The 144,179-nt window shown below is 42.2% G+C and overlaps 2 protein-coding genes and 1 long non-coding RNA gene across 13 annotated transcripts in view; 1 reads left to right on the top strand and 2 right to left on the bottom strand.

Annotated features, from left to right (window-relative positions):
- LOC137130719 (uncharacterized) overlaps nt 1-6,650 on the bottom strand; it is a 14,553-nt gene extending 7,903 nt beyond the window's left edge. Inside the window, exons 1-3 of the long non-coding RNA XR_010914883.1 lie at nt 6,463-6,650; nt 4,719-4,768; nt 1,526-1,788 (exon numbers count right to left, since the gene is read on the bottom strand). This is a non-coding gene — a long non-coding RNA (uncharacterized lncRNA). The remainder of the gene's footprint in view (nt 1-1,525; nt 1,789-4,718; nt 4,769-6,462) is intronic.
- Nucleotides 6,651-29,953: 23,303 nt separating this feature from the next.
- Nucleotides 29,954-124,765, top strand: mef2d (myocyte enhancer factor 2d). Of its 11 annotated transcripts, XM_067511857.1 has the most exons (14): nt 29,963-30,276; nt 65,222-65,593; nt 74,000-74,203; nt 86,126-86,260; nt 86,412-86,549; nt 94,851-95,082; nt 99,880-99,936; nt 106,634-106,809; nt 108,146-108,175; nt 110,615-110,732; nt 111,164-111,338; nt 113,066-113,128; nt 116,539-116,589; nt 120,276-124,765. In XM_067511857.1, exons 2-14 carry the CDS (start codon nt 65,540-65,542, stop codon nt 120,724-120,726), a joined length of 1,884 nt encoding a protein of 627 aa, XP_067367958.1. In that variant the 5' UTR covers nt 29,963-30,276; nt 65,222-65,539; the 3' UTR covers nt 120,727-124,765. The 11 variants fall into 11 exon arrangements, with proteins under 11 accessions (XP_067367962.1, XP_067367964.1, XP_067367969.1 ...); XM_067511861.1 differs by lacking the exon at nt 86,126-86,260 and having other exon boundaries at nt 29,954-30,276; XM_067511859.1 differs by lacking the exon at nt 113,066-113,128 and having other exon boundaries at nt 29,964-30,276.
- Nucleotides 124,766-132,446: 7,681 nt separating this feature from the next.
- On the bottom strand, nt 132,447-139,690 carry nes (nestin). The gene is made up of 4 exons (XM_067511285.1): nt 138,519-139,690; nt 137,692-137,816; nt 136,724-136,797; nt 132,447-136,111 (listed from the first exon to the last, which is right to left on the bottom strand). The coding sequence occupies exons 1-4, from the start codon at nt 139,347-139,349 to the stop codon at nt 132,996-132,998; spliced, it is 4,146 nt and encodes a 1,381-aa protein (XP_067367386.1). The 5' UTR covers nt 139,350-139,690; the 3' UTR covers nt 132,447-132,995.
- Between the last annotated feature and the right edge of the window lie 4,489 nt (nt 139,691-144,179).

Genomic DNA, 144,179 nt, shown 5'->3' with positions numbered 1-144,179 from the left:
CTGTGCGAAACTGCATTGTGCACCAGGTAAATGTTACATCTGTAAATGTAAAATTCACGTCCAATCATTAATCTGCAATTTACTATAACAGATCGAAGCCGTGCTGTGCTCAACTCTACACTGTAATAAAAACACATCAGCCGAGGTACAATAGAGAGGGAAGCAGGTAGGTGACATCTCCAGCTGTCACTTCCTGTCAAGGCCCTCGTTCCTCTCGCTTACGAGCCGAGCCCAGAGCTCAAATGTCACACTCAGCACCTGCAATGCAGCAGGCAGGCAGGCAAGCAGGAACAAATGCCGGGCTTGAAGAGATTGACACGGGGAAGTGATGCCACCATGCAAGCTTTTAGGAATTTCACTTCAGCCCTGCAACACTCAAAAATTTGTACTACGTCAAGCTCAATATGTCCAAACTCGAGGCTGTTGAGGCAGCAAACCACCATGTGGAATATTTATTACAATTGGAGTTCGCTGCTAGCCTTGTAGCTCCAAAGCCTTAAGACCTCGGGAACAGTTCTTGGCCTCACTCAGCAGGAGAAACCCTCAGGCTTTGATGGGCAGAAAAGAAATCACACCTTCAATCAGCCATCAGAGGACTTGAGGTTGAAGATCTGATTGACCAATTACTCCTCACCATGAGCCCGGGCAAAGAACCTAAAGGCTGAGATTGTTCTCAGTCTCTCACTCGTGGATCTCGTCACTGGGGGCACTTTCTGCTTGATTGCCCCTGGACCACTCCCCCATCGGAGCCTTGCACGCACACAGCACCGTTCAGCAAGATCCCATCAGGGCCTTTTCACTTGGTAGCACCTCATGCAATGGTGGCTTTGCCACGGCCCATTCATAACCAAGCCAACTGTCACGCCAAATCAAACAACGGCCAGGACCCCAAATCAAACATCTCTTTGTGCAAAATGGAGAAAGAAGTAGGTGGGAAGGAGGGGAAAAAAAATCAACAACGGCTAACTTAACAAAACTGGCCTCTAACAAACTCTTGTCTCTTCGCTTAGGTGCCGGCGGGGCACTGGGAGCCGGGATTAACTCGGAGGGAGCATTCTTAATGCACACAATCCCATCCAAGTCAGAACATATGTATAATTCATAGCACCGTATGCAGCTCCACATTCTTTTCATATTGCACGTTCTCTTGATGCCAAAGCAGCAAAACAGAAATTCATAGCTCACGCCAACTACTTGTCAAAGTCCACTGGCTTTGGTGAATCTGCGAGGGTCTTTTTCAGCACACCAATCACTCCTAAGGCATGTGATACTTATAGGCTAAGCCCGTGCATGCAGCCACACACACAAGATCATGAGGCTTATTAGATTAAAAGTGATCCTGTTGCACCAACCATACCACTATGGATCACTGCAACTGGCCCCAGGGAACCGGAGGGAATATGTGCAGCAATGTGTCATGTATTTCTAAACACCGACCAACAGTATTTCTAAATGTAGATGAATCAAAATTAGAAGTGAGGACCTGGCCTTAGAGTAAAGTTGGTTTTATCTAAAGGCACCCTACCTGCTGCAGGTTTCTGCTGCCATCCCTCTTCAAATCTCCTCGCTCTTCTGTTGTGTCCCTGCAGCAGAGTCGGGAGTGTAGAGTTTTGGGGTCTTGATGCCTTTTCAGGAGTGTAATGGGATTCTTGTTACTTTCGGTTATCTAGCTTTATGAAGAATGTACATCACTCATACAGCTAGATAACCAAAGATAACAACCAACCCCTAAGGCTACCCATCCATCCTCTCAAACCACAGGCGGAGCAACATGGGCCAAGCTCTGACCTATCAGCAGAGAAGAAAGTGGTTAATAAAAACTTGATTGCACATCTCCACCTCTTGCAATTCATGCCCAAACATTCCACACCAACTCTAAACTAATTCTCTTCTTCTGGCTTGGGCCTTGTTTCCTCGCCTGACTTACAGCGGCCCTTAAATGTGCTGACCCTTTATTTTGTGATGTTGTGACGAAGCCCCTTGACCCTGTAAGGGATGCCTCTATGTCAAAACTGTCCCAAATCACACAAACCACCGAGAAGCACCAATTTAAGAAAATGTACACAAGTGGTCCAACCGGTCCAAACCGGCTATGATGCTGACCTTCGCTCCTTCGGCCCGGCGCCAATCCCTACGGTGCACCCGCCTCGCCCACTGACTGTCTCCATAGGAGGGTGATGGCTTCAAACGCCGCCCCCCGCCACGACCCAAATGCATTTTTAAATTAAAAGACGATCCCAGCTGTTTGACTAAAAAGAAAGTGGTTTGTCTTCATTTACATTATCTGATACCGATGCAGTCGGCCGACGCTCAAGGTTCGTGTCAAAGTGTAGACAGAGGGCTTTAAGATGTCTACACACACACACACACACACACACACACGTCCTCACATTTACAGCAACAGTAACACAAATACACTAATTTATCCTGTAATAAAGTCCATTTAGTTCATCTTGGAAAATCCCGTCAACAGATAGAACTGTCCAGAAAAATAGAGCCAAATAAATGTGTCTTCGCGTGTGCAGGTACAGACAATGCTGCAGCAAACACACACACACACACACACACACACACACTGTGGTGGCACATGGCATGAGGCCCCATCTAATTAAAGCTGCTCTGTGTGCCCAGATCCCTGTTGTGGTAGGCTCCTCCCCCACCAATGGCACCGACCAAGTGAAGCTCTGACCGCCTTAAAGCAGAGCGAGATGGAGAGATACTGAGGGAGCATGAGAGCGACAGAGGAGGGCCAGAACATTCTGTGCCTCGCCCACCAACATGCACACACCCAAGCCTGAACACCCGACTTGACTGGCAAAATGCAGGTGCTAGCAGAGACGGCTACATCCCCGTTAGCAAACAACGAATCCTCCCCCTCTGGAATGGTTCTCCATCCAGGTTGCAAAAAAAAAAAAAAAAAAACACAGCTGGTCTTTATCGTCTTCTTTTACACATTGTTAAAAATAAGTGTCACTGCAGCACCGATCTTTGTCAAGGTGCTTCCTTTCAATCCACAAGGACAAAGCGAGGCCCTTTAAGAGCAGAAATGTGCCTCAGCTTCCAGAACGCTGCTGCACTGGGGCTCCCTCAACCTCATGCACACACACACACACACACTAACACACAGTAACATTTTTAGAAATGCATAATTACAGACAATAGCAGACTAAACACAATGACCCAGGCTTACGTATAATTGCACAAACACACATCTACATATGCATCCAATCACACAGACACAGTCATACAAAAAATCATATCGGTTTACTTCACTGATCCCTCAGATTACAAATAATATTGACTTGTAAATGATCAAATAAATTTTACACTTATTTAAATATTATAAATTATTATAAATTCTCATTATGTAACAGTCACTCGTCTTACATATAATACAGTAGTATACAGTATTTTAAGGTACAATAATAAACTACAGCATTTTCTAAATTCCTGTAAATTTTTTTTATGTCATTTTCCAATTTAAAAAATACATTTATTATTTTTTTTGCGCATCAGTAATTCATTATAATACAGTTTTGCACTGGAATGATGCAATATTACCATTTTTAATATCTGCAGCACGTGCTGTGACTTTTATTACTCGTTTATAGATCAGATTCATTTTCACAATTTCCAAGCTGGATAGAGAGACATAAAGATCATTATGTGCAGGTTGCATTTATTTCCCCATTATCATTAATAGTGCCTTCATTAACTGTGGCTTATTCGTGACGGTGCTGTTGTTATATAATTCTAACAATTTCAATATTTGTCTTTTGGGTTTTCTGTGTGTTTCAATAATAGTTTTCCCCATTGGAGAAGCTTTTCGCTCAATAAATTATTAACGAGTTAAGAAACTGACGCTGTTTATTGAAGTGGCTCAATTCAAAAAGGTAAAAAAAAAAACAACTCCAACCTCTTGTCTTTGACACACATGAGCTCATGCAAAATCAACAATCATATTTAAAGCATCACCAAACCAGCTCCACTTTGTGTCTCTCCACCATTTGAACCTCATCAGCCTGCACCATTGGCCAACACGCGCATGACGTCAACAAATCCGGCGCCTGTAATTGGAAATAATTTATGTCGAGGTGCAGAGCTGATTAGCAAACAAATTGATTCTTATTATTAAGTCTCATTGGTTATCATCCGATTAACAGCACGTGCTCAAATCCGGGCAGAGCATTTCATGTTTGCGCCGTTTTGTGGAACAGGTCGGATTGGATTCTGGATTCTGAGGCAACAAAGGCAATTATTAAGAAATTACCAGGATGTAGGTGGCACGCTGAGGTGGGCGCAGGCCTAATGGCACACACACACACACACACACACACACACACACACACACACACACACACACACATAACAGTGTGTGTGTATTGGGGGGTGGAAATTTATAGAAATCACTTCATTCATTTTGCACAGGTCCTGTAAGCTCTGAAACTATTCTCCATGATATCTTTTACAAAACAATGAAAATTACGTTTGGAGTGACGTCATGAAGAGAGTTGTCAAATAATAAATTCGTGTTTCCGTTTAAAAAGTGGTGTTTTTTTACAGTCAGATAATTCGTATTATTTTTTTTTTATAAAAAACTACAATTACAGTAGAAAGTATTACAGTAGCTCGTATTATTTCTTCAAATAGAAAATACAAACAGTCCCTCAAACTCCCCTGACTGTGGAGGTCTGTGTGTGTGATGTGTGTCACATTACCTACGGTGAGCCACGTGTTGTGAGGCCGCTCAATGTCTCTCCAGGGATCCCTGGGGGAGGAGGAGGGGGGGGGAGAAGGGAGACGGTTTTATTCTTCAAATGGACGACACAGCACGGAGGAGCCAAATTGCCTCATTTTACATGTGTGCAGCCTTCGTGCAAACACTGAAGACAAGCTGCAAACTGCATTTTCCTCCACAGAGTCCACGTTTAAGCTAAACACAGGGTGATGCTGAGCGCGGAAAGGTGCCGTGGACACCTGTGCGCTACCGCAGTCACTGTACTCGCGCCGTGGGCTGCAGTAGTTTCATGTACAACCTGCAGGATTTGTGTCTAAAAATGAAGGAATACTGCAATAATCACCGCTAAACTCTGATGCAATAGCCAACACAACTTTGTCTCTGCGCGTGCGCGTGTGATGCAGCTGGTTCAATATAAAAACTAAAACTGCAGAACCTATGTTGAGCTTAGAAGATGAAATTCCCCTTTGACATGAAGCTAAAATTCGGGCACACAACCCATCATTTCCCGCCATTCACCCACTCTCTGCCTCTCACGCGCTGACCCCTGTTTGCATCTAAAATAACACTCATATCCATCATATGAAACATTTCCTATTTTTTTCTCCTTCAACATCCACAGCCTCTAAATTCTCTCTCGGTGTGTCTGGGGGGGGGGGGGGGGCGCACACGTGTTGTCAGCACAGGCCTCATACTCGGCGCACACGTGTGGACTGGATATTTGGCCCTGTGATCCCTTTATCGGCCAACCGTGGGTGTGAACGCCACCACTTTGCTTTATTGCGCACGCACTGCAGGCCTGTCGGCTGATAATCCTCATATCTGAGCCACATGGCCGCACAGAGTCCTGCAAGGGCTTAATTTGCCCCTACGCCTACGCCGCCCCCCCCAACAAAAAAACAGCAAAGACTCAAAACAGGCTTTTCTGTTTTTTGTCCCCGGACCCTGAACGTGTCAGAAAAGGTGCGTTTTGGTGCCATATGTTGCCTGTCTGTGCCGCTCCTGCTGCCACAGTGAGCGGAGCAGGAGAAGTGAGGCTGCTAGGCGCCTGGAGGTGTGCGCGAGTAATGAAGTCAGGACTGGAAGCGGCTTCTGGCCTATGTGGCTTCCTGGGAATGGCACACACGCATGAAGCCTGTGCACAATGCGTCACCCGGAGCTGCGGAGAAGAGTTCTACTCCACAGAACAGCCGGATGACGTCTAATTACAAGTTGCTCTTTCACTGGCGTGTTTCATCATGTGCCCACTCGTGTACGCACAGAGAGCAGGTTTGTTCCTCTGTGCTCATCTCTGACCTTTCACTGGACCAGGCCACTGGTCCTTGCGCCATTTAAGAAATTAATGAACTGGAATCGTTGAATTTCTACACCCTGTAACACTCGCTGAAAATTAAAGAGCAAACGTTCCTGTTTCCAGCTCCCGCTCGCTCTGAATGAAACACCACCCTCTACACTCCCCGCTGCATCAGGACTAAAAAAAAGACACAGAAATATGTAAATCTAGGACCTGCTGCACAAACACCCAATCGCACTGATTCGTCTCCTGTAGCCACGTCCAGACCTACACACGCATCTCGCTCCGTTCCGTGTGCAGGTTGGCGACGTATACGCGACGCGGATGCAAATGGGCTTCCACCGTCATTTGAGCCAACGCTCCCGCACCTGCCTTCTCATCACCCGCACCCACGCTTATGAAGAAAACACACATTATATGTGATACTCACGCCAGCTGCTGCGAGTCGCTGCGGGGTCCGCTCTCCAACGCCGAGAAGCGAGCGGCTCGGGAGATGGAGACCAACTGAGCTGGCGGAGGCTGGACCGCACGGTCTTCATGGCTGCGGATGGCCGTGACGTCTCACTGGCTCCATCCATTCAGCTTCCCTCGGACGGGTTTTCCCCCTGTTTTATTATCATCCCCATTATTTCCCGCGGAGGTGGATCTTGCTGCCCCCCTCCCTCCATCATCCACCCTCCTCCTCCTCCTGCCTGCGCCGTCCCTGGCACTCGCCATTCCTCGCGTCAGATGCAATATGAACTTAAAACATGCCTGCTCTAAAAACATATAGCACCACCAAGGCCCTCCCCTTTATGACACGATGCAGGTCTGTTTTTGTCTCCACCCTCTGAAAAATGGTCGTGAATAAGCATGGGTGTCCAAGTTCTCATGGATCAGACTCTGGAAACTAATCACCTGGCTGTTGATGCTGGATTTCTTTATTTCATTTAATTTCCTCGACAAAGGCCAGACAGAATTTTTAAAAATGCTTGCTTAAATCCCTATATACCATAAATTCTGGTGACTATATTAATAATTAGTGATCTAATTGCGCACCAACGAGCATCATGAGCACCTCGACGCACGCAGCACCCTCTCTGCTGCTTCTAACGTGGGTCCGTTCGGGACTTTCACACATCAAGTGTGTGGGATTATAAAAAGTTTCGTGTAATCTCGTCTGGTTACTAGTATTCATTTGACACAAAGCCCCCGGCGGAGACTGCGGCCTCCGCTCATGCGCCTCGATCAAGTGCACACATCCACTCTCCTCATTGTCTGCGTCTTTGATACAGAGGAGTCCAGGAATGTGGCCGAGGGGTGGGGGGGGGGTGAAGACCGTGCAAATCAGCTTTTACTGTCACCGCCGAGCCCAGAGCCCGCAGACAAGAGCCAAGAAAGGGGGTCTGGGTCACTTGATTATCATAATAATCAGATCGCGGGGATAAAAATCTCCTTTGAATAAATTACTGGTTCAATAGGAGGCGCGACTGCCAAAGAGACAACTTTGTCAGCCCCCGGTTTATTGTCGGGGGGTTCTCTGTGCCTACCAATGTCCCGGGCTCCCCTTTCCTTTCTCTCCAAATTTTGGACGCTTTCCTGGAGATCAAGCTCTAAATACGGCTACTGTTTCTCTCCGCCCCTCCTCTCGCCCGCGCCGATGCCTGGTTACCGGGTCCGGGCGGGCAGGCAGGCAGGCAGGCCTCGAGCTCTTCTTGGGAAAGCGGGGTGGTTGGTGGTGGCTAATGGGCTAAGAAGCGGGCACAATAGGCTGGGTTCACCATCCAGCCGCCCCCTCCCTTCCTCAACCCCTTCACTTCTCCTCCTCCTCCTCCTCCCCCCCATCATCCCTCTCTCTTATCCCGTCGAGCTGCATGGGAACCCGGACACCGAGGTGGACCACGGTCCGCTCAGCATTGTGGTGGCACATCCCAAGTTCATTAGCACCCATCAGGCCATTTCGACGGGGCTTGGCGGTTAAACCCCCCCCCCCCCCCCCCCCCCCCCCATTCCCTCCTCACTCCCTCCACCTCCTCCTCCATCCTCTCCACTTTTCCACAGGCCTGAGTTTTGGATCCTGCTCGCAGTTCAAGTTTATGCGCAGCAGCTGGACTAACGTGCAGGATGAAGGCTTAAAACTGCAAACTGAAATATGTCTGTATCACCGAGTCAGTAAATGTCACTTTGAATAGAACAATGATCGAAAGTAGAATATAAAAAAAAAAGTTAAAATTATAATCCCAATTCCTAATTAAAACAGCAATTACCAGCTGTAAACAGAAGATGAATATGTCTGAATGGGCTTCATGCAACCATTCCTGATGCATTCACGTGTGAGCAGAATTTTCAGTTTGTCAAGGTGCAGCTTCAAAAATCTGTAATAATGTTAGATTTAGTACTTTTCTTTGTCTTATATGACATTAAACTGGACCTTTTTGGCCACCGGACAGCAAGTGGGACAAATTAAGACATCACCACATTTCACAACATCCTGGGAAAAACCAGACCTGTGAGTAAATAAACTGTAGGAGAACAATTGCCCCGCATAAATCATTTAGTTGCATTATGGTCATTCGCAGGTATTTTTACTGATTGACGGGTGTCAGACCTGCCAGTCAGCTGGTTTAAAGCTCTTACAGGACTAACGTGTGGCATCATTGCAACCACACAAGAGCACTAAATTCTGAAACCTGGATGCACCTTCCAATCCAAGCCGCCCGGCAAAGATCAGTTTGTGCCTGCAGGTACAGATCAGTTGCTTGGACTACTGCTCCAACAACAACAATAAAAGCATATGCAGTGTTCTGACCAAACACAGAACAGGTGCATTTAAGTTCATAAAATGGAGACATAAAAATTCATCTTTGTGTGATTTTGTTTTTTCGTTTTTGCCGCGTTTACAAACATCGTAAACGACCCATTAACAGCTTTTAAAAGATTAAACGTCCTGCTATGAATGAAAAGATCTGTCAGTCGATCCGCTTCCTTTCCTCCGCTTTGGCACGTGTCCGTGGGATGTCGTTAATATTTTTGGTTTACGTTGGGACTGCAGATTGGGTTTTTACCCAGCAGCAGGACGCGTTTACGGCCCACACACGGTCTGCACCGAGCTGAAAAGTGAAACCCGGTGAACTAGTTCAGCTGCTGACCAGCATGTCAAACACCGTCATGAATGAGAACCAAAGAGACCCCCCCCCCCCTCCCCAAAAAAAGGACCCAAATGTGTCAGATGTTAGAACACAAACAGCATTTCTTTTTTCCCCCTGTTATTCATTGCACGTAAATCTTAATTCCTGATCCGTTATTGAGCCCACAGACCCTTTAAAATGTTGATATATTTAGCAAAGTCTGTGATGTTTTTTTTTAATCTGTTTTGGTAAATGAGAGGAGGGGGTTTATTTAGGATTTTTAGAATGGAATGTTCTGGTGGAGTCCACAATTTATCAAATGCATGATGTGAAATATTCCAATGAGCTCTGGATCTTAAAAGCAACACACACACACACACACACACACTGACTGGACTTCCTTCACCTCTTGCAGCCGAAATATTATTTTGCTGAGGATTTCAATCCCAAGCCCTCATCGTTTAACACCTGCTCACAGGTGATTGTGTTTGGTGACTGAGATGTTCGTACATCGAGTTCTACGTGGAACAAAGGGCTGTGGAGAAGGAACCCGACGAATAAACCTGGAGTCTCTCAGGAGCACTTCGCTGAGATTAGTCATCTAATCACCGTCCTGCACAAACAAAAGGAACGTTTCACGCTGCAGAGCCGCAGTTTTAAAACGTGTTATTTCACCTTTAGTTTGACACGTCACTAAGCGCCTTTTCCAAATCTTCCACAACGCAGGGATTAAACCGTGCTACCTGTTGCACTGCCGTGTAGGTAAAAACTGCTTCGGCCCCTGTTGCTACAACAGTTCTCTCCCACTATAACATCCCAGTGTCCCCAGCACAGCAGCCGTGTCCCAGTGTCAGAGACGTGCTCTGCAACTCAAAGCTCCAAATCTTTTGTCCCTCAAAATCTGCCCATATTGTTGCAGCTCCGTGGGGGCCAAACAGCTTCCTTGTGCCAAAACCAGACAGACAGTCTAACCCCCCCACCACCACCACACCCCACCCCTTAAAAACCCCTCACAACCACCACACCACCGTCCTCCTCAATAGTTCATTAAGCAGGGAGCAGTGATGTGGTGGTAAATAAAAAGCACGGGTGAGCTGGGACAAAAGAAATCAATTAATTTTGCTTTTGTCCTCAATTAAAAAAAAGAAAAAAGACTTATTGTTTCTATTTCCTTATATTTGAACCTCTCACACATAAATCCTGCACATTTGGCTCACGACTTTCTGTCAAGAATCAAAACCGGTTTTCTCCAATAGAATAAAATCTCTTTCACCCAAACGTAGGTGTTTACTTGTGACTGGAGCCTGATCGGAACCTACTGGTTTCACTGTTTCCTTCCTGAGCTGCCATTTTGCATTTTGCACGTTGCTTGCACACATTGCATCAGTGGAAGCTTCAAGCTCTGACAGGCATCATCCGAGCTGCAGGTGCACATCTCCCGGACTCACCTCCAAAGTTGGATCCTCCACCACAGCATCTCTTTAAAAGCCACACACACACACACACACACACACACACACACACACCCCGGGCGGCAGGGCTTCAGTGCGGCGCTGAGCAGCAAAAAAAAAAAAAAAAAAAAGGCTTTTGTCGGTGCCATAGATGAACGCGGCCTGTTTCTTTTTTAATGTGACATAAAGCTCCTGTAGGATTCCTGTCGGATGAGCGGCTGGAAATAGAAGAAGGGTCCGCTTTTGTTTTAAAAAATGAAGGGGGGAAATGCATCCTGTAAAGCATGCAGCAACAAAAAACATGGCGGATTGAAAAATCTCTCACGCCAGAGTCATTACGCCTGCAATTAGACACTCATTTGCATAAATGCTAATGAGTCAGAAATTCATGCCGGCGCTGGAGGAAAACGAGGGGATTTTTTTCTCCCCCCTCCTTTCTTTAGATGTGCACGTTGGAGAGAGGAGAGGAGGATTTTTCAGGCGGGTGTTCAAGGCCCGAGGAGGCTTTTATTCCCCCCCTTCCAAAAATAAATAAATAAATAAATAAATAAAAATGTTCAAGTTCTGCAGGTCGAAACCGTCCACGGTGAAACGTCAAGTCACGAGCTTTAAACGTGAGACATTCAGACTGTGAAATAAACAGATTTAATGCTGATGGTGTTTTACTTTGCCACAGCAGAACACACGGATCCACGCACAGAATGAGGAACATCAGCTCCGAGGCGTCAAAGTCGTTTGAACTGTGCAGGATTTTTCCATTTGCACAGATTATCCTCCACCATCTTGCACAAACTGAGGTTTCACATTCAACGTGAACATGCATCGCTGTAATTTGAGATGAGTTCTGATTGTGAACTGGCTCATTTTTATATAGCTACACTGCATATTTTTATGAAAAGCGTGTGCTGATGTTTTTGTGCATTTAATGGAATGTTACCTGACAGTGACCTGTACCATTGTATTCACCAACACAAGAAAATAATTTCAAAATTTTTATTGGACAACAAGCGTAAAAATAAGTTGTTAAACGGATTTTGCTCATGATTGTTGAGATGTGTTAAAAAAGTAGGTCCATTATAAAGAATCTAGTAGAAACGTCCTCTTGGAGGATGAATTAGATTATTCACATGTTTATTATTATTATTATTATTATTATTATTATTATTATTATTATTATTATTATTATTATTATTATTATTATTATTATATTTTTCTTCGTTTTAAGTTCGTTTGAGCTCATCAGATTCTATCAGATCTGTTGACAGGACAGTGAGATACAGAACTGAAACTTGGTGTTGGTGACGGTTTGTTTCGTGGTGCTGTCACCTCCCCGCCTCACAGCAGGACGTCACCTGTGCAGGTTTGGCGTTGTCCTCTGCTTCAGACTGTGTCTTCTGCATTTAGACAATTACCTTTGATGGTGCTTAAGGTGAAATTAATCCCTAATGTTTTACTGATGCGGACATGCGCTGTGGAGCTGTGGATCCACGGAGATGCCGCGCGCACGCAGGAGCAGTAATGGGTGGGTGGGTGGGTGGGGGGGCGCACACGTGTGTGTAGGAATGACTTGTGTGTGAGCGCTGTAGAGTGTTTGGGCTTTTCCAAATCGCTGCACTGTAAATGAGTCGCGGTGCAGGCTGGGCCTTTACGTCAAGCCACGTTTTACACGTGGATTTTATGATGTTTAAATAAAAAATATATATATTTTTATCGGGTTAGTGATGACTGACAGCAGATCAGCTGAGTGCGCGCACACCGCTGCTGCGGATACACGAACTCACATCGCATTTATAAGGAAAAGCCAACAGCTGCTGAGGAGGAGGAGGAGGAGGAGGGAGAATCCACAGAACTTCTTCTTCTTCAGCTGCATTTCTCATTTGTTTTTAATTTAGAAAATAGGTTTTTCCTTAAAATATCATTTTGCGTCAGCCTCGCTGTGTCATATGGTTTCACTTTGCTTTGAGGAAAAAAAATACTGTTTCTATTGTTAATGAAGAATAAAGCGGAATATTAAGATTTAAAAGCATTGAAATCTTATTTCAGCGAACAAAAGTGCGCATCAGCCGTCACGTTGTATCATTTTACACATTTCCTTAAGCATTAACAACAATGATTTAAGGGAATTTTAACTTCTATGAATATTTCGTAACCAAAGTTAATGGGTGACGAAAAACATTTACACTCTGCGTTAAGAACCTGTTGCCATTTCTTTTTTTTCCTGCTGATTTCTGAGCAGGTTCCTGTTTCTGTGCACAAAGTGATCAAAGGTGACAATAATCTGATGCTGATGTATCGGATTTATTCATTCTTCATCTTTGATCTGACAGGTTGTTACTAATCAGTGGTGATCGATTTATTTTTCTGTTTTTAAAAATTGAAAAAAATTACACAAATTTTTCCTTCTGGTCTATTTTTTATTTTATTTTAACACATGTTCACATGGCGACATAAACTGATTCTTGAGAGGAACAAATTCAATTAAATATATATATAAAAAAAGAATATTCCTGCTTTGGTTCCGTAAATTTAAATGTCACCGTTTTTAGGAAAAACCTGCAAAAAGTAACGAAAAGAGCGGATCCAAAAATAAAGTAATTTTATTTAATAAACGGAAAGTTTTTTTTCCCTTTAATACAAGTGAATCAGAAGGTTTTCAAATCATTTTGCTCAACAACATCTTCAGATGAACTGTGTCAAAATGTTTTGCAGCTCCACATGTCAAAGAAAAATGAAAAGCCATCACTTCAGATATTCGTTTCAGATTCCTCATTTCAGAGGCAAAACGGAAAAACCTTAAGGATTAAAAGAAGATTTATTCAGTATATATATCCGTTAAACACAGAACAAATGGTTTTATATCAATGTAATTTCACTATTTTCTAATTTTATCATTAAATAAAATTTAAATTACACAAAATGTTCGAGTATTCTGTACTTGAAGATTAAAAATAAAAGTGAAAAAAATAATCACAGCGGGTAAATCTGGTGTCATTTGAATGAGCAGCTAAAAGTATATGAACGTTAACAACCAGAGTCTGAGGCGGATTACTGGCTGGGGAGGGAGAAAACACACACACACACACACACACACACACACACACACACAAACGGCGCATTTGCATGTTGTATCCCACGGTGGAAATTACAATGGAGAGCAATTAATATGCGCATAAATTAAAAGTGAGAGGGGTTTCTGGATTCCAGGAACAGGCGGTCATCCAAAGAGGAGGAGAGAGGAGAGAAAAGAGGCTCTGTTCACACGGGACGGCAGCAGGAGGAGGAGGAGGAGGAGAAGAAAGGAGGGAAGAGAAGGCTGCAGAGGAAAAGAGAGGGAGGATGAAGAGTAGAGAGGAGAAGATAGAGGAGGTGGGAATAAGGATAAAAAAAGGGGGGAGATGGAAAGAGGAAAGAAAGGGGAGGAAGAGGAGGAAAGTAGGGAGGGAAGAACTGAAAAGACACGGAAGACAAAAACGTTCTAACACTGATCCATGAAAGCTGTTTTCCCCATCACCTGAATTTTAGTGTAACATCATGAACACGAGAGTAGCATCTCCTGCTTGGGACAAAGATCCCAAACACTGATGTGAGTCATCTCCATCATCAGTCTGCAGCAGAAAGTTGCTGCTGGCTCACAGCCTCGTATTTCAACATCAAGACAGAGCAAAGTTGATGCCGCTACTGTAAATGCAGCATTTCTGAGTGATGCTGCTCTCTTTGATACTCGTAGTTTCCTTTTTGTTTCTGTGATATTAAATCTGTCCTGTACATTTCTCCTACAAACATCCTGATCCTGCTGATCTGGATGATTCTAAAGAACACGAGTGCTATTAAAATGGATGTTTTGTGACGCTGACTGCATTTGCTTCCTGTGCTACACGCTGTGATGTATTCACATTATTCCAGCTTTTTAAATATAATTTTACGCCCAACAAGTCCCCAACTCTGTCTTCAGACTCCAGTACAGTAGGAGTCCATTGCTGTCCCCCAGTACAATCTACACTAATGTAGATTAGCCCTCTGGCTAATTATTGGACCTCAAACCTTTTGAGGTACAAAAAGTTACAAAACTGTGCCCAAGCAGTAAAAGGTTTATTCAGTCCGAGGAGATTTGTGGATATAACAAATTGCTATCACAAATATCAAGTCATAACAAATAACAAATTATCATTGACTACGTTCAATGAAAAGCAGCGACATACAGTATATGCACCCAGGTGCTGATTAATGAGTACAGCTATTACAACGAGGGTACAAGTAAGTATCCAGGGTGAAGGGTACGAACGTGGCCTCCTACAGCCATCAGATTGTCTTTTCTGACATTTAACTGAACACTGAACATATGTCCACTGTCCCAGAGACGCTCTGACCCAATCCTTCATATAGTCCATTCTGTTGATACAGTGTATGTGTCCGGTCATCAGTGTTTAATACTTAAAAACATTTTAACAGGTGCTTCGCTTTTCACTGGTGCGATTTCATTCTGGTAACCATTTCTCAACCAAACCAAATCTGACATAGAGCTTTAAAAATCCGACATCTGGGGTTTAGTGAAGGATCTCATTAACTGTTCAGTGTGTGGAGAGGAACCTCTTGATCCTTTTCAGTTTATCTAAGAACTGCTCCAAGTGAAGGCCGTCGTTTGAGAGGAAACCCTTAAACATACTTAAGAGTAACTCAACCAGCCCTCAAAAATGAAGAGCTCAGCCAGGAAAGAAGCTGCTGGGGGAGTCTCCGACATTTTAGTTGGCATCAGGAGGCAGCAGGTGTAAGGTGGAGGCCATCTTTTCTCCAACCCTATAACATGAACAGTACAATGACGAGGAATACGAATAAGCAGACTGAACCGTTCTGTCTGAGTTTGTCTGAAATGTAACACTACATCAAATCCGTGAACAATCACCCATCACACGGTGGCATGTTGGCAGCTTCCTCCCATGAGCTGCTCCTGCATAGAGAGGCTGCAGAAACGCAGCGCCCTCTGCAGGACAGACACCGTTTCACACCTCAGCCCATTTTTGGATTTGCGTCTCCCTCAAGTGTCTGTTTGCATTTACTACAACACGTTTTCTTACATGATGTCTGGAAAACATTAAAGTAAAACGTGGACTTTGTGGTGCTGTTGAATTGTGTTTTATTGCATATTATAGCCGTTTGTGTAATGTAATAATACATTTATTATTGGTTAGATTAGGGCATGAACTGCCCCTAAATGAAAGCAGAGGTTTCCAAAATGTCCGCACGAGGCAAAAATTGTGTGCACAGAATGGGATGTGAAGCAGTAGCAGTGAATGTCTGTGGGGAAATGACCACTGTGTCACTGTTCAAATGTTTTTTTAAAATATATATTTAAGTTTTATATTTCACAAAGTTCATACAATAAATCTGCCTCTGAACACATGGACTGGTTCTTTTTTTTTCTTCTTTTAACAGGTCCTGTATTTTCCTTAATGTCCTAAAAAGAAAATAAGCACATTAGGTGGAGTTTTAAAATACTATAATAAGAAGAAATAATACAAGAAGAAAATCGGGTTAATGGATTTTACCCACGATGGACAAGGGACTTGTCTGTGTTGTTAACTACCTGTTTTTTTTATCATAAACATTTAACTCGTATGTGCTAGGTGGCAATAGTGTGACTATAGACACAAATTATTCTCAAATCTTTAATTCACAGGTCCAGTTGGTGGAAATTAGGTTGAAATATGCTTAAGAGTGGAACTGCTGTGTCAGTGAAGAAGGTTTTCTCAATTTCCAAGTAAATACAAGCTCCTTAAAAAATAAATGGTAAATGGTCTGCACTTATATAGCGCTTTTCTACCTATTGGCACTCAAAGCGCTTTACACTGCTTCTTATTTACCCAATCACACTCACAATCACACACACACACACTCATACACCGATGGGGGAGCTGCTATGCAGCTGGCCAACACTCACCGGGAGCAACTAAGTTGGGGTTCAGTGTCTTGTTCAAGGACACTTCGACATGTGACCGGAGGAGCCGGGGATTGAACCAACAACTGTGAGATTGGTGGACAACCGCTCTACCTTCCTGCGCCACAGTCGCCCTATAATAGTGAATATAAATAGGTACTACGATGACTGGGATGATATGATTTTTTTACATCTGGCATTCTCATACCGAGTGTAAACTATCACTGTGCAGAATCTTAAACATTCTGGTTGAGAATTTTTAGAAATCCAAACAATCATCAAAGTTTAGAAATTCTGATTCCATCATTGTAGCTTCTGACTCGCATCCCCACCTCATACACAAAAGTCTTTATACACTTTATTTTCACTTCTACTTGCACAAATATATACAGTGCATCTACAAAGTCCTCACAGCACTTTTCACATGTTCACATGTGGGACATTCAGTGGATTGGACCTGATTTGGAAAAGCATACATCTGTCTATAAAAGGTCCCACAGTTAACAGTGCATGTCAGAGCACAAACCAAACCATGAATTCAAAGGAAATGTCTGTAGACCTCAGAGACAGGATCGTATGGAGGAACTGATTTTTGGAAGGGTACAGAAAAATGTCAGCAGCATTTAAGGTGCTAATGATCACAGTGGCCTCCATAAACGTTTTGGAACCACCAGGACTTTTCCTACAGCACGTGGATCGGCCAAACTGAGCGATCGAGAGCGAAGGGCCTTAGTCAGGGAGGTGACCAAGAACACGATGGTCACTCTGAAAGAGCTCCAGCATTTCTCTGTGGAGAGACGAGAACCTTCCAGAAGAACAACAATCTCTGCATCATGCCACCAATCAGGCCTGTATGGTAGAGGGGCCAGACGGAAACCCCTCCTCAGTAAAAGGCACGTGACTGCCCACCTGAAGGACTCTCAGACCATGAGAAACTAAATTCTCTGGTCTGCTGAAACAGATTGAAGTCTTTGGCCTGAATGCTAAGTGTCATGGTTTGAGGAACCCAGGCACCGGTCACCACCTGGACAATACTGTCCCTAAAGTAAAGCTTGGTGGTGGCAGCATCATGCTGTGGGGATGTGTTTCAGTGGCAGAAACTGGGACACTAGTCAGGATCGAGGTTAAGATGGATGCAGCAATTTACAGAGACGTCTTGATGAAAACCTGTTCCAGAGCTCTGGACCTCAGACTGTGGCGTCAGTTTATCTTTCAACAGGACAACGACCCTAAGAACACAGCAAGATAACAAAGGAGCGGCTACAGGACAACTCTGTGAATGTCCCCGAGTGGTGCAGCTAGAGACCAGAACTTAAACCCAATTGAACATCTCTGGAGAGATCTGACAATGGCTGTGCACCGATGCTCCCCATCCAACCTGATGGAGCTTGAGAGGTTCTGCAAAGAAGAATGGGAGGAACTGGCCAAACACTGACTGCGATTCAAGCTTGTAGCATCAGACTCAAACGGAGTTGAGGCTGTAATTGGTGCTAAAGGTGCTTCAACAAAGTATTAAGCAAAGGCTGTGGATACTTAATTTTTTATATATATATAAATTTTCAAAGATTTCAAAGACAAGCTTCTTTCACATTGTCTTTATGGAGTGTTGTTTGTAGAATTTTGAGGAACATAATCAATTTGATCCATTTTGAAATAAGGCTGTAACAAAGTTCAGCATCAGCATTTAGATTTTTTTCTTTCATTGAATGTTTAGTACTTTAGTTATTATGCATTTTCCCAGAGGAATGCAGGTCTATCTGTGGCTGCCTTTACTGATAACATTAATACTTCTCCACAGAGACAGAGAGAATATCTTCAACCATTTAACTAGTGGGGTTCATTCCATGACCAACAGTTTTAAACATTTCAGCATCGTTTCTGAGAAAGTGGTCATCAGTGAAGTTACAGGCATTACCATGGCAGCAACAGGGTGCAGAGCCGCTGGGATTTTCTCAATCCCCTCGCGTCTCATAAATATATCCTATTTCTACATTCGTCTACATAAAACCCTTCTTGATCATTCAGTGACCTTTGTTTATGAGAAATCTATGGTTTTCTCTCAGTCCCGATCGCAGCATCATGAGCTAATGAGTTCTGGGCTGTGGCCGTGCTACATTCTTCTTCAAATTACACCAGAAGCCCTAAAAATTTTATTATTTCATTTATTGTTTGGTTTCCAAATCTATAAATCGCTGAGAATATTTGATGGGAAACAACAGGATAATTTTTCATGAAATAGTGTAATTATTCTGGGATAAATCAGAACAATTGATGAAACGTTTAACATGCCTTATTTTCTATATGTCCAGCATAAAGCATAAATATATGCATTTTTTTTTTTTAGCAAAAAAAAGTATTCGCTCATCCCACTTGCATTACTGGTGCAACTTTCACTGCACTGCATTAAAACACACCACACACACGTGCAATCACAGCAGAAGAACAAGTGGAAGCAGAACAGATGCTCAAACTGATCTGATCTGATCTGAGGAAAGTGGTTTCATCAGCATCCACTATTTCGTGCCGAGTACTTTATCCTCACTCCTTCCTTAACCTCATTAGGAAGTTTTTATTTTTTGCATAACTAAAAGCTTTCTGAGCCTGCCTGCGAACCTGGGTGCTTGGACTAATTGATGATCTTTCCTCATGCTGCTCTGGTCTTAACCACTTCACCTGGGTCGTTTGGACCCTGAGGACCTTGAAGTTCTACAGGTGAAGAAACTCTTTGAGATGCATTAAGGACTGTGTGTTCTCCTGAGGTCCAACACCATCTCCCTGACAGTGAGATAAAGGCTGTGCAGGACTGGACTTCCAAAAAATCCCTGTGGTTCTCCTGTGCTGAGGGTAATGGTGGAGGATAAGAGGTCACACAGCTCCACCTCCTAGGAAGTAGAAGGTTCAGGATCCAGCTGAAAAAGGCGCTGTTTTTTTCCGAGGTCCCGGAGCTTGTTGATGAGATTAGAGGTTTGCAATAGTGTTATGTTTAGTTAGGGTTAATGAACAGCAATCTTACATGTGTGTCCACTTTCTCTGCGTGAATCATGAAGGTTAGAAGTGGAAGTGGGATGGTATTATCCATATTAGGGGGTCTATAAACCGTGCATGTGTGCTAAGGCAACATTGGGTCTTTAAAAGTTATTGTATAGGTCTGAATGCAGGGTTTCATTTTGCAGATGATCACAGGCTTTCGGTGTGTGTGAATTGTATATTTGTGAGAACTGCTGATTTCTTTTTATTATACAAAGTATATCTTTTTTTTAAATTAACCCCTTAACCCCCCCTCCCCCTGCCCCTATTTGTTTTTGCACATTTCCAGAATAAAAAGGTCAGAATTGTCCTACTAAATAATTGCTACTCAACAGCAAAGTGTCAGACATATTTGCAATGATCTGTACCAGAGAAAAAAAAGGTGATTGTTGCTATTGCGCATGTCAATACATATTCAAAGTAACTTATCATTAGTTCATTAAAACCATATGCTTAGTTCCTCTTCATAGTATAATATTAATGCAGTTCTTCATAACTAATATCAATCCTTTCTTGTTACTCCTTCTTATTAGCTTTGAAACATATAAAAAACATATTCCTATTTACATAGTAGGCTACTAAACATCCATCCCAAGTATCCTGGCGTAGCCTCCATACACTGCTAAAAACAAATGACCCCCAAAATTTTAATATTAAGTTCAGGCCGTTTTTTTCAATTCTAATGTGATTTTTCCAAGTGGCATTGTTGCATGTAGCTGCTCAATTGCGTTGATGCAATCTTCTGGCAAAATGTTCTCAATAACTATGAAGCAAACATCCGATACATTCACTGAATGGTACATGCTCTGCACCTCTATAGCGCTTTTCTACCTATTGGCACTCAAAGCGCTTTACACCACTTTTCTTTTAGACTCAGTCACACACGCTCACACACTGATGGGGGAGCTGCTATGCAGCTGGCCAACACTCACCAGGAGGTACTGATCCGGGGCTCCGTGTCTTGCTCAAGGAGACTGAACTCCAACTTCGTTGCTTAGTGTCTTGCTCAAGGACACTTTGACATGTGACCAGAGGAGCCGGCTATGAAAATGAAAAGCATATTTCTTGCTAGAAAAGTTATCAAAATGCATTCACTGCCGGAAAATACAGTGTTGTGACATGGGAAAGAATAGGGAACAAAAAAACATTGGTATTGTAAGACAAGAACCTTTTGTGTTGTGCACCTGCGAACCTACTGTACATTTGGATTTTGGTCATCGTCAGCATCTTTGGGTCTCGCTGCTAACTGCTGCACTTGGGGAAATACAGTCTACAGCTACACACAGCTGAACTTATCAGTGATTTCTCTTTGCCCCTTTCTTCAGTCGTGTAAATTAGTGCTTCTTTGCAGAGAGCGCTGGTTATGGCCGTGGCAGAAAACCTGAACATTTCAGTACCAACCTGAGCACCCAGGCTTCTCCTGTCGTTCCTCATTAATCCGCTCCATGACTCTGCTCTCCTGATTGCCTCACTTTAGCCCTAATTGAGGGGTACAGGCTGAAGAGGAGTGGGGGCGTTTGTTGGCTCTGTTGCCATGGACACTGAGCGTTGCTAGGCAGCCGGCAGGATGCTGTGGAAGGGGAGTGCAGTGTAGCAGCGGGTCAGTGCGAAGAAAGGGACATGAACCCACAGACACACTCTACTGTAAGGGGAGGGGGGCATGACAGAGGTAAATAAGACTGGGTTAAGACACACTGAATGAAACCTGCCTTAGTATAAATCACTCAGCTGCTGTCAGCATTTTGACATGTGAAGAAATATAATCAATCACCAATAAATGTTGTCCAATAAATGTCCTCTAGAGAGAAAATGTTTCAAGTGAAACTCTAATGGGGTCAGAAAGGTGAGAGAAATTCCCATATATGCTGTTAACTCAAACTCTGGTCTATCACTGATAAAGTCAATGTAATGAGCCCATCTTCACTCATGAGAATAACACAGCCAAAAACTGAGTGAATTTCCTGCCCAGAAAAAGCTGGAATCTTTTTCCTCCTCCATACTTTGGTTCTCTGCATCATTTCTGGCCTTTTAACTGTCCGGCTTCTGAAAATAAGTGATGAGGGTAGAATCCCTCATCACAAGCAGTTTCAGTAATGTTTTCTTCATCTAAAAAATTACTTTGAATAACTTACTAATACATGATCAGAAAAACAAAATCTGTAAAAAATCTCAGTAAGAAACTACATTTTATCATTTCTTGGGAGTGAATGTTTTAGTGTATCACAGTGCAGACATCATGCACCAAGTTGATAAACTTTACTGGTTCACTTGCAGCATTTCAGAAGTTTTCTGGAAAAAAAAAAAATATATTTTTCACCGTGTTACATTTTGCTTCAAAACAGATTTTGAAGCAGCATTTGTGTGTGTGGAATACTCCAACAAACACACCACAGACCAATTACTACCTAATAAATTGGCTGTAGCTAATATGTTAGCGGACACAGGGCAACAACATCCTTCTATTACAGTGGTGTTGTTCACTCTCTGCTGTTTTGGTGCTGTGCAGGTTGTGCACTGTGGGTTTATCAGAGCATGTTTGCTGAAAACAGCTGCTGCTGCAGGAAACACTGATACTGACCCAGACAAAACAAATGTGCTGCAAAAGTAAAACTATGCACTACTTGTTGCTACAAAGGCCTTAAACATTTACTAAGAGCCGAGCTTAACAGACAGACACGAGACTAATCAGGGATGTCTTTCAGGAATCCCGTCCCTCATTAACAACATTCAGTCTCAGAAAGAGAAATAAAGCAAATCGGTTTTGCCAAAAAGCCACTATCATGGAGAAAGTTACATCTTGTCTCATCGGATGATAAGCAACTCTGTGGAGCATCACATACTTTTTCTGCAGCGTGTTTATGTTCAGGTTCAAGTCTACTAAAGCCTGACCAACACACTTAGAAACTCAGACACTCTTTACACCCTAAACCTTCCCTGTATGGATTACTACTGAATAATTTAGGTTTTTTGTGTTTGCACCGTCACTACCACACGTTACCAACCAAGCCACCACCTGCTCACAGTGACAATCTCCAACAGGAAACATGCAGATGTGAAACTCCTGGACACGCCTAACATTGTGGTCAGCCACAAGAACTGAGCTGAATCACATAATGCCAAAAACGCCAGCAGGCAAATGGAATCAAATGGATAAGAAACAGAGGAGACTTGTCTAAAGGTTCCAAGACATTTAGAACCAAGTGATTCGAAAGGATCCAATAAAAATGGCAAAATTCTTGCCTGGCAATCTAAAAGAAGACAAATATACAATGGAAAACAGAGATTGGAAAGATAAAGAGTCTTTTTTTAATCTCAATTAAGTTTATACTTTTGATTTGGCAGGTTTTTAAACGTTGCAGCGTCTTTGGGACAAAGCATAACAAACTAATGATCGGATGAAAATGAGACATCAGGGTGTAAAGCTTCAAAGTGGACAGATTCCTCGTGCGTCACCTTCAGATCCCCCCTCTCTCTCTCTCTCTCTCTCTCTCTGTCTCTTTAGTTGACTTTTTCAAATTTCCCCAATGAATATAGTCAAGTCAGAGCCACCTCTGAGTCTACTGCTTGCAAATACACTTTGAATCCCAGGGATTTCAGCGTCATCAGTTTAGACTGAAAGATGGCACCAGCTTTCAGAATCTTATTGAAAAAATAAATTCACAAACTGCTGTCATTCTGGTTTAAACTTGTCTTACTGTTGTACACATTGTCAGTTTCTCTGGGCAGGAGAGTATAAGCACAAAGATGGAATTGAACTCTAAAAATGTAAACTCTGCAAAGTGGAAAGGAATAACGACAAACCTAAGCCATAATTGAAAAAAATATCCACAGGATAAAGTTGTTGCAGGATGAGTCTTCTCTCCATTATAAAGTCAATATAATACAAAGACTTAAAGTGTGATGTTCCGGTCAGGAGCTCATACTCAGTGGCTGTGACTTCACTGTGTCCAGATAAAAAACACTAATCTAGCAGCGGGACACTTGCAAAGCTGCTCCTAAGTTGTAAGGTCACGGCCCTTAAGTGAACCACAAGCGTGAGTTGCTGGGTCACAGCTTAACACTCAGATCTGGGTAAATAAATGTACTTTAAGGTTTGTGCATCCAGAGGCTAGAGGCAAACAGCAGATGTGTTCCCAGTAGTGATTTAGACCATTTGCAATACAATATTGCACGAGGATTTCATCTTATGGAATTAAGATGTGCATATGTTAAAGCCAGTGAATGTGGTTTACATTTGAACAAGCTGGACAGTCGCAGCTCATTTTAAAATGGCTCAAACATACTGCTTCATGCTATCTGATATCAAAGCCTTTCACAATGTCCTCCCATCCAGTCCACTGTCCAGTTGTTTTAAAAAACTTCTCAGGTTCTTTACAAACTCTTTTTAAAGGTTTACATCTGATGGAGGCAATGAGTTTGGCACTGGGTGTCAGACCAGCCCAAACTGGCTGAAAGTTGCTTACTTAGAGCATGAAGCAAAAAGTTTCCTGGATTGTGCACAATTTGCGTTTTTGCGCCTAAAACGTTCACACAATAATTTTACATGATCACAATATACAATATACACAATATACCACGTAAGGACCAAATTGTAGATTGTACATTTATATTTATTTTCATTTTAGGAAAATATGAATGTGCTTCACTTCCATGTGTTATTTATCCCTCGAACATTAATTATAGAATTTATAATTAGGAGTTTAACCACAACAAATGAGATGTTGCAGTGTAGTAGATTTTTATAGAAGAAATACAGTATCATCAAGTTTCTCACTTTGTAATAGATTAGATAAAATGTTAAATGTTATGCATAACAAATATTACCTCTGAAATGCATCTAATATAATTTCATAGCAGCACTTTTTTAAAAAAAGTATCAACCCACATCGACAAAAGCCTTTGTGGATCCTTGTTCGGGCTGAGCATGCAGCCTGTAATCTCTGAGGTTGAGCATTTGAAGCAATCGTTTAAAAACGAAGCAGCACGCTGTATTCCTCCTATTGGCAGGTCATTTAAAATGCATCTCCACTCGATCGCGTAACTGGTAATTTTTGCAGTGTTTTCCAGCCGTTGTGACCCCATGCCCTCCCAAACACGTCGGCAATCTTCCAGAGCACTGTGAGTTGAATATTCAGGCTGAAGGACAGAGAGGTTATTGAGTTCCTGTTAATTTCTGCTGAATATGACAAGCCGAGCATGTTGTTCATCCCAGAGCTGCAGCTTGCACAAACACAAGCTTAAGTGCTGGAAAATAGCATTGATATTCCTAGATATGCATTTTGAAAAACACTGACATTATGTTTCGTGGCAAAAAGATCCAGATCTGAATTACAAAAGAAAATCACAAAAATAGGCTTCATCATTGTCTTGATCACCACATGGACACAAGTATGGACAGACCTGAATATTACACTTAATTGTGACAGCTGGACATGTCTTTCAAACACCATTCATCTGCTAAAATAACCTCCATGCTTCCTGTGTTTTATTTTGTAATAAAACACTGCAGCCATCCTTTCCCAATCAGACCCAAAAGTTTGTTTTCTGGTTCATGGACCAGAATACTGTGCATACTGGGCTATATTGCTACATAACATTTAAGATGGAGATCTTTCCTGTTTGATCCTAACGTTATTATATTTATATTTTTAAATCGTGCTTTTTGTCCCTGCAGACTGTGTCCCTGCTGCTCCATTGTCCGATCACTAGACAGGCCCCTAGAGGTCAAGGGGCCACTGAGTTTAAGGTGAGTGCTAAAATTTCTTACCTGAAAGTTGCAGGGCTCTTTTGAAAAACACAAAATGACCAAGAGGTCAGTGACCTAAAAGTGAGCATCTAAGATGATGCACACAAAAACGAAATACCCCAAAAAATTTTAAATGAGCAAAAAGATTAAAAAAAACAAGTAAAAAAATCCAAAGAGTAAAAAATCAAAACAAAATCACAGTGGGACAAAACGAGTGAGCCATGAAATGACTGCAAAACTTTAGATTAAAAAAAAAAAATAAAGACACATAACAATGACTAAATAAAAAACAAAATGATCATTAAAAATGTGATGGCTTCATCTGTAGTCTCTGTGTCTCATCTCCTTTTCAGCGCATGCCCGTGTCGCCCTGTCACTTCAGTCCTGTCCTGTATTTAGCATTGCTGAAGATGCAGCCAGGTTTCCACAGCTTGGAAAATAAAGTCCCCAACTTACTTCTGGTTTTTTCAGCAGGTTAAAATGGCAAATATCCTGACCCCAGAGGATCCTGTCATCTCAGTAACAGAAGTCACATTTATATCTAAACATGTGTCAAACATTTATAATCAACAATTTTTGCATAACGGCTGAGTAGACTGTGACTATTGGATTGGAATCGTATTAGACACCAAATATTAAAGAAGTCGGATCATGTTGGGGACAAAAAAAAAAGGGGGATATTAAATGTGAAATATATCAAAAAGAACACCATCAAATAGGCCCCAGACCAATTTTCATTTCTTATACGTTGGAAAATCAATTAGGACATGAAAGCAGCATTCAATGAACTGCTTCTCAGAGACAAATTATTCAGTGTTACTTCATTAGGGGGCACCAAACATTTAGTAATTGGGTTGAATGCAAAGACCTTCTGTCTGACATTGACCAAAAAAAAAAAAAAACCTATTACAGTGGCATGTGTGATATTTTAATTCAAATGTATTCAAAGAATAACCAAGTATCACTGAGTGTGGCACTAGTTCTGCCATGAATTGGTGTTTTTTTATGCCAGTCTCTGACCTGTCTGTGCTTGCTTGTTGTCATTTTTCCTGGGACACTTCCCCGACCCCAGGGCGTGGCAGCTGACCGATGGTGCACCCGGCTGTACGAGCACGACGGCGTGAGAGGAAGACCGTGGGAGGCCGTCCAATTGACCGCTACAACCCCCCCACCTCCCCGGGTCATATAAGCTTCTTATGTAAAGTAGAAAACACAGTGTAATCCGTTTCTATGCTGCTTCCTCTTTCAGCATCTGTGTCTAAGCTGTTGTCACTACAACTACACTACTAGTTACTCTTGGTTCTAGTTCATCAACTAATCATTGACGATTTCCAACTCAGCTGTTTGGCCCTTTGCAGCAGGAAGCATAACGTGTGTCACGTTTTCACACTAATTAACTAATCGCGACTAACTAAGTGTCGCGCGTATTGTGAATAAGGACGAGTCCCTAATTTCAGGTTCATGTCTGAGTGTGCACAGTTTTAGAGTCCATTTGTTCTTCTTACACTGGAGAAGTTGTATGCTGCAGCTGTAAAATGTGTGAGTGTCCTCAGCTGTCCATTCCCTACTGTGTGCAGCTGTTTCCATATGGTGCATTACTTCAGAATGTGACAGGGCTACATGGACTGAGTGGCACATTTTCTCTGACCACACAGGTGTGTGTCCTTGTGCTTGTGTGTCCAGATCTAGTATTACACTTTAAAGTGTATGCAATAAAAAAAAAATAAATAAATAAAGAAGCAGTGGTGGAAGAAGTAGGTCGTGCAAGTGTTACAGTGTACATTGTAAAAATACTGACAAGTAGTTACAAGTAACAAGTAAAAGTAACGCATCCATGTCTAACTTGAAGTGGACGTACAGTAGAAAAATTTTAAAATGTACCTTTGTCGTAATGCAGAATGGTTCCGAATAATGATGTTTATATTACTGAATAATATTTATCAATGCCATATTTTGCTACAGCTGGTAAAGGTGGGGCAATTATTACACTCATGAAAAAATAGTTTCCATTTTGCTTTAACCCCCGAATAATAATAAAATCCTCATTTATTTATTTATTTATTTATTTTTTATCATATTAGTGGCTTGAATTTGCAAAGTAACTAAATATAAAAGGTAACAACTGAGCAAGAAGTAAAACATTTCCTTTGGAATTTAGTGCTTGATTACAGGACATGATTAAATGTACTTTGTTCTATTGCAGTACCGTTCACTACTACAGTATAATAAACTCATTTTACAGTACAATCTATACATTATATCACCAAGATGTTTGCAGATCATTTAAATCTCTACATATTGTGTGTCCTTCCGAAAATGTGTAGTGAAATTTAAACCTATTGTCAGGGGCTGTTGGATATGTTTTTAATGGATTTTTGACTTTAATCTACTTTATAAGAAAAAATGTCAATCAAGTGTTTTTGAGGTGATAGTGGCTGTGCTGTGTGTAAATTACTACAGTTTGCTGTGGTACATTTCAGCACACCACACCCCTAAAGCCACTAGTGTCATCTTTCAGTTCCCTCTCAGGTCAACCTCAGGGCAAAATCTGCAGAAGGCCTCACAACAGCTGACGCTGGCCCTGCACAGTCAGTAATCTTGTAATAAGTGGGTGCATTTTTCCTTACAGTATACTATAAGCAGCAAGATAGGTAATATAGCTTAGCCTAAAATAAGGTGAAATCATTAGCAAGTTTTAGGCCACAATAAAAAATAAAAAAAATCACTTGCAGTGGTATAAACAAGTGCAATTTGCTAATCCTTTACACATTGATCACCAGACAGTATGCGGCATGATCCAGCCTAGTATCTGCATCTCGTGAGCTCAGTGGCTGCTCAATTGTCCAACCGCCATCACCGTCCTATTAATCTCAGCAACGGGCCACCACATAGCAACTCCTTTGTGATAAAATACTTCACCTACCAACAACACATGACACGTGTTAACAAGCAAGTAGGCCACACCAGCAGCTAGCCAGCATGCTAGCAGCATGGCTAAGGACTAGCAGCTAAGGTTTTACGGATACCTAGTGTTAGCGAGTGTCCAGGCCAAGCATTGAGGCAGCCGGCAAACTGCCCGAACCACCGAGCATCTCAAACGATCCATCCACACCTCTTCTGTCACTTCGTGTTAGCAAACAACAAGGCCAACAACCAGCTAGCCAGCAGCACCAAACACGTTTCCTCCATGATTAACCAGCACCTTCTCGAGTTCACTTTATCAGTTAACACTTACCTTCGCCCACAGCCATCCACCGGAACAGGCTACACTATCTGTTATTTTTATTCTTCTTATTATTCTTATTCCCCCTCCTACTCTTCTTCTCCCTCTTCTTCTTCTTTCTCCTCCTTCTCCTACTCTTCTTCTTCCTCTTTTTCTCCTCCTCCTTCTAATGTTCTTCCTCTTTTTCTCCTCCTCCTCCTACTCTTCTTCCTCCTTTTCTCCTCCTCCTCCTACTCTCCTTCCTCTTTTTCTTTCTCCTCCTTCTCCTACTCTTCTTCTTCCTCTTCTTCTTTTCTTCTACTTTTTTGTGGAATTATGGCAGCATCTGCCATATTTCCTCTTTCATTGCTCTTTTATACCCTGCTTAGTTAATTGGTTTTTAAAAAATTAAAAGGTTTGCCACCAAATCCCCCAACTTCTGCATCTATATCAGAAGCCACTGATTTATTATGTTTAATTATGTACTGTATTTTAATTGTAAAATTTTGATTTGAAAAGCAGCTTTGGTAATCATGTAAATAAAACAATATGTTCCTAAAAATTGTAATTCACAGTGCACTTATTCTAGACTATTGAGTGTTTTTTACCCAGTAACTCTTCCACCAATATTTTTGCATTACCTTTATTACTTTCAAATAAAATAAACTTTTTATTTAAACTTTTATTTTGGTTTCAACATCCCAGGCCCACATGCTCCGCACGTACGTACCGTGACGTGATCGTACGTAAAGACGTAGAGACTGAAAACAGTGAAAAAGAGATTATAAAGAAAGGAAGACTGAAGGAAATAATAAAAGAACGAAAAATATTTAGACGTCTGCTACATACAGTTTGTCTCAATACTCGACCTCATGTGAAGGTACTTTTTCGTGTTTATCTGCCGCGCGCTTCCCCGTCAGTGTAACGTCACTTTTCCCTCACATCCCCTGTAAACATAGTGTTCCTCCGCCGAGAATGGAGAAAGTAGGGCGGCGGGCACTCGCACATCTCCGGTTTTAAATGGAAGCTGTTACCAAGCTGACAATCAAATGATGCATCGGTATTGAAGATTTCAAACAGGTAGCATATTTTAAAAAACCAACAATAGTTTAAATGTTTTTATTATAAGATTTTATAAAAAATAAATGCAACTAAATATAGTTGTACGTAATAAACGTGCTTTCTGGTAAATCTATAACTTCCATAAACGTCTACAGGGTGTAAATGATGACATTCAAACATTTATATTTATTTTGGTGAATGAATTTACAAAAACATACCAAGTACATTTGGACGTAAAAATGTTTGAAACGTTTGAAGTTGACTGAATGTTTTTAAACGAGCTCTGATTTGCACTTGGTTAATATTTTCACAAGCAATGAAAGTGGATTCGTCGCTCTGAAAACACGACGAGCGGAGGGATATAAAGTACTAACACATGATGTCGCCCTCAGCCCTTCCTACCTCACCGCTCACTTTCCATCAACTCCTCGCGAATGTGCTGATTGGGCGAAGGAGCGCTGAAAGTGCGCTCCCATTGGCCGAGCGCCCTGTCGCTCATAAAGCAGTGCCACTCAGGATAGATTAGGCACCATTTGCCATAACTAAGTAGTTACATTGTACATCAAGTAGGGAGATTTTTTTTTAATTGCTAGACCACCGCGCTCGGCGGAGAGTTACGCTTCGTCTTCGCAAAACGCTCCTGTGCTATTTGAATGCAACAAAGTGCTACGTTTGACTCCAGCGTCTCACCGAAACAGATGTGGATCCACTGCTCGGGTAAGTCACTCATCGTCAGCCCGTGTCCGCATTTCATTTCACGTTTGCCCCATTTGTTTGCTGTTCACTGTGTTCAGGCGGCGCTGGCAGCGGTGCGTCCAGTGGCTGCTGCTGCTCTTGTTGTTGTTGTTGTTGTTGTTGTTGTTGTTGTTGAGGTATCTGCATGTTTGTGTCGGAGTTGTTAACTGACAAAGCGTTGTGGTTGTGGTAACTCTGGGGGAGGCTCTGCACGGTGCTCGCTGTAAAGCCCCAGTCTCTCTTGTGTTTTGATGTTTTCGTGTAGTTCGCCAAGTTAACGTCACCGTCACGGCTCTCTTTGCGTCGTCTGTTTCAAAGTAGACCTTCTGTAAATAACGTCCCGCAGCCGGTGTGCGTGATAATACGACTCCATTAGGGGCTGTCAGGAACGATTTACGACAAGTGTCAGACAGGTTTTGACGCGATTTCTCTTCATTTCTGCAAATGGATTTCATCTCGGAGCAAAGCACGTATCGTTTATTGGCAACTTCTAGCGCGCCATCAATTGCGTTTACGCGTTAAATGACAGGTTTACAGTGCGGCGAGAAGTGTGCCGATAAAGACGGAGCAGAGCGGCGTCTTTGCCTCGGGAAAAGTGGACTGATTGGCCAAATTGTCTGTATGTCTTTTATTAAAAAAAAAAATACACACACACTTTGGATGGTTTTTCTCATATCCTTTAAGCTATTGTGTCTGTCGAATAATTTTATGTGTCTTTCATGAGCCCATTTCCGACAATTGTATTCTCATTGCTGTGCGTAATTGCTTTTCTCCCGGGAGAGAGTGCCATCAAACTTCTAATTTCCTCTTCAAACCCGGAAACCATTTTACTCGTGGAAGCAGCCCTGTAATGATGGCATCAATAAAGCCGAATAAAGCTCCTGTCAAGACTTTTTTTTTTTTTTTTTTTGGAATGAGAAATATCCTTCTGACAATTTTTCCACATCCAGTGTAGGTCTTGGCAGCATGTCAGAGAGACAGGTGACTGGGATTAGAGGGCAGGAAGACAATGAGAATATGTCTCTGGAGAGAAGACAGCAGGAACTGTTATCTATTACATCATTATCTAGTGCAGCAGGGGGATGTGCTGCGACAGGAGTATTCAGCTACACCTGCAGGTAAAGTCCAGCTTGCCAAAAAAGGTGTCGCGGGATCTCGAGGGAGATAAGGGTGCTGGGCAGTTTTTGTGAGCGTCCCAGCAATCGGTGAAGAGATTACTGCTTCTGCACGAGCCTTTGGCGAGCTCGGGGTAATCACATATGGTTTTGTCCTGATTACACAGAGTGTATAGAGATGCAGGAAGTGGCTGATGGGATGGACATTATGTGTTTATCTTAATGGCTGCATAGTTTAGGAAAGCTCAGCTTTGTTCCCTCCACTCATACACTGTGTCCTGGAGAAGCACGTCACATTGGAAAGGTGCAAATTCCCCACACTGCTAAAAAGCAGTAAAAACTATAAAGTGATATAAAAAAACAACAACTTCATATTAAGGCAAATCTGTCTTCACAGGCCGAATCCCAAAGTGAGTGGAAGTAAAACAGAACTGTCAGGGTCAGAACGTCCATCCAAAAAACTGGACTTGCCAACGTCAGATGTTTTTCTTCTCTCATCCCTCTGCTTTCCATTGGTTTAAAGCTCAAAATCTTCAATCTGTTCTCTGTTTGTGTAGCTTTTTAGCAAAGTATAAATTCAGCAAGTAGACAAAGTTACCTAGTCAGAGTTTGGTCCATATGTAGACCTCTGCTGCAGAACTTTCACCCCAAATTCCCTGTCATCTCCTCGCTTGTACTATCTATCAAAGACAGAAAATTTGTCCAAAATGTACAAGACAAGCACTTTGAGGTTTATACATCAACGGGAGTGTAGGCTGAAAAATAAAATTAAAATCTCTATTTGTCTATAGACGAAATGTCGTTAACTTGTCTCTGTGTGAGATGTGCTAATTCTCTTGTCCAGTGGTATTATTATTATTATTATTATTATTATTATTATTATTATAGACCTGTATATCGTCATCATCGCCTGGTTGTTGAAGAAATGTTGATAAAGAACATAGGTTAGAGACAGTTTGCTTTGTAAGTCCCCGGAAGACTCTCCTCAGGAGCACAATCCATAAATTGAACAAACCATTTTAACTGGACTTGTACTGTGAAGAAGGGGCTTAAGTTGCAGATGACTTATGGGCTCAGGTCCAGTAATGGGCTTTTGTGTCCCTGAGAACCGTGACGGCAGCCGAAGCCAACATGCCGCACTCATGAAAGTCATTTCGGAATGAATTATGCTGAAAAATTCATCCGAATTCACTGAGTTGAGGTTTGTGAGGAAACCGTGCAGGGTTTTGGTTTTTCTTGCTGAAGCTCAGCCATGTCCTCCATGGTGCTCTGGTGGCTACAGTCAAAAAATACCGAGGGGAAATAAACCAACCACCCTCCACCCTTTCCCTCCCTCCTAACTTCTGCTAATTTGAGGAAGTACAATCATTTTCTCCTGCTGCTGCTTCCTGCTGAACTGCAGACACAGGCAGTTGGCCGTCGTGCACTCCAGACATTAGAGAGCTTCAGTGTCTGTCAGAGCCACGATGAAGGGACTGAATGTGCCTAAGCGCTCAGCCATGTAGTTTCATGTGTATAACCGCATGTACAGATTCAGTTTAAGGCATTTTAGCATGTGTGCTTGGGTGCATCAAGTTTTGCAGTTGTGCAGTAGGCTGCAGGTAACTCGTTATTTTAATTAGCGATTAAGCCGCTGATTGTTTGTAACTAAGATGTTAGAAAATTGTCCATTAGATTCCAAGGAAAACTGTTCAGACACAGTTTTCTGTGGGCTTTAATTACGGATCAGAGTAATGTTTAGTGGTTGAATAATCACAGCATTATTCAACGTAAACGCTGCTATGAAATCAGTGAAAGATGAATTCGTCTCACACTGTGAAGAACAGCTAATTTTGTATTGATTGTAATATTGCCGGCATTGGGTTTTTTCGATAGGTGAATATTCTAATAATTTATTCAGTCATCTTCTCTTTAAACACACACATTTAACAAAGTATGCACTGCAGGACTTCATTCCCCAAACATAAAACTAGGCCGGTCTTAACTGCTAATCTGTGCTTACAGTCTAATATAAAGTCTCTCCACAATATAATTAAAGCAAGAGCTTGTTCCATTCAGGTTAACGGAATGTGGTGCAATCTACGTTTAGTAATTCAACAGCAAAATAAATGAAACAATTTGCAGAGCTCGCAGAGCACAATGTTGTTTGGTCTCTGCTTAAAATACTCCCATACTTTTAATTGTTGGGGGGTTTTGTTTTTCCACTCACTCATCCGTGGACTCCAGACTCTCACTAGCCATTTTTCTTCCTACTTGTGACGAATGGATGCACGTTACATAAATCAACGTATTTATGCAATCGATTAAACAACGCATCACCCCACCCATTCTCACTCACTCACTCACTCACTCACTCACACTCAAGCCAAGCCTGCAAAGCAAGGTCAGGTGAGCAAGGTTCTCACCTGACCCATGGGAGCAACTTGAGGTTTAGTGCCTTTGCCCAAGGATACTTCAGCTTGTAGCCAGGAGGTACCTGGAGTCAAACCAGTCCGACGACTGCTCTTGTGAGATCTCTGCACTAATGCTGGCTGAGAAACTGGAGTAGAGCTGATCTGTGCAGAGCAAAAAAAAAAAAGGGTCCAAAACAGGAGATTGAATCATTCTCTTGCAGATTTTACAAAGCTCTGTATCATTATTATACGCTCCAGACTTTCACAGGAGAACCCAGGACTCTGGCGTACACTGTAATTTTAGGCAGCCTGGGGTCTAATTTTCACTAATCAGTTTGTTTGTTGGCTTGGCTGAGTATTGATGGGCTTTAATCACTGCTGAAGCCGTGGCTGCATTAGCTTGTGAGAGCAGAGGGAGACATGACCACAATGGAGAAGTTGAATATTTGTTTCATATTCCAGCACCGAGGAAACTGCACAGAAAGTAGGGAAGAAAGCTGAATAGAGGCGAGCTGTGCTGCTGTAGCCTCCCTGTTGTGCGGGGCAAGCCTCCTGCCATCTCATTGATTTGGCTGTTTACCTTTTCAACTCAACCCCGGCCTTGGGATTGCAGAGCAGTGTCCGCATTGGGCATGTGTTTTCTGCGTGCCGCTGACCCGTGGACTCATCCCACCATGGCAGGAAAAACCTCTAGTAAGCAGTGCTTGCTGTCAGAGTGAAAGCTTCACACAAGCCATGCTCCTTTTCAAACAGACCAAGCATTTCAGGAGAAAGGAGCAATTACTACCTGCTCTGGTCGTGTTGCTTTCATGGCCTCTTTTGTGTGCTGATTCCAGGGCAGATTTTGTCCACGGCTGTTCCCACGCTGAGCGAGGAGAACAGGAAGAACTCAGCCGCGCAGCAGGCCTCTGCCTTCTGCTATTATGGCTATGATTCAATCATTGCAGGGCAGCGCTTTACCCCGGCACATTGAAAGAGGGAAAGAAATGTCCTCACTCCCTCTCCGTTAATGGAACTTAAAGCCAAAGGTGTTTTTGAACAAAGAGGAGACCATCAGCCACTTAATGTGGGAAGTAGCAGCAGCAAGTTTCACCTCACGATCCACTCTCCTCCCGCTGTGATTTCAAAATGGCTTCCCTTCTGTGCTTGCAGCCAGAAGCACCACGCAGGGTGGAGGAACCAGACTGGGCGAGATTTGACTCTCCTGATGCTGCTGATCACACCTACTGTTTTTTTTCCCTTTCTCTCTTTTTTTTTTTTTAATCTTTGGCCTTAACTGGAGTGGAAAAGTTCGGTGTGATACAGTTTTGGATTTGATTAATGTCCAGCTTCACATGCCCAAATTAGATGCAAAGCAAAGCAGGGTTTGCCCACAAGAGTCAAATGATTATGAATTTGCTTCAAATCAATGTTTGTTGTTGTTCTTGTTGTTTTTTAAATTTAAGGCTAAATAATTATGTCTGCTGATGAAGGTCATAAGATGTGGCTGAAACTCCTGAAAAGAGCAGGTCCATCATCCCAGAAAGTCTGGCAATATTTCAAAGAAAACAACAGAGTGAGTCTATTTCTCACGCCTGTGTTTTTAGTTAAGTGTGATCATACTTTCCTCTGTTATAATTTACCCAGTTTTATTTTCACAATAGCAGGGAACACTTGAATCTGAGCGTCCAATGAATCTGCTCTACTAGACGCCAATGTCCACCTCGCTGTCACCACTGAAGCCCCATGCTTTTGGGTTATTTGCTGTAGTTTGTGCATTCACACAAATGTTGCTGGCGTTGTATGAGCTTAGTCTTCGTAACGTAGAGCTGCGGTTGTGCTCGCTGCATTGGTCTGCGATGTCAAAACACAACCAAAACCAGACTGCGGTTTTCTGCTAAATCATGTTGTGCTGAGAAAAATTATTTTAAAAGATGGATTAGCTTTTAAAAGTGTTAATATACAGGAAAAGTGTCCTAAACACAGCTGAGGAATTGCTGCAAACTGTTTGCTGTGTCTGTAATTGCAAAAATACTGCTTGCTGTTTCATTGTATCTGTGCATGTTCCCAAGCATAAATGTCTATAGTGACGGACTCTTTGCTCCTGCTCATTTCAGCCCTGTGCGCCAAATTACAAAAATTGGGAAGTGTATGACACCAGCGCACACCTCTCACCGCCAACGACAAGAATAAATCATGTTTTACTCAACGGTAGTGTTGAGAGAGCACTATGTTCAAGCCTATATGGCTGTGTAATTACTATAAAGTTATTTAGGCAATGTTTTAAGAGAACTGTGGAAATACAGTACTGAGCCACGTGAATGGTATTTCTACCGAACCCCAGGTAAGATCAGTTTGACTTTTTTATTATTTTTTTTAATTTTTTTTTCAAAGCCTGCAAAGTTACAGTAGAATGACTAGTAGGGGAAAATAAAGGGGGGTGGGGTGGGGTGGTGGCGGCTGGGGAAGCCAAAAAATAACTCACATGTGATTTTGCTGTTTGGCATTAGTCTGTGATAGGTACCTGAATGTTTTACAAGAAAGGTGAAGGGGTCACCTGGGCTCTGGGAGTGACTGGTGTTGATAATTAAAATAATCATCCAAAAAGTCCAGTTTTTTTTTCTTTGGGAAGTTGCCAATAAGACGTCTTTACCTTGACCCTCAGAGTGAAGGATTAGGGTCCAGAGAAACCCACGTTGCATGGCAACAAACCACCTTACCTAAAGCACTAATCCCAGTTCTTCAGCAAGCCCTTAATTGAGCCACATTCAGCAGCTGATCTACGGGTTAAATATCAATTAAGGTAATGAGTAGATAAAGAAGAAGCAGGGGGGTGGGCCATCTTAGGTCTGGAGGGCAAAATGGTAATGCAGGTCCTTCCTGAATAGTAGCCGGTGTGCGTGTGTGTGTGCGAAGTGGTAGCTTAGTGAGCATTGAGTTAGTTTTTTTAATTATTATTATTATTTTTGAGCCATGTAGTTTTGATGGTGGCACAGAATGGCGGATGCTTCAAACGGCCCGATAGTGGTTTGCTGTTAGTTTAGCTGTGTTTGTGCTGCTCCCTGGGTGAGATCCTCAGCTGCTGCCGGACAGTCTGCACGATTACTGAGTGATGTCTCCCGAGTGAAATTTCCAGCCGAACCTTTATAGTTGTTGTGAGCGCTGTCATAGCTCAGTTTGGTTGTTGTGAGAGACATTTAGAAAGTAATGAGATAAATACAGCACATCTCTGTCTCTCAACTTTTGTCACCAAGTAATTTTGCAGAAAAAAATAAAAATAATAATGTGCTTGAGGAGATGATTAATTATTGTGTCACTAAATCTGCACTAAGTGACAATCACAATTATCAGAGCCCGGGGTCTTTGCCAACCAACACTTCAGAAACCAGAGATTCCTTTAACAAAGATATAAAACCTTTTAAAAGCTGGAACCAAAGAATTTATTACTAATGCTGAAAATTAAAATGATTAGTTAACTCTGTCACTATAATCACCTGTGCAAGATTCAAGAACTTTATTAAGCACTTCTAAACACCAAGCAATTTGCAATTTGTCTTTTGTCTCCAAAAGACTTAGACTATGTTTAAGTTTCATAAAACCTAAACGTTATTAAAATATAAAAATGAAGAGACTATTCCCGCCCACAGTGCTAGTTTGACATGTGACGTGTGAACAAGGACGGAGACAAAATTTTAAAAAGGCATCTTGTAGATTGCCACTTTTAATTTAAATTTTCATCATGTCTGTCTTCGCCGTAAGCTTTTGTTTAAATAATCATCAAGTACTACAAACCTTTTTCGTGCAAGCGGATCACATTTGTCTGTAAAGAGGGACGTTTTTGGCAATGTCCCCTGTCCCCCGAAAGCATCGCTAAGTCGGTTTATTTAACTAACAGTCACAAAGGGAATCGTCAGACAGCCCCTGGTATGGTTTTGTTGTGATGGCAGGATTCACCATTTGATAACGTTGAACTTTCTAATTATTTGAGGTGATCATTAAAAATACACCTTTGGGTTTTGATGCTGCAATGTTCTGCAATTTGTCTCTCTGCTTTTCTTCATTTGACTGTAGAGACTTCTGGGATACTGTGGTATAGATAAAATGTCAAAAACCTCTGCTCATATTCTTTTGAATACAATAGGATTATCAATTAGCATGAATAAAATTTTTCTCCAGAAGTTCATTTAATCGATAACTGATAATCGATAACTTATAAAGTGTAATGCTTAGCTTTAATTAAACGTTCCTGGTAGTTTTCTGTCCCAGGAAGTAAATTCCAGGAACTTTCTCTGGATTGTAACTAGTCATTTAGCAAATACTTTCATCCAAAGTTATTTACAAGGAAGTAAGCGCATCAAGGACAACATCCCTCTTGTGCAGAGACACTGAAACCACTTTTTAATCCTTGGGTATCAGCTCTCAACTTTTTTTGGAGGGAACGGGAGATGGGTCACAACCACCATCAGCCAGGTTGATGCTGATGTAACGTTACCTAGTTGACTAAGTTAGGAGCTAGAGTGGTCGTCCACCAATCTCACAGTTGTTGGTTCAATTCCCGGCTCATTTACTTCCTTAGCAGTCAGAGAAGGTTAAGATAGAGCTTTTTAATATAATATGAGTGTCAAAGTGTTAGGATTTGGTTAGTGTCTAAATTTGTTTAATTTAGATCCTGGAGCCTAAGTGTTTTTTTTTTGTTTTGTTTTGTTTGTTTTCTTTGATTCAAATGAGCTTTTGTTAAATAGGAATTAGTAAAAAGTAATTTCAATTATTTAAAGTAATAATACATCTCATAAAATACTCTGCTGTAATTTACAATCATGAAGGAGGATTTATTGCGGGACTGTGAGATTAATCGATTTAGTGCAGCTGCATGAACACAACAACTATATGTTTCTGTTTACTAATGTCACTCAAGTGCCAATACCATGCATTCAGTTGGGTTACTGGTGCTGTTGTGACTAAATAATTTTACACATCTGAAGGTTCTATATATCAGTCACATATGCACATAAAAATACTGCAGTGTAGACTGCAGACATTTTATTAAATTGTCTGACATGAGCGCAGATTGATAAATTAAAAATGTCAAACATCGGCCACTAGTGTTCACACACCAGCAGTTAATCCGGGCTTCTAGAGGTAGTGTTGTTATGAAGTCACCCAGATGTGTTGGTGTTTTCTGGGCCAGTGCTGCTCTCAGCATTGAGCACCGGTGGCACTCTGACCCTCCCAAGTTTAAAGGGAAAGTTGGATCCCAAGTTCCTGTTTGCTGAAGTTTGCTCTGACCGTTGATCGTTGTCACCCTGGCCTAAATTATAATCAGCCCTCTGTGGTTTACCACTTTCCATTCATCTCCCAGATACACAGCATCAGACTGCAGCAGAATTTCATCTGCTCTGTCCTCAGATGATGGATTCTGGGTAAGTAGGGCAACAGGGTGGCCTGGACTTTAAAGAGTGTCTTGTAATCTAAAAGGTCACAGGAATGTATCTGAACGTTCTGCCAAAATGCCCTCGAGCTCGATGTAGATGTCCTACCTGCTTACTCCCACTGCAAAATCATACTACTCTCATTCCACTGATGATGTAATTGTGGAAAAATATTAGTTTGTTTGTTTGAACAATATTAGTCATACAGCTTTCCAGGCCTGTTCACATCATTCGCTGCAATCATTCTATAAAGAAATGTTGCATAAAAGTTAAATGGAAATAATAATAATAATAAAAAAAAAGAGTGGTAAATCCCTACTCGGTTATTTATTTATTTATTTTGCTAAAAATACTCAGTTCAGGGCACTAAATTTATCGAGTCTGCCTCGGAAGAGTTGCTGGAAATAACCAGCTTTGGAGCCAAAATGGAAATCTGTGCTGACCTCATTTTTGGCTACGTGGTAGAAACAGATGAGGAAATGAAAACACTGAATGCATGTAACCTTTATTTTGATCAAGGATTATGGAATCTGTAGGAATCTGGCCCTCTCATTACATTTCATTTCGGGGTGTCTGCTGTTTAGTGATCTGTCTATACTCCCTGTTGCAGTTGCTCCATTTTGCTGCAGCACTTTATCCAGATTAAGTTGTATTTTCCTTCTTTTAATATCCTAAACCAATCTGAGAGGTCATCTGATGCAAAGCCATCCAAATGGACATTGTACAGAGTGTGTGCTGGGATCAGAGGCTAGTGGTCCGGAAACAGGACACAACCAGCGTTCACGTAGGTGAATTACAAATAGAACCCAACACAATTTGCAGGATCAAGCCTTAATAAGAGGAGCCTGAGTGGGGAGTCGCAGCTTTCGGAGGGTTGGAGTGTTCCACAAAAACCAGGCCGGGGTTGACCTTGACTGGGCTTTGGTGTCAAAATCCACTTACTTTCAATTTGAATCCATTTAGTTCAGCTTGTAGCAACTTTCAGCAATCCAGCCTTTACTTAAAAATTCCATTACTTGGTGCTTTTAAAAGGCGTTGAAAAGAAGAAAGGAGATGCACTAAATGAACAGCACTGAGAGTGAATGCAGAAAGAGAGTGAGTGTTTTTTTTTTTTTTTAATGTGCAAAAACCTATATTTATACTGTTCATCTGTGCCTACATATATGTACATTTGATAGGAACTGAAACCAGTACAGCATATACACCAGCCACTGTTAGATACACCTGCTAGGACTGATTTGGATCCACTTCTGCTTTCATCCATTCATATGTTTATTATCTTAGCCACTTATCCTGCATATCCCAGCTTTCATAACTCACACTCACACCTATGGACCATTTAGAGTCACCAATTAGCCTAACCTCTAACTGTGGGAAGGAAACTGGAGTACCCCGAGGAAGCCCACGCAAGCACTAGGACAACATGCAGACTTGTAGAAGGCAGGTAGATTTGAACCGAGGACCTGCACCAACGTGCCAGCACCAACCACTCCATCAAAGTACTGCCCCCTTTTGCCTTCACTACCCCCTTAATTCTTCGTGGCGTAGCTTCAAGTACAATGACCAGTTTGAGATGATTGTAAATTGTTATGTGTAATTTGGTTTTTGATACCCAAAACCATTTACACTGCTTCTCATTCACCTATTTGCAATTTAGACTTTAGACTTTCACACAACTGTCTTAATTAACTGAACCAACAACCGACTGCTCCACCTCCTAAGCCAGAATCACCAGAATTGGCTGATAAGATATTTGTGTTTAGAAGCAGTTGCCAGTGAGCGTACACACATGCAGAGAAACCTTGATTGTTTTCCTCCATATGATGGTCGGAGGTCAAGGTCCCAACGTAGCTACAGAATAGTTAGTGTCCCGTAGGGATTTAGTGTTTGCTCAGAAGAAGCAGGACAGATGAAGTTCTCGCCATTAAAGTCCTTCAGGTGTTTCATAAAAACACATATTGTGGCCTAATTCTCATAATATTGTCATGGGAGTGACCTTAATTGCTACATGTGCATGTGAAACACTTTAATTTAACAATTCCAGACTCATTTTTTTTTTTTTTTAGAATACAGCTGGAATCCAAGCAGTGTAAATCAACAATCGACTGCATTACATTCAGCTTGGATTATGGTTTCCCTGTCCAGTGATTCAATCCCTACTGTGCTCACGAAAAGTTTACTGGAGGTGTATCTGGTGTTGTTGCCAGGGAGCTCTAAGAGCAGTGCTTCACAAAAGATAAAGTAAGAAATGAGTTTAAAAAAAAAACAAAAGCGAGAAGTTGGGATGAGGATCAAGGAGTGCTGCACACCTACAACACTGGAGGAAGCTACAAGAGAAAAGAGATGTAGAAGAAAAGTGTTATCTCAGATGTATCATTCAGTATTCAGAAAACCCGGATCCTTCTGCCTCCAGAAGCAGAAATGTATCATAGTCAAAGGTCCATTTCTGACTCAAAACTTGAATAGTAACTTGTACTGTGAGTGCAAGTTGCCAGATAAATGTTTTTTACAGTGTGTTGAATTTTGCCAAGCAGGAAGAGCCAAAGGAGGGAAGGATACAATCGCTAAAATTTTTGATTTCTTTTCAAGCAAAGTTTAGAAAAGACTTAAACCCCGTACGTCTGCCAGTCAAGCTCCAAAAGACACACATGGGCACACAAGTCCGTCCACACCATTCAACATTATTCTTCTGCCTTTTAACCTCCTGCAGGTTGTGTCTGAATTGAGGTGCCTCCCTAAATACTGAACCACTGGCTTTTGGCTTTAAATTTCTTCTTTTTTCGTTTTGTAAATGTTGACAGATCCCGGCCAGCCTCAGTGCCAGAACTTGTCACAATCATTAGATGAATGACATGAGATTAATGTTACTCGCCGCTGTGCTTTCAGCGTTAGATAAGACTCCTGCAGGCTTTAGAATCGGAGTCCAGATTGGAATTGGAGGGGAAAAAAAACTGGGACTTCAGTTTGTTTTTTTTTTTATTTAACAGTTACCCTGTATAGGAAAAATCTGATCTCTGTGAGATGATTTGGTGGGGGGGGGCTTTCAGCTGCAGTGTGAACGTTGCCTGAGTGCCGTGCCACCATACTGATGGGGTTACGATGGCGTGAGAGCAGGAGATGCTGGCCAGCGCTCCGGCACAGCTGAAATAGCAAGCAGCAGAGCCAGGAGTTGAAACGCTACACCCAGGCTTTTTACACACTCCCCCCCCCCCCCCCCCCACAACTAAACCGCTCTCTCTCCCTCCCATCTTCTCACCTCTCTCCGTCACCCTGCCTCTCTGGGATCTGAGGTTCATCATCATCATCTAGCCTCCATCCGTCCCCTGCTCCCTCTGGTTCTGGTTCTCTTGGAATTTCCTCTCACACCTCTCTTCCACTTCCAGTGGAGCGCAGCGTAGAGGCTATGGGCTCATTTGAATATCTGAATGCAGACAAACCTCCTCCTTGCTGGGGCGTGGCGTTGCTTTATGGTTGCGCAGCTGTGGTGGTGTTATGGGACCATCTGCGCAGGGCTCATTAAGTTCGTTAACACAGAGACAGTATGTAGAGATCTAGGGAAGGGGGACCAGGAGGGAGCTTATTTCTTTTGGTTCTCCCTCTGTTGCAGAAGAGCAGTTGCCCAGAGTTGGGAAAGGCTCCAAGGAAAGAGAGTAGAGGGAGGTGGAGCTAAAGAAATGCATTTTCCATCCTTCCTAATTTGCAGACCGCTTTATGATTTTGTTATTGCGTTACCATGTTACCATGTCTCCAGGCACGTGCAAGAACATATATGCCATATAGTTTAATGTGTGTGAGTACAAAAGCTGTTTGTGCTTGTATTGTACGTGTGCCATTTTTTAAAAATTATGTTCTACTATAAATGTTATTATGCAAATGCCAAAATGATAACTGTAATGCTGCCATCATGGCCAGGTGGTTAAATTGAAACCATCGTATACCGTGCACTGATATTTAAGTATCAGTACTGCACCCAAACTGATACTGAAGTGAGGTGAAGGCCAGCTTGATCTAATAGTGCAGTTATGTCATTAATAGAGTAAAACGTGGCCATGGCCTTTTTTTGAAAGATCTTCATGTTTCAGCATGAATGTTTGCGTTTGAGCTTGGAAACACTTTGAAATAAACAAATCTTACTTATTGCTCACTTATTGGCTTTTTTGAGAGCTTTGTATCTCTTGGTTGAGTAAAACGTTCACTGAAGCTCTGAAAAAGAGCTAGTTATGAAGCTGAAGATGGCTAAAATGTGGATTTAAGTGAACTTCTGCTTATTCTGTCTTGTTAAATGTTAAACTTGTTAAATCTTAAATTCTTCAAGAGTTTCTGCACTGCCACTTTTTTGCTCCAGACCTCTTTGCCACAAATCCAGCTGTTTCTTTCTTGTGGCGCTATTTTAAAAAAAAAAAAAAGGTCTTGGAAGTCATTAGATTTTGTGCTCAGAAAGTGTGCAGATACCCTGATGGCTCTTTAAAGTGCAGCTGAAATCCATTTCTCTACTCTGATGTGCAAACTCGGCATCAGCGAAGAGTGTTTTCGCGGGCAAAAGCACAGCCGTGCTTTCAGTCGATAGAGAGTGTACTTGTTTTCTGGCGGGCCGTGTCAGTGCAGGCATTAGATAACATTTTATTTGATGGTGTTCAATGGCTGACTCGTCCTCACCTCTCGCCCAGGCCTCTCCTGCTCTCCAGCCCACACGCGCTCCCATGTAAAACCAAAACGCACACAGACATCCACCCACTGACTCATGCACACACACTATACACACTCACAAATGCACACACACACACACACACACACACACACTCTCTCTCTCTCTCTTTCTCTCTCTCTTTCTCATTCCCTCTCTCTGCATCCGTCCTCTAGAGGGTTCTGGCAGTTGTTTATGTTATTGAACTGGTTATCACATTACAGCTGGAACACCACCAGGCTCAGAGAGAAAGAGCCCTCCTGCTTTCTCAAGAAAGGCAAAGGGAGTGCAAGAGAAAACAAGAGCAGAGGGACGATGAGATAAGAATATGTTGAGATGTTTTTTTGCACTGCATTCATCAGCATCATCGGCCTTCTCTAGTCTTATTTATTGGTGCTTTGACAACACATCCTCCACACTTAAATAACAAAATAGGTTGCTCGTTAAGGCTGTTCCAAGATACGTGAGCCTTATCTGATTAGGAACCTTTAGTGGTGGGAACATTTGCAGACCGTTGTGTTATCTGCCATCATCTCACTAAAGGAAAGATTGTAGTCCTGCTTAAAAGAAACCAGCTGTCATTGTCTTTGTTGCTCCATCATCCACCAAATTCCTCCCTTTAAAATTTGTGGCATGAAGACAATGTTAGAGAAAAAATGTAAACATATGTCATGCAAAGAATGAACCAAAACTGTTGTTTTTCTGTTCGCCTGAAAACGAGTTTCAATTTGAATTCTGGGTTAATGTTTTTCTCCTTTGCATCATATGCCTTCATGAACATTATGCATTACATCAATCAGCCACAACACCGAAACCACTGAAGTGAATAACTCTTATTATCTTGTAACAATGGCGCCTGTCAAAGGGTGGGATATATTAGGCAGCATTTGAACAGTTAGTTCTTGAAGTTGATGTGCTGCAAGCAGGAAAAATGGGCAAGTGCAACCATCTCGGCAACTTTAAGGAATGCGAAGGCCAGTACTTAACAAAAGTGGTCCACAGAAATGCATGAAAAATGTCATGCCGGTTATGAGGGACAGCTGTCAGGACACACAGCCGGCTGTAAAGCTGCAGACGGGTTCTGCGTGATCATGCCGACCGCTGTCCACCACCAAAAATGTTTACAATGGGAACATGTAGTTTCAGAACTGGGTCATGGAACATTAGAAGAAGGTGGCCTGGTCTGATGAATCATGAGGACAGCTGGGTGCGTGTTTACCTGGAGAGGCGATATCAAGATGTACTATGGGGGCCCCACCTCACAAGATTTGCTGCTGACATCATGGTGCCAGATACTAAAGGACACCACCTGTTCTCGAGGGGTCAGCTGCTTTGGCAGTAGAGGGGAAAACTTGCTCTAGGGTGAGTTAAATAGAAAATAACCTCTTAACACCACCAGTCTTGAACCTGATTTTTTTCGGTTGGATCTGAAAAGAAACACCGTAGCTGAGCCTGCCTCTGCGTGTTCTGCCTAATAATAAGTAATGCTGCCAAATGTAAATGAATGTTGATAAATCTTTTCCTTTGTCGTTGTTGGCAGCTGGTTAGCGGTACCCTGTGAATGATGAGAGAAGAGAAGAAGGAAAAACACATTTGGTGGTTAAAAAGTCTGCACTAGAAGTTATGGAAACTTCTTTTTGCTCTGTTTTGCACACCCAGCAAGAATACATAATCCAAGGATGTGTTTTTATTTCTTTGGCTCCATGGTTTTCTCATCCAATCCACAGAAGTGCTGCACTTTCAAATCCCCTCTCTTCTTCTCAGCTTTGCTTCTTTTTCACAAACCCGTGCTCGTCGTCCTAAATATCCCGCCTGCGCTGCACCACAATTCACTTTGCAAGAAACTTTGCCTGACAAAAGCACTTTGACAATGTTCATGGTAGGTGGCATCTCTAAATTGTCTCCATCAAAGGAGGCATCTTGCTGTGTTACGGCAAATTTTGAATGGCAACATTTTTTTTATCCCAGCAATCGAAGCAACCTTTATGTTTGATATTAACAGTGGTTGTCTTGGAGGTGAAAACCTGCACGTTGCGGTTTAAAATAATTATGCATTAACATGTTAGCTTAGTTTCTCCTCAACGTAACGCTAGCACCAGCTCCACTGAAGCAAAGCAAAGGTGCTTAGTGCTTTTAGCCTGTAGCTCAGGTCCATGGAAGCATCTGTTGTTACAGTGGGACACGGCGTACATACTCCAGAGTCACACATGTTGGAGGGTCATAAAACCCGTTTTGATGCAGCGATTGGGGCGGGGTGGGGGGCGGGGGGGTAGAAAGAGAGAGGGATAGTGTTTGTGTGTGTAGATGGGTGATACAGTATGAAGGAAGGCTTTTCACAGAGGACAATTCCTCTGGAGTCACAACAGGTGTGTGTGTGTGTGTGTGTGTGTGTGTGTGTGTGTGTGTGTGTGTGTGTGTGTGTGTGTGTGTGTGTGTGTGTGTGTGTGGATTGCTGAAGGGAATTAGTAGCTGGGCACTGGAAGAAGGAGGAAAGAGGGAGGGTCATGGTTAGAGGGCTTATGAAGGGTCCCCTCTTCCCCACCTGTAGCCTGTCAGCTGTTGTTAAGCCTGTTAAAACGTCAGCTGTTTCTGAGGAAGAGTGTGTGTGTGTGTGTGTGTGTGTGTGTGTGTGTGTCAATGTCAGGAAGTTGGAAAGGGGGGCGACTGGCTCCGTGTGGCCCTTATTGCCCCATTGCACATCAAACACCTAGTGTCCTTTGGGGGTTTGTGCCTATGTTGAGTATCGTTGTCACCTGCATCAAAAATTGAAATTTTGAAATTTAGTACCAGCTTTCACTACTTAACAGTTTTAATTATTTGGTTTTAGTAGATTATATTTATGTTTTTTTGTTTTTTAAGTCCAGACTTAACAGCTGGACATTTGGTGGCAACTTTTGCAGATCCAATGAGGGGTCATTTGACTAACGACACCACTTTTGTCATCAGTGTTCAGTTGGAGACTTGGTGAACTCTTTGATGTTGTTGTGTTTTCAGCTGTTTGTTTAGTTGCTCAATATCTTCTCATTTCCACTTTTTATAGATGCGTTGTAGATAATGAAATTTTTCCCCATTATTGATTAATCTGACTATTTTAAGTAAAAGTGACCCATTAGAATTAACCAGCATCTCGTGGAAAATATATTAGTTGAACTACTGCCAGTTTGGAAAGGGGCAGTGTTTACGTGTGATCCTTCATGGTTGCAGCCTAACGTGGGTTTAGGACAGTTGCCACGTAGTTACCAAGATTTCAGGATTCCAGAAATCCATATTATTTCCATAACCTGTACAAAAAGTGCTATAAATAAATTTAAGTTTTGATTCATCTTATAAGGGCTCTGGATAATGTCAGGAGAAATCTGCCTCGGGCCCAGATTTGCCCAGAGTTGCGATTCACAATTGTAACACACAGCGGGAGATTGTCCGACTCACAGGAGAGTTATTTTAGTCCACGGTCAGTGTGTACAGTAAGCACAACATGATAGATAACTTTGACTGTGAGAAATAGTGTTTCATTTACAGCACATTGGAGCTGTTCATTTAAAATAAATTAAGAAAAGACACTTCCATCAAAACACCCATTCACTCGCTTGTAATCATCTCGGCAACTTGGAACAGCGTAGCGTGCTGCATGCACGGGCTCACATACATAATACAGACTTTGTATTGGGGGTCCGAAGAATAAAGTCCTGATAATGTTGGGAGTGCCTTGCTCGAACATTTGTGTTCTCCCATAAAACCCCCTCCAGACAAAGTCAGGAGAATGTCAGGACTCCAGTGCATGTGTGAAAGGGGCTTTGGTCAGCAGTTTAAGCACAGCGCTCGCATTAGTACAAATTAAATCCAGATAATTTTCAGCAACACTGCGACATCACTGGTTTAAGTGGTGAATTTGAGGTATTGAACTGTTAAACAGACTAAAAATGATCTTGCAAACATAGTGATGACATAACAATCATTTCTTGTTGGAGGTTTGTGTAGGTTGGCTAGGACCACACCAATCATTAGCAAATGATGCATCTATGCCACCACCGACAATTCTGTACTGGTCTGGGAAAGTTTCCTAATTTGCGATAGTTCATGGCATAAATGGCACAAGGCATCACTCTGCTTCAGCGTCCTCAGGCTCAGAGAAGGTGGCAGCGTTTCTTGTTTATACGCTGCCCGGGCCAAAAACCGTCACACACTCCAATATTTTGTTTAGCTTTCATTACGGCATGCATTTGCTGTAGCATCATTTCAATGAGCTTATGCAGTGTCATAACGTTTATTTCTGCCCATAGTTGCGTTATTTTTATTGTGTTACTTAGCTAAGGTCTCATATTTATCACAGGAGTGTCGGACAACAGTCTAAAATCCAGCAAAAAAATCCCAAAGATTCTCAGTGGCGTTACTCCGTGTGTGAAAATGATGGCTCATGCTATCTTGAAATATGGCCCCCAGAAAATCCATTTATAAAGAAAACCTGGTAATTCAGTAGATCCAGGTTGTCAGCTGCTCATTGCATCAGTTAGGGTTGAATAACTTGTTGCCAGCTGAGACATATTAATCACTGCAGTAATCATCCAATGGAAGGCTTTCACCTATTTGCTTAATTGAGTCCAGGTGGCGCTGGTCCAGGGTGTACGCCGCCTTTCACCCATTGACAGCTGGGCTAGACTCCAGCAACACCCTCAACATGATAAGTGGTTACTGATAATGGCATGAGTTGATGTTTCTTTGCTTGGTAGAATTATTTTATTTTCATGTTACACAATGTCCCGACTTTTCTGGAAATGGGTTTTGTAAGCAAAGAACAAAGTCAGAAATCTGTTGATTTTGTTATTACCACTTTTCACAGTTAGGAGGAAATAAAATCAAGCACTTTACCGCCATCGTTTCTGAAAATAAGACCATACAATTATAAATACCATTTATTACTGAGGTACTTATTTCCAGCAAACATGCAGGAGGTATTTAAATTCAGAGATGTAAGAATCAATTTTGGCTTTGGGATAATTTTTCCAGTAGTAAATTCCACTTCTTTCCACACCTTGTTAACTTGACTGATGCTTTTTACTGTGAAGTACAATCAACTTCAGTTCCCAGCATCACCAGCAACCAACAGTATGTATGACACTGAGGTCAGAGGAGCAGATCTTTTGAGAGAAGAGGGAATAAACTGGTCTTGTTGCTGTTAAATGACAAATTAAATAATGTATTTCTTCTTCACAGCCAACCCCTCAAATGAGCATTGATGAACCTTTTGATTCCAAAAGTCTGCTGATATTTTTCTCAGCGTAAGCTAAATGTCTGCCGTCTCTCCTCTCTCCAGTTGGTCATGCCGGCGTGGGAGTCACAGGTGTTGAGTGATTTATGGCTTTAATTTACTTGATAGATTAAAATATAATATAGCAACAAGCATAGAGCTTTAATTAGGATAACACAGCAAGGTCCTGTTTCCCTTAAGTCACTTGGCAGGCAGACAGAAAAAGCTTACTACTACATTTAGAATATTTATATAGTATCTTGGATGCAGGGAGGCATGAATTTAGTCTAAAGAGGGTTGTTTACCTTATTATGAAACAAAAACATCGGGAGTTTATTGATTTCACATAAAACAACCTTTTAATCAGGAGGTATGGGAATAGTAAAAGAGCTTAAGTAGGTATTTTGTGACACAAGATCTCTACACAAATGCTGAGCTAGACGTTCATAAGTCTTTGATCCTGTTCTGTGTCTATGTAGTCCAAGGTGGTGACACGGAGAAGGACAGGACTTGAAGGCGAAGGGACAGGCTTTGTTGAGGTTGTTGCCTTTTTTGTGGCGGCTGAATGAAGTGCACAGTTGAAGTTAACAGGTTGCCGTGTCTGTTAGGGCTCATCTTGCAGCTTTTGCCCTTTTAACCTTTAGCTGTGACAGCTCCGGAGGACGGGGACATACCAAATTGCCACAGACTGGGAGAACTTGACTGGGCTCAGCGAGACACAGATAATATAAGATTATTCTGGGGTATTTTCCTGCTCTTTTTTTAAAAGCATATACGTGTCACATTCTTGTCATTAGTTTAAATGTTTCATATACTTTATCATTTTATCAGCATAGTTTCATGGAATTTGACTTTATCAATGTTTGGTTTATTCTGACTTTATGTGAGGTTTCAGTTGGTACATCAATCATTTGAAGGGTAACGTGAATGTAGTTATTATTATTGTCTTAACACTAAACCTGCATCATTTGAGAGGAACTGAAATGACTAGTTCGATAATCAGATGTCATTATTCAGTTGTCTTCAACTGCAGACAATAGTTTTTCAGCTATTTTTAATGTTTAAACATGGCAGAGAGGGGCAATATACGAGAGGAAACAGCCGCGGTTTGCTGTTAGATGAGTTGCAAGCAGCACACAAGCTGCAGTTTGTGAGAACCAGCACACCTGAAATGTGTAATCTAGGTAAACAACACCTTTTTTGCTGCACTGTCCGGTTAGGTGGAAACCACTCATGCAGCGTTTGCATTATGAGTTAATGTTGACAAGGTGTTGCAGTGTCTCTGTGGGCTACTAAACTGTAGATCTTGGCTCAGATTTGCTTTGCTTTGCCTGGAAAAGGCTGGTTACCACTGTGGTATACAACCCATGGCTTGTAGAAGAACTGTATTATTTTACCTGTGACTTAAATAAATAAGCAAAATTAACTTTTACCAGCTTTGCAAAGTTGTTTATAAAGTGTACAGAGATGCAAAATGTAAGTTTGTGTAGTGGGGGCAGTCGACGCTGGTGCCCCTGCCCTGCTTGTTTTCCAGCTATTCCTGCCCCAACCTACTGCTAATTCCCTAGATTAGGTGTGTTCGCTCAGCCAGAAGCTGAGAGTATTGAGTTGGACCTTTGAGTGAGAGGAGCTGTGGTGTATAGGACAAAGTTTGTAAATTTATATGTTTTTGGTTTTTATGCATGTCCATACCTATTTATGTCCACGTTGAGTCAGGGTTGAACTGATTAGCGTCACTGTGACATCACACCCATCCCGTTCTTGTGACTGCTACATCCTTTAGGACCATCTTGAAGGGATTTCTTCTGATTTTGGCACAGACCAACTAATTAAAATCTGTGAGTCTGGACAGGACTTGATTGATACCAACCAGGCATGAGATCTGCTTATTTCAACACACTTTTTAATGCAGAATACCTCAAAATGATTAAAATGAGATAATACTGTTGTTTTTAAGGGTCATTAGTGGATGTCAGTGGGTGAGAATGGGCTGTGAGACACGGACACACACACACACACACACACACGCATATATAAACCTGCCAAATAGGAGACGGCAAATCTCAAACAAGAAGTAAACCATTAATCATTTCAGTGTCCCAGCTTTGCGTTATCACACATATGCTGTGAAATCATAGATTATTGAGAACATCGTAAAGGTTTAAATGACACTCTTGATGCTAGTTCAGACAATGTGGAGTAAATGAGTTTTTTTTTTCTTTCCCTTTTGTCCCATTGGAAATGTTCAAGTTGTGAGCTTTATTATGCTGTGAGATTTGCCAAGAGTGTGACAAAAATGTGGAGAATTCCTCATTAATGTAGGTCACACACAAGAGAAGAGCTCGCACTAGTGCCACACTGAAGAAAAGCTTTGTCATTCTTTTAAATTTTACCCCGTGCTCGGGAGGGAGGCAGATTTGCATAATCGGAGTATTCACTGTCGAACCCTTGAAAGCAAATCATGTTTATTCACAAACCTACTAGTCATTAGGTGCAAAGACAAAATGGCAAATAAGCTTGTTTTCAACAAAACCTCTCCAGTTTTCCTTTGTGATGGCATATCAGTCGAGTGGCTCACGTTTCACACTGAGAAGAAGCACAAAAACAAATCTTTTTGCCTTTTTCTACAACTGTTCTCAAGAATTTTCGGCTACGTAGAGAGAGGTTTATTATAGTGAGAGCTGACGCTTATACGCTTTCATGTTTCCTTTCAACATAAATACACTTGCCTTTGGGCAAAGTAGCTGCTTCCTCTCACCTCTCTGTTAAAGAAGAGAGAATAGATTTCCTTTCTCTCTGTGTTTGCGCCTCCCCCACCTCCCCTCAGTGCATGATCCCCTCCACATGTACCCAGCACCACACAGTCTTGGCCATCGCTTGCGTTTGTCTCAGGAAGAGCGGAGGTAGGCTCATAGATCCCCAATTTAGGCTCGGGGCCAACACTGTGTGTTCAACATGGAGGGTCCACAGGCAGCCACACACACGGACAACAAATGTGGACGGCAAGCAGGGGGGGGAACCTGGAAAAGGGGCAGCGAGATAAGCCCATTACTGAGCACTTGTTTGTTGTGGAAGTAATTGTGTCCACAGTGCCTTGACGTTGGGATTGTTGTGTTTAGTGGTGGTGTATATTTTTCTCATCCATGACCAGATTTCCTGCTTCTGATAGAGGAAGGCAATTCATTTTTTACCACCCTCCCCTCACAGATTTATCCATATAAGTTGCTGCTTCAAGATGAAATTGGCCCCTGGAATCTTTGCCCCTTGTTTAACCCACCGGGCTCTGGGCACAGACGTGCCTGCACCCATGCATACATTTGCTGTGTTGTGTGGAAACTCAATGACACAACTGTTTAGCAGACTCCTGGCCTCCCATTTCCCACACCCTCTGGGCCCCTTTGGAGATTTCAAGGTCAGGAAAGGGCACCGGCTGAGATTCATTTCTTGGGAAGCAGAGTCCCTGTCGCAAACGGTCACATACAGCAAATCTCTTCTTTTACAGAGCTCCTCGCCGCCATCTGAATGGATGTCACTGATTTAGTGAGTGGTTTGATTCCCACAGCGTTGGACGTAGCATCATATCAGCAGCAGTCATCCTTGTAGCTGACAGGATTGGGGGGTGGGGGGGTTGCGGCCTGCAAAGCGCGACAGCAGACATTTAAAAATCAAGTGTGGAGAGTTTGGGCTGAGTGGCACGAGACATTGCTGGTGTGTTGAACTCTCCGACAGCTGAGCATGCTTCTGTGTGTGTGTGTGTGTGTGTGTGTGTGTGTGTGTGTGTGTGTGTGTGTGTGTGTGTGTGTGTGTGTGTGTGTGTGTGTGTGTGTGGGGGGGATTTGAAGGGTGCACTGGAACAAAAGGTATGTAAGCAGCTGCCGTCCCTGCTTGTAAGCTCATGGTCCAAATGGACGATGTATATACACATGTGCACAAGGGACAGATCGGTGTGCAGTAAGGATACGACACACTCACACAGGCAACTTTGTTAATAAGATGTGAATTTGTTTCTTGAAAATGTCAACCTCATCGTCAAATGTCCTTGTTTTGCTATTCAGTCGTCCAAAGCTCTGTTTGATAATGATGAAATGCAACAAATATTCACTTTTTAAAAAGCTAAATTCCGATAATGATTGCTTCTTTTTTTTTTCTTAAAATGTAATTATCGCAATTGTTGGCAGTTAATTTTACCTTTTGATTTTCAAACACTACGTCAGTGTCAGCGTTACCCTCCTATTTTTGTAGTAATGCCGCTGGCTTTGACACCTACCTCAAAATTGTTTAATTCTGGTAAACATCACTGCAAAACCTAATGGATTATACAACTCGAGAGTTTGAAGAGTCTGTTTAATAGATTTTTATCAAACATAAATGAACACAAACCAATAAATCCAGATACAAGTAGCTCAGTTACCAACACAGACACTGATGAATTGGTGGCAGTTGCTGAAGGCATATTAGGGCAAAGGGTGACTTGGGAGGGGTTTGCTGGTGGGCAGGGGGGTGTGGATACATGTACTGTGTGAGTGTTAGGGGAGGGGGCATGACAAGAGGCAGCAGCAGAGGAGGAGGAGGAGGAGGAGGAGGAGGAGGGGGGTTAATGGTGGCGGCGTCCAGTGAGAAGGGTAATTTGGAGTGTTCGGAATGAGGTGTTCAAGCAGCAGTTGTCATTTCAGCAGCCATTGGTAGAGTGGCACATACGCTGCTCTGAGCTGGACGGTCTTTCTCTTCAGGACTGTATCTCCCCCCGCGATCTGTGACTTGGACTGTCTCAGACTTGGACCGCTTGTTCAGATTAACTGGCCTAAATCCAGACTATGGACATTTTTCATATCTGTTTATGTCACAGCACTCTCCTAACGCCTTTTGACATATTTAATCTCTGACGGTAAGAGTGACCGATTGAGACATTGCAGCTGTGTGTGTGTGTGTGTTTTCCCTGATGTAATTGGTTTGAACTGACATGAACGCAGCTTCGCTTAAAACCATAATTACTTCAAGAGTAAATGTCATACTTGATGGCTGTATTTAAGTGTTCACATTGCTTCTCCTCTGGCTAAAACTAACATTTTTCAACTTTCTCATGCTTGATTTAAGCTGAAGTGCTGATGACACAGATTCCAAAACACTCTGAGCTCTCTAATCAGTCCAGGAAACCGTCGATGGGGGTGCACTTCTGGCGCCTCTGAGGACTTTGCAAGGTAGATAGCAAGGAGTGCGAGATGACTTGCTGTGTGGCCTGTTCTCCATCGTCAGCCGCAAAGTTGACACCTTCCCCAGCTCTGAAATCTGCCAAGAGGATTGAGGGGGGCAGTTGTGAAGATTTATGGCTGATAGCTAGTGTTGTTATGAGGCTCATTACATCACACCTGTTCTTTTTCTTTCTTGAGCTGAAGGCTTACATTGCCATTAATGTGTCGAGTGATGATCCTTGGTCCTTGACGCTTGTTAAAAACTTCAACAGTATATCTACTGATTTAATAGTTGATGGGTTTTCTTAGCATTTTTTTTGTTTTTTGTTCTGCTCATGTCTTTGGTTTTTCAAAGCCAAGTCAGTCAGACAGAAGATGCACAACAGGAAGTTGTTTCTCCATACTTGGTAGCCTGTAGGCATTCCTGTAGTCCTCAGGAGATGGCAGCCTAATCTTCATTTTCCTACATTAAAATCTCCTCGTGTATCTTCTGTAACTTAGCTCAGGACTGGAAAGGATCAAACTTTAAGATATGTGAGATGGTACATGGATAATCTGTGTGCCACAGTGCAGTTGGTTACTTAGTAGAAGCTGGTGTTTAATTATGACAGTGAGTTCTCTCGAAGTGTCACCCACCAAGCAGCATTGTAACCTTGTTTCTGCGGGTTTATTGGATCGGCCTGCCTCCTGCTTCACTTGAAATCGCTCAGAAGAACAGTAGATGGACTCCCAAGTCTCCAAGCAGCTGCTCGACACTTGTTTTGAAGGGTATCTTGACAACAAAGCTGCCCTGGCTCAATCTCCCGTGGCCAGATTTGAAAGATGCTTCTCTGAGCCGAAGGGAGCTAATGCTTGTAAATGACCACACTTATAAACAGTCACGAGAGAGCCGGTTGATTCCTCTGCAAAAGACCTGCTTTCTTCGGGGAGGGTTAATCTGTCGAAAAGGATCACAGTTGTCTTCTGTGTGTGTGTGTGTGTGTGTGTGTGTGTGTGTGTGTGTGTGTACCAGACTCGCTGAGTGTTTATCATTTTTGAGTACCTTCTGCTTGCACATTCCCACATTTTTAACCAAATAGTTTGTGGTGATTGCTAAAAATAGTCAGGTATTACAAGCAGGCATTATTATTGTGCCAAAAACAACATCTTTCATTGTCCCACCCACCTAAAAAAAACATGTACTTGTGATAAATGGTAATATTCATTGATGAGAACGTGTTTGACTGGTGATGGCACAATTTTGTACACACGCAGACTGCAGCGTGCATGGCCCATGTCCTGGAGTGTCACATTGATGTCATCAGTGTTTTGTCTAGAGGGCAGTTGGTTTGTTGTTTTGCTGCAGCAGATCAAAGAGGGTGGGAGACAGGAAACCTGTAAACTATTGTACAAATGTCTTTGTGGATGTGAAGAGCTACAGTACACTACAAAACAAGTTCCTGTTTGCTGTGATGAAAAAGATTAAGGGTTCGATTTTGTAAAAGACAAAGGAAAGGGTCAAAGTGATCGGTAGTTACAGTTAGTCATTGTTAGAGTGAGTTGTGGATCACTTGGAGCTGAAACACTGACACTGAACAAATTCAAAATGAGCTCATGGAATGGTAACATTTCTCAGTTTCAACATCTGAAATAATGTTTATGTTCTATTGTGAATAAATTCATTGCATTCTGTTTTTATTTACGTTTTACACACCTTCCCAACTTTGTTTGAATCGGGGTTGTAATTAACCTGAGTAATAATCAACAGCTCAATTCGTTCGTTGCGCTCTAAACTGAGGAAGGACAAGCAGCTGTTTCTGGGATTAAACCTCTGGCCTTTTACAAGGCGCTCTCTTAAAATACAAGGTCCCCTTCAAGTACCAACAGCCTTCGGTGTACATAGAAAAATCACCCTGACCCCACTGGATAGTTCCTGTCTTTGTAGGCTTTTACCATAAAAACTCTGCACAATGAGTGCTTGAGGTTAATGGAATGGAATAAAGTGGCAATCCAAAGGAGATACTCAATCTTCAGTAGCCTTTCTCTTTGCTTCTTCTCTTAGCTCTGGTCATTTGTATTTTATGTGTCACTCTTCCACTATTAATTCTAGTACGGAAAAGATTAAACAGCCTATGGATAATTAATAAACAGCAACTTGAGTTACCATAAATACTAATAAATTCAAGCCTCTCAAATTTGAGCATTTCATAGTGCATGTATTTCAACTACTGTGTTTTATTAAAATCTCTCTATCTATCTATCTATCTATCTATCTATCTATCTATCTATCTTTAGTCAATATTAATTTTGACTTCTTTTTGAGCTCCTAAAATGGACCTTTCTCTTGTAAAATACTGTAATTGTTGGCAGGATAACATGACAAGCAGAGCCAGTTGGGAGACATATTGTGGATGTCAGGTGGACTTTTTTGAGTTTAATACTTGGTTTTTGAGTATTTAGAAGGAACACTTGTGTTACTCCAGCCACCTTTTGCCTGGCACCAAAGATGGGATTTACACATAAGACTGCTGGCATAGGGGCTTTTGTGGATTATATGAGACGACGTAGCTTGTCGTTGAGGTCGGAGGACTTGTTGGATGTTTTGGTGCCAACACACTAGTAAACAGAAAAAAATCCTCACCTGAATGTGAGGTCTCTCCCTTGCATTGTTGACTGGCTGCTTCAATTGTCTCACACCTTCTGGGATGGGTGTGCCCTTGGGCCTGTGCGCTTACGTTTGGCAATGATGTAACCTGACAGGTCAAACCACATAGTCCATGCTGGTGATGCAGTTACAGGGGCAAGTCCCGGAGTCAACAACCAACCACACTGAAAGTATTGTGAGACTTGCCAACACAGCCTCTCAGCTCCACATACTTTTTGAGCTGCTGGACAAAAGGCATCATTGTGAGTCTCTGTTTGCATTATGGGTTTTATCAGGGTGTTTTTGCTGTGTTCATGCCAGCGGCTATGAGAACAAACAGTAGATCAGTGACAGTTAGGGCACCCTGTGTTAAGTGTGTGGGTGTGTGTTGTTTTTTTTTTTGTTTTTTTTTTATTTTGTCTGTGTTTGAGGTTGTTTGTTTTATGTGTGTGTGTGTTTGAGAGTGTGTGTGCACACAGTATCGACGGCGGCCTGGCATTGTGCGCGTGATTCACAGGCCGAGAGGCAGAGATCTCTTTACTGCCCATTCCATCCCCTAGACCACTATCACAACCTCAGAAGTGCTGCCCTAGCGCTGCATCAGCCCTTCCCCACCTCTCCGAAGCCCCACCTATGATTGGTTAAGAGGAGGGGGGGGGTTCATATTCCACTGCCAGGGTTGGCAGCATAGATGCACAGGCACAATCACAGTCAAAAGCCAGGCTTCAGATATAAGGCCAGCAGCTCCCTCCTCCATCTCCTTCCCATCCTGCCCTATTTGTCACACTCTCTGCCATCTCTCCACCTGCTGATGCTTCTACCACAAAATCAAGCATAGGGTTTTGTTGATATAGCAAAGATGCATGCTGGGTGACTGAAGCCTGAGTATGCCAGGAGCCGTGTCCAATTGTTGCCTGGAAACATGAGGCAACAAGCTGTAAATATCACACAGCTGGTGCTGGCAGAACACCCTCAAGGTTGGGCGGCAAACCGAGCCTCACCGGGTCAGATGAGGGAATTCAGTGGCCCAGTTAGAAGCCCCTCCGTTCTCAAACCTGATTCATGGTTACAGTTGTGTCTAGATCTTGGCGAGCATTGTATGAACCTTGGCATTAATGCCTTTATGGTGACAGTAGTCCTACATGCGGATAACGACAGCTTAAAGAAATACTTTAGCACTTTAAGCATTTTTCTATCGCAGTGCACTGTCTCAACTCGGCTCGACTCTGTTCTAGTTGCTTTACGTACCAGGTACGTGCCACTTCCACCTCAGATAAAATGACCTCCCAATGTAGATGGTCGTCATAATGCTGTCGCTCGAAACAGCCGCATCGTAGTCATTAATGCCACAAACCCAGGAACAATTAAGGATATTGGGGGAAAGCTGTTCTTGATTCTCAGTATGTGGCTACTAAATTAATTTGACAAAGCATGGGTATAAAATGAAGAAGCAGAGGCCAACTGCACAATGTTTGATTGTAAAGAAAGTTATTAGCATCATCTTACGTTTGTTGCAACCATCGCTTAGATTATAGAAGTAATATTAACGTTGCAACCTAATACCAGGTTACATGCATTTGCCTGACTAATGTAGGTCCTTGCTGAAGTCGTACAGAACAATAGACCCAGGAAGTGCTGTTCTCTGGTTGAACATAAAAAAAATTCAGTTTGCAACAGTACAGCAACTGCCAATTTGGTTTCATGCATTATATCTGCCCTTATCATTTGTCATCTCATGTTTCTTCCATCACGTCAGACCAGTTAGTGAACACTGAGTGATGAATGAATATTGGTGAAATATTGATCCACCCAGACCTCAGACAGAGGGACAGATCAGTCATCTTGATAGCCCACTGCAGAGGTCACGACTCCGAGCAGCTACATGCAGCCAGGCTCTTCTCGTAACCTGAAGCCCTGTAGTCCTCTGCAGATCTCAAGGTGATTCCTGAGATTTTCTGGCAGTACAGCCCGTTAACTGATACGGACGTTTTAAACATTTCATCAACAGTTAACACGATTAGTATGATATCATGACATACAACTTTTGATATTTGCTGAAGATTTTTATCCAGCATGCCTTACAGAATCATGCTTATTTTTAGCACAACATATTTTCAATAGCGGTTTAGGAGTCCTCTCCTTTCAGATGCAGTATTAGCAAACATTATTTCTACAATAATTCTTAATTGATTAAGAAACTTTATATTGTGTGCGGCTCACAAGAACCATCTGCTATCAGTTGAGTAGGTTTGTTAATTTGAATAAAGCTGGAAAGATTGCAGCTATTCATCAGTCCAGACAAACTGTCTGTAGACAAAACTAGTCTAGTTCTGTGGTTCCCCACGTGAGATGACTCCAAATAACCAAAGCTGAAAGGTGCAAAAGAAGCCCAGAATAACCTCTAAAGTCTAGAGGAAACATCTGATTAAAATCTTTTTTTATGAGCATATCATACAAAAATCATTGTGCATGGTTTCCTGAAGTTTGCCATACAGCACTTAGACATGTCGTAAAAGTTTAATGGACTGGCAAAACTAGAGTTTACTAGTTTTTGATGGGATTCCATACCAACATGACGGCATCATCAACAGTGACAGTGAAGGGAGCGTGAAATAGCAGAACATCGACTGTAAATGATGAAGCAAATCTACCAGAAAATGGCTTAAGACACAGCAATAATAATTTGAAGTCGCTCGGTCAAGTTGTGGAGTGACTTCAAGAGGACTGTTCATACCAGATATCCCAAGATGTTTGAGCTAAAGTGGTTCTTTGAGTCAGAGGAGGCTCAACTTGTTATAAAGTTAACGGGTTTATTTACCTTTTTAATCAGCATTGTGTCTGGTTATGGGTGTGTTTAACAGAGGTGCTAAAGGTTATAAAGGCTGGTTTGTTATTCAGTTAGGCAGAGTATGCTCGACTGTACTTAAATGTAGATAAAATAGCATTTTATTTATTTGGTATTTTATTTTATGACTATGACTATTTTATACTTTTTTCCTGACAATATGAGCAATTATTGATGGTAGCTTAGGAAAAAAAAGTCAGTATTTTCCCACCTTTCAATCATTTAAGTGTTAGCCAGGAGCCAAATGTCTCCCAAATGCTAAATGCCGTACCAAGATTAGTAAACACTCAGCGGTGATTCATAGAGCGACTTTGAAGAGGAAGCATTTTTCCCTGAAATACTGACGACTGTCTGTGTCAGTCTGGAAACTGTTTAAGCAACTCTGGATGCATTTTCTTAAGAAATATAATGCTTAGTTATTTTCCTTAGCTGGCCAATAGTGTCATTTAGAAGAATGTTGTTTGCCTCAGCTGGACTTACAGCTACTTGAGACTCTTCTCAAACCATAGCTTTATTAATTTTTGCCCTTTGTTTGTACAGAGTTTGTCTCTGCCTTAATGATTTGATTTTAACATGCCTGCAAGGTATTGCAATTCACATGCACATGCATATGCATAAATGATGTTTCCATCACATCACTCAACCCAAATAGAAGCAGATTAGTCTAGGTTAGTGTAGTTTAAAGTTTGGGCTTTCCATCGTGGAGCTGGTCACAGTCAGGCGAGGCAGATGTTGGTGCTGAGTGGGAACAGTGATGAATTTCTCAGCAGTGTTTTGGCACGGCTCCAGCAGCCATGAACCATTTTCACCGCCACCCGACCCCCCCCCCCCTAACTACTAGCTTCCTACTGCTGACTGTTATCTCTGTGCTCCAGGCTGCTCTGCTGCCACTTAACACACTACAGCAGTAAAGGTTGAATGTGCAGGAAGACACACACATGCACGCGTGCGCACAATAGAACAAACAAATCGCACACACCCTGACCAATATATTGATTCTTAAGTGTTGTATTAGCAGGGATGGTCAACCCTGCTTGTTTTCCTACTATCTCTGCAGTACCCACTACTGATAGCCTGGATCAGGTGTGTTCGTTCATTCAGGGTCCAGGGTTGGTTTCCCCTATATCAGAGCCTTATCATGTGGTGACAATAATGAGGCTTCTCTAAATTGATTAATAAGGATTTTCAAGGGATGGGGGCCATTTTTCTGCTGACTCCAATAGAGGCCTGAGTCAACACAGTTTACATTTTTTTTTTTTTTTTTCTAGTATCAAAATTTTCAATGAAAAGATGTTAGTAGATCCATGGATGTGAACAGAAACTGGCAACTGCTACCTCAGCACATTTGTAAAGGTCCCAGATTGGTTAATGGTACTGTACACAAATAAACATCCCCAAAAACCTTGAAATTTTTTTTTTCAGTTTTAGTCTACTCTAGATTTTGTTCTGCTCTAATTATCTCGTGTATCTGCTCCGCATAATGTACTGTATCAGTCAGGCCCCTAATGCGGGGACACACACACACGCACACACACACACACACACACACACACGAAGCCACATCATCTGATTACATCACTTCTTTCCTTGTAAATGCCAACAGAATGCAGTGCGGACACAAATTGTGTCTAACCCAAACACATCAATCCCCCGCTGCATTTGTGGCACGTAAGTGGTTTGAAGTGTGTGTGTGTGTGTGTGTGTGTGTGTGTGTGATGGCTTGTCGCCGACCTGTGCTCCTTCCCTGCAGCTTCTGACACATACAGCCTGTAGCAGCAAAATCGGTGGGAATGTATTAGTACTATCAAGGGCAGCGGTAACCTAGAGGACAGCAGGGCAGGTTGTGGGGAAGAAGGTCAGCGGTTCACAAACCAACTGGGCACTTGGTGACATGGGAAGGGAGGATGTTATTGTCCAACAGTTGAATACTGTGGTTGTGGTTGCCACTAAAAAAGAGCATACCAGCTCACTTTCACCTCATGAATTCAAATCATAATATTGCCCTCACAGCTCATGGCTTTCCACCCACATCATTTAAATAGAAGATTGAAGCTTTAAAATGCTCCACAGCCACAGCAACAGATGTCAGGGATAATGGTGCGATGCAACATTTTCTAACTGTTCTTTTATGGACTAATCGCTGTTGCAGGCTGTCCTGAGGGTATGACCTGATGTGGCCTCTTCTAAAGCTTAGTGGACATATTTGAACAATAATAATGTATTATGTTTCTCTTCCACACCATTTAAATTTAGCTCATTTTCGATACTTTATTTTGTTGCACAGGTTCTGTTTTTTCTTTTAGTCCTAACATTTTCTTTGCAAAATGGAATATATGATTGTTTGTGTTTATGTGGATTAACATAAAGAATCATTGCATTACTAAGATCTTCTTCATTCTGACTTCCCTAATTTAAAACAGTTCTCTGCTTCCAGCTAAAAATCTCCTCCAGATGACATCATCCGAACATAATTAGGAGTACAGATGATGTCATCTGGAGGAGCTCTGGAAAAGCAGGTTGACAACCTCCCATAGTACGAGCAAGGAGATGACATGATCACAAGTGAAGGTTCCACCAAGTGATGTCAAGTAGATAAAAAAAAAAGCAAGTTCAGTATCATTATCACCCTTTAATGTATTAGCATCTGTATTTAAAAATGTAGTGGATGTAGCAACTGGAGTTTTATCAATTCAATTCAATTTAACTTTATTTATATAGCACCAATTCACAACAAAGTCATCTCAAGGCACTTTACATAACAAAGTCAAGACTATAAAGATGTATAGAGAAAACCCAACAATTTCCCCATAAGCAACAGTGGAGAGGAAAAACTCCCTTTAACGGAAGAAACCTCCAGCAGAACCAGGCTCAGGGTGGACGACCATCTGCCTTGACCGGTTGGGGTGAATGGAAAGTGGCGAGAGAAAAGAATAATGGCAACAAAAGCAACAACAAAACATCGGGGAGGGTGGCAGGACCAGTAGGTGCACACTGGAAGATACACAGCTCTAAAGCCGTGAACACCTGCAGATCGTGTTGTGCAATTGTTTGAAATTCAGTGACTTCCTTTACTCCAGTTTTTGATTTTTTTATATTTTCTATTTACAAGGAAATGTAAAAGAAGAGTTTAGTCCCATGTTAACCATCCTAACATTTTCAGCCGTTCCCTAGAGTTCTAATCGAGGCCCGTTGCAGATTTCTAATTATCAGTGTTTATCTTTTCATTGTCCAGAGCTTCTCCTCTGTCACTCTCGCCTGCTCAGCGAGGCGGCAGACACACTCCAGGCCCCCCTCTTCCCATGTGAGGGCAGAGATTCTGCCTGACATCAGACATGGGAAGCGAGCTCCGGCAGCATGAAGGGTAAAAGGTCGAGACTTGACCACCCTGAGCAGATAAAGCAGCCTTTTCATGTGTGATCAGCCCACGGCCTAAAGACAAATCCCTCAGTGTGCTGCCTTTGAACTTCGCCGCAGCTGGAGCGACTGCCCCAGCTCGCTCCGTGGCTAACAAAGGCTCTGGGAGAGGATGAACACACACCTCGTTATTATTTAGTTAAAATGTGTTACCAACACCTATTTACTTGGTGTAATTTGAAGCTGAATGAAAAGGGGATGATTGTACAACATATACTTTTTTCCCCCACAAGTACACTAACGAGGTGATCCAGGTAGAATTCATTGTCTGTTACTGATCTCTTTTATTAAATCTATGCCAGTCAAAGCAAGGAGATGATGAGAAGCAGAGTAGATAAAGATGGATTTTTATTTTATTATTTGATTTATTTATTTTTTTTAGAAAATGACTGGAACCACATATTAGAAAGATGTCGCCAGTTTGCACAGTTTGTAGTTTGTACATTCAGTTCCTGCTGCTCACTTTAGATTTTCTGTCTAAGAACCAGTTCCAGTTCTTCATGGAGGGTTTTTTGCAAAACAATTATGCCACACACACTCTTTCTTCCTCTCTCTCCCCCCCTCCACTCTCTCCCATCAGCGCATAAATTATAAGCAAGTCATCGTCAAAGCTAAACCGTTTGCATCCTCCCTAAACGAGCATGCAGTGCAGCGCCCACAGCAGCACAAAGGGAATGTCACTCACGGCAGACTGTTTCACATTCTTTGTTTGAAAAGAATGGATGTAAATAGAGGGTGTTCTCCTCGTTGCAGCTCTCCCAGGTAGAGGGAATGCAAACTATGCTGGGGAGCTGGTGTGGTGTCTGTACTCGCAGCTTTCCAGATGCTTCGGCTCTGTAATGCTGCTACTTGGATCAAACCGGTCATATGTGTGTGTGCGCGCGCGCCGTGCTGTGTTTACAAGTGGTCTGTATGTATATATAGAGCGCTATTTTTAAAGCTAAACCACAAATAGTAGTAACAGGGCCTAAAACAGTCCTCGCCTCTGTTGCATTCCTGGGCTGCTACCGCCTTCTCATTCATTCATGAGTTTGCATGAATTTGCAGATACACTGTGGCCTTTCACTCTCTGCTCTGCCCTTTTTAGAAATGAGAAGTGTATAAATGTACATCCTCTGGTTTTGATCAGGCTTTGTAGCACACTGCAGCCCCCCCCCCCCCCCCCCTCTCTTATTTCATGGGCGGTTAGAGGCACGGCTGAATTAGACACACTTTTTTACACTCTTAATCTTTCTGTGTCACTGGGAATTACGCCAGTGTTCAGTTTAGGTAATAAAGCATAATGTTATTACCTTGGACAAAACCGCATCGGCCACCGTCACTCAATGAAAATCCAAGTGTCATTGGTGGAAATCTGCCCGCTCGTACCTGCTTTGCTGAGACTTGTGTTAAGTACAAAAGGCAGACTACATTGTTTTTTAATCCGAGCAACGGGAGAATAATTTCCATCCAGAGTGTCGACTCTTGTATGGTGCCGCTGTTATCACCACACATTATGTTAAACACAGACTAAAACCTGTTTCCTGTCATGAAATGGGTCCATAGCAGGAGGGGGTATATGTAGAATTCACAGACTCCTCTTTGCTCTGCCTTCGATTGAGGAATCACATTCGGCGTGTCAGGCGGCCCCGGCTGGGCAGCCGGTTGCCGCGGGCGACCAGCAGATCAGTGATGTGGCGGTGATGCCTCTAATGAAGCTGACACAGTACAGCCTCTCTCCTCGTGGGCCCCTGGGGGCCTCCTGCTCTGCATGTAGCACTACTACCCCCCCCCCCCCCCCCCCACTCCATTTCAGCCCGATGTGCTTCTGATTTGATCTCAAATGCGTATTTTATTTTTCTCGTCGTATTCGAGGGGTCAAAGCAGAGACAGCGTTTGTAGTAGCTAAAGTGGGTCACCGTATACAGCCAGAGCCTCTCTGCCTCTTTCCAGACTTTCCTCTCTCTCTCTCTCTCTCTCTCTCTCTCTCTATCTCTCTCAGTCTAATGAATACCTCTGTGTTGTTTTTCAGGAGCTGCCCAGTTGAGGTGAAGGGGAGGGCAGAAGACCCCTGTTCAGCCTGTGTGTGGATGACCTGCCCTCAGAAAAAGGACAATGATCTAAAGACGGACAAACCCCGTTTTTCCTCACCTCCTTCTCCCTCTTTTTTTCTTTCAATAATCACCCGGGCGACTGCTTCTCTGCTCGGCTGCTTCCAACAGAGTCGGCGTGCACGGAGAGGACAAACTGAGAGACATTAGAGACTTCAGGAGGAAAGAGAAATACAACAACCGCCATCAGCCCCTGACCTCTGACCTCACCGAGCCCCTCTGTACCTCCCACCGGAAACATGGGGAGGAAAAAGATCCAGATTCAGAGGATCACAGATGAACGGAACAGACAGGTTAGCAGCAATTAACTGAGCCGATACCAGCATGTCTAATGACTTCCTACAGTAACTCACCTCATTGATCAAATAGGAGCACACAGAGCAAACAAACGGAAAGGTGACGAATCAAATGAAAACGCAGGAAACGAGTAAAGAAAAATAACATGAGGGCTCCCTGACTATTTAGATGCTAAACTAATGTTATGCAAGTATAAAATGATGAACATGTGATATTGATCTGTGCTGCATTGCACTGATGGATGTTTCTTTTAATCCGGCCACAGTATTTAGAGCACTGGGGGGAGACTTCAGAACAGAAACACCTGTCTGTACAATGCAAACAGTTTAACAACCCTGTAAACGACTTAACACAAAGCTGAACATTCAGGAAGAGAGCATTTACTGCCGTATGGTTGTATTAGAATTCCAGTCAGTGTAATGAACATCAGCTTGACGGCGTAGATTAAACTTTGTTCACAGTACAATGAAATGCAGTAAAATTAGCTTTGCAATTTATCTCCAACTCTAACGCAGCCCTACAGCATGTAGTTGCAAATTGGCACCTCTGTGTGTAAAGCTGCATTTGACACAGTTGACAAGTTAATGGCAGTAGATGTGTGACTTAGGTTTTTGTTTGTCATATTTATTCTGTTGATTCCATGACTGCAACATGAGATAGATGCACATGATCCAGCTGCATGGTTTTATTACCTCACTATATTCACCTAATGATGCAGAGCCGTAATGGGAAAGTTCAGCTCACCTCATTAGTGGGTTGTTACTTTCTACAACATGCTTTAATGTTGGCTTACGTTTTATTAGGCTCCACTGGCATCAGAACCACACGCAGCCCATACTAACCAGTCACAGTTCCTGTTGTCTGCATGTGGTTTTTCTTACCTCTTTGACCTCCGTGACCAATTTAAAGTAGGAGCTGGGCTGGTGCTGGTTTAGAGTTTGCACAATTTGCGAACCTTCTTCGAGCTAGAGAGCCACCTTAGAGCCACATCATTACGTCACCTAATGAATACATCTCCGCTTTACAGCAACGCTCCCACCAAACACAACAAGCACATCTCTTTGCTGATCCAATGCAATAATGCTGCTCGTTGTGATTGCTTCAGATGGTGATTACACTCAATATTTTAGTGTAATTATCCAACACCTTCTGACTGCTATTACCACCGTACAAAAGGCTAACAAAGGCTAATACTATCCCAGCATAGTTGATGCCGCCTACAGCAGCATCAACAACAACGGCATCATACAGTTAAATCGAATAAATCAGACACCGATTTTTACATTTAAAACAAAGCTTTAGATGGTTTTATGGCCCTCATAATTCCACCTCCAGCTTCTGATGTAAATGCTTCTTTGTTCTAGACCAACAGGGTTGGTGCTGCTCTGGAACCAGTTTTCCTGGGCTAAGGGTCAGTTATTTGCCTAGTAAAAAGCCAAGAACTGGTTCCTGTTTGGGCAGTAGCTCTGACATCTGCAGTCCATGATGCCATGTGGCAGCACTTTTGTGTATAGAGTCATCCATTCTGTATAACCTATTAAAAACAATAAGTGGCAGAGTGTTAGTGCTCTTGCCTCAAAGCAAGAAGGTTCCTGGTTCAATCCCCCAGTAACAAATTCTTTGCTGTTTTCACATGTTCCACGTACCATGAATGACATGGTAGGTTCTCTCTCAGCAGAGCCACAACAGAACAATACTATAGCAAAGTGTTTGATCAGTCATATTACAGATGAGGTGCAAAGCAAGCAACAAATCTAAGTCTAGTAGAAAACATTAAAGCAAAGTGCTTTCAGTAAAAAGTTTTTCATGAGATGCAAAGTAGGACAGATGGGAAAAGTTATTTTTATTATTTTTTTTGGATGAGACTCCACAGAGACCTCATGAGGTCTCTCATTTTCCCTATGTCTGTGTTACCTCTACTGAAAAAGAGCAAGAAAGCATTATCTCTCCTCCTCCCCCCCCCCCCCAAAAAAAAAAAACAGCCTCGGTCCCTCTGGTTACATCAGTAGCATTGTCAGAGAGAATGAAAGGGTAAATGATCCATCTAAAATGAGTCAACTGGTAAATGGGCTTTGCTCCATTGAGCAGATTGAGTAATGGATTTGACGTGCCCACCTTCAAAAACAGAGAGACTAGAAAAAACAAGACTGGAGCAAAACAAGGTGCCTGGCTCAGTGAGACCTGAGCGTGAGACCTGAGCGAAGTGAGAGCACAGTGGCCGTAGGGTCGGGGAAAAATCATCCTCACTTTTCTCCTCATGAATCTTAGCAGGTTACATTTCCATAGAGGAGCGGGAACGGTGCCTTCAGGGGGTCAGCAGAGTATGATGGCTTGTTATTCATCAGTGCACAATTGGACATAAAGAATGAGAGGGGGTGTAGCTATTTCTGGTCAGGGAGGCTGTGGTTAATGGAGCTAACTCTTTGTATCAGATGTTCAACAGTTCATCAATAAGGTGATGCACTTTGTGGTAATTCACGGTCATAGTCTCAGAATTAAAGAATAATCGGTGACCATGATCAGGCAGCTAACAACCACAGAATGATTTCTTAATCGCAATGACAAAACGGTCAGGATGATGAGGTCTTGATGCTCATATTCAATCACAACTGCACACAGCATTTACATTCATTTCCCCCTCTGTTTATCTGATGCAGTTATCCAGAACAATTTACACAGTGAAATAGGATTCACTTCTTCTAGCAGCAGAATTCAGAACAAGTCTGCTGTGTTTGAAGTGGAACAGAGAATTAAGCTGGTGAAGAAATAAATGTTTTTTTTTTTTAACACGCTTGCTCAGTGTTGCTTCAGCTAATGAACAGTACAGCTTTTGAAAGGAAATCAAATGAATTTTGGAGTACATGCAGCCCATCGCCCTCCTACGTGTTGATTCAGAGATGCTGCCATAAGCTCCGCAAAATAAACAGCGTGCAGAGTGTGGGCCCCGGCTGGAAACCTGACAGCATCTGAAATACCACATTCCTTATAGACACAAAGAGGCACGAGGAGGAACGGTGAGCAGGACTGGAAATGCTGAATTGATTTGGCAGATTTTTATTTTTGGGGGCAGTGTTTGTCACCACAGAGAGATTGACTTTTCAATGATTCTTGTTTGCAGAAGTCATGTGATGCTAACTACAGGAAACGGCGTGAAATATCACTATAATCCATTTTTAATCATATTGTCTAACAAATCTGTTGGGCATTTTTATTTGTTTTATTATCGAAAATATTCTGGTTAATCAAAAATTGAAAACAAACTCGTATTTTTATTTGTGGTAATTTCATTATTTATTTATTTTTGTGTGACTTTTGTCAATTTCAAGTTATCTCACAGACATTTGTGGGTTTCTTCTTCTTCTCTTTCCATGGAAGAGCAGCATCAGTTTCATGCCCGTGTGCAAACATGAACTGACTGAATGCATGTGCCTTAATTTCAAGTTTGTTGAATGGACGCTTCTCCGTGTAAAGCACCTTTGCTTAAAAACAAATCTTTGTAGAGACAGATGTGAACCAGGTCTCTTCCAACCTAGAACTAGACCGTTTGTATTGGTGATTGCCTGAAATATTGAGGATATCAGTAAGTGAATGATTTCAACACTTTGAAACACTATATTCTGCATAACGTGAGGTAAATGGCCAGAAAAATAAGTTAGACTATATTATAGAGCAGTTTTTAAGTTGGGAAAAAAAGTGGTGCGTGACAATTGTTATCATCTCCAAAGCATCAGTGAAGATAAAAACAAAAATCAGCATGCCAATGATTGGGATCTTGCTTCGAAGGTTCAGACCTGATCCTGTGAGCAAGACTGTAAGCTAGCTTCTAAAAGAGAGGCTCTGGCTACAGGAAACAGCGAGAGGAGGTTGCGGTTGTCAGTGGTGGTTTCCTCATCCATCTGCCACACAACCACAACCTCGCCAAGACACACTCAAATGAAAGCACTCGCCCCCTTTCTTTCCTTCTTTTTCTTTTTCTTTTCGTTGCTTTTCTTTCTTTCACTCCTCGCTGAGAATGTCTTATTCTTCAGTTGCCATTGGTTACCTGCTAGTTCCGCTCTTAATGTCAATTACCTCCATCGTGTTTATCCTTTGTGGAAAACAAGGGGATCAAAACTGAGTCGCTGCCTTGCTGACCACTTTTGTCTAGCAAAAGAAGGAAAAAAATAAATGCAGGGATTTTATGTTATTTTTATTTAATTTTTCTTTTTTTTGTTGTTTTTGGTCAGGTCATGATGTTTGCTTTCAGCACCGGTGGATGACCTTACAGTTTGTTAGGAGAGCAGTTGTTGTTGTTGTTGTTGTTTGCAGTGGCTTGTCTGTTCATCACCAACGACTCTCATCATCCTGCTCAGCCGTAATTTCCTCTCTTTCTAACATCACCAGATAATTTAGCTGCTCATTGTGTGTGTTTGTGTGTGTATGTGAGGGAGAGATGGGGGAGATATGTAGATATGCAGAGAGATAAAGATGGGGAGAGGGAGCGAGAGAGGTAAGATGATGGCAGCAGTGTGTGATGAGGTGGGAAATGGGGGGCGGAAGGGAGGCAAGAGAGGAGTCGGTTGCCCATGGATACGACCCCGATATAATTTGATTTGTGGCAGCAGGAAGCGATGAGTGAGCGAGTGCGAAAGGGGGGAGGGGGAGGGCAGGCGGGTGGTCGGTCGGGCAGGGGAAAGGAGGGGAGGATGTGCGTGGGGTGGGTAGGGAGCGAGAGGGAAGAGAAAATGAGGGCGACAAAATAAGAGACGAAGGAGGAATGAGAGAGGCTTAAATGTGTCAGGTGCCGAAGTAAAAAGAAGCAAGAGAAATGAAAGGTGGAGTGATGGAGGAGGGGGGGGAGGAGGAGGGGGAGGGGGAGGGGGAGGGGGAGGGGGAGAGGAGGGGGAGGGGGAGGGGGAGGGGAGGGGGAGGGGGAGGGGAGGGGGAGGGGGAGGGGAGGGGGAGGGGGAGGGGGGGGTGCTTTTCTCGCTTTCATCCTCGATGTCTCTATCTTATCTCCTCTCTATTGTTTCCTCTCTTTCTTTCCTCATTTAATTCATTAAAATTCCTTTCAGCCAAAGAAATACTGTGTATCACTGTAGGTAAACGCTAGTGTAAATATATCTGAGTGCAGATGGTATCATCACAGTACAGTATTATTAGTATCAACAGAAAAACTATAATTTTACTTTATGAAACTCCTCCTATTTTGGAAAATGAAACTAATTGTACAGTTATTTTGATTGGAAAGGAAAAGTTACGAATTCATTTTTATTTTTATTAAGCTCATTATGAATTTACTGGCACAAATGTAATATCATAATCCTGATTATACGACACACCCACCAATCTGAAACACTTGTTTGGGGAAAAATACGTTTAAAGTATTCTTTCAAAACTAAAGTCCAGCAATGTAAAAAATCAAGGTTTGCACACACATAGATGGTGAACGTTGATGTCTTTGCTAAATTTCACAGCAGTCCTCCTAAGGGTTATCAACTTATTTCTGTCTGTAAATGCAAATACAAATTTGATAAAACAGTATTGCAGTTTTCTAAGTGAATCTGACTGTACATTCTCCAAATGTAAAAAACACACAACCAGTTTTAAAGCAAATGCAGCCCCACAGAGAAACTAGGTCTTGGATTGCAAGCTATTGTGCAAAAAACTGCACAAACTTCCAAGAATGCTGCCCTTCAGGCCACACCCCCACCCAGTGATGTCACTGCAGGTGTTTTTACATGTAATGGAAAATGCATTGATGTCATTCGTGGGCTTGACTGGCAGAGTGGCATGCTTCTGACTTTTCTGCTTCTTTGAACAGCTTCAGCTTATTCCACCTCCCCATCTGTGTAAACATTTAATCTGTTTCTCCTAGATCAGACACCAGACACTGCAGCTCTACCTGAAGCTTTTTTGTCTTCCTCTTAACCCTTTTCTTTGTGTGTGTGTGTGTGTGTTTGTGCAATCCTGTATGTTTAATCCAAACAAAGCTAAATCTCCCCGGATTGTAAATACCAGTTGGGTTGTAGCAGGGAAGCGCTTCTAAAGCCAAGCACACAACAAGGGACCCTGTGCTTCAGCTCAAACTCCCAGTTCTGTTCCGCTTCTTCGTAACTGAGGAGGCTTGTACAAAAGTGTGTGTGTGTGTGAGGGAAAGGGAGAAATAACGTGTGACAGAAGGAGAGTGTGGAAAAGAGAGCACGAGAGCGTGTGTGACATAGAACGAAAGCATGGAAAAGAGCACAACAGAGTGTGAAAGCGACGAGGAGAGTGAATGTGACGGGAGAGGGAAGAAGTGAGTGGAGGGAAAAGAAAGTGTGTAAAATACAAATTGAGGACTTGGAAGAGGGCATGTTGAGACGCACTGTGTGGAAGGCTGTCTCCTCAAAATGTCTGTCTTGTATGTTTAACACTTTAAGCTATCAGCCTTGTTTAGTCCCAGATGGTAAATGGCCTGCTTATGTAGCACTTTTCATCAAAACCACGTTAGATGTTGCTTCTCATTCATCCATTCACGCGGCGATGACGGTGGCTGCCATGCAAGGTGCTCACCTGACCTGCGGGGAGCAACTTAGGGTTCAGCGTCTTCAATGTGTTGTCTCGACCCATAGCTAGGAGGGAGCAGGACTCGAACCACTGACCCCTAACGAACCAATGATGCCCTGCAAACCATCAGACTCAATGCACCACAATAGAATAGTGTGTTAGGGTCTTGAAATATGGAAAATCTTAACTTTGAGAAAGATGCTTTTTCACTTTGTTGCAATAAAAGCGTGAGACTGAGTCCGTGTGAGGTTGGTGACAGGACTTCAAAAAAATCACTGTTCCTGAGCTAGAAAGCAACAGTCCAGCAAATACAACCACCACGGATTTACTTTTTTTTCTTTTTTTCCCCTTGTTTTGAATAAAAAAATAAATAAAAATAGAGGAAACACCCAGTAATTATTAGTGAACTTTATTTTTATTAACTCTCCTGAGCAAGTTTCTCAAAATGTCAAACTATATTTTAAATTCTGTCCTGTCTTGTAAAGCTGTGACTATTATGGTCAAAGCATGTAAATGTGTTTTAAAGAGACACAACGGTTTGGACTGGTTTGCACACAGGGTCTGTCCACATGCATCCAGTTTATCTATTGCTGCAGGATCATTTGTATAACTGTATTTTACGCAAAAACAAAATAAAAAAAAAAAAATTGTAAAATGTTTCGATTATAACTTAATTCCTATTTAAAAAGGTTTTGTTTAGTTCTTTTTAAACTATTCGAATATATTACAGATGTGGATAAAATAGTTTATTCCATTTTACCAAAAATAATTATTTTGTATTTTTTATTTGTATTTTTTATTTTTATATAAAAATATGTGGGTTCTATTTTTTATTTTTATTTTTTTAAGCTGGGCAAACACCTGTGTAAACAGTGAATACCAACCAAAACTCACACCTACAAGCCACTCACACTAAATACAATAATGTAATGCACACTACTGTACTTTTGTACTGAAAAACGACTTCAGCCCTCATAGTCAGACAGAGGCAACAGAAAGTTGGCTTCGTTGCTGGTACATGTAAGTCAGACATGTTTGTGAAAAGGATTAGAGTCTGGTTTAAGTGGTTTATTTTTAACTCGGCTTGCGCAGTTTTGTTTGGAGAGAACCTCGATGGGAAATGAAGATGATTATCAGTTATCTGTCATTCATTTCTAAACGGCTGCAATTTGTCCATTTGTTACCTTTCACACTCCCGTGAGAAATCTGTGGCGTATTGAAGGCAGTTCTTAAAATAAATATTTGTAATCCATTGCATGTCCTCGGGGGGCTCTGGGTCCTGCTCTGCAACCACATCGTGAAACATTAATGGCAAACGGGCCCCAACTAGACATAGTTCTCTGGAAAAAATATCCAGCTATGTAGTTACAGTGCAAGAATGGGAGAAACTGGCCAAAGATGCACCGAGCTTGTAGCATCGTTCTCAAAAAGACTTGAGACTGTAATTGGTGCTAAAGGTGCTTCAAATATTAAGTATTAATCAAAGTCGGTGAATACTTATATAAATTTTTTTCATTTTTTTTTTTATTCTTAATAAATTTGCAAAGATTTCAAACAAACTTCTTTCACGTTGTCATTATGGGGTATTGTTTGTAGAATTGTGAGGAAAATAATGAATTTAATCCATTTTGGAATAAAAAAAGGTAAGTTTTGTGATCACTTCCTGTATGCACCCAAATCTACTTTGTTCCCTGGTCAGTTTCACATATTTTAAAGAATCAGTATCAAAAGTTGAGGCAGGAGGCTGCACTAGAAAATGGTACTTTCTTACTCTTCTGTAGTAAATTAAATATTTGCTGACACCTTGTCCCATTTCTCTTTCTTTTCATTTTCACTTGTTCCCTCACCCCCGTCTTTCCATCTGTCCGCACCAGGTGACATTCACCAAGCGGAAGTTCGGCCTGATGAAGAAGGCTTACGAGCTGAGCGTCCTGTGCGACTGCGAGATCGCCCTCATCATCTTCAACCACTCCAACAAGCTGTTCCAATATGCCAGCACTGACATGGACAAGGTCCTGCTCAAGTACACGGAGTACAACGAGCCGCACGAGAGTCGGACCAACGCCGACATCATAGAGGTAAAGCGTGGGAGCAGGATTTGTGAAAACTGTGGGAAGTCTTTACACGATCAAAAAGAGTTGGATTTGACTTGATGTAACATGTTGATTTAATCCAGATGCAGTTAAGTGGACCTTACTGACAACCTGTTGATGACTCACGAATGAGTTGATATTCTTTACTCAGATCTTTGTTGGTGAATCGTCTGTCTAGTCGGCACTGAAACTAGACTTCAGTTTCCACAGTGGCGTCAGTACGATTTAATCTGAGCTAATCTAATCTCGAGCTCTTCAGACTCATTCACATTTAAAGTAATTTAGTTCTGTCCAGTTTATTTAAGGCTACTCTTGATTTAAAGAGTATGAGCTGCTGCCCATGTCTTAAGTTCCAGGATGGTCTGAAGTCAAGCCTCAGATGATGTTTTAATTTTTGCAGTTCTATTGATTTTGATTGATTGATTGATTTATCTTTAATCCAGATTTTTGTAAAAAGAAGCGGAAACAGACTTTCATCCATATCTTCAAACCAAAAACCTTATGTAAAACTACCTTCACCCCCTTAAATCCAAGCTACTTTATTCTAATATATTATTTATAATTATTCTAGTCCCATCCGGTTCACTCTAGTCCAGTCCAGTCTGGTCCAGCATGGAGCTGTTGAGTCCAGTTTATCCCAGTGTTTGTGTCTGCACTATGGCAAAGCGCCTGCTATCTTACAGGGAGGGCAGAGGTAGGGACAGCTGGGCCTCACCCCTCCTCCATGCCTTACCCCTCTGGCATGGGTCCCGTTGCTACCCAGAGGCCTCTCCAGCAACAAATGCAACGAGCCAAGGGACAACGCCTGGAACCAACTGGAAACCACCTTTGCACAAAATGGCCACCAGATATAGGAAGAGCCTGTGGAGAATCTGAAATATCATATTCCTTCGTTTTGCATAGTGACTGGAAGAGAGGTCGGCGATAAGTTTCGAAGAGAAGTCAGGAGGCCAATCATTTACATCTATTTTAATTTCTTTTTTTTTTTTTTTTTTGTAATAGGAATATTTTGTGAGCTCGACAGAACATACAGCACATATACATGTCTTTCTGACCCTTTTATACACAATGGCAATCTCATGAATTGCACATGAGGTTGTGAGGTTTGATTTAGCGAGCAGCATGAGCATTGCAGTGCAGCACTTTATACAGAGTGTTTATCTAAGGCTGGATATTGCTTCTTGTTTTGCACATAATGATACAGGAGTTCATGCTCTACCAAGTCCCAGTGTGTTTAAATATGAAAGTCATCTGCATTTTTAAAAATTTGTCAATCGCATATTTTCCTTCAGACTGAAACATACATTATAAAATGCTTCCATTTTGCCCACATTTGGTTGGACGGTGATTTGGCCATAATCTTAAATCAAAACTGACTAAAAAGAGTTATTTCACTGGGTGTGAACCCCAGGACTCTTATGTTATGAACTTCTCCTAAACTCCCGCAACTGCTAACAAAAGCGAGAATGTTCGAATAGAATTAAATAACAATTTCAAAGTTTTGCTCTCTACCAGCTTTTGATTCACATCAAAGTCTCAGGAGTGGAGAACTTTGACTCCAAATGATGAGTTTTAATTTCCCTTTTAGGCCCTTTTTTTTTTTTAATGAAATACGTTATTGGAAGAAGCCCAGATTCCAAAATTTCAGAAAGTTTGATTCATCTCGCGATCCCCTGGGATGTTCCTCTGACCTCTAACTGTTGCTTTAGGGCATTTTTCTTTTCTTCTGGTTGTTTGAAGTCGTCCATAAACAGCTACTGTAAACAGGAAGCTACAGTAGCTGGTGCTGGGTGCTTGAAATACAGCTGCGAGTCATTTTGACCAGTAGGAACCACGGTGTAAATTTGGCTCCAAAAGTTCCAACGTTGGTTCAATACCATATTAATCCGGATTATACACTACAAGATGGTTTTGACATTTTTCCATGACTTCCTACATTTAAAATGCAGACTTTTATAGATAAAAACACTTTGAGATCAGTGGTGTTTTGGAAAGTTTCCCCTGGATGCTAACAGAGTTCTCATCCTTCAAACATGAAATGCTTCAGTTGAAGAAGAGAGATTCTGATCTGTGTACTTTCAAAAATCTATTTACTAAAGAAAATGTAGCGGAAATCACCAGAAATGTTAAACTGAGCAGAACTTTTACACTTTTACATACAGAAACATTGTTATTCTACATTCAGACCAATGCTGCACTCACTGATAACAGCAGATAAATTGGAGCAGACATTTTTGTCACTTAATAGTCAAACAAAAGCTGCACAGCTTTCACTGAATAATAATGCAGTCACTGGTTTCCAGTTGTGTCAAGTTATGCAGTGGACATCCCAGCTAGTCCTTTACAAACAGTGTGAAGGGCGACTTTGTTCTGTAATGTGGGAGAAATGCATCTCAGGCCAACTATTATTAATTTGTTTTGTTTTTTTTTTCAATAATTTTGAAGCTCAGGTGTGTTGGAAAGAGAAACAGGAATGTGGAAAAGGAAGCATTAGCTTCAGATACAACTGAAGTCAGTGCATGGAGTGAACTAGTTATGTGTATGTTATACAGTATGTGGCTGAAAATGGGCTCAAGGTCTCTGCTTCCGAAACAGGGTACAGCCATTGAGGACTTATGCCCTTAAGCTAAAAGCTCGTGGAAGGTGTTGGTGAAGCAGTTTTGGTTTTGAGTGAGCTGAAGGTGAGATCGGTGCAGCAGAGTTTCTTTCCTCCAAATGTCCTGACTCACTGTGTCACAACAGTTTTTCCCTTCATTCCTCTGCTGTCCTTCTCTTTCCGTCTGTCTGTCAGCACTGAAGCCTTTCTGTAGGCTGTATCTCCAGCTGCAGATGGCTCTTAAAGTGTGTGTGTGTGTGTGTGTGTTGTGGCAGGGTGTTGGGCTGCTCTGGGTCACATCAGCTCAAGCTCCACTGGCCCTGTTTGTGTGCATACATGTGTTTGTGTTTTCAAGTGTGTCGCTCTGTCTCTTTGTGTGTGTGTGTGCGTGCATGCATAAGTCCACATCTCGCTCTGTTTGCACGCTCTGCAGTGGCCCATGAGAACACCTCATACAATATTCAGGCCTGTTGAGCCCCTCGGTTGTGTGTCGACCTGTGTGTGTGTGTGTGTGTGTGTGTGTGGCCTACATGGGAGCTTCCCTTCTATACTGACTTCAATACTGCGCTTCTACTTTAAGTTACCACACCTGTCTCCTTTATTGAATGGGATGCATTTAGAAAACGTATCCTGCAGCTGTATTCAGTTTTATCTCGTTGCCCGATGTGTTGCAACACGTTCTTGTTAAGCAGGTAGTGGTGTCGTCTGCTGCAACGGTTTGTCATTCATCCTTTGTATTTTTGCATCTGTAACTGTGACATTTGGCATTTGAATTAGTCAGTCACACTTTGCAGACTTATTGAGGTTTGTTGTTGCTTGAAATTCTTGATTTCACCGGAACGTTAAAAACAAAAATTGCATTGGGTATTGCAGTGATTTTAGAATTTTTTTTTCCAATGGAGTTGTGCGAGCAAGCGATAATTGGAAAAAATTTCTGGGGGAGGGAATTATCAAAGGAATTTTGTTCCTGTGATAATAAACCTCACAAGACACACAGTTTGTCATGCAAACAGGCAAACACGCCTCCATTACTTTATAATTTAAACCATTAAACCTAACGTTAGCAGTAACCTTGCTTATTTTTGCCTTGTTCACCTTGAATCTTTTTGCTTTTGTAGAACATCCAGATGCGACAGCCTCTGTCACAGTGTTTCATCTTGTTACCGCATCTCATCCAGGTCAAAGTGTTTGTGTTGCACAAAGCCTGATCAGGGATCAGACCTTATCAGACCTGCTGTCGATGTACTGTAGAGTTTCACTAGATCTCTAATGTAGATATGTGCCTGACCATATACTGTAGGTCTCTGAAAGTAATCGTGAGAACATTGAATTGAAGATATAAAATACTTCAGTCTGACTTCCCTACTCTCTGTGCCTCTCATCTCCATCTCCACTTCTATCTACTTCTGTTTGAACTGACCAGCTGTTAAATACAACCATGATATTTTTCAATTCAGGCTTCTGATTAATCACTGAGCACCTTGGTTATCCCCATGTTTGGTGTTTAGGTGCTGCGTTTTTGTCTCGGCTTCTTCAGCCGTTATTTGGGTCACATTGGATCACGTTGTACATTCAAAGGCCACAAGTGGTCATATTTAAGAGAAACAGTTGACATAGAATGTTGAGATTTTCACGGGAACATGACAGTTCATGGATGAATTATACAATAAATGTAAAGTTGAAAGATTTTCTACACATGGTGCGGCAGAGCTGAGATGTACAGAGAGAGAGAGATGGGGGATAATTGGATAGTCACAAAATGTGCCCATTTGCTGCTCTGCCTCTGTGCGTCTCTCCAAGCAAGTGCTTTTGAGTATAAATTATGAAGTGTGGATATAGTCACGCAGGCACGCACACTGGTGCATGCGTGCACATACACACTTGTGTGCCACCGTGCATTTACTGTACGTGCACACAGCAATGTCCCTGTATGCTTAGACACACAGATGTGAACTTAAGTGCTTCTGTGTGTGCATGGATTCAGTATTCATCACACGGTTAGACATTCCTTCACTCCAGTGCAAGGCTGAGAGGCAGTGCATATGCACACACAGCCTCTCTCTGAGAGGCACGTGCTGCTTGAAAGAGTGTGTGTGTGTGTGTGTGTGTGTGTGTGTGTGTGTGTGTGTGTGTGTGGGCAGACTGCCTTTCCTGCCAGAATATGTTAATCCGCTTGACTACAGATCCCAATCAGGGCAAGGGAAGGAAGAGAGGGAGAGACAGAGGGAACACAAGCGAGCGAAACGCTAAAAGAGTGCCGATGAATAGCCGAGGAGAGAAAGCAAGATGGGCGGGGAAGGGGGATGCCCTTTTGCTTTAAGCAGCTCAAAGGAGGAAGACCTCACAGATGAGCCTTGCAGCAGGGGCTTAAGGACTTTGGCCACACTGAAAACACCTGGGTCGGGCCAGGGGAGCCTCGTATATTGCAGAATTTGCCTCTCAAGTAACAGATTCTGTTATCTGCCATAATCACTTCTACACTTTGAACAAATCCTACATTCACTGAGCAAATTAATTTCCAGACTCCAATGTTGAAGGTTATGGCTCTGTTTGCCTTCAGATACTCCTCTCCAGATAATCCCGCTCAGGACTTCAGAAAACCAGATCTTAGGGTCCTAATCTGGACGAAGACGAAGTCCCTGCAACCACCTGTCCCTATACCTGCCAATCCGGTCTGCATAGGTCCTCTGAAGTCTCTGTCTGTGACTGATTGGTTTAATTAAACAGTCCTGTATCATGGTTTTTAAAGGACTCTCCAAGACAGGCCTTATGAGCTCTCATGAGCAAAAAACACAAACACACTGAATTAATGCAAGCATTACAATGGTGCATTCTCATTCTGTGGAACATCTGTGGACACGTGACCTCAAAAGCCTATAACCTCTGAACTCCAAGCCCTAAAAGAGTCAAGAAAAAGCTTCTGAAAATCTACAACACAAAGTCAAAAAAGTTTGGACGATGAGTAAAATGTAAATAATAACAGAATGCAATGATTTGCAGATCTCATTAACCCATACTTTATTCACAATAGAACATAATACATTATATATTGAAACTAAGACATTTTACTACTATTACTAACACATCTCCAAAAAGTTGGAACAGGGTGATGTTTACCATTCTGCAGCATCCCCTCATCTTAAAAAAAACTGTCTGTAAACGTCCAGGAAGTGAGGAGACCAGTTGCTGGAGTTTTAGGAGAGGAATGTTGTCCCATTCTTCTCTCCTGGAGGATCCTACCTGCTCAACAGTTCTGGGCGTTTGTTGGCGGATTTTTTGTTTTATGATGCACCAAATTCTATTGGTGAAAACATGCAGGCATTATGCAGGTTCAACACCCGGACTCTTCTCCTGCCAAGCCATGCTGTTGTGGTGGATGCAGTATATTGTTTAGCACTGTCTTGCTGAAATATGCAAAGCCTTTCCTGAAAGAGAGATTCCCTGGGTGGGAGTATATGTTTCTCACGCTGCCCACACCATAGGCACTAATACCACGTACTATCAGAGGTGCAGGCTTTCTAACTGTCTGCTGATAACAAGCTGGATGGTCCCTCTTCTATTTAGTCCGCAGGACATCCATAGTTTGCAAAGAAAAAAAAAATTCAAACTGTGATTCATCTGTCCACAGAACAGTTTTCCACTTTGCCTCAGACCACTTTAAATGAGCCGTGGCCCAGAGAACACGGCGGCATTCGTGGATCGTGTTCACATCTGGCTTCTTCTTTGCATGATGCAGCTTTAACTTACATTTGTGGATTGAACAGTGAAGTCTGCTCACAGACAGTGATTTCTGGAAGTGTTCCACAATTTTTAGACGCAGTTTGTCACAGATTGGTGAACCCCTGCCCATCTTTACAATCAAGATGTTCTGCCTCAGTATCAGTCATGTTACTGACCTGTTACCAATTAACCTAATTAGTTGTCAAATGCTCCTCCATTACTTTTTTATTTGCAGCAATTACTTTTCCAGCGTTGTTGGCCCTGTTCCAACTTTTTTGAGATGTGTTCCTGCCATCAAATGCAAAATTAGCTAATTTTCAAATGTTAAAATGTCTCAGTTTCAACATCTGATGTGTTGTTTATTTTCTATTGTGAATACAATATTGGTTGATGAGATTTACAAATCATTGCATTCATTTTATTTATTTTTTTACACATCGTCTTCACTTTTTGGAATTCGGGGTAGTAAATCGCTGTACAATATTACAGACATTTAAAGAGGACTTTAATCTGTTTTTTTTATTTTTTATTTTTTTTATTTAAAGTCTCACCTGTGTTAACACACTTACATTCTTGGACACACAGTTGAGTTATCTTTTGTTAATGAAAGTGATTTGTCATCATTACAGCAGCATTTCTGCCACGTTTCAAGGTCAGGAAATTCACAAAGATGTCTTCTGTGGTGAACGTAATTATGTCCAACATTCCGACTATTCTGTGAACGTGAAATCCTGACCCTTCTTACAAAAATGATTAATAGCTCGAGATCGAAAAAGGGCCAAGACTCAATTAAAAACATATTAAGTACTAGAAGTTTTTGATGGATGAATTACTGACTCATTCCCAGACTCATTCAGATCGTGGTGATACTAAATAAGGAGCAATAAACACCCTCCGCCCCCCCCACAAATAAAAAACAAACAAAACAGACACATTTTCATTAATTAATCTTGTGTCTGTCCATTATGTTCCCGGATGATTCTCATTTTCTGTCTTGGTTCCACATAGTCAGTTTCTTCCGTAACCAGGCAGGTCATAGGTCCATAAAGCTCAAGGATAAATAATTAGAGTCAGAGCTGGAGGGGCTGCGTGGGCACTGATGGGTTATTGAAGTCCTTAAGATTCTAAATGTGAGGTGACATTTTGTGCCAACTTTCAGCACCTGACAGCTTTCGATACTTGAAGCAAAAAGAGTTTTAATAACCAGCCCAAGAAGGTAGCAAGGGATGAAGAGAGGAGGGGGGAGAAAAGTTATGATGGGAAAGCTCAGGGAACGGGTCAGAAGAGGACAGCGAGCGAGAGAGTGGTGGGAACAAAAAGATGAGATGGAGAGAGAGAAGGAGGACGAGAGGAAATGAGCGACCGGGGAGTGTCTCCCATGGAGACATTAAAAGAAATGGGGAGAGATGTTAAGGGCAAAAAACACAGAAGGACGAGTGTGAGACTTTGCACTTTTCTGTGAGAGAGCGAGAGCAGCGTTAAAGGTGGTGGGCCGAGGGATGAGATGGCGAGCGAGAGAGGGGGAGCAGCAGTGTTTCGTGGAGAGCTGGAAACAGAGGGCGGGCGGACAGGCGGGTGGGCGAGTGAGCGAGCCAGAGGGGAGGGAAGGGAGGGAGGGAGGTGGGGGTGGGGCTTATCAGCCACTGCAGCCAGTCAGAGGCCGGCGTGCTGCTCTGCAGGGTGAATCTTACCCTGGCAACACAATAGAGCGCCAGAGAGGGGGAGAGAGAGAAGCGGCGGACAGGTGAACAGATGGCTAACTGACTGAGAGACAAGCTGATCAGCGGACTACAGAGGGTGTGTGTGTGTGTGTGTGTGAGAGAGAGAGAGACACACAGCATATGTGTGTGTACTGTAATGTAACACAAAATATTCAATGTGACAGAGGGAAACATGCCCGTGTTTGCACTGTAATGTTCACAAAATATCTGTTGTGTTTACATGAGAGGATGAGAGAGACGAGCTTGTGTCCAAAAAATATCAAGAGTGTGTGAGAGAGGGAGAGAGGAGAGGAGAGTATCTACAGAAACACCATGTTCCTTTTAGAAACGTGGTGACAGTGGGGACATTTTGTCTGGTCCCCACTTCCTCCAGAGACACTCGGAGGGTCAGCCTAGCATTGCTAGGAATTCCAGATTGAAAGAACTTTATTAATCCTGGGGGAAATTGCTTCGCAGTGCTACAGCTGCTCTCTGCTCAAAAACAGAACCACACTGACATAAATCCACGTCTCATAAAACAAACTGTGAACGCACGCTAGCGCACATTGAGAGTCCTCACACAAATGCATGTGCAGTACGTGTCGGTCCATGTGAACATCTAGTGTCATCACACTTTTGTTTGCAGGCTCTTTATCTCTTTGTGTCCCCACAGTCTGGGGGCAGGAGGTCCATGCTTCGATCACGTCCTCCACCCCGCCCTCTGTCACATGCCGCCATTGTCATGTTGAAGATGTTTTATTTTAAATTTTTTTCCTTTGGTTCCTTATTTTCATTGTAGGTCAGAGTTTACACACACACACACACACACACACACACACACACACACACACTGCAGCTCCCTCCACAGAGTGTGTTTTCTATGAACTATGGACTCCTGCACGTTACCATTCCATTAAGCTGCAAATCAGAGCTCTGACCTGTTCTAGTGAACAGCTGAATCAGGCGACCGTCTCCGTGTTGGAACAAATCTGTCTAATAACCTGTTTCTGTGGGTAGATGAAACGCAGCTTTGACACTGGAATGATAATAACGGCTCGGATTTTTAATGAGATTTATATCAAAGAGCGCTTTTGTTATTGTTACTAAAACTGCCTTTACCCTGACATCCAAATGGCATCATTACCCTCTTGCCCTTCACCATTTTTGAGGTTTTAAGGCCAATTCATCCAAAATTAAAAGAATCCGTGTCTCTGCCCCCTCTGGGTTTAGTCGGGAGCTCTTGCAGGTACAAGTTCCCGCCGGCTCCGCGTTCGAGACTGAATTTCATGCAGTTGAATCATTTTCACTTAGCAGTGGGAGTCGGGAAACACACGCTTGTGTTTTAATCAGACCACCACTACACTGCAGTCTCACTTGACACAGCAGGTGGTTGTTAATTAAACCGAACACAGCGTGTGAAATATTGAATATAATCATAGAATACTTTGTTCCTTAGAGTTAACCTATGAATTGATACACTGTAAAGATCTGTTATTGCATGTTGTGGAAATTGAGCCTTTACAGGACCAAAACTTTGTTGCTGTTTTTTTTTTTTTTTAAATTATAACCAAAAATCATGTTTCACTTTTGCACTTTCTACTTTCTACCAGTTTGAAATGCATTATAATATATATATAAAATGTAGAGTGAACAGTTAATTATAGTATATTATATATATGTCGATATATAATATAGACATTTACTATTTCTGATTTCCATTTATGTCCATTCATTTCTGATTGGTATTTAAATTAAAAGAATTAAACACTGTTGGAACCGTGCATAGTAAGCTTCTCTCAAACCTACTATATTATATTGTCTTTCAAATTATTTGCTCAGTATTTTAGGAACTTTGCAGCCTAAGGCAACTTTTTTCAGCAAACAAGCTAAACATCCAGTGCCCATCCAGTACATACTGTGTAATAGGCAGCGAAAGTGGGACATTTAACAAGCAGAGAGCCAGAAAAGTTTTTCAGGAGTTGGTTGAGAACAAATGGAAAATAAAAGAAAATTGAAAATTGGATTCATTAAACAAGCAAGCCAACTTGAAATTACATTTTAATTTAAAATTGTTATTGTAGCTCCACTATGTGTGTTTGTTACATCTTCACTATAATTGTGTCTCAGCAGTGTGTTAACAGTGCAGGCAACAGATTTCCATGACAAACAATGGACTGTGGGGGGAAAAAAATACTTGAAATTATATTGGAAATAAAAAAGAAATAAAAATTCCTAAATGGTTGTCCACGATCTAATAAACACACAATTTGTATTTTAAAAAAGAAAAACTAAACTAAGAACTCCACAGTATGTCGAAAAGGTCACTTTGCAATTATTGAGGACATTGTAATATATTAAACCAGATCAAAAGGCTGCTTCCTTGATTGGACAATGGACAGATTCTTGATGATTTTGAAGTATATATTTTTCACCTCAAAGACACATTTTTATTTTATGCTAGTTTGTAAGTAAATTATTTTAGATGGAAAGTAAATAAAACTTACTAAACAAGTTGCTACAAGGCCGTAGATGTGGGCTCTTCTAAATCTATGTATGGGTGATGTCATGATGCCACTACAGTTTTTACAGAAAATAAAATTAATCACATACAACGATCACAGTAGAGAACACGCTCTGACAAATAGCAACAGTCCTCAAGAAAAGCACAGAATTTTTTGCTAGTCATGTTTTTGATTCTAAGTTGCTGAAGGGGTCTGTAGAGTAACGAAGTCTAGATACAGTGTCACTAATAATTGAATTACAGCTTTTTGCAGTCGTTTATTGTAATCACATATGCTGACACTGTGATTAGATTCATCGTGCAGCACTATAATTAATTGTTCACACTACATTTTAATGTTTCTTGATTTAAGTGCAGCATTGTGCCAGTTTTTTTTTCTTTCTTTTGTTAATTCTTACCAGTTCAGTTCATAAAATCTATCAGTGTATAGACCGACCGTAGATCGGTCAGTCATAGATTTTAAGGTGAGGGATTTTCTTCTTTTTGGACCACTCAGGGCTAAAGCTTGAATTTGGACCACAGAAAGCTCCTCAGCTCTGGTTTAAGATCCATTCTGCTGCCAGGATCTATCTGCTTGGCTGCGTGGTCAAGGGCCCACCGGGCAAAGCTACTTAACGGCAAATCTTGTTTAGCAGAATCCTCTCAAAATAAGAGCCTCTATCTCCGTCTCTCGCTCCCCACGCTTTCCTCTTTTTCTTCTCACCCTGAAGCGTGCCAATACTGACACAACCTGACTGCCGTTAGCTGCGGCGCTAACACCGCCGCACGCCTTCTTCCTCAGCCTTTACTCTTTTTGCTTTGCTCAACCACTTTCCCCAGTGAAAAGCTTCACACCAATTACCAACACTGTTGATTAGTCGGTGTGTGCAGAGGTGTGATGCATGTCTTCTGACATGCAGCTCAGACTTGCACAGTGTCTCGCCCTGTAGAAGTGCCACGGGAAGCTACCGCAGACGGTAAAGATGGAGGTGCTGGTTTGCTCAGGCCACATCCTCTGATTTCAAAGCTCGGAATGGGAGTCTGTAGTTTCTTCACCCTTGTAATCCATGACCTCCGGTGCAGATTTGGCAGTAATAACTCCTTTTCATGAACGTTGACCTCACAAATCGAACAAGGCTGGTCAGAAAGCCTTTTCTGCGAGTCCTTAACGACACTGCTAAGAAAAAAATGACCTCTTGTATGTCACCATCTGGGTCAATTGTTCAACTGACTTTTACTGCTTCACTCTGATAAAGTAAACCGAGTGTGTGAGTCTGTACTTTTGCTGCAATCAGGTTGATCGTATGTGTTTGAGAAATGAAAGTGGTGTCACTTTTTTTTGTAAATGTGCCTCCTCCTTCTCCTCCTCTACCCCTCTCTGGCCGCTTCAGACGTTGCGAAAGAAAGGCTTTAATGGCTGCAACAGCCCCGAGCCCGACGGCGACGACTCCATCGACCAAAGCCCGCTAAATGAAGACAAGTACCGCAAGACAGAGGACCTGGACAGCCTCTTCAAACGCTACGGCGTGAGTACTGTCACACTTTTATCACCTTATCTAACCTACCCTTTCTCCTCTTCTTCTTGTCTTTCTCTATCTACCTCTCCCTCTCTGTCTGCCCTCTTCTTTTTCTTCTTCTACTCCCTCTTCTTCTTCTTCTTTTGTTTGGGGAACGAAGGCTCTGAACAAGAAAGAGCACCGGGACTCTGAGAGCCCAGACCCCGAGGAGCCCTTCTCCCTCACCCCCCGCACTGAGGAGAAATACAAAAAAATTGACGAGGAGTTTGATAAAATGATGCAGAACTATAGGCTGTCAGTGAGTACCACCCTCCCACCCCTGTGTAACCCTCCCCCTCCTCCTCATGTTGGCGCCCTGCTGCTGCTGCTGACTAGACAGCCGGAGGTTTTCTGGCTGCTGATGGCGGCCTGACTACTCACAGTGCACTTGCCCTCACCATTCCTCACCCCTTTACCTTCTCCACTTCACCTTTTTCCAACAGCACCCCCACCCTCCCCCACTCCCCCACCTCTGATGGTGTGTGACTGAGCAAGAAAGGTAGGGCAAAGACCTTTAAAACAAGTAAATCCACCTCTGGTAAAAGTACAAAATCAATAGGTTCAGTCTTCTTAATTGTAAAATCAGAATTTTTCCTAGTCATGACAAATCATAAAATTTGAACTGAAATGCAGAAAAACATCATCCTTTTGAGTCATTGTCATCTATAACCAAGTCGTATTTCAACTGGTTTCCTCAACAAACCTTCAAACAAACATCATTTGTCACTTTCTGTCGATTTCTTTTGAGATGCCATTTGTCTCATTTCAAGGTTATTTGCAGGCAATCTTTGAAATATGTGCACTAGGCAATATGTGAGACAGTCCTTTTACTGGCAGATTGTTCTAATAAAAAAGCACTTCTAGGGCTGAATTACAATAAAACATAACATCAAAACTTGACGATGGTGTCAATTTCTTGCGGCTCTTCAGATGTATAACTTTGTGCGAGTCCTTACAAAAAGCAATATACCACCAAATGGGGCACGCGTTGCTGTGATTATTCATCTGAAGTTAGAGTCATCACAGTGAAGAGCATCCTCAGGAGTATTCTGGCTTTAATATACTGTTTCTGATGCCTCTGCAAGTTCAGTAATGTACAAGAATAAACAACAGAGGGAGAGGAGCACTAACTAGGTCCCTGGTTTCCACTAAAGTTGGCATAGCAACTGATATTGCGAAGGGAAAATCATGCTTTATGGTGATAATCAACACATTTGGAGCATGCCTTTGAGCAGTTGGTGGCTTGTCTGAAATGCCAGTTGTGTAATACTCGGCAACACTGAAGAAACAAGCGTGCAGTTGAGGGCACGCTGTGTGCATCAGGGCCGAGTGCGCCGCCGACAACACAGGTAACGCGGAGAAATTCAAGGTGCAGCTGCTAACTGGTCGTCACTCACTGCGTTAGTCCCAGTGCAGCCCGGCTCCTCCAACTGCTCCTGACCTTACCCGGGTTCTGCCTCCTGCCTGGCACCCTGCCAAACCTCTTTTACCACCCTGCTCCTGTGCCAATTTCTCCGTGATTCATTTTTTTTTCCTCTGTGCTCGATAATGCCATTAACGTCACTTTAATAAGTAGCACTCAATTTACAGCCCCTCTTCCTGTCTGCCTGCTTCTCTGATTGGTCATTTGGGATTGAACAGTCACATTGAGGCACTGCAGGAGAGTTATTTCTAAAATTATACATGCAGGGTTATACCTTAACAGAGAAGTCCTTTACTCTGTCACATAATTAACCTTATTTTTTAATTTAATTGCTGTAACATGGATCAGATTATGAACAGGTTAAAATTAAAACTAACTGTTTGACCTTTTACTATGAAATGACCAGGGTGCAAAATGTTTTTAATATTTATTAAAGCCAGGCTATGTTGTGCCATTTATTCAACTGATTTTAGTAGAAATATGTTCTAAAACTTGCTTTATTGTAAAGAGGTTAAGACAGAACAACACCAGCAGCAGTGCACAAATACTTGCTTAAGATCATTTTTGAGAGACTCACCCTTCTGACCAATCAGAGAGTTTCAATAATTTCTGCTTGATTGGTAAATGTTGCACCTTCCCATTTACTGACATTTAATAATGATGAATACCTGACAAGGCGCAGCGTAGCAGATGGTAGAACAACTTAACGGAGCAAAGTCTTAAACTACTGCTAGTTGAAGTTGCATATTGTAGCTTTAATGGGCCACATCATTGATTACACCTGCTGTGTCTAATGCAACCAGCAAAATCCAGTCATTGTAATGTTTGTAAGCACTTTTATCAAGTATCTGTTATCATTCACCAATGGATCATGAAGGTACATAGGTGGTAGAAAAGCTTCCTCTAATCATACTGGAGCTACCACTAAAACTGTGTGTTCTCAGATACCAACATGTCACATGCATCAGAGCTAATAGAGAGACGGCGTCGCCCCTTAATTTAATAATCTCAGTGAATTTCTCTCCTCCTGAGTTTGATCCGTGCTCCGTCAGCTTCTCTGTGCTGTGTAAGCACTGAATTGAAATTTCTTCAGAAAAGAAAGCTGCAGCACAGGAAGAATAGAACTCAATCTACCACCCCAGGTGAGACAGGCTCTTGGCGCTTGTCGACTGGACGCTCGCCTAATGCCGCTAACGAGTAGTGTCCCCGCCCCCGTCACCGCTCTATCCCTGGTGTCTCAGCCAGCCAGGCAGCCTGCCTGCCCGGTTTGCCCAGCACACCTTTCACAAGGCACCGGCAAATGGAAGCATGCAGCAGCCCCCACACGGCTCCCTCCCTCAGCATCATAATCCCCAGCATGACAGCTAGGGTCCGGGACATACAACCTTAATCCCACTTGTACTAAACTACCTCCTGAGGTAGGCAGAGAGTAGCGAGGGAGGATGGGCAGGACACTTGACTAGAGGAAACCTGGGCTAACGGATCCGTTCCCCTTACACTCACACCACAGTTTTTTTTTTTTTTAATTCACCGGAAGGTTTCTGGTTGGATCCTGTTCTGGGTCAGAAAATTGAATAAGAAATAAGATTTGGTCCTAGTGCCCTTGAGCAAGGATTTGAACATCTTCAGTGTCTCCTGTAGAGGAATTTCTGAAACAAAGTTAATCACATCTAATGCAGTTGCATCTCAATAATAATTTTTTTTCCAGGGGTGGGTCTGGAAACTTATTATAGAAATATATAAATTTGCATAATTGCTTTTTTAAAAAAGTTGTTTATAATTATAATGATTTACTTCAGCTTCATATTTGGTCATTTTCTCTGATAATCATTCTGAGTCTGACCACCTCTGGCCTCCTTCTGGGTACACACCTGATTAGTTCATCATATTTTCATTAAAATGCAACAAAAATAGTAAAACTTTAAATCTTCAGCAATGGGAACTTTGATTGTAAAGACTCAGTAGTCTGGAAATCTAAAAGTATGTTTAGAGATGAATAAAGATTCTAATAATTTTATGTCTGTTGTACAAATTCTAAAAGGTTATAAAAGGCACGATTGATACCGTAAAACAAACTTTATTTAAATTAATTCTCATGTAATTCTCTAGAGCTTTAACAACTAGCGTTAACTTGTTTAAACACATCCTCATTGTAAAACTCATGATGATTATTTCTGCGAGATTCCTTATAATTGTATAAGGTTTTTGCCCTGCTGTAAAACAGTGCCAAGCACAGAACATCCGCATGAATAATGTCAGCTCAGTAGAAAAATACACAGTCATTTGCCTTAATGGACTCTTGGTACTGAACGTTAGCTGTGAGGATGTGTTTTCATCAGTAAACATTAATGACCTTGACTGTGATATGATAATTTGTCAAGCTGATTCTCCCAGACATCTCATTTAACGGAGATGTTGAGCTGCTGGTTTTTTTTTTAATCTTTATTCAAATATTGGGAAAGTAGAAAGGCAGCAACTAAAAACGAATTTACTGGTCAGATGCCAGCCAGACACTTCTCTATGTGAGATTGTGAACCTTCACAGGGTTCCAGGACAGAAGCGAGGGGATGGGAAGGGGAAACTAGGCCAGGACTTGAATTCAATCTTTGCCCTTGCATCCAGGAAACACACCCTTGTTGAGAGTGCTCCTCTGAGGAAAAAATAGGTTAGCGCTCTCTTCACACAGAAGAGGCCTCAAGCTTCCTCACGTGGGCTTCTGGAAAATCTCCTAGTCAATTATTTACCCAACAGGTTCTTATTGTTTTTTCCCCCTCTCTCTCTCTCTGTGTGTTACATCTGCAGGTTGACAGGCAGGTCCCTATTAACCCCCCTGTCTGCTATTAGGAGCATCAGTGTTAAGTGGAGTTGGAGTGGGTAGATGTAAATTCACTTGTAATTTGCAGAAGACATGGATTAATGCTCAGCGGAGCACAGTGCAGAGCAGGGTGAGGACACATTTAAATTTCATATTTAGAGAAGAAGTGAAGAGGTTTCGCAGTTATGTCACCAATCTCCTAGCAACTCAAATCTGGCAGAGAACACATTATGGTTAGAATATTACAAATATGTAAAATAAAATAGGAGAGATGCCTGAGGAGGGTTGTTGTAGCTGGCTGTAGATTTGGCAAAAAAAAAAAAAAGTGCTGCAGAACGTTTTTGCCAAGTTTTATATCAGGATCAACTGATGTCAACGTGGCTCACGATGAATAATGAATAATTAAAATAAACAATTAAATCAACTAAATATGTAAATTTATCCCAGAATTTTCTTTTTTCCTTCTTCCTTTTTTTTTTTTTTACAATTACATCTGGTAGATTTTGAGATTGATGGCAGTTGCTGTTAAAGTTAAATGCCGTGTTCCCTTTTTTTTCCCAACTAAATTCTAACAAGCACAAACCGCCGAATAAGAAAAGCCAAACTGAGAACGAAATCTAAATGGAGAAAACATTTGGAAACACTTTTATTAGGGAATTTAAATGTTCAAACCAGCTCATCATACTGAAAATTCCACAGCTTCAACACACTTCACATACAAAAATAAACAATAGAATAATACACACCTTCTCTTGCCAAATGTATCTGGATCTCGTTGAGATTCCCTGATTAAATAATTATTAAGTGGCAAACAGCTTTAGAGTTAAATGTTCGGATAAATGTTAAATGTGTGTTCAGCTGGTGGCTGAATTCTTAATGTTGTATTAATGTTACAGTTGTGAACTAAAAACCACATCATCTACGTGTAACGGTTACACTACTAATGTTAGATGTTGTACATTAATACTGCTACTAAATAAAATAAATAAAATGTCATATTTAAAACTAAACCCAATCTGAACAAATGCTTATCTCATGTTAAACAAATATTCATGTAAGCTTCCAATAGAGTCATGTAACGTCTGTGGAGACAACTCCACAGAACTTGTAACTAAAAGCTCTAAACTCAAATCTCCTGTCATTTTGTCAGCGAGACCCCCATCAATCCCACAATGCAATGTGCGGTGTACTAACTTATGTCATTGTGGAATAATTAGACGCCAACGGGACTGCAGCTAAAACACGGATTCCTCCTGTGTCTAAGAGCTATTGAGACCAGCTGCCAATCAAACTTTTTAGTGTTTTAAAAACCTTCACAAAATTTCACATTTAGTTTATTAATATTTATGTATGTATTATGTTCCTACTTTTTTCCTTTTTTAAGCCAAAGTCAGCAGAAAAAAGGTCAATTTCAACATGTTTAATCCTAATGCTCCTCCATTTGCTGATAAAGCTCACGATAAAAAGCTCCAGAAAAGTTCATAAATTAACAATAGGGATCTCTCCAGGGTCTGATCCTGCCTTTTTTTTTTTTGTACTTGTACACGTAAAACTCCTCAGATTCTGCGCTAAATACCACGTAAGCCTCTGCAGCTTAGGTGGAGGTGGAAAAATGTTTGAAAATTGATCACGGCAAAAATATATTTGTATAATATTAAATGTTTTAAAAACATTTAATATTTGTGACTGACATCACTTAAGTTATATTTCTGTGTAGACTCTACAGTTCACGTTGTCCACGCTGCGATTATTAAACCCCCGTCACCGCCATATTTTGTGTCCATATTTGCGTAACTGCAATAGATTGATGAGGTTTTTACTGTCCAGCAACTCATACTAGAACCAAGACCGTGTAGAACTTGGTGTTGGCAAGTACTCAAATGTAAATACTTATACTCAGTCTGGAAAAAATTAACAACATAGTAAACTAGTGTTTCAGCTGCTGTCTTCATAGTAAAGAATGAACCTTGAATCTCAGCAAAGCCTCGCGCAAAAATTCAAAACAAGACATGGGTGGAAATAATCCGTTCGTGGTCAGAAATCTAAAACGTTCCCATTAGTCGTTGCCTGAGGTCAGAAGGTTGTTAAAACGATTCTGATTCCTGCTTGAATTATTGAGCAAAGACACGCAAACCCGTCCTGTTTGTATAGGAGCTAAAAACTAAACCCCCCCACAAAAACTCACACTATTCCCTTTGAGGATAAAGCCTTTCTAGTGTTTTAGGCTCCATGTTTACACACCTCAGCCTCCGTCCTGCCCCCCTTTGCACTAACCCCCATCACCTCCCCATCCATCCCTCCTTTTACCCTCTGCTTGGCCAGTGTGCAGTGGTGCAGTGCTGTCTTCACCCACCCTGGTCCCCACTAACAGCTCTGTCTGAATACTCTGCTTCACCAAACGCCCTCTGTACACTCTGATGGGTGAACTTTAAATTCAGCGTCGGGGATTTGTTTCGCTGTTAGCTGTGAGGACAGACTTTGACCTCACTTTCTCTTTTACTTGAGCAGTAAATTTTGTTAAAAGGCAGGGCAGTGCTTCGTGTTAGAGGATTATTTGAATGATTTCCAAAATTTCTTTCTGGATATAACTGGGATACAGCTTGGCAAATTTTATTCCAATTATTACTGTGTAACCCTGTGTCAGGACAACATGGAAAAAGAAATTTGTCTACTGGCAAAAACAAATTCAGTTAATAAGTGACATGCAAACATTCACTTCACTTGGGTTCAAATGAGATTTTCTCTCAAGAAAACCTATATTAAAAAAAAACAAAATGTTAGAAAACATTGTAGAAGGAACAAGAGGCAGAGATCAAGGGCAGGAAGGTGCCCTCGTCCTCCTCTTTATTAAACTGGGTCCCAGGCAGTTTGAGTACAGTACAGAGCAGCACTGGCCCATATTCTATAATTAGACGTCCTTCTTTCAGGTCGAGTTGGAACAGGGTGAAATGGATCGGATGGCTGGACCACCTCAGGTCCTTGCCCTTGATTTTCAGGTGGCGTGGACTGTCATCTATTCGCTTACTGTAGGTCAACTCAGGTGAAGAGGTAGACCGCTTTCAAAATAATAAAAGACTGAAGAAGTGCAAGAGAAACGGGAAACGCGCATTAGGTCGTACAGTTTATTAACCAAACTCTGAGGGGTGGCCTCACGCACATGCACACATACACTGCACTCCAATGTATGTTGATGATGAGCACATGTCAGCAAGGGTGGTGGGAAGTACCTGGAATGTGATATGCACGCTATGAAATGTCACCAATAACCCGCTGCTGCGACGGGAGTTTTAACCTGGCATGAGACGTGAAAGGCAACACAGCTTTTTGGCCTTTCCACCACATCACTTTGCATGCTAAAACTGAGCAGGTGTGTGTGTGGCAGAGAGAGAGAGAGAGAGAGAGAGAGAGAGAGAGAGAGAGAGGGGTTTAAGTTGTGTGAAGAGTTAATTTCCAAAACGTGTCGCATTAAATGCACATTGCAAGCAATTGTTTTAGATGGATTTCTTTTGGGTTCATGTCACTCGGGTTCATTAATGATGAGATCAAACCCATTATGCCCTGGAAGGTTGGAAATCAATCTGCAAAGATATAGTTTGCTTTAGAAAACGTTCATCAATCAGAATTAAATTCCAAAGATCTAACTATCAAGTAAATGTATCTGCTTTTCTTTAACAGTAAGATTTTTTTTTTCAACATGTTCAGTTTTCTTTTTTATATTTCTGGTATAGGGATGTGTTTATTGTTTTCTATCTTTAGAAACGGACCGGGTTCCAATAAATTCACTAGATTATTACTGTTGCAAATGGATTGAAATGTTGACAGCTTTTGCACAGACAGTTACCCGTGTGAACAAAACAAGGTTTCACTAGTGAAATATAAACAGAAATGTCTGTATTTTGAAATGAGACAGAATAAAACTAGAACAAAAAGAAATTGCATTTAAACACAAGGTTTGACATCGTTATAAATACACTGTCTCTTAAATAATTATAAGCATGTTTCCCAAAATCCTCTTTGAAACAAATGAAAGTTTAACATCACTAATCATATATATATATATATATATATATATATATATATATTTTTTTTTTTAACTTGTATTTATGTATGTATATTATCAGATGGTACCTAACAGAGTTTTTATAAAGTCACATCTGGTTTTGGAAACACTCTTCCTGGTGTGATTGGTTGTTTGGCTGCCACTGTGTTTCACCTGCAGGCTTGTTCGCACTTCTGCTCGTCATCACGCTGTATATGCATACATTTGTGTGGCTGGGGCAAGAATTAGCAAAGTCTAAGCCCCTACCCTGTCTCTCCACCAGTCTACAGTCCCACAGCCCACCTTCTCCATGCCAGTCACCGTGCCAGTATCCAATCAGAACGCGGCGGCTGCAGCGGCCCTCCAGTTCAGCAACAACCCCGGCGGCGCCCTGGTCACAACCACCTCCTTTGTCACCTCCACCCTCACGGACCCCCGCCTCCTGTCGCCACAGCAACCAGCTCTGCAGAGGAACACCGTGTCACCAGGGTTACCACAGCGACCAGCCAGCGCAGGTAGGAGACGCAGCTGGACTGCTCTGGTGAAAACTGTTTCTGTCAACTTTGCAGCAAATCAATAGTCCGTGGCATTTTCATATAAACATGCGGTTTCAATAGTCGGAGCTGCCGATTGATCCGAACAGTTTACAGAAGATTTTCCATTTGTAGTCCCAAACACCAGGTGAACTGGCCGTCTGCTTGAAAGGTCTCCTGATGCTCAGCAGCCGATGGGTTTTTCATTTCTGAGAGCAGCAGCTTGAGACTCATAACTCATCTCAAGCTTTCTTCAAAAGAAAATCCAAATAGAGTAGCGCCCACACCATTTGATTGACAGGGCAAATGGAGACTAAATAAAAGAGTTCAGGTAAAAGTATTACTTTAAAAGAATAGCTTTAAAGTCTTTGAAGTTTGTCCTAAACAGTAATGTAAAATTTTAATCACTCATTTATTTATTATGTATCTCAACCTGTGTGGTCAAGAGGAACAATTACGACCAGTAATCATTTTAATGAACTGTAACTTTAAGACTCAGTATTGTATTATGACAGACTCAAAAACATGTGAAAGTGTCCTTTAGTTTGGATTTAGAATAATTCCACAGAGAACTCAGTAACAATAACACTGTAGTTACTAGCAGACGTGTATGCAGAAAAATATTTAGCAGATTATTATTAGGGGTGGAATAAATAATGTTACAAAAATAGCAAAGTTCCATAATCTGAGCTTGTGACCAAGTTTTTTTGTTTGTTTGTCTTTTATTCATGGAGGTTTTTCTATTTGTAAAGGTTTTCCACAGCCCGGAAAACAAACTTTTAATTTTATTTTAGTTTTATTATTCAATATTATTATGACATCATCCCAGTGTAGAGTCTATAAAGGAAGCAGGGCTGCAGGAAACTTTAAGAAACTTCCATGGTCCATATGCCCACAAAGCTCACAGTTTAGCCTACCTGCTATCATGTTACACCTAGTATATAGCCCACCACCAGTTTACCACAAGCCGGCCAATGAGAGCAGAGCGGGCTGAGGGGGTCTCAGAGAGAGACAGATCCTAAAAATAGAGTTGAGGAACGGGTAGTGCATAAAGATCATCATAAGAAAAATAAACAGTTTTTGGAATTGTAAATCATTCAAAACTGTTTCACTAAAGCACCTGAATAAAAGGAAATCTGAAATTATGCATTCAATTTAACAAATACAAAAAATCTTGTAAATGAGATATTATCATGTGATTATAATTAGTCGTACTTTATTGTACGATATGCTGACATTAAATTGCATTTACTGGGGGCTTTATGAGAAAATGAGAACTCAATAGCTTTTTAAAAATTAGATTTTTTATTGATTTTTTTTACTAATATTTTACTGTTGGATCACTGACTATGTCTTGTTGCTTTTTGTGGTGCAGACATCAATACAACACAGTTTCTCACATCTTTATTTCCAGCACTTAAGTGAGTGGTATCATCAAATTGCATCCAATAGTCACCGAGTCGTTAATCGTCACCGAGTCGTTAATCGTCAAAGCGACTACACGATCTCTGCTGTAAATGTGGGTCACAGTTTTTTGCTAATTAGCAGCATCTGTCAACCCTGTACAATACTATGTGTAGTGCATGTGACTCATATCCCAGTTTAAACCTGTGACACCTGCTCCACTTGTTTTAGATTTTGTTATGATTTCCTTTCTCATATTAAGTAACTGTGCATTTTTTCTGACAGTATGGAGCCTTTTGGCAGGTCAAAGTGCTGAAATGTCTCCCATTGCGGATTCGAGCCACCTTTTAATAGAAACGGTTGTCATAGCGATGCTGTTTTTCCATAAGGTGCTACAGGTGTTATTTTACTGCCCTCCATCAGATCTGTATACGAAAGCACAGTTCATGTAGCAGCAGTGTTTTATAGGAAATTTTCTGAGTTGACAAGCAGCAAAATGACTGTAGGAGTAAGTCTGAGTGTGTGTATTGATGTTCTGTCCAGCCCGCATGCTTTTTACCTGTCAGTCCAGGCAACTGCTGTTTGCTTAAATAAGTGCACATTGCTTTATAATGACAGAATCCATCATTTCTTTGACTGAGGCTGGTACACTCCCGTGTGCGCCTGCTGCCTCTGTGTGGCAAAGCAATCCTTCACCCTCCGACTAAAAGGATTTGTGCCCCATTTTTGCGTCTCAGACAAGGTTACTTATCAAGCTTTGTTCCGACCAGCGTAATCTCATTGTAAGTCAGAATTAGGTGATGTAACGCGCAACAAATGCATTACAGCATCTTTCATAACATGCCGTTCTCCGAGGCAAGAGGGTCTCACGTAGCAGTAATGGACGTCCCCTCCCTACCTCCCTCCCCACTCACAACCTTAGCACTGCAAATACTCTGTACCCTGTTATGCAGCCCACATTACCAGAGATGTATTGGGTTCGTGCTGATTGCTTATTGGTGTTTTTCCATGCATCTGTGCAGCCAGATATTTTTCACTTGCCTCTAATGGCCCCAGGTTTCTGCCTTTCTGAAAAGCATTTGACCCTAAAACTGTATCTGTAACACAAAAGGTACAGAAATGTGCTTTCTACCATTTATGGAGAAAGTGAAGATAATAAACATATTTAGCCATTAATGAAGATTGAGGAGCTCTGTCCCTAAACGTTTTAAAGCGTAGTAATTGACTCATTTTCATGTGTTCATCTGAAAAATTCCAAATATTTTTCTCATTTTAGCTTCATTTTGGTGAGCAATTTAGTAAAACGGATTCAAAACAGTAATGTTTCAACCCATAAATCCAAAACAAGAAGCTAAAAGATGCTAAAAGGCTTCCTAAAATCAAGGGTCAAGCAACAGATGATTCTGTACAAGTGACCTCTTTCACATTACATTCATTGAATTGATCCGCTGTTGATACAGAACTATTGATTACCGCAGCTTTAAAAAGTGTAAATGCAGACAGGTTAGCTCGAAAACTACCTTCACATTATGCTTAAGTGGCCCAAATTCTTGGTAAATTTCTCCCCCCCCGCCCGATTCACGTTAATTTTTAGAAGGAAAAGGTTTTGTATGTATTTGTATAAGATCTTATGCATAACCGGCTCTTTGACAAAGCGACTCCTGATAGAACACAACCATCAGATCAAAATCCTGTGCTTTTTAAACGTCTGACTTCAGTGCACAAATCCTCTTGTCATTAGTCATTGTCAGTATCACAAAGCTGGATAAACACAAAAACAGCAAAAGACAGAGGCAGTGTTCAAAGGAGAGAAGAGACATTTATGGAAAAGCTTCTGTTCAAACTACAGAATTGGGAACATGATGTAACTGTAGTTTTTGAGGAAACTGCGTCTGTCTGATGATATTGTTCACAGTGGAAACATGAAACACATTACTTACAGACAATAATGTGAAGCATGAATGTAAAATAATCAGATCATAATGTGAAAGTGTCCATCAGGTTGAATATAATGTGAGGTATTGAAAGACAGCATTAAACACTTTGCTTTATCTTGTTCACTTAGAAAAAACAACAACTAAAAAACTCTAATTCAGCTTAATCAAAGTCTAGTTTTTTATTTGGTAAATTGTTTTGCTATCACGTTCAAAGTGTTTCATCTTTCTTGTTATTTTTCATCGTCATTAGCTCATTAATGCAACATCAGCGTCCAGCCGAACTAGTAACAGTCACATTCCTGTTATTAATTTGCTGAAGTGTCAGCAGGTCACATCAATGGCCTGGTGGATCAATGGGTTAGGGTGTCGGGCTGGGATAGAGAAGTCTGCAGGATCAAATCCCAGCCCACACACCAGGTACATTCTAACATGTTTATGTGAGTGTATAGACCTATCAGGTGCAACATTATGACCCCCTGTCAAATACAATCCAACACAGAAGCTCTGCCACGAATTCGACTTTTACAATGTTATAATTTCTTAGTTTTTAGGTTGAAACCAGCAGAAAGGTGATAATGTTTTGACCACTCTATTTAAAATGAGTGAGGCGGCCAAAAACATTAGACCCCCCTCTACTTAGAAAGCATTCCAGTACAACTCCACTACCCACTTTTACACATAGTAGAATTATCCCCTTTCTTACAGTTTCAACCTAAACGCTCAGAAGTTCTAAACTTGTGAAAGTAGAATTCATGGCTGCTGTATTTGATTGCATTAAATTGCACAGGTGGTCATAATTTTATGCCTGATTGACATATATATTCACCGATGGCAATAAAGCTTCTATTCTATCTTTAACTGCCATTATATGCGAGATTCAGAGTCTTGGCCAATAAACCCACCCGTAAAACAATTGGCTATTACGGTCATTTCTATTTATAATAACTTACTAAGTTAACGCTATAATAAGTTTTACCACAAGTTCTCATATCTACTGTATATGAAACAGCCCTGCCACCAAAACACACCAGGCAGATAAGATCACCGGAAGTTATAAAGTATTTATTTCACTTTGATTGAGAGTAATTAAATCATCCAATATTTTCTTAAATACCTTTGGCTGATCAGGTTGTTCATTTTCACAATTAGAAAGGAAAACATTTGATTTTAAATATGACACAAGTACTATTGAGAAGCAGCGGAGCCTGCACTTAAAAATTGAGTGGAGATGTTGAATGGAAATGAATTACGGTCCTTCACAGAGTGAAGTGAGTGTTGATAGCAGTACCACAACTGACATATTTTTTTAATGACACACTTGATTAAATTTTTCTTTTTTTTTTTTTTTAATGGCATATGCAGCAATTTTAAATTAGTGCTGTTCATATTAACTGTGTGATGTGTGAAGTCACGACCGTGGTGTGTCTCCCTGTCGCAGGTGCTATGTTAGGAGGAGATTTGGGGAACTCGAATGGAGCCTGCCCGAGTCCAGTCCGTAAGTAAATATTACTCCTTTTCATGCTTTGCATTTTTGAGAAGAATTAAGTTTGCTCTGATTGAAACACACACACACTCCACTTTCTGTGTTTTTAGCCAAATGTTTTAGAACAAATCCATTTTTCATTCTGACTCGGAGACAAAGCAGTGCACAGTATTTTATGTCTGGCAACAGGCTCAGTCACGCGTCCACAACTTCCCGAGCTGAATCGCGAGCACAAATAGTCTCGCGCACAAGCACAAAAACACCTGTCGACTGGTGACAGCTGAGGGTCACAGTACAAGCTGCTTGTAAACAGTCCAAAGAACAGAGCTGGTTTCAGGTTGTGAGCAAGACACGCGGGGAGTGTGCCAATAAAATGGGGAACAGAAACAATATTGTTGTTTCTGGTTTCCTGACGCTGGTGTTTCCCACAATTGTGAAACCAGAGGTTGAATACTGGACAATATTGCTGGTGTTGGAGTCCACCAGCTGTTAGATGACTCGCTACAGTAGTTGGTGAAGTTGTGTTTAATGTTGGAGTCTTTGTCTTTGCCATCATTTCAAATTTCAGTGTGGTTTAAGCCAATTTGGTGCAAACAGATGAACTCAGAATTCTATAAGAGCATTAGAAGGCCACTCCACCTAAATCTCATTCATCCTCGCTGAGCTTAAGAGTCAAACACACTTCCTGTGGGGGAACCGCGCGCAGCCTCCTCAGCAGGCAGGCGCATGACCTCACAAACATGGAGGCGTTTGTACTGGGACCATAAACGCTGCCGTCCACGTTGTTCCTCTGCGACACCGCACGGGGTGTGGTTGACCACAGGGTTTCTGCAGGGCTTCCGTAGAAGAGGAAACCAAGAGAGAAGCTGAACGTTAAAACATTTTAGTCTATGCGTTAATATTATAGAGGGTCATAATAGTGAATCCTAAAACCCTGAAATCCGTTGGCATTTTGAGCCTTCGTCTTTGAGGAACACTGAATGAAGACGGACAGCTCGTCCAATGAACTCATACTCGCGGTCTTTATAAGAAAGAAGAAAGGCTTTCGTAGAAAATGTGAGAGCACTAAATCAAATTACAGGTTCGGCGTTTAGTGGGGGGGACGAAGTCATGCAACCGTGGCGTAGATTCACTTATAACCTAACAATAACTTTGCACTTCTGGCAAATGTAACTGGGTTTTAAAAGGTCTAAAAAAAATTTGGTATACAAAACGTGCGAGTATCATACACTTGCTTGTCACTTATTTTCTGCAGTAATTCAGTCCCAGTCGCCTTATTCAAGCTGATGCATTCATGCAGATAGTTTGGGTTTAATCCACTGAAGATGCATTTAATGAACGAGTGGTCAACACCATTGTCCCGTGTTTCGCTTGGATTTGTCTGTGTGTGAAAGGACAGCAAAACAAGTCCCCTGGTCCACTGATTCAGACCAGAGCAAATGAACCATATGTCTGAAAACAACCTTAGTTTAGGAGTCAGATATTAGTTTAGTGCCACCGTTTTTTTTTTTACTCTTCAGCTTTCCTCTGCTCTTCCTCCCCCATCACTCGTATCCTGTCTCTGTCAGCTGTTCCCCCTCGTCTCCTCTCTGGAATAATCTACCGCCCCGCCCGACTTACCACTTCCAACACCCCCTCCCCCAGTCCAACTGTCCCTTGTCTTGGCACAGGACTCTCCTCAGAGGTGACTTTGACACTGGCCAGGCTCTCCCCTTCAATCCCATTAGCCAGGACAGAGACTGCCAGCCCGCCTGTAGTAATAGATATGATGGGAAGGTTTTTTTTTTATCCTGTATATTCACTTAATAAACATACTGTCTCTGGCTGAGGTGGACCAAAAGAAATCAATACATTTATATTAATTCGGTATTGATATCAGTGTTTCTCCGCTATTGAAGCGTGTACAGTATACAATGTGTGAAACGTTGCTTTCAAAGGTTTGTGTCAATCAATGCAAAAGTGTAGTTTAAAGCCACGTACTGTCATTTTAAACTGAGTTAGCACTGGCTGCATTACAATGCCACGAGATCAGGGTATCGCTTTAAAAGCCCACTGTTGTTTGGTGGGACTTCTGTGGCAGCTGTCCAGCGTTTTGTGTTTGAGTTTGTAGCTTAATAAGTTGTCGACAGGCTATGAAAAACATCTTTAGTTAGGAAAACGCATCACGGTCGTCGTGGCTTTTATAATCTCTGGTTTTATTCTTAACCGCCGTGTTTGATTTAGATTGAAATTGACGCAAAAAGAAAAAAAAAAAGTCAGGATAAATGTTTTAACTTTAGAATGATATTATAAGTTGAGCATTAGTTAGAAGAGCGTTTCAAACTGGACTTTGTTGCAGTCGTGTGTAGAATGGTGGGATGGAGGACGACGGAGTTGGTTGTGCAGTAAATGAGCGTCAATGTCACCATGTTTGCTGCAGCAGAGTCACGACTCCTTCGTGTATCGAAACACGAAACCTCCTCTGCTCAGGTGGCCCGATCCCCCCCCCACCCCCGTTCTTTTGCTTCTCAGCTCCTGGTCCTTTTTTCTTCACATCTTGTCTCCCACTCCCCACCAATGTCTCATCTTTGTTCCCTCCCTCTAATTCTGCTCTGCTCATCCCACTTTTGCTTTTACAATTCCAACTTCTCTCTTCGTCTTCGTTCGTACCTCCCTCTCTTCACCCCTGTCCCTTCCACCCTTTCTCAGTCATTTTCTCCCCCCCCCTCCTCTCGTTCTCGCTCTCCTCCTCCTCCCTCGAATCTGTCGTTCTCAGCTGTTGTCCAGGGACTCGGGGCCCCGGGAATGTCACCATTGACGTCACCCGGCATTCCACACATTCCCACGCCCAGTCTCGCGTAATAGGAGACATCACTCACACACAGACACTGGAGGAGCTCACACTTACACACTCATACACAGAGTGCAGCACATGTAAATGATGCAGAAAAGCACATACAAACAGTCATCATATATATATATATATATATATATATATACACACACAGCCACAGACACAGACACATCAGCATGTGGTTGTGACTCACTCACTCAGAATAGGAGTGTGTTCATGTCAGCCTCACACACACAAAGTTATAACACTGAGTGTGTTGTGCAAAATTTAGATATGGTTGCACAACACAAAATACAGGTTGTTCAAAAAATAAACTTTTCTTTAATTCTCAAATACGCTTGCTCAGTCAGTTCGGCCCATTGAGAAAACTAAACATGTTTTTTTGGTATTTCTCTCGGTATAAATTTACACAGGTGGTTCCTTTGGACAATCCACAAATTCTAACCTTCAATTTTTATATATTTTAAAGTAGTTTTAATGAAAACGGTCCACAGTGGATTATACAACACAGTTTCTTACAGGTTTTCCTATTCAAGTTTTCAAGGCTTTTATTAGCAACTCCAACATTTTATTTACCTGTGTCATGTTAAAGGCCAAACCAGAGCAGACACTTGAAGCCTGTCAGCAGCTGAGACCTGCTTGTTCACAACGAATATAAAAATAAAAAACAGAACCTCTGAGAGTCATAAGTCATCAGAATGACTTGTGTTTCCTGCTAAAACTCTTCACATTTTTGTGTTACCATATATTTTCCCACAATTTACTGTTGCATGGATTTGTCTGTTGACTTCCTTTCAAACAAGAATCCAACTCGTTTCCAGTAATAATTACACACAAATGCATGAAAAATCTACATCTGTCAGTTCCAATAAAATCTATTAGTCAGTGGAAACACAAAGATGCCAGGATGTATGTGTGTGTGAGTGTGTGTGTGTGTTACCCTCATAACTTGGGGTTACCACAAATCCACCACAGTTTTCCTTTACCCACAGCCATGAACATAAAGCAACCAGCCTCAGATTCTCTTCAGTCAGTGACAAACACATGCTCAATGCATGAAATACACACACACACACACAGGTCACCTGATGCAGGGACAGTCCACAGTGTGTCAGCTGGACACAGGTGATCTCATTGGTTCGATGGCTGCTGGGAAACCTCATTCCTTCCTTCTCCACTTAGTCCCTACATCCTTCTCCCTCTTCCCTCCTCTCCTCTCCCTCCTTCTATGCCTCTTTTGAATTCTCCCTGCTTCTGTCCCATCCAACTTACCTTCTCCATCCCATCCTACACTGTCCCCTTTCTCTTGCTTTTCTCTTTTATTCTACATTTCTCTTCCATCTCGTTTCAGTCACATGATTTGCAGCATCCTCTCCTTTTTACTTCCCTGCTTCCTCCCTCCTCTCTCTTTCCTTGCCTCCTCCTTCTCTCTCTTGTCTCATTCCCTATATCATCTTAATTCCTTTACATACCACTCTTCTCTTTTCTGTACCTATCTTCTTTTCTCTTTTCCTGTTCTTTTGTCTGGCCTCTTTCTTTCCTCCAAATTCTTTCCTTCTTCTCGTTTTCCCTCATTTCTCCCTTTTATTCTTTTATTCTCCTTCTTTCCCTCCATTTTCATTGTTCTCCTTCCAGATTTCATTCCCTTCATCTTTTCCTTAATCTCTACCTTGTTTCCTCCATTTCCTTTGTCCTTCCTTTCCTCTGCAAACATTCCTGTATCTTTCCCAGGCATTTTCTTTTCTTTTTTCTCCATCACATTACCCTTAACCTCATCTCATTCTCTCCATCCTTTCTTCCTTGCATATATTATTACTTCCTTAACTCTTTCTATAGCTTGTTTGTTGCTTTCCATCCTTCTCCCTACTTCCTTTGTCCTTACGTCCTCTCTTCTTTGCTCCCTTTGTTTCCCTCTCGTATCTCCCCTTTACCTACATCACCTGTCTTTACTTACTCTTTCTCTTTTTCTCTTTTTCCTCTCTTGTTCCCTAATTCTCCGCATCTTCGGTCTCTTCTTTTGCATGTTAATTTCATTTTGACTCGAGGTGGATTAAAAATAACTTGTTAAAAAATGCAGTGAACTAAACAATAGCTTCAAATGATCTTTGTTTAGCGCAGCTCCTCAATTTCCTCCCTTTTCTCTTTGCAGTATTTGTCTATACCCTCCCTGTTTTTCCCTCCTTCCCCACACCCTCAGTCCACTCCCTCCTCCCGCCCGCCTTCACCTCTTCTCACCCACTGCCTCCATCAGCCCTCTTCTCACTCTCACTTTTTTATTTTCCTCCCACTCTCCTTTTTTGCCTGGCTCCTGTTGATAGCTGATAGCAGAGGTTCTGTTTGGTTGTTGTTGTTGTCAGGTTTAGTTTATGAGCTGTGTATGTGTGTTTCCCTGGAGAGTGTGTGACTGAGATGAAGCAGAGTCACATGCCACTGTCGTCTGGAGGCAGCGTCATGGAGAACTGCTATCTGCTATCACACAAACGCACAGAGACACCCAGAGTCTGCCTGTCCAGGGGGAAAACAGCATTTGTGTGTGTGTTTGTGTGTGTCAGGGCTGGGAAAGTCCCTGCTGTCCCCCCTTTTATGTCCTCTGTCTCTGTTTGATTCGAGCCCTTCTTTTAACCTCAGCCGCACGGACAGGCTGCTGTCTGCTGGAGTCTTGTTGTCATGACACCCAGAAACCCACCTGAAACCAGCTTCTTTTGAAAAATCAATAAGCAGAACATAAAACTGCAAAATATTAGTCTTAGGAGGATTAAATCTACAGTGATAGACATCGAATGATAAGATAATTCCATGTTTCTCACAGTGTAGCTGTGGTGTTGTGCTGTCGGAGGCTGGAATGTGACCAGTGGTGCAGTTTCCAAGGAGGGTGCGTTCAGCCCCAACTTTCTGTAATGTTGTCCGTCATGTTGCTGGAATGCACGTCTGTAAAAGGAAGAGAAAAAGGAAAAGTACTGCACTCCGCAAAAAAAAAAAAAAAAAAAGGAATTTTCCATAGTATTTAAGGTGATGTTCTGTGTTTTTCTTAGCGTCAAACAAAAGGACCAACTACAAATTCTACTAGCAGGTGTTTATCTGAGGTTTCTCAGCCATAGAGCTACATAATTGTCCAAAAACATTTCTTCTCTGACACCCTTCCTTTCCTCGCATCCCTTGTCCTGCCTCCTCTGTCATGCTTTGGCTTCCTTTCATCCTTAGCTCCTTATTTCTACCCTAATGGTCTTTCCCTCCTTTTGTACCACCCTCAGATTCCCTCTCCTCTCCATATGATTCCTTTTACCCTTCCGTGTCTTTTTCCGTTTCTCATCTTTCCTCTGTCTTTGCCTGGTGCTTCCCAACCTCCTGTCTTCTGCTGTTTCCCCTTTCTCCTGTCTTTTTTGCCGAGCGCCTCCTTTTCTTTAATAGTTCAGGATCTCAGAAAACTAATAAAGCTGGGTGACGACCACAAGGCTTAGGGCTGAGAGCCACAGCAAAAAAGGTTTGAAAACCTGAAATTCAATAGCTTAATCTGGATATTTTTTGCAATGTTAGGAAGGAAAAAGTCCAGGAACTTTTGCGTTTGTTTTTTCCGAGCACTGAGACGACTGAAACAAGTCGTGGAGACGGAAAGTGGAAATAAAGTAGTTGTGGAGAGGGCGTGTGACAAGCTTTTGATGTGGAGGGGCTGCAGAAAATCGGAGCGACACCAAAAAACACTGCTCTTGCTGTAGAAACAATGAGGAGCATGTTGTGTGGCAGAGCGATCCAGCTCGCTAATGAGAGCGCACACAGGCAGACATGGACACACACAGTTCACAGGTAGAAAGAGACAAAGCGCACAACCTCCTCCAGCTCTACCTCTTCGCTAAACTCACCCTTTCTGTTTCTCCCCAGCTAATGGCTACATCAGTGCCAGGGCCTCCCCAGGCCTCCTCTCCGTATCCAACGGCAACAGCCTGGGGAAAGTAGTCCTGGCTAAGTCTCCGCCTCCGCCCAGCCCTCAGATGGTCAACAGCCGCAAGCCGGACCTGAGGGTCATCACCTCGCAGAGCAAGAGCCTTATGCAGCTGGTGAGGAGAACAGGACTACAGCAGCCACACAGGGACAAACTGGTCAAAACTCAACCTTTACCCTAATGTCAAGTCACATACATGCAATGTGCCTCTGTCCAGAGGTGTAAGGGTATGAACATTAGGTGGAATAAGAACAACTTATATTAAGGAGTTTAAATGTGTTTTTTTCCAAAATCCGGTATTTTTTAGCTTGAGACCAGAAACACTGCTATTGTCAGCCTGTAACATCTGCCTCAGGCTGTTTATACAAATCACTGTCCCAGCAAAAATCCTCTGTTGCACCCGACAGTGTAAAACTATGGAACTTAATTCTGTGACTGTCGTGTCACCTTCACTGCCTTCCACTTTAGTCAGTGACAGTGTGCACTCGCAAAACCTTTTATTGGTGTCGAACTTATGCCAAAGCATTCCGTCTTTGTTCCTGCCACAGTACAGCACTGTCTGAAGGCTGCACATAAAACCGGTTTTGCTTTTGACTGCTGACAATGCGGATTTTGTAATATGTTCATATGTTGTTGTTGTTTTTTTTTTTTACGCTTGAGTTACATGTAGTTTTTATAATATTTGCCTTGTTATACAGGTCTCTACATGGTAATTAAGGGTACTAATAATGCTAATAATGCAATCTCACACACAGACACTAATAGAAAGGTTGTGCAGGTACAGTTTGGTGAAACTGATGTGTAAGAGCAAGAGCAAATGAATATGAAAATGTTCTTGCATAAGGCCCATTAGGTAAAACGCTATAGATTTCTGTAGCTAGTCTGCACCCACTGGATCCTTGTCATACTGCACTAATTTGCATCATGTCACATTTACATTACTCTTCCAATATTTGGCTCAAGTTATCCAGTTATAGACTGAAAGCAAAGCACTTTTTAGGAAGTCTATACATTTGCATCCAGATTAAAGATGTCCAGCTAATTGCAGTTTCTACAACTTGGAACAATTTAAAGAAGTAAAGTTATATTTTATACTGAATAGCAAAGGTTCCATGTGAGTAGACGACTCCTAGACAGAAGTATTACGAATATTCGAAATGTTTTGCAATTCAGCATCTGGATCCACTCGAGTTAAGTCATCAATCAGCTCGGCTGCATTTTAACATGTTATTGTTATAGTTGAGGAGTGGGACTTGAAGAGCTTGAAAACTAGAGGCCACATGTCCAGTAACACCCATCTACAAGTATCACTTTAGCCATATCTACAAACACAATTTTTAATTACATTACTATAATTTTTATTGTTAGTTCATGTTTTCCTAAAGTTAGTTGCTGTAGAAATGTAACCGTCCTCTGTTTTTCACTCCCCCCCTTTTCCTTCGGCCGTGCAGACAGAAGAAGACCTGGAGTTGGTGAGTGAGGTGAATAGACTTCTAGACTTTTAGCCTCATGGATGTGGTGTCAATCTCTGTGTGATCTCACCGAGCATGAGTGTGACACCGTTGGCAAACGCATCCCACTGGGGTCGACACTGGTGCGGTGACAAAAGTAGAGTCGTTAAAACGTCAGCATTCACGTGAACACGGAGCATCAGAGCAACGCACAAACGGAGGACAGATCAGCTGGTTGCGCTGCTTCCTGGATGATTCTTGACAATGTTTAGCCTAACGTGGGATGTATATACATCAAGTTCAAGTCAAGTTGCAAAAATGCTTAAGTCGTGTGCTTAAGCATTTTTAAGCATATTTTTAGTCGAAATATTGTTTCCATAGTTTTTCTTAATGCAAAGAGGAACTGACAAAGCCTGCTGTGACCCAGCACTGAGCGAGTCTCACCCTTCTAACCAATCAGATTATCTAAACCATCTCTGTAGCATTCCTAAGTAGATTTTAAGTTCATAACAATGACTACCAGAGGGGGCTGTGCAGAGTGGGGGGGGGGGAATACAGAGCAAAGCAAAGCTGTATGGTGGGGCAGAACAGAGGGGACTGGTCCAGAGCCTTGTGCCAGCTATAGATAAATATTGTAGCTTTAATTGTCTGACCGTCGACACCTGAAAGACTTGAACTGCAGGTCTGGGTTTATTTCAGAACAATAACAACAAATGAAAACCGCAGGCTGCGTGGCCACATACCCTGCACATCAGGGCTTTGCACGGAAATTAATATTTGACAGATGCTTTTGTCCACAACGATGACAAAACTGTGCTTGCAGAATGGTAGCACTGTTACTTAATGACAAACAAGCTTTAACTTAATGATTGTTTTGCTTCGACATCATGTCTGTTTCATTTGTCACCGGAATATACTGAAATTAACCACAGCCTCATATTAGAATTGACCTTTTGCTCCACCAGGCAGTGTCTGCTTAATGCATATATGCTTTTCAAGGGCAACATTGTAGCATTTTATAATGGGGAAACTTTCGGAAGCTTTTCCAAACAAATTGAAAATATTTGTGGTGCAGTGGAGCACAGTTTAAAACAAACGTGCTCGAGAGGGAATCGGAGCAACCAGCCGACTGTCCAGCGTGTGAACACTGCTCAGCATGTGCATGTTTGATTTGATCTGAGTGTCGATGCTCTGAGGATGAGAGTAATAAAGGATCACAGAGTCTCCAACCTGGAACACAGACGGACATGTTGGAGTCCTGCGCACACACACACACACACACACACGTGCATGCTGACATGTGCTCATGCATATTTCTTTGCATAAATATCCAGGCACACTTCAGAACAAACATTGTGTATTCATTCCTCGCATACATCTCTTGCACACATTTACACACTACTTTTTCCAGCACATCCTCACTCTCACACACACACACACTCACTCGCACTCATCTCCACTGTCATCGTGTCGATGCATGCGTTCCTGTCAGCATGATCCTCATAACACCTTCCACCGTGATGCTACAGTACATAACACGAGCGCCCGGCCCTGGCGACAGCGTTGCCGTGCCAACGCCACCTTGAGATGCGAGATACTTCTCATCTTGCACATCTTGATGTTAAAGTGTCACAGAAAAATTAAACGCCTCAAAGAGAACGGAGGTGCTTGGATTTTCGCACAGGGAGTGGAAATGTTCCTGCGTGTGGCACGAAGAACACTGCCCTGCACAAGTTGAGCGGCTTAATGGATCAGACTTTACAATATTTTACTTGCTTTAGTTTGGCAGTAACAATGCAAAAGTAGCAGAAAAACAGAGTTGCAGCAGACCGTACAGTTACATCACTGATAGTGTGCAGTGTTTTTATTTCGGCTATAAGCACAACAAGCTCTGTTTATAGTTCAATATTTCAGTGGTAACAGTGTAATTAAATTGTTCTCAGTCACATTACAAAGTCTCTGCATCCACTCTGCTGTACACTGGAAAGCACATGCTAACCATTATCATTATTGCTGTTGAAAATGGATGAAGTCATGTGCCATGAACTCATACACTCAGCCCTTATAAGGAGAAAAAGACACGAATCGTTGTGGAGCTGGACCAGGTTTTCTCACGACACAGAGCCACAACACTTTCCCCAAAGATCCAGGAAAGAGAGAGCTGGGTTGTAAATCCCAGCTCTTGGATGTTTTAGCAACCTTTGTCAGAAAATTACACACAATTACTCAAATGCTTTTATACGTAAGCCACAAACTTTTGGACACCAAAGACCTTCAGAAATAAACTACCTTTAAAGATGTAGAAAAAAATTAGAGAGGGAATTTCAGAATTAAAGTCTTTATTTAACAGAACTCCACTAAAAGACCCTTTGCTCTCCTGAAGGCACCAGACCCCATCTGTTGGTCCACTCTTCAGCTTCCAGCGTCTCACTGTTCCAACTTTCTCTATCCATCTCTCTGTTTTCCCAGAGTGCTCAGCGGCTAGGTGGAACCCAGGTGGCACAGCCGCTCTCCACGCCAGTGGTCTCCGTGACAACACCCAGTCTCTTAGCGCCCTTCTCCGGCATGCAGACAGGCTACAACACTGGTAAGACAGTGAAGCTGGCACAGCCACCTGCAGCCAGACAGGACTTTTTCAGCCCCAACTGAATCTGTCTTTTTACATCAGGGCAGCAAGAAACTGCTACATCCACCAAGTTTGGATTTAAAAATAGTGGAAAAGATAAAATACTAAGTCAAGTAAAAAAAAATATAGTCAGCATTATGTTGTGAATATCTTAAGTGTCATGTAGAAATACTTGAAAACCTCACAGTGTGATGCCACAAACCGCTATGAATATTCACTTTGTTCATTGTGTGCGGGCCTCTGGAATGATTCCACTTCAAAGGTCTCCATTAATATGGATTAGCCCTGATTAATATTGATGCACCAGCAGAAACTTGTATGATGTAAAACAATCCCCCTCCTCCTGCCTCCCCACTTCTTTTCGCCTTCTCTCTCCATCCCCTTAATCTCAGAGTACCAGCTGACGAGTGCAGATCTCACGGCGCTCCAGACGTTCACACCACCAGGGCTGGTGCCTGGCAACATGGCTGCCTGGCAACAGCAGCAGCAACCAGCAGTCTCCCAGCAACAACAGCAACAACAACAGCAGCAACAGCAGCTGAGCTTGGCATCGCTCAGTAACTTGGTGTAAGCTCCTTTTTTTTTTTTTCCCCTTTAACTACCTCATACAGATGAAACTGATTTGGTCATTTCCCGACCTTTGACCTTTACCCTTCATCTAGTGGCCAGACGCTTTACGAGCCCCGAGCTCGTCAGCTGTTGGAACAAACTAACCCTAACATGTGCACATACAGCCCTTACAGCACTTCTCCGTACAAAGCTGTAGCATCATCCCAGCTGCGGTTGATTCATCTTTGTGGTGACCTAGATACTTCCCCCCTGCTTAGCTCAGGCTCCCACTGGAGTCCCACTCTGATTTTGCTCCTGGTAGGGAGGCTAGGCTGCTGGCTGTGCTATCCAACACACAAGGTTTGAAAGTGTTAAAGATGGACGGAACCTGCAGTAACTTATTTGAACCAGTAGGAAATAATGCTGAGCGTCTGATGTCAGTTTTTGTTTTAAAGCAGATTCACGCAGCACGACACATTCAGGTGACTCCGGTTCTTTCCTTAGTGCCCTGAGAGTACATTTCTGCTGCTGGTCCTTATAGAGTCTTGATATGCTACTGCAGCCTCCTCTTAAGCAAGTATTGTCCTCAAGCTTCTCAGGACCACAGGTCTTTCTCCGTCTCACATCATTGCTTGTTAAAATTTTAGCTCTGAACTACCACAAACACCAAAATGAGAAATTGGGCCACAACTAAAAACTGCTTTCATTATTGAGTAATCAGGAAAATAATCTGCAGGTTCAAAGTTAAAATTTCCTTCTTAGCCATGTTGTATGTTAGATTTGATGTTCTACATATCAGAAATTAAAATGGAAAATTGTGAGCGTGGAAAACAATTTTTTTTTTAACCTAACTTGCTACATTATGATAGTGTTGCATGATGGGATATCACCTTGCTGTAGATTCACATGAGTTACCATCCACAGCATCTTAAAGAAAAGTTGGGTAGAAACTGGTTTCTAAGAAATTGAAGAACTGAAAACACTTGTGTGGCTGCGCAGTACCATTAACATTTGTTTAGCCTCTAGTGTCTCTTCAAACCATAGTTCAGAGGTTTTTCAGTGAAATTGTAGAACATGAAAAACTTGCTTCCCATGGCTCTGATTTGGAGAGTTTATTTAAATAAATGACCCTCTGCATTCCATGGTTTAAAATATCTAAAAATACTTATACTGGGGAAGTTTTACTTACTACTGATGAAGTCATCTGGCTGTCTTATACTACGAAGGTGGTATGTAGCTGATGTCATCTACAGAGACAGAGGAAATGGAATGAATGTTCAGTAAAATCGCGGGAAGCCAGTTGAATTCTTGTGAAATATTCTGGCTAACTCGAAATAAACCTTCCAAACCTTCATGTGTTATCTGTGGGAACCTCATGCCTCAGTACTACAAAGCTCCTTTATAATAAATTAAAGGTGAGTTTGTCACCTTTAAATTTCGACCACAGGCCTCCACTAATTTCAGCTGTTTTCCATGTGACCTAATGTTTAATTGTTGTTGTTGATTTTCTACAGCTCTTTTACACCTTTCACATTAACCCCACTAACAAAGTCCTGACTGACAGAACTCTGATAGCTGATCAGTTCTATTAATTACGTACTTCAGAGTTTGACTTCTTGTCAGTGAGGTGTGTGAAGCGATGTAGACTGTACATTCGTGTTCTGTGCTGCGCTAACCTGTGGATGGGGGAGCAGCTTGTAACGGCCTCTTGTTTTTCCTCCCTCCCCCCCCCTTTTTCTCCACAGCATGTGGGGTGCAGAGAATGCAGAGATGGTTAACTGCATCTCCAATTTTGCCGCTAACCTGAGGTGAATGACATGTTAGACAGTAATGCTACGCAGCGCTGCCTTGCCTTTTATCTGTCGACTTATTCTACTGCTCAGCAAAAATTACAAAACCAGCCAAAGAAATTTCAGAATAGCCATAAAATGACAAACATATCTTTTCTTTCCATTTGTATTTTGGATGCGATGCCTGTTGTTGTTTTGTTGTGTCTACTTCATTGCTCTTTCAGTTTCACTTGCTGCAAAAGCACCTTTTTTTTTTTTAAGATTATGAATTTACTGTCGTGGTTGTAAGAGTTTTCATTCCCTCCTTAAGGCTTAGATCTGACGCTCCTTGGAAGTGTCACGAACAAAGAGGAAGAAGCAGCACCGTGCCGGTGACAGCGTCTCGTTAGCTTCTCAAAATGAAAGGAGTCTCTGGGTGCTGCTTTCACAGTCCCAAACACTGAACCAGTGCACAGCTGAGCTCCATCAACATGCTTACTGCATTAAAATTTAACTCTTTAGACATTTGGCTGTCACTCTCAGCTGCTTGTCACACTTCTTGTTCAATTACTCAGATACACATGAGCCTGAAATGCCTGCAGTTGTGTGGCTACATAGAATAATAGATGTAGTTATTTAGGCTTAAATAACATTAAATCAAATAGAGTTTAGATCAGATGATAGACTGTCTGATCCCACTGGTTGGTTTTCAAAAAGGAAAAAAAAAGCCTTTAATATTTAATATCTTTTTTTTTTTCAAAACAGTCACAGCTACAAATGTATCTGAGCTTAATTTAAAACGCTGAACAGCTGCTCAGAACCTCCATCACAGAAAAAGATAAAAAAAAAATAATACAAATGTGTTAAAAAAAATACACTTGGAATAATGGCAGCTGTCAGCAGAGAGACTGTTATTTGTTTCTCTGTCTGACAAGCTGAAAATTGGCCATGAAAATATGATAATAGGTTGTTTGTTATTGTATACAACAGCTGTGACTCCAGGGGGCTGAGCATCTTTGAAAAAGAAGTATATAGTTAACACTCACCAGCTCGCACACAGCAAATCTCCTCATATCGCCTTGTAAATGTTAACAAATGGCTGCCCAGATTGTATCGAGTCCTTCAGCAAACAGATCACTTAAACCACTCGGAGAAGCTGCCAGCAGTCACTTTCTCTGTTGAGTATTAGCTGTAACAATCCAATAACTGTTTCTCTGCAGAGGGCAGTGTAGAGGTTTTCACAAGGATCCTTAATTCACGGGTAGACAGCCACAGCTTGCAGGACTACGGCAAATTGGTGTTATTTAACCTGCAGGATTTAAAGAAAGACATGCACGTCATAAGCTCCCACAGCCCAAAATCAGATCTTAAAATTGCTTGTTTTGTGCCCCGGCAGATTAAAACCAAACTGAATAAACCCAGAAAGATGCGGGGACAAATAGAAAAGCTGGAGCCAGTGATGTTCAGCATTTTGCCTAAAGCGAGTGATGCCCAAATCCAATTCTGTTGACCCGATACCTTAAGGTTCAGGTATTGGCACATAGCGCTTCTGTTCCGGCACTTAAAACAAGAAAGTTAAAGGGTAAAAACTATTGATGTGAATGAAATAACAACTGGGACTGAATCTGACACGATGGTGAAGCTGCTAGCTGACTTTCAGTCTTCATCACAGGATCCTGCTGCTGCATCTAAACTGGGCACCTTGCTGTAATGGCTTCAGTGGCCTGGTGTCTGTGGTGACTGTTTGAGGCAGCGGCCCCTCGTGAGCTGAAAGCGTGTTTCTCGTGTTTAGGAGGTCAAACAAAAAAAAAAAAGCTCAACATTTTCCACCACATATTTGCAGATTTATGTGGAATCTCATTGGTTTTCATTGTGTTTTCTGATAAATGCTTGCTTTGACGTTAGATCCTGTCACTCTGGGAACTTAGCTGAGACTGTCGAGGAAAAGGGAACTCATCAGGTGCAAGCCTGGTTGCAGCAATTTGACAGCTTTAAAATAGCCGAGGCTTTTCTTCAAACGCTGATGATGGTTTTACAGAATAGGCAGGTTTTTAATCATGCAGCCCAGATGTTGTTGGTGGCAGACTTTCAGCAGCCCGAGGCCTGAAACCAGGCAGGTTTACTGCGCTGTGTGTGGGATCAGAACGACAGAATCGCTGTCGCCGAAAACAAGCGAGTCCCACAGAAATGTGGGAAGCCTTCCCAGCGCACCAAAGTGTTCTCTCAGCACAGTGGAAAAACCGTGCCATCCTAGGACAGCATGAGCAGACGTGGGCACTTCTGCAGCCCAGTCTGCTCCGGTTTGTTTTCGACTTCATCGCAGCGCGGCCTCGCAGCAAGCGGACGAGCTCCTTCCAATCAAACGTTGATTGACAGTTTGGCTGCGGGCCTCGCCTTCGCCTGTCGTCCGCACTTTTCCTCACCGTGGGCTGCACGAGGAAATGATTTCTGTCGTCTTAGCCTCTCCCGTCCCCCTTTTTAATCATTCCTCTTCCACCGCTTCCGTCTTTCCGCTTATTTCCTGCCCTTTTTTCAGGCTACACCTGTTGGTGCTCATCTTCCCCCTCGCTCCCCAATCTAAATGTTAATGTCACAGCTGCCCCCTAAGCCCCCTCCCCGCAGAGCCTCACGGTTTATATAGAGCTGCTCTCTGAATGATGTTTGTTGCAGGACGTGTCATTGTTTGTTTTGCTCACTGAGTCGACGTGTTATCAGCAGGCGGCACTTCCATTTGGGCCGTTTCGCAGGAAATGAACAGAACTTTTATGGACACTGTGTGCTAGTGCATCAGTGTTGATTTGTTCATTTGGTCCATCTACGTACGTAGCTACAAATCTGCCTGCGTGGAGGTTTGCAGAGTAGATAAAATGTTTCACCCACAAACCACCTTGTCTCCGTCTTGTCTCAGCTGAGGTTTAAGTTGGAAAAAAAAAAAACACATTGCTGAATTGCTAACAGGACACACGGTTTGTTAGCATGGTTTGCATTGTGTCCTGCCATCAGAGGCTGCTCAGTCAAACCTCTCTGAGGAATCACTGTTTTCCCAAACTAGAGATTAGAGAGTGAAAAGCGTCGGCCACAGCTGCTGAATGAGGCTCCCTGGAGCAGCAATGACGATAATCAGCTTTTGTGTCGTACCAAGCACGTCACCTCTTGGTCACAGGTTAATGTGTCGCACGATGGCAGCTCCAGTGTCAATTATCATGATCGAGCATCCGCACCTAGCAGTATCTGGCTGTTTGTGTGTGTGTGTGTGTGTGTAGATGACAATCAAATTAGTGTCAGGCTTTAGCTCACCGATGCTCTTTTTTAACGTCTCACTGTGAGTGAGGCAGCTTGTCTGCACTGACCATCACTGGCTTCCATCCTGCCGTTTCTCTGCTGTTATTAGCCTTTTTTTAAAAAAAACTTGCCTGTCTCTTTCCCCCCTCTCCCACCTCCCTCCACAGCTTGGCCTCTCAGTCCAACTTGCTCTTTGGCAGGGAGGAAGGCCTCTGCTGGTACTGTACTCTTCACACTTCAACCACACAGCTACAGCACAATGCTTCTCCCAAAATACCTGCTGTATGGAAGAACCCCCAGCCCACTTTAAAACTAAACTGGAAGAGCTGCTCTCTTTTGGCGGCGGCGGGGGGGGAGGGACATTAAATAGTTCCTATGGGACAATTTGGGGAAACAACACAGCAGGTAATGATGGAACAAATTAAATTGATTAAACTGAAATACAACACATAACTTTAATGAAATAAGCTTTTGGGGAAATACACAAGCTCGTCGTAAATTAGTTTTGATCTTTCCATGCAATTAATAGACGTTTCCGTTAATGTGACACTTTAAAGTACTCGAGCAGTGTGTGATAAATGGTTAAGTTACATCTACTAATACAACAAATGTAATAACAGGAATAAACAACTCAATGCTTTTTCTGTCCAAATACTTAAAAACTGCATTTAAGGGGGAAAAACTATAGACACTCAGTGAGATGTCACACGGATTTGATATTCTATCTAATTCATATTTATTCAGTTTAGTTCAGTATTCAGGGAGAATAAACTCAATGTTTGAGCCTTTCATACATTGGGAGTCTCCCTGGGGATGGATTAAATAAAGTGGCCCCCCTGGATACGTTTAGTCTTTAGAAGCGTCATTGTCCAGAATCCCTGAATCCTACAAGGAGAAAAAAATGTTTTGAAGGAGAAGTTTAGTTATGTTCTGCATTAATCATATTTTCAACAATGCCCCACACAGACACCAAATCCAGCAAAAAGTGACTTAACTCACAGGTGATGTCCTTCAGTCTGCAGCAGTCCTCATTACCTCATTTGTCTCTGAAATGTATCCAAAAAAAAAAAAAAGTTGCCCCAACATCCACCAAAGTGCATTTGGAGCAACTTTCTCAACAATAACTCTGTGTTTTAAAAGAAGAAACGTCAGCGAATCGGAGCGTCTGGCTGTTTTTGGACGAGAACAGAGGTCAACAGCAGACTGATGGACATCACACAGGAGTTGGTTTTTATATCTGCACAGTAGGAGCATTGATGACGATACAGTAGAAAATGATCAGAGTTATCGTTTAAGGCCATTCCCTTCATGACCACTTTATTAATCTAGATGTAGAGAATTAAATTAAATATTAAACAGTGCAAAACTAAATTTAACTGAATTACAGTCTCAACTGAGACGTGTTAGTTACAAATGACACGTTTGTTGGAACGACCGCTTCAGTAAATCTGTCTGATTGGAATTTAATTGAAAACGAGTCATTTCACTAAAGCAGAGTATTTTGGGAACCACGGCTGTATCTCACCACACCACACTAACCAAGTGTCTGCTTCTGGCTGTGCGCACTGCGCTGTTAGTGCTGGGGGGTAGTCGGCCGCTCCCGCCTTCATCACTGTCACTGGCCCGCTGAGTCAGCTGTTCTCTCCCGCCATAGCAAAGGCGCCTCCGTTGCACCACCATCCATCTACCTGTGCTGGCCCGAGCCGCGACGAGCAGGTTTGATGAAGTGGGTACAGCAGGAGACGGAGTGAGCCTCACTGCACCAAGGGATATGTGTGTGTGTGTGAGATAGGATAGAAGGGAGGGGGGCATTTGTATGTAAGTTTAAGTATATGTGTGTCAGTGGCGGAGGAAGATAGTGAGCACATTTGAGTGCTGCAGACCTAGATGGCCTGGAGCACTGCTATCTTAAATTCCCCTCTCAGTCTGCCAGTAATTGAGGGAATATTAGAGATACAGTGCTGCAGATGGCTCATGATATGACATATTATAACACACCCGAGGGGCGAAAAGCAGTTAATTGGGATCTTCAAATTCAGATCGGCCGTGTCAAGCTGGAGGAGAGGGAGGGAGAGAACGAGCACAGCCTTAAAAAAAAAAATAAAAATCCTGTCGACATCGTCAAAGGAGCCAAGCACAGTGCAGCGTCAACAGCCGGTGTCAGCCTCCGTGACAGGTTCGACTCAGCCTCCAGCCACCGGAGGATGAGTGTGAGGGTGGAGGGGCTGATTAGAAAGACTCGTGGCAGGTAGGAGCACAGACGGTGACACAGACGTAAGCTTTGTGGCACAGGGTTTTTGTCCCAAGCAGCGTCACACACGTGCACAGGAATCTTCAGAATTCCACTGAACTGCCCTGGAGCGCGTTCACGTTCAGACCACGATCAGCTGCATTGGTCCTAATAAGGAGAAATCCATTGGATACATTTATAGTAATATTAATAATGATAATAATAAGTCACCGTCCAGCCAGAAAAACCCAAAAAACAACAACAAAGTTGAACTTTTGTTACCAGACAATGTGACGTCCACACATTCCCGATAAACTAATAAAATGTGATTATAGTTAATTTCTTTTGGGGTTTTTTTGGTGATAATTCCTGTGAAATCTGCTTTAGATTACAGCCCATGACTCACAGGGTCAGTACAGCAAACTTACAGTGGACTCATCATGAACAACGGTGCAGCTCCTCGGTACCTTTGGATACATGTCTGTCGTTACTTGATAACAATGAGGAACAAGGGGAAAAAGCTCCACTTTAAATTTTAACCCTCGTTTGTTGAACAGGTAACAAAGGGGTTGTTTTTATTCCTGTTGCCTCAAAGCAACAAAAACCTGTTTAAATCAGTTGAAGCCCATATTCTAAACAACTTATTGACATAATTGTCTGTAGTTACACAGTAGATACTCGTGATTTTTAATAACTACCTCTTAACTAAACAATACTTACAATGCAGCTATTTTTCCTTCTTGTCACCACGTTACTCCCCAAAGTTTGCATATTGTTATCAAGTAGCAACAAATATGTATCTACAGGTACTGTGGACGTGCACCGTTGTTTCTTAGTACACAGTAAGTACACTGTACGTATCCTGTAATTACCTGGATGTTAGCAAATCCTATTTCACATTGTTTGCCATCTTCTAAAACCTTAAACTCTTGGATAAATAACTCACATGCCTGTTTGATTTGTACGTCGTCATTCCAACAGTATCAGTAGCAACTTACCAGAATCTGATGATCTCGTCAGTCTGAAAGACAGAATCACAAACGTCCAGCAACTGGTCCATGGAACGAAAGCACATTAACACAGCTTTTATGTTTTCACATAAACTATTACTACGACCCTCAGGTGTGTTATTATGATCCTGTCAGAGGTCGGTCACCTTAAAACCTCGTGCAGTAGAGCGTAGATGGTAAGACGGGGATGAAGAAGTGAACGGATGAGTGTGCAGGTGTCGACATGCGGCACAAACATCCGATGGCGACTCCGTTTATATGAATGAATGTCAGCAGGTTAGATGCAAAGTGCATGGCTTACGGATTGTGCTTCTGTGTGACCTCACCCGGTGTCCCGTTTGTTCCATGTGTCCTTGTCCCACCCAGTCCTACACCTGCCTGGTTTACTGCATCCCCTGGGTGTCTTGGGTTTTCTGGAAAGTTTATGTTTATCTGCATCTGGTGGTGCATTTATTTGGCAGCGACCATTCTGTGGCATTTATTTGCAATATTGGCTGAAGTCTCTGTTTCATTCCTGCAAACTGTTGTCTAATGAAGGTCTGCTCCCATTGATTGTTTAAAAAAAGAAGACTGCTATTTGTGTAATTGTGGACTTGATGATACTAGTAGTTTAACTTTTTTCCCTTGTTTCTTCTTCTATCTTTCTCTGTCTCCGTCTTTCCAGGCCGGTGGGACACATACCTCAGGGTGCCGCACTGACAGTCAACACAAATCCTAATGTCAACATCAAATCTGAACCGGTCTCACCAAACCGTGACCGCAGCACTCCCAGCTCCACTGTTGGGGGAGGTGGAGGCGGAGGGGGCCAGGGTCAAGTCCAGGTTCAGGCCCAGGGACAAGGTCTGGTGTCTGTCGCTTACCCCGGGACCCTGCGCCTGGAAGTGGGAGGTCAAGGTCGCTCGCCTGTCGACAGCCTCAGCAGCAACGGCAGCTCTTACGAGGGCAGCGACCGGGATGACGGCCAGGGTCGAGGCGGCGGTACGGACTTCCACCACCAAGGCGCCGCCGCAGCCCAGCAGCCCACCATGGTCCTCCTGCGACCCTCTTCGGCCGAGCCCCAGGAGCAGGACGGGACCAACGTCAAGAGAATGAGACTGGACGCCTGGGTCACATAAAGAGACGAACTCGGAGGAACGGGTGGACAAATGGAGATGGAGATGTACGTGTGTGGCTTGTGTACGTGCCCCCACCAGCCCCAACGCCCCCAGTCTCCCTCCTCATGCATACATACACATATTAGTCCTGCCAACCCAGTAACCTGCTGTGCACACAGGACACGCTGACCTACACACACAGACACACACAGACACACACACACAGAACAAGCATGCTAACACACATCGATGTCACACACTTGTATGGCAGCGTGCATACGTATTTGAACTGCAGTGTACTTTGTCTCGCACATACACCAAACCCCCCCCCCCCCGGGGTTGAGCCACTGAACCAGGGATTATTCAGAAATAATTACATTGTTGGACTTGATTCAGCCGTATTCGAAAAGAAGTGAATGGGTTTTTAAGTCAGGCCCTAAATTTGGCCACTTGAACTTTTTCACTTCGCATGTTCGCCAGACAAACCAGTCTTGGTTTCCCAGCATCCCTTGCGATTGATTAGCAGCTGCTTCTCACCTGTCTTTGCACAGCGGGTCGAACACGACACCGCTGTGCACACGAGTCCACATCACCGCCGTTTTGCTTTCGCTCTACATTGTTTTTTTTGTTTTTTTTCATCGTTTCCTGTCTTGACTGGTGATGTTTAGAGTTTGGGATTTTTCATGAACCTGAACCAGGCGAACTAGCTGCAAAACAAGGAAGGAGATTTGTAAAAGACTGTTTTCCTTTGATTCAGGGATGAGCTGCAACAGCTCAGTGACACACAACGCAGATACCCCCAGTTTCACCCTCATTGTGTCAGCTACAGATGCTGAAAAAGGCATGTGTGTGTGTTTGGTGTGTATGTGTATATACAATAGGTTTGTTAATGCAACTGGTCGTTTTTTGTGTGTGATTTGGGCAAATTTCATCACTATTTCAATGCACAAGCGAAATTATTTTTGTGAAGCGACTCATGCTTTGAATAGATGTTGAAAAGGGGAGAATCATGAGGTACCGTGTATATAGGCCGTCTGTAACATGTGTGGCAGGGATCAGGTGTTCTGAAGGTTTATAAAGTAGATCATATACTAGTTTATATTTAAACAGCTTCAGGTGGTAGCAAGGGCAGCTCTGCATCTGGGGCAAGAGACTACAACGACAAGGATTGTGTGTGTGTGTGTGTGTGTGTGTGTGTGTGTGTGTGTGTGTGTGTGTATATATATATAAACTATATATTCAGCAGGATTTCCCTTAATGAAACTGAAAAAAGCAAACACGTTGACTCTCAGTGGATCAGTCTTTTTTTTTTTTTTTTTTAATTATTATTATTATTATTTATGCGTGTACATAAAGTGTAATATGTTGACAAGCCAGGAGAGGGCGCTGCAGGAAGGGAAGACGTAGCCGTGTTGACTTGGACTGTTTTGAGTGAGCAGCAGTTAGGACTCTGTCATCGATGGAGTGCACTTTACCCAACTCCCCCCCCCCCCCCCTCCCACCCACCCACCCAACACACCTGACCCACGGACACACACACACACACACACACACACACACACACACACACACACACACACACACACACACACCCGGCCGGCTTAAAGGCTTTTGTTAGAAAATACAATCTAATCAGCGAGCAAAGGCAGAATTTTGCACTTTTTATTTAACACTTCTATTTTGTGGTGGTTTCATTTAAATAATTTATTAATAAACTGTCAACTAAGAAACCCGAGCTCCCGTTAGCACCTGGTTATGCCTCCTTAAACTGGCTGCCTAAATGTTAAATACTGGTAAAATGCAATATTATTAGTATGATTCATTAAGTTATTATTTTAGGAGAGAATAATAAAACCTTTCAGCTAATCACTGGCTCTAAATGTTTCTGTTTTTACACATTGGAGCTGTAAACCCTGGCTCATCGTTGCGTCTTTTGCTTGGGTGTTATTGTCCAGTGAGGGTCTTACTGATCCGTTTTTCTACTCGGATGATTGTTTCAGATATTTATTATAAAGTACTTTATGGCATATCAAAGTACTGAGTACGTGCAGCTTCAGTACAGAAATGCCACAGACATATCAGACTAGACAGACAGTGCAGGATTAAGTGAGCCAAGGATGTATTGATATCAAAAGGAGCCGTCCTCCGGCCGTCTCCGGGTGACTGTGGTGTTGATATTTCTCAGAGCTAAAAAGAAGAAATGCGGAGGTGATGGTGGGTAGATTTTTAACACATATGAGGACAAGAGTGCAGATTCCTGTTTCTTTTTGTTGAAAGCGCTCTGAGCCTCGGCCCATTCGCTCGTTAAAAGCTCTGTAAGCAGAGTTTGGATCTCGGCTGTCGTTAGTCTGGAGAGTCAGAACGGGTCTTGATCTTTTGATGACTACCTCCCAAATCCAACGCAGACTTGTCCACTTTGGGTTTTGCCACGTCCATTCACCGCACCCCTGTCACGGGCAGACCCCTGTTCACATCCCTTTTACCCATGTCAATCACTTTTGTCCCCACCCCCACCACGGGAGGGTTAACCTCAAAACACCCACACACACACACACACACATTTTCTGTTTACTCCGTCCAAGTGGGTGTCAGTCACGGAATGACAACAAGTCAAATTATTTTGGGGACATTTCCAACTCCCAGCCTCATCTCACACACACACACACACACACACACAGCTCCATCATCGTCACCTCTCTTCATCTGTGATTTCTCATTTTCTCTCTCCCTGTCTGTCACTCGCTCACATACACTCATCCACTCTGTGACAAGTCTGAGTGTCAATATTGCTTTTGCTTGCGTGTGGCAAACACAACCCCCCTCCCCCCCCTCACCCCCCTCCTCACCCTCACTTTGACTGTTAGGACCGTTGTGCCCTGAGCTTTGAACAACAACAACAAAAGAAACTCTGTGTTTAAGGCCACAAATCATAGGTTTGAAAAATAAAAGAAAAGAGACAACATGGTTGCCCTAATGACAGGTTTTTTTTTTTTGTCAGTGGGCGAGTTAGAGCCCATATGGAGCCTTGACACGTGCTTTGGTAAAACACTAGGTGTCGCTGTAATCACAAAAAACAAAAGACAATCTGCTAAGAAACCTCCTCCATGGAAAAAAAAAAAAACTTGCTCCTGTATTATGATGTTTAGAAGTCTCACTCACTTTCCAGTGTTAATTTGTGCTGGTGACAGTCTGTTTTACTTGTTCTCTGAGAATTGATATTATAATTATCATCATTAGCACCGCTTTCAATCATGGGAGCTGTCATGATGATATAGAAATCTGCGTTTTTTTGTGTAGGTTAGGTATCTTGTTTTATCTGGGTTTTATTTTATTATATAAAAATATTCTACAACTATAAATATATTTTGTTTTCTCTGTTTTGGGATTTGTTTTGTTTTTTTTGTTTTTTTGTTTTTTTTGCAAAAAGGTTGTTACAAATGTTGCACGATTTTTATGACACGAAACAAGCAACACAAGCGTAGTGATGTTAGTGCGGACGGAGGTGCTGAACTGCGACAAAACGCTCCAATGCTGCAACTTTTGAGTCCAATGTACAAACCTCTCAGTCCACACAAGGTGCAGAGGGAGGGGTGGGGGTGGGGGGTTGGAGGCAGCGAGACACGTCTAACTTATTACCGACCAGACACAATGATGTCAATGCATGGGCGTTTTAAGAGAAGAGTGAGTCATGTTATAGGAACTACAGTGTAATATCGACACAAATATACATCACACAGAAATATGTTTAAGAAAAAAAACGTGAAACTCAAGTTAAAAAGTTTAAAATAAATTATAGCTAATATATTGTGTTCGGCTAGTCTGCTTTTTTGTTGTAAAGATAATTTTTTTTGTTGTTTTTGGAGAATGATATACAATTTGTGTATATTTTCATAAATAAAAGTATGCACTGATGTTATTACAAATTCTATACTGCTTTTACAAAAAAAAAGTGTTTGTTATTGTACCAAAGTATCCATTGCTCCCCTCTTACCCTCCTCCCCTTTTTGCGTATGTTTTACCGTATTTTATATATTAAATAGACAAGTTGACCTACAGACAAGTTTGTGTCATTGTGTCTGCTGTTGATGTGGTCGCAGTATCGGGTTGTCACCACTAGATGTCACCAGAGTGTTTCGCTGCTGAAGAAGCTCACACGGCCAAAGTGTGAACCACCTTTCAGTTTTTGGTAAATGTTATATTCTGCTGCTTTTACCCGTGTGAGAAGTAGAGGAATTGAACGGATGCGGTTTATTTCCGAGACAATTTCATATTTTAAGAGGTCAATTTAGTTTATGCAGCTTGTTTGACAGGAACGTCACACATTACTGAACATTACTGTAAATGTGCCAGACTTGGCCAGAAGGCTAATTACTACTCCACTAAAGCACGATATTGAAGTACTTGTACTTCATTTTTACTTATTTTTCACAAAATTAGTTAACTTTTAATAACTAGTTACTTTTGGCAGATGTAAAAAATAAATTATGATGCATCAACCTGATGTCAGTACATTAAACAAACTGCTCCAGACCAAGTTTCTGCAAATAAGCTGATCTTTGTCTTTATTTTTATCATCTAAAAGGTTTCATTGCCACATTCTTCACCTTTTTGATTCTTGAAGTAGATGGTTAATTTTTTTTTTTTTTTTATCTACAGCATCAAAGTCAATGCTGTGTAAAAGCTTTGTTTTCTTAGTGAAGTACTTGCGCCTCTGTTATCTAAACTGTACTCCGAGTATGTACTGAGTTCTAGTACTTCAACTCAAGTCAAGGATTTCTACTCGTGGTGAGGTATTAACATATAATTGATGAGCATTAGGTCTAAAAAAAAAAAACCTGCCACTGCAAATGCTCCAATCAGAATGTGTCATTTAGTTGCTGCTTACTTCAGAGAGACAAGACATGTAATTGATGTTTGAATGCGAGATGTCCTGTTGTTGCCTTCCTACCCGTGTGATGCACAGTCGAGGTCGGAGGTCAGAGCCAGAAACAGCTGAGAGTCTAACGATGGATGTTTGGTTCAGATATGGAAGCCCTCTGATAGATCTCAGGGTGGAGCTGGGAGAGTTTCAGTGCTGTGCTCAAGGTCTGATGGTTGAAGTGAAGCTGCTCTGAGTCCACAAAGCTGAAAAAACAGTGACCAATGTTACAGACTTCAACAGCCACATTTAAAACAAACACGAATAACTGTTTCCTAGAGAGAAACGATCTTATCCCAACATACTGGAAGCGAATGTTCCTTCATCTCGATATAAGGTGGCAGAAGTCAAAATCTAACAAATATTTTGCGGCGGCTGGTAAACACAGCTTTGCAGTATGTGTCAGATAAGAATATTTGGCTTCCCGATAAACAGCGTATGTCAAGTTTTATCGTCTTTAATCATCAGGAGAAATAATTCTTCAAACACGCCGATTTGTTCAAGTCTATTTTTATTTTACGCTCAGAATGAGGTAACAAAGCGACTGATGAGAGGAAAAACAGGCGGATGAGTCAAAAATACTGGTCACTACAATTACTCAAGTACAATTCTGAAGTACTTCAGTTTCCTAGTTCTTAGCTACTTTATATTTCTGCACCACTGTACGTTAGAGGGAGACACTGCACTGTCTCCAATTCACTCATTGCATTTCAACAAAACTACAGAAAAATTTGTCCGGGTTTTATACTTTTAAGGCTATAAAGTAAAAGTGAAGTAGACTCTGCCCTCTGCTCCTTTGTGCTCTTCTACCATCTGCTCTGCTACGACTCGCTCTGCATTAGGTTTGATGGAATCGGTCATTAGCTAATTACAATAGACAAGAAACTGCTAAACTAATCACTCAAACATTCAGTCACTCAAACATTTTGAAGCAAATATCTGTTGATATTGATATAAGAAATGGAAACTTCACGGGTTTGAAGAATAAAAATCTGACAACAGCAATTACATACTATACACCGGTGAATGTTTCCTGTGAAAAGGCCCTGAAAGCCCCACAGCCGTCGCCTCCCTCAGGAGCTAAAGATGGTGGAAATGTTGGGTTTGAGTTGGACAGGTGGGCTAAAATATGACAGGATAGTAATGTTTATGTTGGTCTACACATCCTGGATATAAGGAGGAGGGGACAAATACTCCAAAGTATGTGGTATTGTGGTGTCTTATAATATTTTTTTCATCATTGATATCAAGGGCACTATAACAACAAGACCTTTTTTCAACCACCGTCACAGTTTTCAGAGCCGAGCAAATAATCAGTCATCCACCATAATTAGCCGGACGTCAGCAAATACTAAACAAACTAAATCAATTACGATTCTAAAAAAAAGAGATTATGAATCAAATATTGTTTTCTGGTCCACAGTTTGGCATCATGCTCCTTCTGTTTGTGGGACACAGAAATGTTCCTCCACTAAAGCTGGGCCAACATGTCCTACATGACTGAAGACAAGGACACAGTTGTATGAAAAGGATTCGTATGATTTCACGTTGGAGTATTCTGGTTTCTAACAGGCAGCACCAGCTTTGATCCTCTGCAGACATTTAAGGAAAGAAGGCTGGTGGGGGACTCCCGGTCAACTGTTCACCCGAACCGTCAGCTGGCAGCTGCCGGGCTCGTGCCTCACATAGACATGCAGCCTCCTGACTCAACCAGTCACTAATAATAACTCCCACGCACTCACGGGGCTCAGCCAAATGTCCAAGTGGACAGTCCAGGCATTGTCTGTCAAACAGTTGCACCATTTCCTGCCACTGGATGACAAAAGTGATTAATGGTGATTTAATGTCTTTATTACTTGATGTGACTTCACCAGGACTCAAATATGTAGAAACCGTCCTTCAGTGGGAAGCTCTTCCATCTGATTAGATTTCGCTGGGTTCGGCCGATGTTTGCAGTTCCTGTGAATACGCTTCACCGTCGTGGAGAGAGACAGAAAAGTGATGGAGCGGTCGTGACTCAGCATCTTCCTGGGTGTGGCCCGTCTGCCAGCAAACGTCTAACTTCATTTCCGCGCACGCTGATTCGATTAGCGTGTGGGCATCTGCCGGCGGACACGCGCCGACAGAGGAAGTGCCTGGACCACATTGTCCATCAGTGACAGTTATTAGAATACATGGAAAAGTGTTCAGGTGAAAAACCAATTCATGCCGGGTTTTTCCCCACAGGTTTTCAGTTTTAGGTTGTGGAAAGAAGAATTGAACGATGAAATGACGTCAGAGCTACAGCACAAATTTGCATCCTCGTAATTATGACGTGTTAAAAGCTTTTATCGCAAAATTAATTCATTTTCAGTCATTTATCAAGATGGATGCACTGGTTTTCATTGCTTTACCTTTTTGCTTGGTACATTTCTCCAGCTGAATGTGCATTAAATCTTATGTTAGGTTGGAGTTTGCATACTTTCACTTTGAAGTGGCAAAAAGACAACTAGCAATTCTTTCATTGAAGTCTGCGTATCGCTTCATAATTAATTACAAACTGACTTGATTTTCGGATGAAGGAACATTTGTTCTAGCTCAACGTGCTCTTTTTATCATGTTAAAGCAAAGGGGATGCAAACTTTTGCGCTCGTGTGAGAATAAACTGGATAAACTCAACTGACCTGGAGAAATACAGGCAGTGGATCCATTAGTCAGGAAAATCACTTATGTCCTATTCATATTACTGCAGGTAGAAAAGTGTGGCGAGTTTTCCTCTGACATTTGTTAAACTGAGCTGCAGCAGCCTTCATGATGCTGCCAGTTTAGCACCAATTAAAGATGAAGGACTTGTTTTTAAATGAGCATATCTAGTGCAAGTAATAAGAGCAATTGGACAAAGCGGCTGCAGTGAACTCGTTCGGAACTTGTAACGCAATAATTCCGCGTCAAGCTGTTTATTTTAGCGTCTTTCGAGCTAAAATGAAATCACAACTTTTATGCATCTCCCTGAATCCTGAGATGCAGCCACTTCAAAGATGAAGACAACAGGTCAAACTGTCTAATTTATTCTTCCCCCTCGGGCCACGTTTCATCAAATCCATTTCAGTCTGTAAAAGTGACACAGACACGTCGACACGGCGATGACTAAGCTGCAGCCTCCAAGTCACAAGCTTTGCTAATACTGTTTTCAGGAAGGTGACATTTTATTTTTTATTCCAGAATCACACGTCCTGGATCACTACGGCGAGCTGCAGCTGTCATTATTGCACACAGCCGTGCAACCCCTGCTCTATTTTAACACAAGCTGGTGACCGATCACGGGATCTGAGAGCGGTATAATAGAGAGTCAGGACACAAATAGATTTTAACTCGAGTAGATATTGTCTGTATCAGCTGTCAGACTGTAACAGGCAGTAACAACACAAAGAGACTGAAACCTGCTTTTTCCACGGTGATCAGGGGGTTTACTCATTTTCCCGCAGCACTTGTCCGTCTGTAGAAGCAGAACAAAGTACTTAAAGGACGTCTTCACTGATTTTGAACTCCCTCTGACTTTCTTACACCCAAATATCTCACTACTACGAGCTGAAAAATGCCTCCAGATGACATCACTTGGAACCTTCGGCTCAGATAAGGTCAACCTGCTTTTCCCCGGCTCCCCCAGGTGACGTTATCTTAACTCCTAACCATGGAAAATTCCTCTGGGTGATGTCATCCGGAGGAGTTTTTCAGCTAGAAGCAGACAAATATTTAAATATGGGGAAGTTTCAAAGCATTAATGTACATTTACACACTAAACTAAAGCCATAGAAAGCAAGAGGAAAATTGGTGAACTCTCCCTTTTAAGTTAATACTTTTATAAACCTTCTATTAAACTACTGTCTATAGAAACATGTCATCAATGTTTTTTGGACAACAGAGGTCGACAGACATCTACAGAAATGACTTCTAAAAATCATAAAAAAGGACAAGAACATAAAATCCACAGCACTAATACGTAAAGTCTGTTCACTTAGAATTATTTTAGATCCAAAGTGTCTCCTAACGTTTGTGCTCATTAAGTTGTCACCACTTTAAAGGTTTTAACAGACTCGCACCAATTTGCATTTTAAGCATTTAGCTCCCATTTTTATGGAAATCACCTCGAGGGAGTTTAGGTCTCCGAAAACTAAAAGTAAAGAATCAGTTCAGAGGTCAACAGTCAAAGTGTCAGAACTGGGATCGGTGGTCTGATGTGTGATGAGGAAAACTGCATTAAAACCCTCGATCAAAGCACCAAGCAACACTGCAAGACACTGTCATTACAGATGTTCATGTCCCCCATTTCAAGGTTGGACACTACACAGCCTGAGTGGCTCCATCTTTAAGTGGAAAATACTGAAGACCACATTCATGTCTTACAGGAACAGAGACTCCTCAACACTGATGGAATCGCGAATCGGCTTGTTCCTCCTGTGCTGTTATCTTGAAGCTCACATGCGCCTTCATGCCACTTCTGGTGTAACGCCCATCCAAAGTGGGACAGTCCAGTGGAGACGTCTCCTCCCAAGTCAAACTCGGCAGCTCTTTCATCCTTCACACTAATGACATCAGCACTAAAAATCAATGGGGTCAGCATGGCAGATGGCTAATGGAGCAGACACGTCCACGCAACCACTCCGCAGACACCAAAGAGGGTTACGTCTTCCCTAATGGACTCACACAAACGCACTCCACAGCACATTAATCAACCATGGACAACGGCCAGTGGCTAAACCAGCGGACTGTGTTCAGATTTCTCAACTTGCTGAAATTCACCACAAAAAAAAAAACCAAACAAAAAAAAGCAAACACATTCTGCCTTTAATGATCATTCATCTCAAATGCGACGACATTTTTTTAGCAATGCTGCCAGGTTTAGCGGTGACCAGGGAGCTGGTTAATGAAAACTTGGACGCCGTAAACACGTGGTGTTGATGGTTGGCTTGACCCTCGGTTGTGGGTTTTTACTGCGCTAAGTTGCCAAGAAATAAAATGTTTCATACGACCATCAAAAGATACATCCAGGACGATTTAGTGGAAACTACAAATCTGTGCCAAGAGTCTTAAAGTTAGTCTGGCATGATGCGCACACACACACACAAACACACACACAAACAAATAAAAACTAAAGATTCCTCTGATTATCAGTGTTTTAATTGGAGCCACATTGGTTACAGCCAAACTCCGTTAATTAAGATCCAAACTACAGCCAGTTCAGATTTGATGCACATTCACTAAAATATCTTTAGCAGAGCCTCCAGGTCTGCAGGGCAGTCGGGGGACATGTCTTTTTGCTCAACACGTGACAAGTGTTCATAGGTGGGAGACTTACTCCTGAAACTGCATCTAGTCTTTTATTCAGTTTTTAAAAAAATGATTTACAGCAGATAAAAGTCCATCTCAGGATACGAGTTATCGAGTTCTTCAATTTGAAAATTTGCTGGTCCCATCTTAAGGCATTAATAAAGTCCTGATCCCTCTAGCTGTGGGTGTCTTGTGCTCAGCTCTATTGAGTGGTAGAGAATAGGAACATGCCAGACAGCTGCCGTAATCCCATTCCAGCACTTGGGCCTTCAGTGAATACGTCTGTGGTTTCCTTCCTCACTGAATTCCTCACTGGGCAGCGAGCAACTGGTGAAATGGGCGTCATTGTTCGGTAACTGACTAATGAATGACAAAGGGGAGTGTGGAGAGAGTTTGTGGGGGATGGGAAGAAGAGGAGGTGAGGTCACACATTGTTCCCTCTTTCATAGTTTTTTTTTTTTTTTTCCCCATCTTGGCTGTGTGCGATCGGAGGGGCCTGATGCAGCTTTGTTAGCTCGTCTGCCTTTGAGGTCAGCGAAGCTGGGAGGTCGCCAAGACCAGGCACACACCAACCTTCCTCCCTGCGAACTGCAAAGGAAACACAGGAGGAGGTTTCTAGAAGGAAGCCAGCAGCTGGTTTCTTGACCTTCCCGAAACAGGGACACCACTGTATTCAGAGTTGTACTTAGACTTGAAAGTTTTATGCAAACCGTTTTAAATTATGGACAAACACATTCGGTTGCTTTTGACCAGTTGCTGACTAAATGTTTCTCCTGTTTTTTTTATAGCACGTAATTGTGTAATTTAATAGTTTATTTAACAGAATGATGTAGGTTGGTGCTGATTATGGAGAAAAGATGTTCTATTCATTATATAAGGGTCATGGAAATAAGTGTTCGGCTAATATTGTTACATTTCTTGCTAATGTCACTTAGAGCAGCTGTTCCCAACCCTGGTCTTCAGGGACCCCTGTCCAGCTTTCCCCCCTCCCCCGCTATTCCTACCCAACAAGTGCCCCACCCACTGTCGATTACCTGGATCAGGTGTGTTCAGTTAATCAGAAGTTGGACAGTTTACTATGTGGTATGGAAAAACAAAGCAATCTCTTGATAGTATCTTCCAGCTTCTGGCTGCCTCCCCAGCTAATCAGCAGTGGGTGGGGCACTAGTTTGGAGGGGATAGTTGGAAAACAAGCCGTGCAGGGGGTCTCTGAGGGGCTGGTGGGAACTGCTGCTTAAAGTGACACCGACTCTCATTATGCCCATCACTACTATGGTTCTACACTGTGTATCATATACAGTTCTGCCCACGACTTGGAAATAAGTCTTGTTTTCCATGGATTCAGGCCCCGAGTTGTCACCACGTATTATTAACTTTCATTCTGCCTCCACAGAGAAACACAGTGTGTAATGGTCTAACTGTGGGAGTCTAATCGAAACGTGGTAAATATTACACATACATTGGACAATGTGTGAGGTCTAATGTGCAAGATTCAAACCAACACTCAGAGCAAACCTTCCAAGCTACTATTTATTTTGGACTACAGCAACAAGCATTGGAAAAGAACCGTTTGTTTCTTACAGATCAGTACAAAGCGTGTTTGCTTATCAGCTTACATGATCTCAAATTTAAACCTTATATAACCAACAGCTAATTCCTCCCGTGTAAAACATGCAGAAAGCGTAGCTGGAGGATGCACAGTGAAACAGCATCTGCCAATCCAGCCCTTGGGGGCTCATTGATTTCCATCAGTCAGTCAAATCGGATTAGGCAGCGATCAATAAAAGCATTGACTTTCAAATGACATTCTGTGTTGTTCCCTCAAGCACTTACTTCCAACTGTCTTCAGAAACATGTGCACTGAAATGCTGAAAGGTTTGAACAATTAGAAATAAAAAAATATTTGCTAGTGAAAGTGACAATTATGGACCGAATTGGCACGTTGGTGGTTTGGGTCTCTGTGGCGTTAAGGCCCAACTTTTGTTTTCACAGTAAACACACTATAAATAGGATTGAATAGGAATTGGGTAAAAAAATTGGTTTAACCCAAACTCGTCCCTTCTTTTTATAGCTGTTCTTCCCCAGAGGACCAAGACTCCCCCTCGATTTCAGACTCCTCAGAATGGACCATCTCCCCCTCAACATTTCTACTTAACACTTTCTTCACCTCAGAATGCCTCTGTCCCTGCTCTTCCTCAGCAGCCAGGGCTTTAGTTGACTCCGTATCCACCCTGGAGTTTCCATTTACCACATTCTGGTTTTCCAAATTCCCCCAAACTAGGTTGTCACCAAACCCTAGACTCTGATTCGTTTGTTCGTCTGTTTCATTACAGGCGTCATCTTGTTGATAGGTGGCACTGGTCCCCACAGAGGACACCCAGAAGTCATTCTTCATACCAGAGCTGAAAACATCATGGAGATCGTTGTCTGTGCCCCTTTTGTTCATCAGTTCAGTCGAGTCCTCTACAACAAAGATACTATTTTCAGCAGGTACACTGTCAGGGGAACTCTCAAGCAGTTCGTCTTTATGGACTGTAAGGGCCTCATCAGAGCCTTTGTCGTCATGGTGATGACTTTCAGCCGATTCAGGTACATTATCACATTTATCAGTCTCCTCTGTAGCTTTAGAGTCTTCACTTGGGTCCTCTAGGACTTCCCATTCAGCTGGTTCTGCAACATCCTCTGCTAGACGTTCTTGAGAATCTTTGGACACATCTAGAGGTAAAACTTCTTTCACTTTAAGGGGTTCATGCACATCCTGCAGGTTCTCCTGTAGTGCAGAGTTTGGATCTTCTCCATTGTTGATTTCTTCCATACTAGGCCTGCTGATGAACTCATTAATTCCATCTTCCGTTTCATCAGCACATTTCTCCATGGACAAATTGTGTTCATCTCTTGGAGCATCTACTACCTCTTGTTCTACATGTTGGGTCTCGTCATCAGCCAAAGACTCTGCTTGAGGTATAACCACTGATGAATCACTGAAATATAGGTTCTCATTAGGCTCATCTACAGTTGTAACACTAGATGTAAGTTCAATCACATCCTGCAGGTTCTCCTCTAGTGCAGAGTTTGGATCTTCTGCAGTGTTGATTTCTTCCATACTAGGCCTGCTGATGAAATCATTAACTCCATCTTCTGTTTCATCAGCATGTGTCACCATGGACACATTGTGTTCATCTCTTGGAGCATCTATAACCTCTTGTTCTACATGTTGGGTCTCGTCATCAGCCAAAGACTCTGCATGAGGTATAACCACTGATGAATCACTGAAATGTAGTTTCTCATTAGGCTCATCTACAGTTGTAACGGTAGATGTAAGTTCCTGGGTTACACTGTCTGCAGGGTCTGCACAGGAAGACACAGCCTCTGTTTTTCCAGCCTCTTCTTGGTCCGTCATCCTCTCGACAGAGTTTCCCTGCAGACTTAGCATCTCCTGACTCTCACAGTCAAGCTGCTGTGCAAAGTGAGCACTGTAGCTCTCTGTGCTCAGGTTTTCTAACTCCTGTTCCACGAGTCTGTCTATCTCCAACTGCTCATCATAGTCTATATTTGTTGGTACCTTGGCTTCGATGAATTCTTCAGTTTCTTCACTCAACTGTCCCTCGTAGACGTTCTTAATCGCTTCTTCTGGCTCCTCTGTATCCGCCTCTAATCTTACATACTCGTCTGTAGTGAGACGACGCTCAACATTTCTGTCCTCGGTATGAGTATACCCCATATCGTATTCCTCATCCAATGCCTCCCCTTCAGCTTCTTCACACAAATCTTCCATAGTTCCAAATTTCTTCGACTTGCCCTCGCTCCACGTTCCCACCTCTCCGATCTTCTTTTCCTGTTCGCCGTCACTGGACTCGCTCTCATCCATGTGCGATGCCTGAGTGTTGGCGTCAGTCTCGTCACTTTTGTATCGAATCAGAGGACGAGTGTCAGCCAGGGTGTTATCCTGAGCATAGCTGTCGCCTTCCACCTCCATCCTCCATGACATAGAGACATTTTGAGAGTCCTCCTCATCATCATCTTTGTCAGAAAGCAGAACATGCTCTTGATCTAATGCAGCATGTTGAACATCATCATAAATGTGTGTGTCCATCACTGAGGACACAACATTGTTGTCTTGTATGTCTGTGGCAAAATGCTGCCTAATTTCTGTCTTTTCATGCCCTGGTTCTCTGGCCGATATGTCTTCCTCTGGCTCCGCATGCTGTCTTTTTGCTTCCTCGTTTGTCGTCTCATCATCTGTTTTCAGATCAGCCTTCTTTTCTATCACACAATCCCACGTATCCATCTCTTCTCCATCAGGATACAACTTATCCTCAACATTTGTCTGACTTGTTTCTACTACAGAGCTGCTTATTTCTTGTGTCGGCTCAACTACACCAACATTTGGAATGTTTTCACCACGGCTGAAATCTGTAAATTGGTTGAATGCACTTTCTTCGGACTCACATTCAGATGTTGGACTACATGTCCTGGATTCAAAAGTGGGTTCAAGTACTGCCTCTGTTTCTGAATCAGACATTTCCTCTTGCACTTGCTCTTCCTCCATGCAAGTGCGTTCTTTCATTTCAGTTGCATCAATTGTAGCATGCAACTGTTGCGTATGTTCTTTCTCATCAGGCCCTTCACACCCAACATCACTATGAGGTTCATCTGAAAAACCACAGGACATCTCTGTCATTCTGACAAGGCATGGAGTAAGATTTGATGTTGTAAGCAGATGGCAATACTCATCACTTATGGGCAGCTCACTGCTAAGGCCAGACTCAACCTGGGAACTGACACATGACTCCACAACTGGAACTTCCTCAGAATCTACACTGTTACCATTCTCTTTAAATTCATTGCCCGCTGAAGTCGCTAAAACAAGAACTTTGTCATCAATGGGAGGTGACAGAGGCTCAGCATGGGCGACTTTCTCATGAACCTCCTGTCGTCTGACATTTTCCACCGCTCCGTCCTGCAGAATTTCCGGATAAGAGGCTTCATATTTAGTTGACTCTGTCACACCAGCAGTTTCACTCGAAGTTACAGGTTTTCTAGTACAGTCTGTCTTTGCAGTTGTCACTACTGGCCCTGTTCCTCTTGGGCCACAGACAGGTGAAAGGGAAGTAATCTTGCGGCCAGCAGAAAGCTGGGTTTGGTAACTCTTTTTAACCACTCGAGGAAAGAACATTGCATCTGTAAAAGACAAGAGCAGACATCACATATCGATAATAAACTCCACCACAACAATGATTTGCACTGATGACTAATGCATTAAGTGTTAGTGTGTTAATTCTGCCAAATAAACTGCACCTATATAATGTCTCAACACTGCACTTACTAGTATTTCAGATCATCTCTAGTAATCTGAACACAATACTGTGGAGAAGCTGCCCATCCGGAGCATTACTGAAACATACACTCTAAGGAGTTTGGACACTAATGGAAAAATATTGATCGCCATTTCCTCTCACTGTTGTCCGTGTTACTAGAATGCAAAGCCATATGTCTCAGGGGCCTTCGGGGACTGTCTTAGATGGCTTGGATTACAGGACCCAAAGTGCATAGCTCAGCCCCCTTAGCTGAGCTCCCTACTAACCTTCCAGCTAGACTAATGTGATTACACATTGCATCAACCCCCCGGCCCCCCTTCCTCTCTGAGGTGCTTTTATTTAGGCAAAGTGAAATAATCCATCCATCTTTACAAAAGTGGGTGAAGGACAAAATTTAGATGACATCTTGAGGTTATGAACACAGATAAAATCACACAAATTGTTCTTATGTATGCCTATTGTTTAGTTTTATTACCTTTAATAGAAACCTTTCTTGGCTGATGTAGCACTGACTTGTCCCCCCTGAAGCTTTCACTGTCCAGCAAAGCTCTGTGGAGGCAGACAAAAGGAACAGGTAACATTGTAAGGTTGCACAGTTCTTACAAACAATATGTGAATACTGTGATGTTTAAGATTTGGATGAGCCAGAAGCAAGTGAATGGCAACATGATGTCGCGCACTGAGGGATGGGTGGGAAGAAATGAGAAGGGTGACTGGAACGGGCTGTGAGCTCTGTTGTTATGCTAATGAAGGAAAGGCCTCGCCATTGAGGAGCCATCTGCAGCACACAATCCTCTGCAATCAATTCCTCACACACACACACACACACACACACGAGAAATATTCTGAGCAGCTCATGCATCACTAATACCACTGTGACTTAATTCACACGTTGACCACACCGGCCTCCATTCCAACACATACTCGGGTAACTGGCTCAGTGTCTAGCAGGAAGGTTCATTTTAATTTCTGCATGTCATAAGAACCTATTTAACATAAATAAGTGTGTGTGTGTGTGTGTGTGTGTGTGTGTGTAGAATTCTGACACACAAACCATCTAAGTAACGGTTTCAAGTGTAACTGAAATGGAATCTGTCCTCCTCCTCTCTGCCGTTATTCTAGACTCCCATAGCTCATGAATTGGTAGCTTTTCAGTAAAGAGTGTGGGTCAATATTTTGAGGGGTGGGGGTGGGTGGGGGTGTAAGGTGATGCCACCATCACAGCTGTGGATACAATGGATACATTTCTCTGTCCAAGAAAACAGAGGCTGCTGTTTCAATTAGACTCAGCTAAAATATTCCTTTTAAAAATGTGAAACTATTCATTATAAAGAAGTATATTTTCAAAGCAACATATTGGTGACTACTGATCTTTATTTCTGCCATTTCTCTTATTCCAAATCACGTCTTGACTTATGGAAAGAAGCAGCTAGTACACTGTACCTGTATGTTTGCACCTCCAGGCTCAGAGACATCTTCATCTGCATCAGTTGTCGGTTCTCATGGAGGATATGATCAATCTGCTGGCCCACCTCCTCTTTTTCCACCTCCAGCCCCTCCATGTGCTCCTGCCAAAACAGGAAGCAAAACAGGAAAAAGAAGTGGTTAAAAGGCAAAAAGCTTTTTTATGCCTGGCTGTAAAATAAGTAAAAATAAACACGCTTTGTTCTGCATCTGCCTGCATTTGTTCATGCGGTGGTTTGTTAATATATTTACGAACTCCATAAAACGTTACGAAGTCCATAAAATGTTGATGTTGGTTGTGTGAGACTACAGTGGAGAGAAGTAGCACTATGCTAAATAATGCTTCCAATATTTTTACAGTTCATCAGAATATTAAATTTACATATCAGACGCTCACAGTCATCACTGTGGTTTGTCACTTCACTTTTTGTTTGACTTCACTATTTTAGTCTATTGCTTTACCGTGTATCACACGCACCACACACAAACAGACTGCATTCATTGTGAGCAACAGTTGAAAATACAATGCTATTTTCACTAAAGACAGAAGCCAGTGAATTCATTTTCTAATTTCTGAAATAACCTGTCGCTTATTAAATACAGCGGGAAGATAGGTTTTCAGGAGAATCGCTTTGGGTTCAGATTAATTGTGATGGCTAACTGTCATATTAACCATTTTCAAACGTATAATGATCTGACACAAAATAGCTTAATTATTGAAAATATCTGGGAGCCTCAGCTTGTGTTTCCTGTCATAGGTGAAAGTGATGTTTACATGAACAAATACAGCGATGAGCTGCTCTCACCTGGAGCTGCTGGATCTCCTGGCTGTGTTGGTCTCTCTGTTGGGCTGCAGTCTTCTCCAGATGCAGTCTAACATCCTGAGCGGAGGCAATCTCCTTCTGCAGCGCTCGAATCCTCAGCTGGGCTTCACTCTTCTCCTGTTTCAGTTTGGCCAAAGAGCCACTGGTCTGGTCAAATGACTCTTCTAGCCGAGCTAACTGGCCCTCATAAGCTTCTGAGACCTCTTGGCGTGCTCTACTAGCCATCTGGGTGTATTCCTGCCCCAGTTGTAGGACATTTGGTGTGTGGTTGGCTCTGTGGGCCAATGCAGGTGGAACTGTGACTCTCTGATGAGTTATTGCAGTCTCCAAATGGGCCACTTCCTCATGATGGGTTTGAATTAAGTGTTTCATCTCATTCTCCAGCTGATTGACCTTCTCTCTCAGCCAGATCTGTGCCCTCTGTTCCTCCTCCAGCTCCTTCCTGCTTTGTTCCAGCATTGCTCTGGCCCTTGCATGTGCCTGAGCCTCCTTTTGTATCTGGAGGTCCAGGTTTTGGAACTCCTCAGTCAGTTTGCCAATCTCCAGCTCTGTGTGGACCCTGTCCCTCCAGGCTGCATCCACCTCCAGTCTCGTTCGGCGCAGCTCTTCCTCTAGGCCCTTCCTGCGTGTCACAGCTCCATGACTGCTTTGTCTTACAGCTTGGATTTCCTGTGCAAGCAATGCGTTTTCCTCCTCCAGGAGTTTGACCCGGTTCAGGTAGGTCTCCAGGCGTCGGTTCAGACTCAGCATCTCATGCTTCTGCTCACCCAGGTGGCTGGGCTGGAAGGTTTTATGCACACTGTGGAGCTCCATGTCAATGTTAGAAAATAACGTTGGCAAACTCAGGCCTCGCTCAGTTGTACACTAATTATGATTTATCAGCCAACTGCACCACTGTGTCCTGGCTAGAGTCAGCGTGTGTGAGGCTCCTGTGAGGATCTGCTCTAGTGAACACCAGCAAGAATCTCTCCTTACATACAAAAGTTAATGAAGGGGCTGGGCACATGGACACGAGGGGTGGAGGGATTGTGAAGGAGGCGACTGAAAGCTAGAGAGGGAGGGACAGGAGCGGAGGGCGGCATGGAAGTGGGACAGAGTGGGATGAGGGAGAGAATAGTAAAGGAGAGATGAGATAAGGCAGAGGGGTGGAGCATGAGGGCTGGAAAAGATGGAGATGGGCAGAGAAACACACTGATGTAATTTCTAAAGTTAACTCTTTCATGACTGGCACTTGTTAAGCTGAGGAAAGGGTTTTCAACACACCAGAGGACCACCCCCATTGTTCGGCAGTTTACTGTATCACAGCAGGTCAGAACATAACAAGCAGTGAGAGCTGTAGACCAACAACAACATGTAGGAGGAGGCTAAAGGCCACGTTTCTTACACAAAGGCAATTCGGTTTCACATAATGCATCAAATCAGGCAGGAATATCAGGAGCGGAGGCCTGGAAGCCATTTTTAAAAGTGTGACTGGCCAGTTTGGATGTAGTCAGAGACCTCGGTGCATGATGACGCCCTGCCTCACTCTCCTAACCTGTTTCTACTGTCACAATTACATCAGGGCAAAAATCAAAGTGTTCATAAAGTGTCAAAGTCTATTTAAAAGTACTCAAGGTTGGACTAGTTCAACCACCTCAGTACCAGGCAAATAAATGCTGCTTCTCCAGGTTTAGTTTGGAGTTGGGAATGAAGGAAAGCAGCCATCCAATGACCTAAAAAGGAAGAGTGATTCCCAGGGGAAAAGATAATGACAGATGTACTTTGATCCTAAAGAAATAAAATGACAAAAGTCAGCTGTTATATCAGCATCTGCTTGCTGAATGGGTGTGTGACCACACAATTTTGTATATCAGATGAAAAATAAGAAAAATTGGGCCAAAGCATAGGTGTGGCTGTGTGCCAACCCACACAATGAGGTTTCTTTTAAAATGATTCCGGTTTAGCTGTGTGCCTGGAAATTACATTTAGTAGTTATTGATGAAATCAAACAATGCAGAGTGTGAACACTTCCTACGTCAGCAAACACTAAAACCCTCACGTAGGCTGGGAATAACAAACTGTACCTGCATATCTGCAGAGTAATTCTAAGCGATGCCACCAGACAAATCTAAGTGACAGTAATAGGGGTCACACATTTTATAGCTCTTGCACAGTAAGTGTGTGTAGTCAGTGCTTACAAGCAAAAGAATCCATCTTCCCCAACTCCATCTAGTGGCTTTTCACAACACTGCAGCAACCACCTGGCATTGACACTGGCAGCTGACATCTTACTGTAAAACAAACATGCATGGTATAAAAACTACTAAATATACAGAACTTTTAGCCACTACTTCAGCTTTTGCATGCACTGCATGCATTTTTATTACTCAGAAAGTGCTGGTTTGACAGAAGCTTTGAGGTTGTGCCATAAAGGTCTGAAGCAATTTCACACTGCCCTAAAAGGCTTTTTTTTTTTTCTTTCTCATGACAGTTTAAAGTGGAAAATTAAAACACTTCTGCAATGTGGCAACTCCAGTGGTTAACAGATCTCTTCATCGCATGCAAGTGTTCATCGACAATGTGGAGACTGGTCGTGTAATCAAACTGCAACTAAAGCCAGAACTAAATTTGCAACCGTGACTCAAACATTTGTATACTTTGTGTGCATATTATCACACAATAACATATTCAGAGAATCATCACCTGGAAACCATGGACATCTTTCATTTATTTAAGTAAAATTTGGTTCAAAAGCTTTATAACACCGGCCCTCCATCAACTCTATGTGAAAACTTACAGCTAAAATCACCAACCACTTTTTTCACGTTGCCGCCTGAAACGACTGTAGTATCAGTGAGAGTAATTGTTTTTTTTTTTCCCCTCAATAATCTAGACTCAGAACCCAATAAGGACAAAGTGAAAACATTATTTTACAAATGTTCGTAAATGTATGTGAAATATCACATGTACGTAAGTATTCAGACCCTTTGAAACAACACCTGAAATTCAGCTCAGGTGTCTCCCATTTCTCTTGATCGTTGCCGAGATGTTTCTACACCTTGACTGGAGTCCACCTGTGTACAATTAAACTAATTGGACATGATTTGCAAAGAAGAAGGTGGCGAGTTTACGACCTGGCTGGCTGTGACCTTTCTGTGTGGAGTTTGCATGTTCTCCCCGTGCTTGCAAGGTTTCCACCAGTTTCCTCCCACAGACCGAAGACATGCATGTTAGGTTAATTAGTGACTCTCAAACTTCCCGTCCGTGTGAATGTGAACAGCTGACAAAGCCATGAGGTCAAAGGAGCTGCCTGCCGACCTCAGTAACGAGATTATTGCACACAGATCTGGGGAAGGTTACAAAACATCTCTGCTGCACTTCAAGTTCCCAGTAGCCTCAACAATTCTCAAATGGAAGATGTTTGTCACAACTAAGATTCTTCTTTGGTCACCTGGACAAACGGAGCAATCGGGAGAGAAGGACCTTTGGTAAGAGAGGTGAACAAAGAACCTGATGGTCACTCTGAGCCCCAGAGACCCTGTGTGGAGATGGGACAAAGATCCAGAAGGAAAACCATCGCAGCCCTGCAGCCCTCCACCAATCTGGGCTTCTTGGCAGAGTGGCTAGATGGAGGCCTCCCCCTAGTCCAAACACTTAAAAGCCCACTCGGAGTCTGCAAAGGATTTACAAAGAATGGCAGAAAATCCCCCGATCCAGGTGTGCAAAGCTTGTTGCATCATACCCAAAAAGACTCAACGTAATGACTCCCAAAGGTGCTTCAATAAAGTACTGAGCAAAGGGTCTGGATTTCTTTTTAATACGTTTACAGACGTTTCAAAACTTCTGTTTTCACTTTCTCTCCATGTGGTACGAAGTGGAGATGATTAAGAAAAACAACTGTTATCAGGCTTTGAAAATAGCAAAGGGGATCTGAATACTTTGACTGCACATTTTTCACACTGAAGCAGTCGCCACAGACCGAGATGTCAATCAAGTGTCAAAACCACACTGCCACGGATGACAGCGTGACTTATAACAACAGAACGATCTGGAAGTCAATTACAGTCAAACCTTTGTGTCTCAAATTCAGATGCACCAGCTGGAACAATGGCACATGGTGAGATTAAATACCTGTCAGTCACATTTTATCAAAGATCTGATCAATCAACACACATACGACACGGCATCTTTGTGTGAATATATTTTCTTTTTAACTCTGGACCAAAAAAGCTATTAAAATACTCATAGAACTTTTACTGAGCATTACAGAAGTATTAGCATCATTTTGGTACCTCATAAAAGACCATTGTTGTGCAACATGAAAAATCTGATTAAAATGTTTGCATGAGTTGCGCAAAAAATAAGCTGATAAGCCCAAAGTAAGAATCTGAAGCACAACTTTGTCCAAATAACGGTGCAACAACTGCAGAGAGCCAGTGCAATTAGATATGCATGTTAAAAAAACGGAATATGGAACATAATCAGCAGTTTATAATAAAGAAATACAAATACAGATACAGATTCAGAATTGTTCCACTGTAAATCATTCAGAAATTCGGTAAATTCTGCAAATATTTCATGATCTGTGTTTTTGCATTTAACCTAAAAATGTAAAACTTTAACACCTTAAATATGGTACGTGAATAATCAAAGCACTGAGAGATTTTTTTTTATTGTAGTTTGTAGGAAACCTTCATATATGGAACTGTTTTGTCCGTCTTTAAATTAAGCCATGGTTGTTTCTTTTAAACCGTACTGTGCTGCTAACAATGACAAGGGTCAGTGCTGAATTCAGACCCCCGTACACTTATGGTGTGTTCACACTACGGGTTTGGCAAATACATACATGAACTCTTACATACATGTAAGAGTTCAGCGACAGGCAGGCGAAGGCCAATTTGTAGTGTCTCCACACCAACAAAAACGAAAGCAGAGTGTGAGGTTATCAACAGGACCTGAACAAATGACAAACAGGAAGATGATTTCTGCAGCTTTGCTTGGTCAATACGTGTGTTTAAAACATTATGAAACAACAAAAAAAATAAAAATAAATAAATGAATAAAAATAACAAACACTTATCAAGTCAGACATTATGAATGCTTAAAAAAGAAAACCAACGGATCTACAGCTCTACCAGAGCTCAGAGATTTGTCATCCATAGTGTGGATGCAGTGTTAGACTTTATTTTGACTCAGTTGGAGCAAGACTCAACCTGCTGACCCATCAGAGACTAAGTATTTCTCATTATTGGAATTTGATAACCGACTACCTGAAAGGTTGTGCAGAGCTGCCCATTTCCATTTCTTTCCAAAGCCATTTGGCTTCAAATACTACGTCCTCAAATGTATTTAAGAAAGTTATGTGATAGAAAGATGCCATTACGGTACTCATAGCTCATATTATTGGTTCTCCTGCTACATGTATTGAGATATGGAAATTCAACCGAGTTAAGCATGCAGGTCTCAATGGAGATACCATAATAATAGACAAGAAAAATTACAGTAGTTTCAACAGTTTGTGTGATGCTAATGAGTTTGATACAATCAAGTGAGTTATCCTTCTGTTCCCTCTGTTAAACATGTCAGTGTTTCTTTCCCCCTGAGCTCCAATAGAAGGACAGGACCACAGAGGAAGTCTTGTACAAAAGCACAGCAATGACTGTT

The sequence above is a fragment of the Channa argus genome, chromosome 7 (assembly GCF_033026475.1).
Source record: "Channa argus isolate prfri chromosome 7, Channa argus male v1.0, whole genome shotgun sequence".
NCBI classification, from domain to species: Eukaryota; Metazoa; Chordata; class Actinopteri; order Anabantiformes; family Channidae; genus Channa; species Channa argus.
Note: the sequence above shows the minus strand (reverse complement) of the source record. Positions and strands in the feature narration are given on the sequence as shown.

What these genes read in the sequence shown, in the direction of transcription:
- mef2d (XM_067511857.1), top strand. Translation starts at nt 65,540, where the DNA reads ATGGGGAGGAAAAAGATCCAGATTCAGAGGATCACAGATGAACGGAAC. An exon ending in ACAGCGACCAGCCAGCGCAG is followed by an intron (nt 95,083 to 99,879) that starts GTAGGAGACGCA and finishes TCCCTGTCGCAG; the next exon opens with GTGCTATGTTAGGAGGAGAT. An exon ending in AGGGAGGAAGGCCTCTGCTG is followed by an intron (nt 116,590 to 120,275) that starts GTACTGTACTCT and finishes CCGTCTTTCCAG; the next exon opens with GCCGGTGGGACACATACCTC.
- nes (XM_067511285.1), bottom strand. Translation starts at nt 139,349, where the DNA reads ATGGAGCTCCACAGTGTGCATAAAACCTTCCAGCCCAGCCACCTGGGT. An exon ending in AGGAGATCCAGCAGCTCCAG is followed by an intron (nt 137,817 to 138,518) that starts GTGAGAGCAGCT and finishes CTGTTTTGGCAG; the next exon opens with GAGCACATGGAGGGGCTGGA. An exon ending in CTGGAGGTGCAAACATACAG is followed by an intron (nt 136,798 to 137,691) that starts GTACAGTGTACT and finishes CTGCCTCCACAG; the next exon opens with AGCTTTGCTGGACAGTGAAA.